The 105,081-nt window shown below is 42.6% G+C and overlaps 3 protein-coding genes across 3 annotated transcripts; all 3 read left to right on the top strand.

The window, feature by feature from the left end:
* The first annotated feature begins 3,928 nt into the window (after window positions 1-3,928).
* On the top strand, window positions 3,929-52,045 carry kif1ab (kinesin family member 1Ab). Its single transcript, XM_083781398.1, has 48 exons — window positions 3,929-4,090; window positions 5,559-5,730; window positions 8,973-9,046; window positions 9,842-10,021; window positions 10,158-10,226; window positions 10,378-10,556; window positions 12,336-12,447; window positions 15,295-15,372; window positions 19,400-19,465; window positions 19,590-19,610; window positions 19,728-19,806; window positions 20,077-20,155; window positions 20,624-20,775; window positions 22,653-22,852; window positions 23,492-23,571; window positions 24,460-24,535; window positions 24,642-24,721; window positions 24,906-25,012; window positions 25,179-25,262; window positions 26,296-26,476; window positions 27,663-27,735; window positions 27,903-27,993; window positions 28,437-28,585; window positions 28,952-29,130; window positions 29,715-29,852; window positions 33,867-33,985; window positions 35,406-35,491; window positions 35,904-36,033; window positions 36,499-36,673; window positions 37,382-37,472; window positions 38,496-38,614; window positions 38,713-38,768; window positions 38,947-39,061; window positions 39,585-39,651; window positions 40,140-40,224; window positions 40,427-40,532; window positions 40,896-40,919; window positions 41,048-41,162; window positions 41,685-41,818; window positions 42,612-42,673; window positions 43,626-43,771; window positions 45,927-46,124; window positions 47,249-47,320; window positions 48,997-49,094; window positions 49,572-49,691; window positions 50,266-50,458; window positions 51,506-51,624; window positions 51,857-52,045. The coding sequence occupies exons 2-48, from the start codon at window positions 5,625-5,627 to the stop codon at window positions 51,903-51,905; spliced, it is 5,112 nt and encodes a 1,703-aa protein (XP_083637524.1). The 5' UTR covers window positions 3,929-4,090; window positions 5,559-5,624; the 3' UTR covers window positions 51,906-52,045.
* An 8,507-nt stretch (window positions 52,046-60,552) lies between these two features.
* On the top strand, window positions 60,553-64,776 carry LOC310871238 (espin-like protein; the record flags this gene model as incomplete). The annotated part of the gene is made up of 4 exons (XM_083782727.1): window positions 60,553-60,622; window positions 61,216-61,328; window positions 62,157-62,336; window positions 63,064-64,776. 4 exons carry the CDS (start codon window positions 60,553-60,555, stop codon window positions 64,774-64,776), a joined length of 2,076 nt encoding a protein of 691 aa, XP_083638853.1.
* An 11,029-nt stretch (window positions 64,777-75,805) lies between these two features.
* LOC310870041 (ras-related protein Rab-6B-like) lies at window positions 75,806-85,727 on the top strand (the record flags this gene model as incomplete). The annotated part of the gene is made up of 8 exons (XM_083781062.1): window positions 75,806-75,875; window positions 79,199-79,257; window positions 80,296-80,349; window positions 80,908-81,013; window positions 82,607-82,718; window positions 83,597-83,690; window positions 84,650-84,716; window positions 85,634-85,727. 8 exons carry the CDS (start codon window positions 75,806-75,808, stop codon window positions 85,696-85,698), a joined length of 627 nt encoding a protein of 208 aa, XP_083637188.1. The 3' UTR covers window positions 85,699-85,727.
* Window positions 85,728-105,081: the final 19,354 nt, after the last annotated feature.

Raw genomic sequence — 105,081 nt, 5'->3', positions numbered from 1 at the left:
CAGTGCTGTTTACTTCACATTGGCCTTTGTACTACAGAGAGGAACATTCAAATTTCACCAACGAGAGTAGAGAGGATTGGGGTGGAAGAGAGAGAGAGAGAGGGGGGGGGGGGGGGGGGTGTACATACTAACATTTACCTAGTTGACGTTTGTGATTATAGGACACCTGCTTTTATGTCTGGTGATGTGTAACATTTGCTAGCAAGTGTGCCAGTGTGTGATGCTTGAATGTCAGTTTAAAATAGGTTATTCCTACATAGCTCAGGGAGAGTCTTACTGTAATTAACATTAACTGGGGGTACTATGGCCAACCTCCATCAATCTACAGTAAACTCTACATGGCGAACCCAATTAGAACCATAAGTGCTACAGTATAACACTCATTATGCTAAATATCAGGCTCATTATGCTATCAGGCTCACAAAGTCATGTGGTTGTGGATTCTTGAAACAAAAGTCAAAATGAGTCAAGAGACCTTACAGAACTTCTCACATCCATATAGCCCTTAGACTTTACTTTTATTCTCTGAGAAATCAGGGTGACTGAGATTACAAACAAATTAAATCAGTTCAAATGAGATCAAATATACAAACATAACTAACATCAACAAATACAATATGTAATGATTAACCACTTCAGCACTATAAACATACTTTGCTGTATGACGGATAACGGAAATATATTATGAACTTGCTTTTTAGTTATTTTTTAATTTATTTGAAAATGTCCGCCATGCCAGGGTTACCAGGCCAGGGTTACCGCACACACAAAACTGAAAACCTCACACACAAAAGGCTAAACCCTGACACTTATTTTGCAAGATGACTCTTTGCCATCTTTTAACTGTTGCCAAAATGGAACTTGTGTTTTCATTTGTTACACACAGCCATATTTTCAAATGACACACACGTACCATTCATTGAGTACACACAACTAAGCATTTGCTGAACTCTACCAAGCACACTGAAGTGAAACATTGAAAACACAATATAGAAATACATCACACCATATAAATGAATTACTCTTTGAGCCATTCCCCCATTTAACATAAAACATATGCATACAAAAAAAATATGCAGCCAAAAAAAGTATATATATTTTGTTACAGTATACTGTAGAGATTTGAATAGTTGTGTGTTGTAGGTTGATGCTTTGAGATTTCATAGGAGAAGTGGTCTTTGGACAACAAGGTGATGTGTAATTGATGAGTGTAAAGAAGGAAAGTCAGAGTCTAATGCAGATAAGGGAGTGTGAAGTAGTGCAAATTGTGTCAAACGATTAAATACATGAAGTTGAGTTTATGCAAATTGTGCCGAATTTTCACTTTTTGTGTGTTAACAACAATAGTGAAAAATTGTAAATACTGGCACTATCACTGAGAAGTGCCACTGTAGGGATTGACATGCATTGTAACGCTCACTGCATGTGTGCAGGCTGTCCAGCAGATGGTGATCAAAACTGTCTTTTGCTTATTGGAGGTTGGTTCTTTTACACATGACAGAATAACATCATCATCATAGTACTGACATACTCCTCCCTTTTTCAGTGCAATGATGTTTTTCTGATAATAAAAACAGGTAGAGGTTGATCATTCAGAATATATGTACTGTTTATGCATAATAAATAACATAATATATATATATATATATATATATATATATATATATATATATATATATATATATATATATATATATATATATATATCTTCTGTCGGGAAGAAACCACATAACTCCAAAATGTTCATTTGTCTGAAAATGAAAAAGATATATACTGTATTTCCAGGAAATGTAGAAAACTGTGTATTTTGAAAACAAAGCAATACTGCCTCATCAAAGTTGGTGTTGTGACTTTATATATTGTTGATTACTTGCATGAGAGGGGGAGAGGTGGTGGAGTTAGCTAGGTTCAATATTTTCGAAACAACACACAGATGTAAAGGGTGTTCAATAGCACTGATCTATGCAAAAATATCAAAAACCTCAAAAATGGAGTTAGGTGGTTTCCTCGATCCCGAAAGGCGAAAGCAACAGTAAAATGCTTTAGATTAAAAAAGAAAAAAAACTTTGTAAGTGGGCACATCGATTGTTATGGTGCATTATTTCCAAGTATTATGGGGATTCCTAATTATTCCATGCATTCCATTGTGCAATACAGTATGTGAGGCAGCAGGGCTATTCAGCACCATGGACAGAGACCTTTTTGGTATAGGTACAAGCTGCTGTACTGACTCATCACGTGAGACTAAATAAACTTGTGCTTGACCAGCTAGTGATTTTAAGTACTGCTGTCTCCATCTGACAGCTCCAGAACCATAGTTTGAACCATGAACTTTGCCCTTGGTGGGCCTGGTCCCTGGAACCAAATTGCATTATGGTTCATGCATGTGGTTGAAAGGATTCTAGAGTTATAGGAAGTGCTGTTTGTAGTGCTATAGTCCCAATTATGAGGCATTAATCAATTGACCAATCACCTATCAGTCTTATTGCAGGGAGACTTATGGTTGGAATCACTGTAGTTTGCCTTGTTTGGGAGCAGTTTCAAAGGAAAATGAATAGACTCCTTTCCATTCTCTCTTCCTCGATCCTTCTCATTGTGCTCTGTACCCCTTGAAGAACCCACTGCAGGAGTCTGGGAAGACTTTTATGTTTCACTTTTCTATTGCCTTGCTATTACCCTGCACATTATTGATACATATCATCCTTGAGTTGAACTAAAACGTGTTACCCTATTTTCTTAACTTAAATGTATACCTTCCATATCATGTGGAGGTGGCAGGGTGGTTAGTTAGTGACATCCCACAATGCAAACGTACCCAGTCTCATTCCCTGCTACAGTGCTACAGCCGTATAGGCCTTGAATGCTCTGTACTAAATACTAAATGCTTATTCGATAAAATGTCATGGGTGACATTTGGTCTGCAGACCTAAATGATTATATTATATTATCAATTATCAGTGCAAGGGACAATCTTTCATTGAAACAGTGAGTTGGTTATAAAGTGGGTGAATGTGTGGACGACAGTGTTTTTGCTCAGACCCTTGTTTCTCAAACAACAAGTTCTCCTTCTGGACGATATCAAATCCTGCTGAAATCGTCTCTAATTCTGTGCCTCCTATATGGCTTCCTCTCAGCTATCCAGCCACCAGCCTCTACACAGAAAACACCTGGGGTGGTGGACTGCTTACTATATGAAACAAAGGACACAGGCTAACTGCAGCTAATCTGATGTGTCTTGGACTCTCGGCCCCTCTCGGGTTGTTTGTTTACCATGATGGGGCTCCCTCGGGTGCCTGGCAGCGGTCTCCTTTCCATTCTCTCCATTTCTCCCCCAGCCTCTTCCATTCTCTCTGCATTCAGTAGCACACACCTTTTCTTTCCTGCCCTCACCATCCTTTTTTTCTCCTCTTGTTTTCTTTCCATCCCTCCCTCCTTTCCTGATACTGTCTACTATAGCCTGCATTCTCATCCTGGTCCCCCCCCCTCTGCCTGTCTCTCTCCCTCCCTCCATGTCCTCCATCACTCCCTGCTTCATCTCAGGGTGCTGCATCGCTGTCTGGCTGCCTCCCCACATGATGATGATGCTGCTGCTGATGTCATCGCTGCCTACGATAGCATCCCTGACTCGGCCTGTGCGGCCATTTTCCCGTCACACTGACTGAGGCCTCTCTCAAAAGCTCAGCACCTCCTGCATCCATCCATCCATCTATTATACTGTATTTATTCATCCAAACCTTGCTCCTCCCTACCCTACCTCCCTCTCTCTTTTTCTGTGACTGACGCACCACTGTGTGCCAGGCTCTGGCCCACCCTTCTCTCTCTCTCTCTCTCTCTCTCTCTCTCTCTCTCTCTCTCTCTCTCTATTTCTCTCACTGTCTCTCTCTATCTCTCTCTCTCATTCTGTCCCCTCTCTCTTGCCAGGGGTGCATTCTACATGCATGGATGAACTAAGGGATGCTGTTAGCTGATCAAGGAGCGAGCGAAACAACAAACATATCAGGGAACACAATAGACGGGAGGAAGCAAGACACAGGAACGTTTGGGCTAAGCTCGGGCAGAGGACTCAGCCTCTGCTGTTGTCGAGTGTGAGGTAAGACCAGCACCTTGTTTCCATTCTGATGATGCTGTTGTTTTTTCATGGCATGGCGCAGCAACAGAGGCAGCAATGGGGTGGTACTCTTTGGGATGGACAGTGTGTTGTTGGCCATTTTGAGGCCCTCAGATAAACAACATGAGAATAAGGGCACTGCGACATGTTGATTACACAGGGTTCTTGTACCTTATCTAATGTCCAGGTTCATCATTATTTATCATCAACATGAGAATGGTTGTGGTATTCTCTTTAAATTGCTTGTACTCTATGCAAATATAATCCAGGTTTGCCATGCAGCTGTAGCTTCCTTTCTGTTGCAGTGTTGATGTAACTGATTTGGTTAATAAGTGGCATTTAAGTCCAGGCTACAGTGAGAATGGTTAAACACTAGTGGCCTGTTCAGCTGCTGCTGCTGCGTTGCTGCCTCTTTGAGGTGCGGCAGGCAACACAAGATGGAGGTGACAATATTTACTTTCGCCATGCAGTGTGTCTTGTCTTTTACCCTTTCTTTTTCGGGGAAGCCAGCTGGTCACTAGCATAGCCTAGTATGTGCAAGATAATTATAGGAGTCAAACGAATCCATGTAATTGTTTGCCAAACACCATCGCATTTACAGTGCATGGTAACAAACCCAGTATCGCATACAGTGATAGTGGTTTTGATTTAGCGTTTGTAAAATGTAGCTTTTCGCACCTTATCTATAAAGCTGTACGGCGTTGAAAGTCGACGTTATTCATTTGTCACGAGTCACGACAAACGCACACAAATCGTTGTTTATCAAAAGAGGAGTAGCGACGTCACAGACTCGCAGCCTCCGTGAAGGTGCAGCAGAGATTGCATTACATCGCATAGCCTCATCCATCCGCCGCCATATGAGGAAAGGGACCGTGCGAATACTAGAATAAGCGGCCATTTCAGTAGTTAAGGCTAATAGCAACAACACCGCATCTTTCGGCTCTTCTGTTTTAGCTCAATTATATTATGTTTAAAAAAAGATAATAATGGAGATCAAAGCTGGTGAATCCAACAGTTTAGGTAGGCTATACTCGTTTGAAATAATCAGGTCTATAAACAAATATATTTGCCTATTTCTGTCAGCAAAACTGTGGTCTGTGCCCGTGGAGGCTGGAAATAAACTGAAAGACAAGTAGCCTATAGACTGCTGGGCTGAAACACAATGCAGCTTTATAGGCCTACCAGCTAAAAAACTATGGCCTATTGTGAAACTGATTAGACCTACAGTAAAGACTACCACCTTCAGTTTTGTGCATAATAAGAGTAGCACAGAATGAGGAATTATGTATGGCTATAGTGCAATACAAAGCATGTCTCTTCTCTTATAGATACTGTATGTCATGCAGTCTAGGCTATATGACCCAATAGTCCATTACTGGTGACGGTATGAGATTAGACCGGTGGACAGTTGACCACCAGCCTAACATTCCATGTGTCTATATTTCTCCAGGTGTGTGTGCCAGAGTAAAGCAGCTCCCCATTGTTATAGTGACAGTGCCCCCCTTCCAGCAGCAGTATGTCGGGGGCTTCGGTCAAGGTGGCGGTGAGGGTCAGGCCCTTCAACTCCAGAGAGACGGGCAAGGACAGCAAGTGCATCATTCAGATGACAGGGAACACAACAAGTAAGTATGATGATCAGGGGATAGATTACTGCACAGACCTAGCAGGCCCTTAGAGGCCCCGGCCCCCTAGCCAGAGGCTTTGTGTGAATTATTGGCACCATTAAAGGCTTATACATACTCCAGTTTTTGGTGATCGCTTATCACCGCGGTGTAGTTTTTAAAGGGTTGGAAAACTACACCATTACGTCAGTCGCGGTGATGATCAGCTATCACCGCGGACACAGACCCATCTCTCTGTTTTTACTATCAGACAAGTCTTTTCACTCCCCGTTCACTGATTGGTCTAGAAGTTGGGTAAACCACAGGGAGGCGGTGTCAATCCTTAAGGACATCACCACCGTTTTAGGTGATAAGCTATCACCTAAAACGGTGATAACCTATCACCAAAAACTGGAGTATGTATGAGCCTTTATTGTCTCCTGTGCACACACACTCCCTGGATGCCAACGACGAACCTCGGCCCCAAATATTCCCCCGGCCTGTTATAGCGCCACCATGAGGCAGATTTTGGCAAAACACATTTCTGTAGATTACTCATACACGTTTTATCCATACATCACAAAATTCGGTATACACTATCTCCATAGTCATATGATCAACACGGATCTGCACCATTTCCCATCTTCCATCCTGATTGGCTAAGATTGGCTTCCAAAGCTCACATGATTGGTCCATTTTGAACAAAATGCCACAAATCACAGTTGTACACGCACATTTCCACAAGGCAGAGGATGACATGCCACTCATTTCCCCCCCAAATCAGCCTCACGGTGGCGCTATAACAGGGCAATTCCTGTTTTACCTATAACTGCATCGATCTGTGTATACAACTTTGCATGCACACTCTCAAAAACATCTCTTCCCTGCATCACTCCACATCTGCCAGTTATAGCACCACCATGAGGCCAATTTCTGCAAAACAAATTGTTTATATAAGTCGATTTCATCCGAATCTCACCAAGTCGGTACATATGATCTCTGTAGTCATGTGATCGAGACGCATTTTGCCAAACATCACACACACTCCTATCCTCCTGGTGGAGACTTGTGCCCAGAAGGGCACTTTTTCTAGTTAACTTTGCATTTATGGTCAAAGAGCTTAGTCATTCACGCCAATAACAACAAAATAAAAGTAGGCCTTATTGTAGTCAATATGCAGTCAGTCAATTCTAGTTAAACAAGTTAAACAAATTAAGTTAAACAAGTTAAACAAATTCTAGTTCTCACAGCTAAAACCAGACCAGTTATCTGAACTCTGACAACTCTGATCATGTAATCTGTTGCATGGTTGTTTAGTTAAGAGATGAATTACAAATTTAAATAATCTGCAGTGTTAATATTGTAACTGCGATGTAGTGATGACTTGGTACTGAGCCGCTTACATCCCGGTTTTAACACACCTCAATCTGAGAAACGTTTTACGATCGCTGTTTACACAGAAATCTATGGAGCAGCCATCTTGGTCAAGGCAACAGGGCCTGTTTACTGCTAGCAACCAATAATGCATGTTGCATTGTTGCATTACAGCCACGATGTATCATAAACCACTATAAAGACCTAAAGATGTAAATATACAGGGAAGCATTGGATTTGATGTGGGACGTAAATATACCACAAACAACAACATCTATATTGATGACTCCTTGTCGTGGTGGGAGCATTTACTGTACATGTAAGACTCCAGTATGCTAACCTGTACCACCCTTCACGCAGGTTCATCTTAATTATTGATAGAATTTGATAAAGCAGCCATTAGTGTGAGAGATGAGAGCATTACGAAGGTAAAATCAAATCGTTGACAAGTTCACAGTCATGTTCAATTTTGTACATATCACTGATTTATATTGAAGCCCCTTCAACATGTTCCACCACATTTACTTGTCTTGTCTTACTTGTGTTGGGAGGTTTGCCTCACAGAAACAGACAGTGGGGCATGCAGCCACCATGTATCAGTCAGCCAGAGAAAACAAACAAGGGCTTCTGTCAGGGCTGGCTTCTGTAGCCTGTCAGTGTGCGACGCGTGCGTGCGTGCGTGCGTGATGTAGTGACCTCTAAGCGTTTGCCTCTCATCTCTCAAGCTGCAGCGAGCAAAAGGCCTCCTTGTTTCTGCCTGATGCGCCCAGACACGGGTCAGCTGACGGGAGTATGCATGCATGTGTGAGGGATGAGGGGGAGAGATAAAGACTCATGGCATATTTCTTGTACCACTCTGGAAGCCCTGAGCCTGTGTTTTGATGACCTCATTCTTGTGTCGAAGAAGCTGCAATTTAACCATGTACTGTAAATGCAAAAATACCAAGCTCACAGTCTCACAGTGGGGACGCTAGGATTGATAATAGGGTTTTTGTAGTTATGGCTTCAATTGTTTCATCTTGTGACTTGATCAACATAAGGTGCATCATTTCCAGTGTTTAACAATTCATCTTCATTCTTCTTGCTGCGTTGTGTTCAAACTATATATTTCCCAGCAGTGTACAGACTTTATCAATCTTGTCTGAAATGATCCAGCCCACCACTACTGTACTTTCATTTTCCACATGATGATGCATTGCATTGCAGTCGATCAGCTTGAAGCCAAATGAGCTTCTGCTTCTACCCTGAGGCTTTGTGTGTGTGTGCGCGTGCGTGCGTACTGTATGTGTGTGTGAACCTCTGTAGTGGCCCTATTCATTCCTACCTTCACCTCTGGCATAAAAGAAAGATTGTATCGAAATGAGATTGGAGGATTCATGCTGTTACCATGCTGTTAGCGGCAGTTTGCTTTCTCTGCTGCCACACACAGTGTTCATATAACTATGAGAATGTAATGATGTAGTCAGGTACACCCATAAGGGTCAATTTGTGCCTATATCAATCACTCTCTGAGTTAGAAATGTGTAATTTGACTTTACTGGGTTCTTAATATTTAATGAAGAATTTACAGGCTGTATAACAGCATATTTCTGGCCACCGGCAAATGAATTAGGCTCTATAATTGTGTTTCTCAACTAGTGGGTCAGGACCCAAAAGTGGGTGCCAAGATGTCACAATATTCTGCAGAGAATATTGTGTTTTATGTGGACCCCAGGGAGAAACCAATTATACAATACTCTCTGTAAGGCTAATAAATGCATATAGTAGGCTACTGTACCTCATCATATTAAATTAGCCATAAACCTAGTGTTGCTTAAATTATAGCCATGAAAGGCAATCATTTTGCTGATGCCTCTAATATGTGCTTGCCTTTCTTTGTGTCATTTTAGCAATCCTGAACCCCAAACAGCCAAAAGAGAACAAGAGTTTCAACTTTGATTACTCATACTGGTCACACACAACGGTGAGTTGAATTTAGGTGTAATGCTTTTTGGTTTGCGTTGATCTTTTTTTTCAAACTGTACCTAACAGTTACATGACAAAGAATATTGTCAGAATGCAACGTCTCAAAATAATGTATAATGTTTCATAGAACAGAGGAACTGCAGTATTTGAACCCACCAGTTCATTAAAGGAGAATTCTGCAGAATTGCTGAATTCTGTTGATAATGTGTATGTGAACCACTGTTAATAATAAATAAATAAATTATATAGGGTGCTGGCAGGCGGGCGGGGCCGAATGCTGTTCTGGTCTAGGCGGAAGCCACAGAGCGACAACATTGTGTGGACTTATTTTCCACATAATTTTCTACAACATAAATCTTTGTGCGATAGAAGAAGAGATTTACCGTTTGACTCGCATGGCGGGTAAATCTGGTAAATATGTATGGAACGGCTCGGCATGGAGATTTTGTTTTATCAATGTATTGATAAAAAAAAAACTGCTGGTCCGGAATTTCCCTTTAAGTATACCTGGTTTTCACCTTAGCACCACCCACCTGAACGTAAGCTGTTGTTGATAATGGGCAGGGGTTAGGGGAGAGGTTAGGGTTTTGACTAAAGTGGTGTATTTCGATTTTGACTCAAAAGGCTTTCAGCTTTCTGGAAGAAACCAAAAATTGAATACCAATTTGAATATTATAACCACACCTGGGGGTCTATTAGAGTAATGTTAACTCCATAGACACATGCAAAACAGAAAAAGTGAAAAATGACGGCACTCCATCTTTAATCTTGTATCTATTTTCTCTCCCTGCAGCCTCAGGACATCAACTATGCATCCCAGGTGCAGGTGTACAAGGACATCGGAGAAGAGATGCTTCTCCATGCCTTTGAAGGATACAATGTGTGTATTTTTGCTTACGGCCAGACCGGATCTGGAAAGAGCTACACTATGATGGGACGACAGGAAAAGGACCAGGAAGGAATCATCCCTCTGGTAACACAAAGCATATTCTTTTTATAATCACCTTATGTCACTGAAGATTATATCTGATAGTTGTGCAAATGAAAAGGATAAAAAACAAAACAAGATGGAAATAGCTACAGCACCATAATGATCACTTGTTTTTCAGCTGTGCGAGGACCTTTTTACCAAGATTAATAATAGCTGCAATGACAACTCTAAGTCCTATTCTGTGGAGGTGAGTGGTGTCAAACTCTTTATCCATATTCACATCGTGTGCATTTTGCTTTATACTTCTGGAGGGGTTTCTAAGTCACCGACTAGGACATAATGCCTATTTCTTCCTGTGAGTAGTCGCCCATGATCATAATGACTCTTTCACCCACTAGGTGAGCTACATGGAGATCTATTGTGAGCGTGTGCGGGACCTGCTGAACCCCAAAAACAAAGGGAACCTACGTGTGAGAGAACATCCCCTGATGGGACCGTACGTAGAGGATTTGTCCAAACTAGCCGTCACATCCTACATTGACATCCAGTACCTGATGGAGTCAGGAAACAAGGCCAGGTAACAGTGGATGGCTGCATCTCTTTAACAGTTTTTGACCATTATATAACATTATGGAAAAAGGGAAAAGGGAGACCTTTGTTAAAGGTATATTCAGTGATTTCACTTAATTCAAATATCACTTATTTTTTTGTTTTGTTGTGATAATCCTCCCTACTATAGAGTGCGCTGACCATATAAGGAGTTCCTCCCTGTCCCCAGTTAACCCCTGGGGGTCAAAAAACCTTAGGTTCCGTTTTTGACTATCCTGATTGGACGAAAGGCTGGGTCCCAGGCCAAAAACTAAACCTAAGGTTTTTTTAGTGAAATCACTGAATATACCTTTAATACCTAGTACAGAGAAAAATGGGTAGAGAGTTGTTTTTCCATTGAATTGTTTAATATCATATATATTTTTTTAATATTAATACCAGTGTACAATTATCAAGTGTAAAATGAAGGACAAAACAACAACAACAACAGAGAAAATGAGTAATAAATAAATATTCAGCAATAAATAATAAGCAAAATTAGAAATTTGTAAATATGCATTTGCATGTCCATATACAATTATGTTGTATCTTTGTCCTCAACATGCAGCCCCATGCATACCCTGTCTGCTGATGTACAATTCCATAATTCCAAACAAGTTAAAATATATGGAATCTGAACCGACAGGAGATGAAAGGAATTGATAAAGAGAAGATGAAGAGTTGGAAAGGGCCAACTTACAGTAGATCTGGAGCCAGTTGCACCACCTCACATTAAATTCTTGAACATAATAGTTTAAATGGCTTGACTGAAAAGCCACTTAAGCTATAACTAGGTCAAGTTTGAACCCTGGTTCCTTGGGGCTTGGCTTTTCGAGGAAGACGGGGAACACAATGTAGATCTTTTGGGCTCAACCCCAATGATGGTTCTGGGGTGACTTCTCACCCCAGAACTGTTAGGCATGCTGCAATCGCAAGAAGTTGGGACTTTCTGGGGATGGTGAAGCAGTGGACACCACCAAGAGAGATCTTGGAATACTCAGTTGTACATCATGAGCAGAAATCAAAGCCATGTCATAATTGGTCTGATAAGCTGTGTTTAGGGAAAGTTGTGTGATTTACAGTAATAGTGGCATGATTATATGAAATTGCTGATTGATTGATTGATTGATTGATTGATTGATTGATTGGTTGATTGATTGATTGATTGATTGATTGATTGATTGATTGATTGATTGAATGAATGATTGATCATTGCTGGGATGGGTGGATGATTGATCATTGCTGGGATGGGTGGATGACAAAAGCTGGGTTTTAAATGAATGGATAGATGATGAATATAGGTTAGAGGGGTGACCACACCTTTTTGACTTGAGAGCCACTTTCAAAATGACAGGCTCAGCGAGATCTACCACCAAAAAATTATGATCCCATCGCTGATATTTGTTTAAAAATGTACATGAGGGGGCTTTGGAAATAGAGGGAAAAAATTGAATTGGTACGTTTTTTTGTATATAACTTTGTAATGCTGATGTTTGTGTACAACACTCTTGAAAACAAAGTATTGCATTGCGTGTTTGAGCTGACAGGCCCTTTTAGATGTCAATCAATTAAGTCACCTTAATTCAAGTGGCAGATGCAAAAACATTTAAATAAAATTTTAGGACCATGCCATGTGATCTACCTGCACAGCCTTTGTGATCTACTGGTAGATCGCAATCTACCTTTTGGGCACCCCTGGCCTGCTAACCGTTAGTGAAACAGATTTCGTGCAATGTGTACAACGCAATACGTTTCCGCTCTCCCCCAGGACGGTGGCAGCCACCAACATGAACGAGACAAGCAGCCGATCCCATGCCGTCTTCAACATTATCTTCACCCAAAAGAAACATGACATGGATAGTGACAACACTTCAGAAAAGGTACAGTGAGAGTGCAAGTCCAATGGGAGCTTCTTAAAATACTCTCTAGTCTAAAACATTGAAATGTGTTTTTCACTTATGATTCTCAGAGGCAAAGATGGCAGTAACCACTTTCAACATGGTGTCCCTATTTTGCCACTATAGTCAAACATTATTTTCACAAATAGCAAAAAAAGATTAGTATCAGCTCACAGGGTGTTGCTTTGGGATGCACTGTGAGATTTTAGGTTAGCTATTTTCACGTTTTTTGAGTGACGCCGTTAATATTCGACGAAGTATAAAATACGGCGTAAGCAAAACTGTGTCACACCTCAAATGGATTCCCCCCCCATCATTTATTTTATCAGAATTGAGAAATGAAAAGAAACATAAAATGTAGGCGTGGTTATCCGTTGTTGTGGGAGGAGGGGGCAGAGTGCAGCGCACATATCATTATATTCTGAGTCAACGCCACAGAGAGCTGACCTGTGGCTCACAAGTAAAACACATTTCAAGGTTTTAGAGAGTATTTCCCCAGCAGATCAAAGACTGCTGTGTTTGATCTGCTGGGGACACACAGCGCTGGGAGCTATCAGCTGTGTGTGTGTGTGTGTGTGTGTGTGTGTGTGTGTGTGTGTGTGTGTGTGTGTGTGTGTGTGTGTGTGTGTGTGTGTGTGTGTGTGTGTGTGTGCGCGCGGTGTATACACACATGGACACACACGGACACATACATACACACACTCACATGCACGTTGCTTTTGGCGGAGAAATGTCTGTTTCGAGACGAAGAGAACCAGTAAAACCGAGGTAAACACGGAAGCGGTGGAGCCTGTCTCTCTACTCGTCAGCAATGAAAGAACAGCTGAGGAAACCACGTCTCACTAATACAAATATGAAATCAAACACATTGAGCTAATATGTAATGAGTAAACGCCAAATATCGTATTTCTTTTCTACCCAGAAACCTGGAAATACACAGAGATAGCTCCATAAACAGCAGAAAGCTCTGAAACCAGAAGCCTATGAGATAATTGTACTATAGCATTGCTCCCTATCACATAAAAATAAATAAAAACTAAATAAACTAGTGCAGTGCCGCAGTCTGCTTTGTACAGAAAAATGAAGTCGAAATGATATAACTGATCCATTTATATTCCTGTCATGAATCAGTGGAGGTCTGAATAGCACAACTAAATACTATTGCATAAAATCTGATTAAGTGTAGCGTCTCTGACGCAGATTGCTTTGATGGTTTTTATCACTTTTAATAAGCGGTTTGAGGCCATCTGTGTGTTGTTACCTGCATGCATGAGGGTGTTTTTAAATGAATGCATAATCACATTATGTCTTGTAGTACTGTACTGTCCAATTATGAATGGACGAGATTATGATCAAGATTGGGGATGTATTAGGTGATCTGGACATGTGCTCTCATCAGGGAGAGAGAAGAACTGTCCACATTCCGTGGGGCAATAAATAGGCTGCCTGCAACTCCAGTGGGGTTGGGTGGTAGGTAGCCTCGGTACCAGGCTTTCATTTTTGTTGGTGCAAAAATTGAAAGCCTGGAGGAACGCATTGGCCGCTCTGGTCTAAAATTGGGAGTCAACCCTTCCGGGTGGGCGTCGCTCCAAATGATGTGACGTAGCGCTGCACTAGGGGAGAGAGGAGGGGCCGGGGGTGACGGACAGATCGATGAGATCCAATCAGGGCGTGCGCAAATCTCAGCCGCGACCCGCCCCTCTAGACCAGAAACCTAACACGTTAGCTCAGGCTAGGTGGTAGGCTACCTTCCTGTAGAGTGTGGGGTGTTTTACGATACCTGCAGAGAAAGGGGGGCTGACTTACTGGGTACACACATGTTGATAGCAGGGGAGCAATGGATGAAGTACCATTTCAATTCCTGTAATGTGGGTCAATGTGTGTTCTAAAGTCCATACTTAGATATTGGGTTACCGAACACCTTTATAATAATATCTAAGGGTCGACCAGTTTAAGCTAGTCTGAAGTAGCAGCTAGCTTTACACCACAGGAAGTGTGGTGGAAGCTGGTTGACAGGCATGGGCTTACAACCACCACTCCCAGGCAAAGAAGGAGCAGTCTGGGCTTTCGATTGGCTGACAACTTTGCCAGGGAGGTGGGTCCTCAGAAGGGCCTGCTGTATTCATGTGTGTAAACCAACAGTGGGGTAGATTCAAGGAGAAGATCATGAGAGCAACAGGCGAGAGGCCAATGGTGAATATACATATTATTGTGCATTATTAATAACATGTTGTGTTGTAATGTGTTTAGATTGAACAGAGTATGTATTGTGCCTCTTGTTTTGTCTCCCAAATCAGATTTAAAACCATAGGTAACATAGGAATACCATAGGTAGGACATAAGCATAGGTGATGCAAAGGTGGTAGTGTTGAACTAATCTAATACCAACAGCTAAGTTGTACCAGATCGAGAGAGCGAAGAATGGCTCTCAAGTGGCCGGTCTGGGCCAGCTTAGAATGTTTCAATGAGAGCTGAAATCCCAGCCGACAGATAGGATAGGAACAGGCTATTAGGCAAAGATCCGGGGTACTGTATCCACCTGTGTCAGCGGGAGGGGGAAACAAACAGTGTGTATGTGTGTGTGTTTATGTGTAATAAAGAGTGAATAAAACCATATAAAAAGCATGCGTTTGTAAAGAGAAGCGATTATTGGAACATTTTAGTTCAGTCTATGCGTGTTGAATCTTAGTTAAAGTCTTGCCGGTTGCTGAGTCCGTCGGATACTCGGTTAATCTCCCGAAATCCGAACAAGTACTGTCTCGAGGCCAGTTGTTATACTGATTGTTTTTACAAGTTAATGAATTCTCCTGCTGTTATGTTGGATCACAGGTCAGTAAAATCAGTCTCGTGGACCTCGCTGGCAGTGAGAGAGCTGACTCAACAGGAGCCAAAGGAACCAGACTCAAGGTGAGAGAATTCTCATTTTAAAGATATATATGTGTATTGTATTGCAATGTTCTATAGTTTGGGTCATAGAACATCTGAATCTTTCTGTAGTAGTAGCAATAATAATAATAACCAGTAAGATGCCCTGAGGGCGAGGTCGCATGCACGTACAGTATCTGCCTGGTTGACGGCAGAGTGCTGGGCAAGCGCTGGCGCTTTGGCATGACTATCAGCTGACTATGGACCGCTGACCGCCTGGACCGCTGAGCCACGGCCCAGACCCTTTTTTAATTGACGTTTTCAGGCCTGAAACAACAATATGGTCATATATTAACATTCCCATATATGGGCAAAATATTGATGACATCAGGGACCTCCATATATATGGGCATAACATGTATTGTATTCATCCCATATTTATGTTTTTCTTCTTTTTGTCTTTTTTTTATTCACGTGTTCACATTAATTTTTCGGGCCGGGTAGGGCGTAAAATGTGTGCTAATTACTAATTAGCTCACATTTTACGCCCTACCCGGAAGCCCTGTCTGGCTTTACTAATTAGTAATTAGTAAGGCCATACAGGGCTTCGGGCCACCCCAGTTCGGGCCCAGGTGGGGCCAGACCTTAATTGTCGGCCCTGTTGAGAACTCTATTCTTCGCCGTCACTGTTAAGACACTGGTCGGATTTCCATTGCTGTGGTGTCCACTTGATCGTTACCGTTGTATGGCCCTCATTTATCAACCGTGCGTACGCCAAAATATGGGCGCACGCCGAAATTACCGACATTTTCGGCATTTAACATTTCCGGCAAAGCTTGAAATTGAACGTGACAACGATCAAAAGTCACGTCTACTCGGCAGCTGCCGTACGCTTTTTTTCTGTCTTACACAAGCGGAGCAGCCTTGTCTGAACTGCTGAGAGGCTGTCACAGGCATCTAAACATATATGTACTCCTAAAATGTTTATATAAAAGGTATGTATAATGTATATGGGCTACAAAAAATAAATAAATAAAAATGTTAAGGAATGCATGTGTCATATGAAATTAGTAGGAGATAAAATCGCGCAATTAAAAACAATGTTGCAAGAGATGCGTAAGCCATTTAAACAGTGTTTTGCATGAGCGCATACATGCAAGGATTTGGGCTGTCTGTGCTGAAATATTTCCATGACGGGACGTTGGAGAGTATAGTGCAGCAGTGCTGCAGCTCAGCTGCGGAGAGTCCCAACGTGCAGGTATAGCCTACTGTAGCCTAATCTACAGCATGAAGGCCGATGTCTTTCTTACGGTATGTGCAATATAATAAACCCGACACGTCGCTCGAATGCCAAATGTACCGTGCCAGGCTCCCAGCGCAAGTGGGAACTGCATCGGAGATATAGGTATATTACCCAGCCAGCCCATGCACCAGCCACATGAGGCTATATACGATTTTGGCTGCACATTCATATAATGACAGTTGACAGCCCGGCCACTGCAGTGACTAACGACTGCGAGGCAATCTAAATAGACTGTAGAACGTCGGAACGTGCATGGTCAGTTGGTCACGGACGGACCACTGTGATAGAGAGAGACAGACAGACAGGACAGGAGGAGCACCTGCAAAACAGCAGCGTGTGTGTGCCTATTTGTTATTTAATTATGGTTCACAGGTTCAGGTTTTCGTTCACTAATATATCTTGTTGTATATTAAATAAAAAATACTTTAATAATTTAATATACAACTAACAACACACAGTGAAAGTTGCAAATAGCGATATGTGCGTGCGTGCGGGGGGTGAGGCGGGCAGCAAGGGAAGCGAAGCGAGAGGAGAAACAGACAGCTTTATTGAATGTGTCATGTAGGTGCGTGCGTGCATGACAGCAAGGCAAGCGAGCGAGGTGAGAGGGAAACAGACAGAGACAGGGTAGGCCTACAACTTTATTTAATTCATGCAGGTGTTCGTTGTTTATTTATTTAACAACACACCAGTTAGTTGGGCTTGCAAGTTGCGTGTGCGTGCAGCGTGTGTGCGTCTGTGTGTGTGTGTGTGTGTGTATGAGAGAGGGGGGTGAGGCGGGCAGAAAGGCACGGTAACCATGGTTTCCAGATCGTATAGCAGTGGTTCAGGTCGCAAAAACGAGGGCGAGGCTTGATTTCTTAGGGCGTGCCAGATCAAATTCAGCCGTGACATTTATTAACGTGAGAACAAAATTAAGGAAGGATCAGCTGTTTGCGATCACTTTATAAATGCCGTGGCGACGTGGGTGTACTACGAAACCTGCACTCGAATCTGTGGCAGATTTGACACTCGATTGATAAATGAGGGCCTATGTCTCCAGCTTGACTCTGTTTATAGAGACATGACTGGTAGAGGTTACCTTTTGAAAGACGCTTTCGAATGCAGCCCCATCAGTGTCTCTGAGGTACGTTGTGACCCAGCAGGAGATCCAAGGGTCTCCATTATGTCACGAGATGTCACGAGGCGCGATACCATATATGGATACATGGGTAACCAACTAACTAACGGACGGGATATTCAGGTTTTCATAGTAAACGCAACCTTCGGTCACAATAATATTATAATATATATATTGGAATTGTTTTCAATGTGATTTTTTATTTTTTTATTTAGAATAGGGCAATCAATTTAGTCGTTATTCCCCACACACATTTCTGTGTTGTCACTGCTGTCATCCTACTCCTCCCGCCCAACACTCCCCGCTGACAGGTTCCCCCCCCCCCCCCCAGCCCGTCCGTAGGATGTGCATCACCCTCCCCCGCCCGGCTTCCCTCCCCCGAACACAAGCCAATTGTGTTCGCATAGACAAAGTTGTGATTCTTTTGTAATTCTCTAATTCAAACACTCTGATGGCGCTGTAGTGGCCGTGATCACCCATGCCCCCAAATACAAACATCTTGGTCCCGATGATGGAGGCAGAGTGACAGTACAAATCAGGTGGTGGGGTGCCGTGGGTGTTTATCGAAGACCAGACCATTGTGGTGGTGTCCAACGTGTGGATGTCATTAGTGAGACTATTAGTCAGCTGGTTCAATCCTCCGTGGACATACATGACCTTCCCCAAGACACAGGCTGAGTGGTGTAACCTCCCGGTTGGAACGGTCCCGGAAACCTCGGGCTTGAACCACCTGTGGCCTTCGACATCAAACGCGTAAAGCTTGTTGCAGTACTGGCCGCGTGTGTAGTCATATCTTCCCCAGATGTAGACGATACATCCTACCAGCACAGCAGTGTGGTCAGAGCGCCGGGAGGGAACTTCAAGGGGACGGTCTCCTTCTCCAGGTGTCACTGGGGTCAACCTCGTCCAGATTAAAGACAACGTGTTGAAGACATTCACGTCGATGTGATGATCACTGTATTGGCCATGGACACCTTTTCCCCCAAAGCAGTACATGATGTCTCCTACCGCTACAGCGGCAGAAAGACCATTTGGGCTTTTGACTTTGGTCACCGTCCAATGCAACTTGTCTCTTCTCTGGGATTGAGGGGCCTCAATGTCTCGTTCCATCCTTAACTAACTTTTCAATTTATCTGCGCCTTATATAAGCCACGGTGTGACATCACACACAACACAATTATTAGCCATTCATATCCCCGCACACATCTTCCAAAGGGAGGCCTCTGATATCACACTCATGTCACCATGACTCAGCCATAACCATATAAGGAGTTTCCAATGCACCATAGAGTGTGCTGTCTAACCTTAATATGTCATCATGGCATCAGGGATCTCCATATATGGGCATAAAAGGGATAATGATGATGATGGTCAGTGTCATATATCTCCATATATGTAGACGGCCATATATGGTGGCGCGACGTGTCACGAGACGTGATGTCATGAGGTGTGACCATAATATGGAGGCGTGATGTCACGAGGCGTGACCATATATGGAGGCATGATGTCACGAGGCATGACCATATATGGAGGTGTGACTAACTGACGGGAGATGCAGGTTTTCATAGTAAATGCGGTCGCAATCAGCCTATCAGTCTAGCTGGTTTCATTGTCCTCTAAATCTTTTTTTCCCTTCTAATTTCCAGGAAGGAGCAAATATTAACAAATCTCTGACTACGCTTGGGAAAGTAATCTCTGCTTTGGCTGAAGTGGTGAGAGACATCCCTTACAGTCTTTTTCAAAACATTCTTCCTTTACATTGGTAGGCCTATACTTGCTTTGGCTCAAGTAACAAGCTTCATTTTACAACCTTTATTCCCACCAACACATATGCAGGACTCTGCTCCGCCGAACAAGGTAAGCAATACTACATAGTACTGTGTACAGTATAACCACTCAATTCAGACAAACAGAATTGTACCTCATTTTGAACTAATTCATTAATTGTGTTGATGATTGTGTTAATGTGTTCAGAACAAGAAGAAAAAGAAGGTGGAAAATTTCATTCCCTACAGAGACTCAGTTCTGACCTGGCTGCTGAGGGAGAACCTAGGTACGCACATTGTGCACACAGTAAAACCGGAGTGTTCATTTAAGTCAGAGACAAAACCAGACCCATAAGGGTCCATTCTGTTTAGTCCTCTTCTCTCACTGTGGATAATAGCTCAACAATTACATTTTCTTTATCACTGGAGTCTTGTCTCCTCTTCATTCTAAGCTCAATATTGTATTTAGTTGGAATCAGATGTTCTTTCTAAATTAGTAATATATATTTGTTATAATAGTTCTAATAATAATTGTGGTCTTACTTCCTGTGTGCTAGGAGGGAACTCTCGTACAGCTATGATAGCTGCCCTCAGCCCTGCTGACATCAACTACGACGAGACCCTCAGTACCCTGAGGTGAGAAAACACCTCTTTAACTCTCTCAACTTCCAGCTTTTCTCTGGAAAACCACATTTCGTTTGCTGTCAACCAAAAACGTTTATTTGTTTAATCGTATTTAATGCAGCAACATTAACGTACTTTCTTATTACTAAAATAAAGTATACTGTAGCTCTTCTGTCGGGAAGAAACCACGTAACTCCAAAATGTTCATTGTTCAGGAAATGAAAAATATAATCTTTTCAGGAAATTAAGAACAAAGCAATACTGCCTCATCAAATTTGGTGTTGTGACTTGTGACTTTATATAATATATAAAGTCACAACACCAACTTGGGATGAAGGATGAAGGATGATTTTTGTTCTTGCCCAATGTAAATCGCTCTGGATTAAGAGCGTCTGCTAAATGCCTAAATTCTAAAATTGAAAGCAGCCATGTTAAGCTCCTCTGCATTAGCGAGTCTGTTAAATGTTGATTGCTGCGCAGGTATGCTGACCGTGCCAAGCAGATCCGCTGTAATGCAGTGATCAATGAAGACCCTAACAACCGTCTGGTGCGCGAACTGAAGGAGGAGGTGTCTCGACTCAGAGACCTGCTGTACGCTCAAGGCCTGGGTGACATCATAGAGAGTAAGCGCTGTACTAACGCACACGTTGTTCTGTACACCCACAGGCATATACGAACACACATTTGTGCACACATACACACGTACAGACTACAGATACGTGTGCATATATGCATGCCACACAGGCACTGTACGCACATGGAAGCACTGCATGCACGCACGCACACTCTCACACACACACACACACACACACACCTTTGCTTAGGGACCGTTCACACCTGAGACACCTCAGTGTGTCCTGTGTCTTCTGTGTGTCGCAAGCTCGCAATTCATTTTCAATGGGAGTCACATGTTTTGATGACACAACCGTGTTGCATGGGGGGGGGGGGCAGAAGACAGCCATGCAACACGGTTGTGTTATCAAACCATGTGACTCCCATTGAAAATGAATTTGCGAGCTGTGCGACACACAGAAGACACAGGACACACCGAGGAGACAGCTGTGTCTGATGTGTGAACGCGTCCCCTAAAGACACAAACGAGAGGATGAGGTTTATTTGTGTGAGTGAATCTCACACCCATTCTTATTATCTCTCCTCTATCCTATCAGCATATCGAGGCACCGGCCCTGTCATCACTGGTTTGAAATGTGTGTATAAGTCGGGCAAGCCTGCGCTTTGCAACTATATACTGTAAAAATGAATCTGCAGCCAGCTTGCACCACACCACAGAGACCTGCCTAACTAACAACCCACACCCAGAACCACTGGGCTGTAGAGCAAACAATGAACAAACAAAACATAAATCCATTCCTAAACATGTAGGGCTACGTCAAATCTGATCGATCACGATCAAACTGTATGCTGTATTCCATGATTGGAATAATAATAATAATGATAATACGGTAATGCATTTGATTTATAACGCACTTTACATTTTTGAAAATCACAATGTGCTAAAATTACTGTTCTAGTTATCATGGTAATCCTAATTTATGTCATTTTATGTTTTATAGTCAGTCATGTTAAAATTATTTGATTATTATTGCTAAAGTACTGTGTACAGTAAACATAAATCCAACAAGCTGGGAACTTGTAACACCTAATTCTTAATATTCCAGTCAATTGTGGGAATAGCAAAAAGGTTAAGTCTACTATAAGCAAGGCAGCAGTGGTGTTCTGTCGTTCAGTCCAGTTTCACGTGCCTGGAGAAATATGTTTATTTCAAGTTTCAACAGGAGGACGCCATTTTAGATCTCCCTGAAGCTCTCTTCTCTCCTGTGCTCTGGTTCTGTGTGTAGGGTAGCTAATTGGAAGTCCATAGCGCTCCACTAGTCCTGTAGAAGCAGCCATGAGTCAGGCTTTTCAAATGCAACTCTACTGCCAATAGCTTGGTGCTCCCTTCCCCTCCAATGCATTGATGTGGCTCCCATCCGGGGTCACATTCTTTAAAATAAATACATACTAAACTAAATTCTCTCCGTGTGTAACAGATTCATGTAAATTATTTTGGTTTGTTTGTTTCTGCTTGTGATCAGGTGTAACAATGCTTGATGAATGTATGTGTATGTATTGTACATTGCATTTCGATGTCAAAGGACATTTTTTGATTTAATTTCTTTAGTCTACATTGCATTGTTTGCCCCACCAATTTGATTTGCTCAATTGCTCTATTCTCTCTCTCTCTGCATTGGCTTTGGTAAGCAATCTACCTGCGCTTCTATGATCCATTATTTGAGCTGTTTTCTTCTTCTTTTTGTACTCCTCCCCGCCCTCCTTTGTCCCCTTTTTATTCGTCTCTCCGCGTGTTCTTCTCTGCACCCCCTACCAAATGTTTCTCCTTACTTTCCTGGCCTTTTTTGCTCTCTCCTTCCTTCCTTCCGTTCGTTTGTCTGTGCGTCCTCCCTTCTCTTTTCATCCTCGTCCATGCATCGCCTCTCTTCTCTGGCAGACCTGTCCGATTACAAGAACTTTGTGAATAATCGCCACGTTGCCATTCAAGGTGGTGATCTATCCACAGTGACCAATGCCATGACAGGGATGAGTCCCTCCCCCTCTCTCTCGGCACTGTCCAGCCGGGCCGGCTCCATCAGCAACCTGCACGACCGCATCTTCAGCCCGGCCAGCGAGGAGGCCATCGAGAGGCTCAAGGTAGGCAGGACGGTATAGGATAAAAACACAGGTTTTGGTTGGAGAGGCCCAAAGAAGGAGAGGTGGGTGAAGACGATGGGTAGAAACATAGAAGTAAGTTTCACATTCTGGTGAGATGAGGACCCAAAAGCAGGACAGCCGGGCAGGTATAGTGATCAAACCCCATGGTTTGGTGTTTTGAAATTGGTGTACAGAAACCACAAACTCACACGAAGTGATGCCAAACAATGACTTGACAAGGACTAACTAGGGAACAAGACTAACATGAGGAGTGATTAATACAAATCAGATGCAGCTGGGTCGAACAGAAAAAGTCTGTGACTACAAGAAGACTACTCATCCCACTCACTTAGCGACAGGAAGTCATAATAGGCAAGCATTCAGCAAAAATAGCAGATCTACCAGCTCAGAAGTTGTTGCACCTTGACATGATATTCAGTATAGATGGAAAAAAGAGCGTACTATAGACTCCTTGGGGGACTCTGGACAGCTAAGTACATGGGCTTAATTGGTTAAACTCGGGTTTCCAGTGCAGTGTGACTTTTGAGGCTTTGGATTCCCTGCATCACAGAAGAGAGAAAGCAGATTGGCGTGCATGCTTTCAAGTTTCAACTTAAACTGTCTTTGCCTCGCCAACAGGAAACAGAGAAAATCATTGCTGAACTTAACGAGACCTGGGAAGAGAAGCTGAGACGTACTGAGTCCATTCGCATGGAGAGGTAGGTCTGAAATGTCAACGCGCCACATACCTTAAGGTGCAGCAAGCTCTTCTACCCGAATCGTTCATTGTTGTACCCACTTTCCAGTGCACATAGGGGGTGATAGTTACTTTTCTTCCTTGAATTTTTATTTAACTAGGTAGGGCTTTCCAAATTAGTTCAGACAGTCAGGACATCTGGGGGATAAAGATATGTTTCAGTGTCGGGTGGATTAAAGGTAATGCCTCTATGTATACATGTATGTAATCTGAAAACTACTTTACGTCACCATCGAAAGCCAGTTATATCCCGTCATACATATCTTCATTACTATGACCAAGGTTCGCAGTAGAATCTGGGGCCTGGTTACGTGGGTTCAGTAGAAATAGCAAGCTCTTGAAGAATGATCTTAGTAACGTGGTTAGAAGTACCACCAGTATCGATCTTAATCTGCGTTGTATCCTTCTAGGCGCCTTCTTATAGTCCTGGTGACATCGCTGCGACATCAATGGGGTGACGGCTTCCCGTATCCGTGGCAACAATTACGTCACACACTCAAAATCAGTCTATATACCACGGCATACGCAAAGTGTGACCACAATATACTACTTTTCAATTTACAACTTACATATACATGACATACGTTACCTGTTAGCTAACCAATATTGAAACATTTCCTAATTACGTCACCATTGCCGGCCAGTTATAAGTTATAACCCGACTTTAGTATTTAACTAGAACTGCGTATCGTAATTATGTCACCATTGACAGGCAGTTGACAGTCGACAGTATACTTGCGCGGAATGCGAGCACAAGTAGGCACTCAACAGAGTGCAGTTCTAGTTATTATTATTATTATTATTATTATCATTATTAGTTCCACTGACAGTTGTTCTCTGTTCACTGCAGAGAGGCTCTTCTGGCAGAGATGGGCGTGGCCATGAGAGAAGATGGAGGCACTGTGGGTGTTTTCTCTCCCAAAAAGGTCAGATACACTGTACTGTACACCCTGGTAACACTGGAATGTTATACTGTAGTTATTGCTGTCTCACACAAAGTAGCAAAGTGAAGGTTGCTGTTGTCTGTCTTAGACCCCTCATCTAGTGAATCTAAATGAAGACCCACTGATGTCTGAGTGTCTTCTATACTACATAAAAGAAGGCATCACCAAGTAAGACTATACTCTCTCTCTCTCTCTCTCTCTCTCTCTCTCTCTCTCTCTCTCTGTACATAATGTGTAAAAAGTGCATTATATTTGAATAGTTTGTTTATTAGGCAAACAGTATTTGAAGTTTAATATGAGGATATCTTTTATAGGCTTAACCTGATACAGTGGTTCATTTATTTCCCCCCAGAGTTGGCCGTGACGACGCTAAGTCAAGACAGGACATTGTCCTAAGTGGCCATTTTATCGAAGATGAACACTGCACCTTCAGCAGCACTACAGGCCCCCTGGGAGAAGGTAAAGGCTATATATGCATGAAAATAAATGTATCTTTTAGTCTGTTCCACAAAAATTGTAAAGCTAAACATTTTATAAGTCATATATATATGTACAGTATATATTTCCTTTTTTTTTAGACATCATTACCATGTCACTAATGCTGCCACCTCCATTTCTCCAATAGGAAATGTTATTCTGGATCCCTGTGAGGGAGCTGAGATTTACGTCAATGGAAAGCGAGTGACTACACCCACTGTTCTACGCTCTGGTAAGTTTTATTATCGAAATAAATGGAAAGAATAAGAAAACAAACAATGTGCAATCTCACCCATGTGTAATCTATATCTATTCCTCTCTAATCTAATATGGTCTCATGGGCTTCTGTTTCCAAAAAAGAAGATTGATCTTTCCCCCTTCTCCCTCTCGCCAGGCACATGCACACATAGACATCAAAGGGGGCTTCAGCCCCTGCCCTTTTACCCGCCTGTAAAAAAAACCTGCCCCCTCCAGTCCATGAATGTAACGTTCACTATGGTGAAAGAAATACAAATGCCCCCCTTTCCATGCCATACCTGAACTCTCCTGAAGTTGAACACAGCATTTTGCGTTGAAAGAATTTGTCCACTGTGTAGAAATCCATGTCGTACGCGGTACGCCACATCTTCAGTAGCTAAAGAGAGTGCGATCGCGCCCTGAAAATAGCTGATCTACAAGCTCTCTGCGACGCCTTGTGAGCTTGTAGATCAGTTATTTTCGCAATGTTTGCCAAAAGTGCGCTTTCAGGGAATTTCAGCCCTAAAAAATCAAATCAAATCAAAAAGACAACTTGACAAAAATTAAGGGAAACTAAAAAAAATAAAAAATAAAAAACTAAACAAAAAAACAATAATATTATTATAATAAACTACTGGTAAAAGCTATATGAATATCAGTCGATCCGCCCCTGCCTCTCTAGATTAGATTAGATTAGATTCAATGTATTGTCACTTCACATAGTATACAAATACTTTGACAATGAAATGAATAGTGGCGTCTAGCCAGAGTGCAATACAGTAATGCAGTAATGGGAATAAATACACTTGTTGTTGAATGTACAGAATGTACAGTATGTACAGTAGTATATAATAAATAGAAAATAAATAGAAAAATAAGCAATGAAGTATAAATATAAATAAGTATGCATATATATACACACCCACCCACACAAGCCATAAGCCATGACATGCTAATGTATGGTGTGAGCATGAGAGTTCACTCTAACATGTCCTCTGCACGCCCCTGCCTCTCTTGCCTCTTCCCAGGGAACCGCATTATCATGGGCAAGAGCCACGTGTTCCGCTTCACGGACCCAGAGCAGGCCCGCCTGGAGCGGGAGAGGACGCCGTGCGCCGAGACCCCCATGGAGCCGGTGGACTGGGCCTTCGCCCAAAGAGAGCTGCTGGAGAAACAGGGTATCGACATGAAACAGGAGATGGAACAGAGGTACGAGGACCAGTGGGGTTTTTTTTACACACCACTATAATGTTCTTATTGAGGGGTGCCTATGTCCAGCTTTGAGGGTTTGTGCAAACACAAACATTGTCTTAACACAAACATTGGATGCCATTGACAATGAATGGCCAGCTTTGAATGTTTGTATAACACAAACATTGAAGACGAAGGTGAGGACGCAAATTCTGATTTATGATGACTAGCCCTTACCCGTTGTGAGATATTTGCCCCCCCCCCCCCCCCCCCCCCCTTGTGGCCGTGGGGGGTACTGCGCCCGGTGCGTTTTTAATTCACTAATAAATCCATTAATAAACATTAATGTGTCAAATCAAAAAAAGGGCTTCTTTACGCCCTCCATATTCATATGGTCAATGCCTGTGTGAAAAGTGGGAGCGATTGGGGCAGGCAATGAGGAGCTACGGCGGTGTTTCTGACACACAGACAGACAGACAGACACACACACACAGGCGGACAGACATTGTTAGAATTATAGTATGATGATGATGATAGTATGATGATGATGATGTACGATGATAAGAGCGCCCCCTCACTTCACACGTGTTAATCATAAGACCCAATTATTGAATGCCAAGTCTCCAGGTTTTCTTCAGAATATATATGACACTGATTTACTACGACACAGTCCAACTAGTACTGGTGATTCTCAAGTGTTTTATTTGCAAGAACCCCCATAACTCGGAGACTGTACAAATGAAACCAAATGGAGCCGTCAGGGTCTATTTGGTTCCATTTGTACGCTCTCAGAGTTACAGACATGTTACAGACCGGTTATGGTCATGTGTTACAGTGTTTCTGGTGATATTATTGTCCACTCATTTTGTATGTCCGCGGAAAAAATGGAATGTTCACAAAAATGTCCACCGCAAGACAACATGGCGATGACCCCTGACAAGGACAGATACACAATGAACTGGCAAGCACACATTGAATGGATATAGAATAGAACAAGCTTATAGTAGTACTGTACATTGATAGGTTATAAACCTGTGTAACAGACAGTTAGTTAGTTAGTTAGTTAGTTACAGTAGGTTTGTCGATTGATTGATTCTTGTATTTAATGTGTAAATAGTTAATCACTCACTGCAGAGATTATGCAGCTCAGCTCATTATCGACCGGAGTCAAATTAATTATTTAAAGCATTTGAATTCCTTGCAGGCTTCAGGAGCTGGAGGATCAGTACCGCAAAGAGAGGGAAGAGGCCAGCAATCTGCTCGAGCAACAGAGACTGGTGAGATTCATTTTGTGCATTTTGTACTGTGCATACAGTATATAGTGTGCGTGCATGCGTGTCCTGGCTACATGTCTCTATACTTTATGTAAACAAGAGCAAACCATGACAGCGATATACGTACTGTTGTCTGTTGACTAATTGCATGGTTCCCTGTTCTCATCCAGGACTATGAGAGTAAGCTGGAGGCCCTTCAGAAACAAGTGGACTCTCGCTACCTTGAGTCCCCCGAGGAAGAGGAGGAGCCTGAGGAGGAAGGTGATACTGAGCTGACCTGTATAATGTACAGTACACGGCACAGCTATTATATTCAACAGTCGTTTACAGCGTTTGTCTATTGCTGAGTTTGTGTTTGAATACTGTGAGTGTGGATGTTGAAGCTTAAGAGTACTGCTACAAAGGTCAGTATTATGACCTCTGGATATGTTTCCTGTACCGCTAAAATAGTTTAACTAGAAGCTCACAGCGTGTTGCATCGACACGTTGTGAGCTTATAGATCAGCTTTATTTATTTTCTATAACGACACGCCCCAAAATGGTGATGACAGGTTGAAAGTGGTTAGCCATTTCACTCACAGATGAATGATCTTTTGCCACATTGATGTTTTAATCAAGATCATTTACAAGTTATTCCTACTTTTGTACGTTCCTAAACGTTTGATTTGGATTTGGATTAAACCATACATTGTTTTCACCCCCAGTGCCGTGGACCAAGCGCGAGACTGAGCTAGCTCTGTGGGCGTTCAGGAAATGGCGTTTCTACCAGTTCACCTCCCTCAGAGACCTGCTGTGGGGCAACGCAATATTCCTTAAGGAAGCAAATGCTATTAGCGTAGAGCTCAAGAAGAAGGCAAGACTTTCTTTCTTTGGTTTCACTTAATTTTATTTTTATTTTATGTACAGAATCGTTCTGGGCTGTAAATGATGCTTCTATTCTTATGCTTGCAATATTGGCATATCCAGGTTTTCTCATTGCATCGCTGCAGGCACACTGTAAAGTTGTTTTCCATCCAAGATTATTGTGAAATGGCCAGTCAGTATTAAGTACTGGGTCAAGGACATCGCAGCTCTTGCATTGAGTGTCTGAGTCAGCAAAATCTTCATGAAACCAGTTGGTCTACTCTAGACATCACATTAGTGATGCCAGAATCGTTATCAAGGGGTTCTCTTGCTATCCACTAATTCCCATTGTGTTCTTCTCATGTCATTTCTGCAGGTCCAGTTCCAGTTTGTTCTGCTAACAGACACCCTGTACTCCCCGCTGCCTCCGGACCTGCTGCCTCCCAGCGTAGCCAAGGAGAGAGAGAGGCGACCGTTCCCCAGGACCATCGTCGCTGTCGAGGTTCAGGACCAGAAGAACGGAGCCACCCATTACTGGACTCTGGAGAAACTCAGGTACAAACCAATTGGCAATTAGGCTCTTAATTGGCATCATCGTCGCCAGGCAACGCTTCGCTTCCGCCGTTGGTGACGTCATTGATTATTTTCCTTCATCCAGCCCAGAGCTATAGCGGCGATCCAAATGTTTTTTTTGTATTGGAATTGAGCTCAGATTGAGGTGATCATACAAAGCATCCATGTTTTTGGAGGTCAACGAAAAAATCGTTTCACCTTTCAGCACTGAAAACGATAGTATCTGATAGTGGGGTGCAGTGCTTAGTTCAGACTAGTCAAACGACAACCTACCTCAAACCCTAACCTAACCATAACCGCAAGCACGGGAGCATTAGTCCGACATGCGGGATGCATGTCCGTCGGAATTACATGCGGAATCCCTCTGCCATGTGCCCGGTTACCGGAAGTACTCAAATTCCGCTGGTGCTTTGAGCCAACAGCACCATCTAGTGGCGGCAGGGCAGGAGTTGATAACATTGCGTGTGTTAGGTTAAAGCAGAGATATATCTCTCTAAACTGATTTTGATGTCCATCCCCTGACACACTGCTCTCAATATTCTGTCCCCCCCCCCCCCCCCCTGCAGGCTGAGGCTGGACCTGATGAGGGAGATGTACGACCGTGCAGCGGAGGTCCCCAGCAGCGCAGTGGAGGACTGTGACCACGCCATGACAGGAGGAGACCCCTTCTACGACCGCTTCCCATGGTTCCGCCTGGTCGGGAGGTCAGTGCGCCGCTTACTCAATCTGGGGAACCCCCATGAAAATAAACCATTTTGACCTGAGATCAGATTCGAAAAATGTCTTCTACATCCTGGCAGTTTTTTGAAAAAGCCATGTTTCTATGTCAGTCGTTCTTCGATCTTTCAAAAATAGCAGACCTACAAGCTCGTAGCGTGCCACTCGGTGGTGCGCTATGAGCTTGTCGATCTGCTATTTTTCAATAGCTAAAGCATAACATAATGCTAACACCAAAAGGGGTTCCTGCCCAAAATGGGATAAATAAACATAGCTGCAAGCAACGATATGACGGGGTCAAGGCAAAAAAATATCATACTCGTGTGACGTGAGGGGCGCTCTTATATCGTCGTACATCATCATACTGTACATCACATTCCGTGCTCGGCCAATCCAAATCATCTCAAATTGGGTACACACACACAAAGCTGGCCAATCAAATCATCTCAAATTTGGTGCACGCAAACACACAAAGCTGGGCTCAAAAAGCATATAAACACTTGAGAGAAAGAAGACCACTCAATTAACAAATGGTCGCTTTCAATAGCTGGTTGGAGACTGGAGATGACGTCACTTTTTTGTTACGCTGAGTGGCTGAAGGGTTGCATTAGCCGGGTCCAGACTCCACACAAATAAATGGAAATGCTATTTCGAGTGCGAGTGGTTAACCAGGCTACGGAAATCGCTTTTGGACATCAAGAGTGGATAGAGCAGATCATATAATTAATTCATTGGGAGATCTAAAGTTCAGAGGTCCTTTGATGAATTCAGTTCTTGGGCGATTTTCACGACCATATTGCCGAATTCCGTGTAAAACGACTGCACAGAACTACCAAAACTGTGAGAAATGGTAGAATCCGAACAAAAACAATAGGGGGTCTTCGCCCCCTTCGAGCTTGACCCCTAATAATTACGACGAATTAGACCGTTCCTCACCCAGGAGTCACTCCTTATCCAGACTACAGTCATGTCAAAACTTGACTATTGTAGCTGGAAGTACCTTCACTAAAAACGCCGGGACAACGCTCCACACATCCCATATGCAAAGGCTCAACTTATGTAACTTATATAGCATTTTATGTGACAGACAGACAGCGCCCCTCACTTCACACGCTCAGGCTCAATCGTCAGTTTGTTACACTGGAACGTTGTTCTCCAGTGTGCATATAGGCTGGTGTCTCCTCAGATTACCTAACTCAGTCGTTCTCAAACATTTTATACCAAAGTACCACCTCAGAAAATATCTGGCTCTCCAAGTACCTGGAGTGTAGACCTGCTATGCACAGTTAACAAAGGATCCCATTTTAATTTATTCCTTGAATGTTTTAGTTTTTGTTCCATTCCTATAAGCCAATAAAGCTGCTGCTCTTACAAAACTCGGTCTAATCACTAATCGGCACAACTGTGCGAAATATGATATTTCTAATATCAGAGAATCACTGACCTTGAATCATTGAAGGCCCCCATCACACCCATTCACAGTGGAATTGAAGGTGTTTCTCCAGTGTGGACACGCTGGTGTCTCCCCAGGTGACTCAAACGAGTGAAACTCTTGTCACACCGTCTGCAGCGGTGCGGTCGCTCCCCGGTGTGAACGCGCAGGTGCCTCTTCAGATGCCCCAGCTCGGTGAAGGCCCTTTGGCATTGTTTACAGTGGAAGGGCCTTTCTCCGGTGTGGATGCGTTGGTGTGACTTCAGGTGGCCCACCTGACTGAAGGCCTTGGCACACTGTGCGCAGCGGTAGGGCCGTTCCCCGGAGTGGACGCGCAGATGGATGCGCACCTCGGTCGCGGTGTAGAAACTCTTGTCACAGTGCCTGCAGGGGAACGCCTTTTCTCCGGTGTGGACGAGCTGGTGTCTCCTGAGGGAATCCGACTGACCGAAGGTCCTGCCACACTGTTCGCAGTAGAACGGTTTCTCTCCAGTGTGGACACGCCGGTGTGTCTTCAGACTGCTGATATCCCTGAAAGTCTTATCGCACAGTTGACAGGCGTAATGTTTCGGCCTTGTGTAGTTCGGACGATATGTCTTCATTTCTCCTGTTTGAGCTGAAGTCTCGGCAAACGGTCGATGGTTGTTGGAGGATGCGGGTTCATCCGTGGCTCCTTGTTGTTTCTGGCTGTTTACAGACGTTGTTATTGGCTGACAGGCTGTCGACGTGACCCGTCCACCGTTCCTCGTCGGGCAGTAGAGTTCGTTGTGGCTTGTCTTCGTGTGTTCATAGAGGAAGTCCTGACACATGAAGGCGTATGGCCACTCGGAACAGGAAGCCTGGGTCTGGGAAGGCTTTGACCTCACTCCTTCCAGGAGTGCTGGTTCACCGTCACTTCTGCTACACATTTTCTGAGTAAATGGACATCCGTTCTGTCCAGAAGATAAACCCTGTGCTAATTCCCTGTCTCTCACTGACTGCCCAACGCTCAAAGGAAACACACTCTTAACAAAGTTGGGAGTCTGCAGTCCCATATATTATATGGGCTGACCAGACCTCTGTTCTGACATCAAACACAAGACAAACCATTGGAATGCCTGTCTAACGATGTCTATTTGTGCAGGAACATTACAGTTTTTGCATGTTTGTGTCTTTGTGTGTCTTGTGTGTTTGTAGCACAGAATATGATGATTTGATTGGCTGATGTATGATGATAAGTGCACCCCTCAATTTATTTGGAGGATGGCTCCTCCCCTTTCTTAGTCCCGTGTGCTACTGTGTTTATATATCATCATACCCGGAAGATATGGGGGGGTCCCTGGAACAACATAATTTGAGATTGTGGTCCGCTGCCAAATACAGATAATTCTGGGGCTCTTTGACATGAATAAGGTTGACCACAACCATAGGGTTTTTCAGAAAACTGTCAGGATTTAGAAGACATTTGTATAATCGGCCTCAGGTCTTTTCCCACTCACTTTGCCACTCGATTTGCCACTCGATTTGCTATTCACTTCATGCATGCGCATGCCCTCCCTCTATTCCTACTAACAACAACAGTATAGATTCGGCTGTTAGCAGAATGTGTCTTGACTCTTGAGAGATTAGTGATGACTAAACCACCAATCCTCAGATGTGTTATTCCAAGTGTAACAGGTTCTCCACACAGCGAATAGCCTAGCTACTGTAGGTTTTCTTTCTCAACTGACCAGTGTGATCCTGCTCTAGAATTCTAGAAAGTGATTTCTGGTCGGCGCCGCTTTTTTTTTGTTCCTCCACATGAATGCCAAATCAAATCTCGTCTCACCAGTCACACTTCGAGTTGCAATAAAAAAAGTATTCCAAGAAATATCCTACTCTGGTCGAGGGGAATCATTTTGAGGGAAAACTGCAACAAAAGTTGATCCTAGGCTACTACTACCATATTGAATAGAATAAAAAAATCATACCTGTGTGAACTGAGTGGTGCAACTCCCCTCTCTCTCTCTCCCCCCCCCCCCTCCCCTCCTCTCTCTACAACACGGACATTGCTGTTCCTTTGCACCACTCAAAAAAAGCAATAACATGTTAAAACCAAAAGGTTGTGCTTGAACTGACAAGGCCTATAAAGCCATGCCTTTAAAATATTAACCAATACAAAAGTGAACGCTAATGGGCTATAAGCAGTGCAGCACACAGAATAACTCTTCCTACTTCCTTTTAATTTTAAGGACCCCCATAACTCTGAGAGTGTACAAATGGAACCACAAATGGATTCCATTTGTACACTCTCAGAGTTACACATCCGTACGCGGGGCCATTTGAAACCCACTGGTGTAGCAGAGTGTTTCCCAGTGAGCCAACATGCACAATAGCAGCACCCTGTTTGACCAGAATGGAACAACAGAGCCTTCATTAGTATCATCTGTAACACCTGTGAAGGGAAGTAGGGAAGCGGCCCAAGTTCTTTCCCAAATGGTGTGGCATGATAGAGCCGTAGGCCTAAGCCCATTTCTCCTCAACTTTGTCGCCCTTGCCTTGCTTTTTAAAGTTGAATGAATAATAATAAAACTCTGCTTCCTTCCTCCAGGGCGTTTGTGTACCTGAGTAACCTGCTGTACCCCGTGCCGCTGGTCCACAGAGTGGCCATCGTCAGTGAGAAGGGAGAGGTGAAGGGCTTCCTCAGAGTGGCCGTACAAGCCATCTCAGGTACAGAACATAACATGACTTTTGGGGATTGTTGATGGGAAATAGTAATATATTGACATATACGTATACGTATACAGAAAGAAGGTAGGATGTCTGCACACCGTTTCTTAAGCTCCCAGTAAGTTTACTACTAGTTTCCTGATGAAGACCCAGAAGAGTAGAAACGTTGATTCTTCTTCTAAATAAACGTACTGGGAGCTTTAGCCCCTCTCGGAACCCTCCATAAAGCTTTTCTGAAATTTGGATGAGTTTTATGTAGGGTCCCTGTTCATAACTATATTTTCGTATGGGAATTTTGGAACGCGGACATAAATATACTCCGTAACATCGTATCTGCGCCGTTTGACGGCCTGTTTTCCTTTGAGGGCTTCTGAATTCGTGAACTATAAGTACCTATACATTCCGCTGCGAATATCTCCTGTGGCGCGGAAGCCATTAAGTATTTTTTGTTTGACCGATTTGGTCGCTTTATTTCTTCTTGTTTGTTTACCATTTATTGTACCGCCTCCCGGTGTGCGGTTGGCTTGTGCGGCTACGTCCCTGCCTCTGATCTGCTCTGTCATAGCTATAGCGCCACTAGCTAGCCAGATAGGCGGTACAATGAGGTGTCATTAAACAAGGAAGGAAGAGAAGAATCAAAGCGACCAAATCGGTCAAACAAAGATTAAAAATACTTAACGGCTTCCGCGCCACAGGAGATATTCGCAGCGGTATTTATAGGTACTTAAAGTTCACACATTCAGAAGCCCTCACACGAAAAATAGTCCTGAAAGAGCGCAGAAGGACTTATCCGAAGTTGTTTACGTTTATATATGTGTGCGTACCAGGTGGCAGGGTGGAGGTGGAATAGGACCCAATGCTCTGGGTCTAAAAAATGTCAGAAACTTCAGTAGCATTGGGTTCTGCTTGTAGGGCTATTTGGAGCTTAAGAAACGGTGTGCCGACATCCTACCGTCTTTCCAAATAGTAATATTCTCATACCGGTATGTCTGTTTTTAGGTGAAAAATATACTTTCTTCAATGTTGAGTCACCTGGAGAATAAAAAAACATAAATGCTTCTTTGGCTGTTTATGTGTGTAGCACAGCCTGCAGATACAAACAACAATCTGCATGATTAAATGAAAGTGCACACTTTAAATAATGTGATACATTATTACATGCTTGCGAGTTTGCGAGTGCAGTATTATTGTATGTGACGACAGGCAATTCCAAGTTTGGTACCTGTATAATTGCCTTTAAGAATGAGTGGTTCACTTTTGTTCATACACTTTTCTGCTCCGCTGAAAAATGTGATAACAATTTGGTACTTGTAAAGGGTGGTCTGTTGATGCGTGGCTCAGAGTGCATTTGGAAAGGGGGCAACATTGATCTCTTTTGTATTAAGCCTTAAATAAACATCACGTCTCTCCGTCACTCCAGCTGATGAGGAGGCTCCAGACTATGGCTCTGGTGTGAGGCAGTCGGGCACGGCCAAGATCTCCTTTGAAGACCAACAATTTGAAAAGGTACTACTACTGACCCATTCATCATGTCCTGATAGTCTCATTTTTTGGGGGACTGAACTTTCGTGTTGACCCCAACAATTATGCTAATAAGCACAATATTCCCCCAGGGAGGCTCTCCAGCGTTGAAGCACTCGGCCCCTAGTGGTTAGAGCATGAACTGCAGGCGGACCAGTGGATTCATTACCGGGAAATCCCCGTGCAGCTGGGCTTTAACATTGAGCGCTCGGTTGCACTTCCGCAATTTGACCACCAAAAGTTGGTGGTCAAATGCGGAAGTATAGACGGTTCTTCCGGGTGCTTCAAAACGCCACTGAGCAACTTCCACTGACATGATTAGCTGGGGGGGGGGTCTCTATCCTTTTATTACTCTATGATCTGAGATATGATATGATGTGTTTCTCTCTCGCTCCAGTTTCAGACCGAGTCGTGTCCTGCCGCTGTTATGTCTCATTCCAATACATCCCAGGAGGAGTTGCGTATCGTGGAGGGGGAAGGACAGAGCTCTGACTCCGCTGATGAGGTCAACAACAACAACTGTGCAGGTGCGGGGGGAGTCATGAACGTTTTAAGTTGCATTCCTTCTTTCTACAGTAGCTAGTGGCTAGCATCCCCATGTGTTGAATTGATTGACGCATTTGTGTCGTCTTAGCTTTTGACCACATTCACCATTATTTTAAACTTTATTAGCCGCTGAAAATAGCAGATCTACAAGCTCATAGTCCGGCACCCGAGTGCCGTGATACGAGCTTGTAGATCTGCTATTTTTGAAAAATCGTGAAAATGTGTGCAAATCAGGCGGCCAAATACATATAACTTTTGGGCGTCCTTGACATGAAATATTTTGAGAATCACTGACATAGAAACGTAGGTTTTTCAGAAAACTGTCAGACATTTTCTAGAATCTGGTCTCAGGTCTTAATGGGTTCTTCTGTACCTGAGAGTATCTGTACCTCATTTTGTATTTCTTTAATGTTTCCCTTCCTGTGTGGTTCACGCAGCCACCCCAGAGGCTCCAAACAGCCCATTGAAGGGTCTGGGCCTGGGTCTGGACCTGCCCCTGGACCTGTCACAGGACAAGGTTCTGTCCCACCTGAGGGTCGGCAGCACGTTCACCTTCAGAGTCACCGTCCTGCAGGCTTCCAGCATCTCGGCGGAGTACGCTGACATCTTCTGCCAGTTCAAGTGAGTGAACACCTTTTTCTCTACACTGTGGTTCCTCAGAGGCCTGTCTAGATAGAAGGCTCTGTGTGTCTGTTTGTGAGTGTGTGTCTGTCTGTGTCTGTCTGTGTGTCCGGAGCTAATCTCACAAACCATTGGACTGATTAGAGCCACATTTTGGGCTGAAATAATGCCCAAATTTGGAGTTACAAATATACTGTATGTCATATAGTCATAGACAACTGCATCATTTTAGTCTTAAATCCAGAGGGCAAACACAACAGTGTGTAACCTATAGCCGCATTACATTTTGATTCTTAATTAGTTATGGAGAATCGCCCTTGTTCTATTGTGGCAGCCAGAAGCAGAAATGAGAATGAGGGTTTTCTTCTTACATACCATATCTGTTAATATTTTAAACCAACATGAGCCAAAAAAGATATGACTTAAAGAAATGACTCATCTCTAAACTGAGTATTATCACCATTCTGTGTCTAAGAGAGCTAACACTACTGTGTAGAGAGGTAGAGGCATGAGGTGATACAGAAGTCTGAGATGATTAGCATTTGAGTAAAAGATGTCAAAGCATACAGCATACAGCCTTCTCTCTATTGACTGAAATATTTCTAGTTGGAAGTTGTACTGTAGGTGGTAGCATAATATCACTGACACGGATGTTGTGAATGAGACAATGGTTGGACATCATGACTGTGATGGCTTTACTTGTCTTAGTTTCATCCACCGCCATGATGAGGCTTTCTCCACCGAACCTTTGAAGAACACAGGCAGAGGTCCACCTCTCGGCTTCTACCACGTACAGAATGTAAGACAAATGCATTTATTTTGAGTCCTGTCAACATGCAATTGACCATATTCACATGGTGGCCATTTTGCTCTTCCATTTTGGGCGGGAACCCCTTTTGGTGTTTTAAACATTATGTTATAATTTAGCTATTGAAAAATAGCAGATCTACAAGGTCATAGCTTGTAGGTCTGCTATTTTTGAAAAATCGTGAAAATGTGGCACAAATCTTTGAAAAATTATATATTTCAGAAGAAGTTTTTTGTTGTTGTTTGACGTCAGGTCTAAATGGGTTAAGTCTTACTCTATAGCTCCTTCCTACTTAATTTACTCCCTCGCGAGTATGTAATCATGTGTCTCAGACGGTAGAGCACTCGCCTTTGGACCACAAGGTCCTTGATTTCATCCGGGATCAACTCAGTGCGTTAGTACTAGTAGCACGGCTTGGGCAACTAAGTCATGCGGAACTAATGGTAAGTATTGGGATACTAATGTTCTAAAGTACTACTCTACTACTATGTGTGTATTAGTAATAGCAAAATGGCTGCTGTATGAATATGGTCAATGATGTATACATTAGCCGCTTGCATTATATTACTATGTTTTTCCCCCGATGCCTGTATTGTTATTTTGAGGACTATATATAAGGAAAGCCTAGAATGGCTGTGATACAATAATGATTAATAATCAGATAATTTGGGAAAGCATCTGATAATGGTATTCGTTGGCCATTCTTTTTATTTATTTTTAATATTATTATTTTTGCGGCTTACGCCTTTTATTGATTTTTGAAGGGACAGACAGTAGGCTGACAGGAAACGGGAGAGAGATGGGGGGATGACATGCAGTAAAGGCCGTGTCGGGTCCGGGAGTCGAACCCGCGGCACACTGCGACTGGATTACCAGTCCGGTGCCCAGACCGTTACGCTACGGCCTGGGCCCGTTGGGCCATTCTTACCACAGCCATTACAATAATATAATATGGTATATGAACTGGTCCTTAGAGTACAGTTGTTTAAAAAACAACCTTTAAATATATTTCAGATCACTGTGGAGGTGACCAAGTCGTTTGTGGAGTATATCAAGACCCAGCCCATTGTCTTCGAGGTGTTTGGCCACTATCAGAAACAGCCTTTCCCACCACTCTGCAAGGACCTCATCAGGTGAGGACCACCCCCATCTCCTCTCATTACTCATTATGGCCAAAATAACATTTCAGGAATATTTCACATATTATCTTTTTGTTTTTGTCTCCCTGTAGTCCGTTGAGGCCTTCCAGGAGACAGTTTCCCAGGGTGATGCCCTTGTCCAAGCCAGGTGAGCCACCGGTCACTCTTGACGCACCTGCAAGTTGATACTGCATATAATATTCTTGTATTCATAATCTTGATAGATGTGTTTCCAGGAACCCAAGGAACACTGTGTTATTACTGCATATCACCGTATTCCGTTCCGTACTTTAACCTCATTGTCCTCATTTCTCGTACTGTCGCAGTGCCGGCCACCAAACTGAGCACCCTGACTCGTTCCACAGCAGGACCAGGCCCGTGTCACTCCAAGTACGACCTGATGTCCTTCTTTGAGATCTGCGAGCTGGAGGCCAATGGAGAGTAAGTGGCAACCTTATACCTGGGCTTTGTGGTGCGAGTTCTACACCATGCATATATACGTCATGGGACAGAGTTCATGGTGCATTTATATAGTGTCTTGTGTCAAGGACACTTCGACACTAGCTCTGGGGGAGCCCGCGGGTTCGAACTGGGAACCTTGCAGTTCCCATCCGGTCACTCTACCCCTTAGCCACTGCCGCGCACAGCCGGAGTAAATATTTATTTTGGCTGTAGTACCCGAAACGACAACAGTGCCTTTCAAACTCCTTTAACGTCCTTTAAAATTGAGACAAAAGTATCGTAAGTGATCAGTTCGGAATGATAGTCTTTCTAAAAGCTACTTCATAAAAAGGGCGCAGCGTTTTTGAAAGCTTGTTTAACCAGCTCAGTACGAGCATGTGAGTCAAGGTAAAAACATAATGTGTAACGTCCATGGTTTCTGGTAAGAGATGTAGAATATATTATGTTATTACCGTATGTTAAGTACTCAGGTTGATAACGTTTGTCATTTACATATCTCTAGCTACATCCCAGCTGTGGTGGACCACAGAGGTGGCATGCCCTGCCATGGACTCTTCCTCCTACATCAGGTAATGTCCCATATCTTTTTTTTTTGAGTGGTGCAACCACTTCAAGGAACAGCAATGTCCGTGTTCACCTATGTGTTGGTTCACCTATGTGACTACCTATGTGACGTTAATGAGCACCAGTATGACTATGAGTACCAGTAGGGGCGCTGTTGTGCCAGAAACAGAGAGAGAGAGACAGTGCTGCACTGTTGCCTGCTAATGAGAGGGAGAGAGAGAGAGGAGGGTGGGGGGGGGGAGAGAGAGAGGGGAGTTGCACCACTCAGTTCACACGGGTGTGATTTTTTTTTTTACACCATGGCCTTGTCACCTTCCAGAAAACACTTATGGCTATCAGTGATAGCATTCTGAATGAATGCAAACCCTAAAAACACGTAAAAGACGTCATTGGCAGGGAAACGTAAAAAAGACGAGGACGACGAAACGGAAATATATGTAGCTTTTTTCTTTTGCATTTTTAATGAATTGCCTGCCTTCTCTTCATCCCATAGGGCATCCAGAGGAGGATCACCGTTACCATAGCGCACGAAACAGGAAATGATGTAGAGTGGAAGGAGGTGAAGGAGTTGGTTGTGGGTGAGTACGGGGGAACAGCCAAGATACAGGGGTGTCAAACTACCGGCTTGTCGGTATTAAGTGGTAATATTGAGGAGGTACAGTGAAACATGAAATACACTCTTTACAAAGTCTATAGACTCTCTTGTCAAATGCTATTCATTTTTGGTTCGTTTCACCATGTTGTTTGATACCATGTAACATTTCGCCTGTTTGACTCCAGGGCGTATTCGGAACACTCCAGAGGCTGATGAGACCATCATCGACCCCAACATTCTGTCTCTCAACATTCTGTCTTCAGGATACTTCTGGCCCAAACATGACGACAAGTATGTGCTGTTTGTGCACCAGATTGTAAATAACATATCTACATCTGGCGTAACATATCTCTTCGCTTTTTTCACTTTGTGCTTATTTCACTTGCAGGATTAGACTTGCATTTGTTTAAATTATTTGTAATTTAACTAGACATAGTTGTCAGATCAGAGATCAGCGATGTTCTGACAATAGCATTTTAAAACTGTGCCCACCTACCGTAATTGTACAAGATTTTAATTGTTTTCATGTATATCGATGTCTTGCCTCATTACAGTGTAGACTATGCATGCGGTTATCTTTTGCATTTGCATTTGAACCAATGAAGAATGTCTAACTTCTGCTTGTCTTTATCTTTATCCTTATTCCAACGACAGTGTCTCACTGGGAGTTGATCATAGGTATTCCGATCATTACTTTTTACGTCTTTTCTTTGTGTTCATGAGCATTTTAACTTGGCTTTTCTCTTTTTATGTATGAACGTGGACGGATGGTCTGATAAAAATGTCCTTTGAACCTCCCCTCTCAGGACTTTCTACCGCTTCGAGGCAGCATGGGACAGCTCCATGCACAACTCCCTCCTCCTCAACAGAGTCACTCCCTATGGGGAGAAGATCTACATCACCCTCTCTGCTTACCTGGAGGTACGCGTACGTTATTATCTTAAGATGCGTTGCTGACACTACTTTGTATTATAACAAAGCTGTGTAGTCCATTATCAGAGCAGTGGCATCAATAAGGGTATGGCAAGCTATAGACAGCTGCCATACCTTGGCTCCATGGGGGGGAGAATAAAATAATAAAATTAAGGGAAGAATGGAGGGAATATATGCCAAAAGAAATGGGCAAATAACCGCACGTAACCGCAAAACGTTCACAGGCACGACGCATGCACGTGCGCTGCGCGTCGTGAACATTGTATATCTTAGCTTTTGCTGAAATGATGCTACTGTATCAGAGAAGAACCGTTAACCATTCTTAAGCCATATTTTAGACTCACAGCTTGTAGATTGGCTTCTTCTGGAAAATGAAATTGGTTAAAAAAATAGATATATACAATAAAATATTTTATAGAAGACAGTGACACACACCTGGACAGTGAAAACACGTCTGGTGGTGCACATACAACGTTCTTCTCATTTTAAACCTCTGTTGCCGTTCTTCAGATGGAGAACTGCACCCAGCCGACGGTGATCACCAAAGACTTCTGTATGGTGTTCTACTCCCGAGACGCTAAGCTGCCAGCATCTCGCTCCATCAGGAACCTGTTTAGCACGGGCTGCCTCAGGCCCTCTGAGAGGTAAACATGTGCATTAAACTAAGGGCCTATAGAGCACCGAAGTCTGACATCACTGCCACTATAGGGCACTGTCCCCCTGGGTCACCAATTATTCTCCCCACAGAAATTCCCCATAGAGAAATCGTACATTGCGTCATATACAGTAAGAACTGTGTTCCAGAAAAAAATGTATCACCCCCGGCGATTTTTACTCATATGGATATGAAGCATCAACGGGCGATGAAAACGTACGGGTATTTAAAAAATCACACCCGTGTGAAGTGAGGGGCGCTCTTATCATCCTACATCATCATGGCGTAACATGTCTAATTGCTCAGACACATATGACGTAAATTCTCCATTCAATGTCAGTGGGAATTTAATGTTTGTGTAAGACGAAAATCTGAATATAGGAGGGGCTAGCGCCCCTCAAAAAATATATAATCTCCAAATAAAACACAGACGTTATCAAATGTAACACCATATCATAAACGACATAGAGACACATACCTGACAGAATCTCCGGGGTGATACGTTTATTTTTGAAACTCTATTCTTTTCTGTCAAAATCTCAGATTTCTCTATGGGGAATTTCTATGGGGAAAATAGTCTGTGACCTCAGGACGTCTGTACTCTATAAGTAATGTGTATCGATCGTTCTTGCCAGCCTTCCATGTAATCGATCAGCATGAATTTGCCAAACATTCTTTCTAGATCACTCAAACCATTTCCACGAAATGTACCGCTTGTAAATATTACAAAGTAAACGTATACTAAAGCAGAAAGTAACTTTTTGTCTCTCTTGCTCCTTCAGTAACCGCGTCACGGGAGTCTACGAGGTCAGTCTATGCCATGTGGCAGACAATGGGAGTCCAGGTAAACAACCACATTTTTAACGGAACATGATTTTTCCTGTCCATCTATAGCTGCAGTGCACAGTAAAATGTGTGTTCATTTATTTCCCAATGTATGAATGAATGGACCATTGTATAAGCACTTTGAGAAGGCACATAGTAGTGCATAGAAAAAAGCGCTATAAAAGTTTTGAGTTGAATGAACACTTTTATGGTGTATGCACATGCATTCAATTGCGAATTTTAACTCACTATGAGCACAGAGCACTTTATCATGCTCATATATACAAAATAAAATGAATTATATTTTTTTAAGTCTCGGTCCAAGGAGTCTTCCTTTATTTTCCATGCAGCGAGCGAGTCTCTATCTGCCAGTTTTCCCTCGTTTTTGAGACCACCGCACCTGCAGTTAACGTGAGACGAAGACAGGCGCAACAGGCGTTTCCCCTGTGCTTTAGTGCACACGAATTCACTCATTTGACTTGTTTATGTATTTGCAGTGCTGTAAAAAGTACTCAATTGTTTTACTTAAGTAAAAGTACCAATACTGCAATTTAGAACTACTTTGTTACAAGTAAAAGTACGGGATTGAAAATGTACTTGAGTAAAAGTACAAAAGTATCTGCATCAAATGTATTTAAAGTAAAAGCACTCATTGTGCAGAATGTGCCATTTCACAAGTTAAAAATGTGTACAAAATCTATTGAAAATAGATTTCAAATGGCCGAAATGTATAGGGTTGAAGTGGTTAATGTATGTTTTCTAATCAAAATTAAAATCTCCAAATGTTGGCTCTGAGATGTAGTGGAGTAGAAGTAAACGTATTGGAAATTGGAAATACTCAAGTAAAGTACAAATACCTCAAAATTGTACTTAGGTACAGTGCTTAAGTAAAAGTACTTAGATACTTTCCACCACTGTGTAGTTGCCATTTAGCATTGCGTCCTCCTCCTCCTCACTCCTCCTCCTCCCAGGTATGCAGCGGCGTCGCCGGCGCGTCCTGGACACATCGGTGGCGTACGTCCGAGGGGAGGAGAACCTGGCGGGCTGGAGGCCTCGCAGCGACAGTCTCATCCTGGACCACCAGTGGGAGCTGGAGAAACTCAGCCTGCTGCAGGAGGTGAGAGCTCATTGGTCAGGGACAGGACAGGGCTATCATCGACCATGGTTGGGCTTGTGGTGGACAATTATTTTTGTCAAGATTCTTCCTTTTTTTTTTTTTGGGGCACGGTGGCACAGTTGGTAGTGCTGTCGCCTCACAGCTAGAAGGTCCTGGGTTCGATTCCCGCTCGGGACGCTGTGGGTGCTGGCGGCGTGTTTCCTCCTCCGCGTCATCAGTGCCCATACCCGAAGGCGGGGTTGGCGAAAGGGCCTTTCTGTGTGGAGTTTGCATGTTCTCCCCGTGTCCCCTAGGGCAGTGGTTCCCAAAGTGGGGTCCGCGGACCCCTAGGGGTACGCAACGCATAGCCAGGGGGTACCCAAGCCCCCTCAAAAAGGGGGCTAGTGAATCATGGTGTGTGTGTGTGTGTGATATGAAATGTCCAGTGCCTCCCCAAGTGCCACCCCAGTGTCTTCCCTGCAGTGTCTGCCCAGTGTCTGCCCAGTGCCTCCCCAGTGTCCGCCATGGTGCCTCCCCAGTGTCTGCCCAGTGGCTCCCCAGTGCCTCCCCAGTGTCCCCCTGAGTGCCTCCCCAGTGTCTCCCCAGTGCCTCCCCAATGTCTCCCCAGTGGCTGCAGTGCCTCCCCAGTGCCTTCCCAGTGCCTCCCCAGTGTCCCCTCAGTGCTTCCCCAGTGCCTCCCCAGTGTCCCCCTGAGTGCCTCCCCAGTGTCCCCCCAGTGCCTCCCCAGTGTCCCCCTGAGTGCCTCCCCAGTGTCTCCCCATTGTCTCCCTCAGTGCCTTCCCAGTGCCTCCCCAGTGTCCCCTCAGTGCCTCCCCAGTGTCCCCCTGAGTGCCTCCCCAGTGTCTCCCCAGTGTCTCCCTCAGTGCCTTCCCAGTGCCTCCCCAGTGTCCCCCTGAGTGCCTCCCCAGTGCCCAGCCGAGTGCCTCCCCAGTGACTCCCCAGTGTCCCCCTGAGTGCCTCCGCAGTGCCTCCCCAGTGTCCCCCTGAGTGCCTCCCCATGCTCCCCAGTGTCCCCTCAGTGCCTTCCCAGTGCCTCCCCAGTGTCCCCTCAGTGCCTTCCCAGTGCCTCCCCAGTGTCCCCTCAGTGCCTCCCCAGTGTCCCCCCAGTGTCTCCAATAGCAATACAAGAGCAATAATACAAATTCATCTTAATTTATTAATCTTATTAATTAATTATTGAATCAAATTAATTAATTAATCAAAATGTTCGACGCAAGAAGGCCCCCCTGCGGCCTGCGCCCAGCACCATGCCAAAGCTTTTTCCTGCAGGAAACACTGCTTGTGGTTGTAAATATATTGTTATCTGTGTTGCGAGGATGAGGGGGTACCTGGAAAAATATCTACCCCAAAAGGGGTACCTGGTCCAAAAAAGTTTGGGAACCCCTGCCCTAGGGTAGGTACCCTCACAAAAAACATGCAGTAATCCTGGTCACTAAACTGCCTCCCCCTGGCCAGCCGGGGCGCCTGATGGAGGGGAAAGGAACTGGTTGGAATAACGTGTTCCTTCCACGCGCTACGTCCAACCAGGGAAACTCCCCCCTGTCAGGTGTAAAGGAGCAACTTGGACACTCTGGCATGAAGGAAGCATGAGTTCAAGTCCGTTGCTCTCCCCTTGTCCCCCATATATGGGGACTAGGTTGGTGGAGGGTGTGTAGAGCCCAGGATCACATTAGATGATTGACACAGGGGTGAAAAATGGGTTACAAAAATCGTGGGATAAAAAATATATATATAAAAATAAAAAAAAAGATTCTTCCTTTTTTTTTTGCCGCGGACATACAAAAATGAGTGGACAATAATATCCATGTCTCTGTCCGTCTGTCTGTCTGTCTGTCTGTCTGTCTGTCTGTCTGTCTGTCTGTCTGTCTGTCTGTCTGTCTGTCTGTCTGTCTGTCTGTCTGTATGGCTGTCTGTATGGCAGTCTGTACGGCTGTAATGCATGTACGTAACTCGAGAAACCGTTCGCCCCACCGACTTCAAATTCGACACGCACGCACCAGTCTAGTTACCAGGCAGAAACACATAAAGAGCTAGCCCTGAATGACCATAACAGGTGCGTCTGTGTGACTGTGTGACTGTGTGACTGTGTGTGTGTGTGTGTGTGTGTGTGTGTGTGTGTGCGTGTGCGTGTGCGTGCGTGCATGTGCGTCCTCAGGTGGAGAAGACCAGGCATTACTTGCTGCTGAGAGAGAAGCTGGAGGCGACCCTGCAGGCGGGGCAGGATGCTCTCTATAAGAGCAGTGACATCAGTGAGTTTGCCAGGAGCCCCGTTCTCAGCCACAGCCCCGGAGGAGGAGGCAGCCCCGCCCTCCTCCACAGCCCCAACCAGAGGCAGAGGGAGCTGGCTGCCAAGGTGACTACCAGGCCCCGGCTTCAGTCTGAGGCCTGCTCATAACTCTGGAGTCCCGTTTGTTTTTGTTTCGGTGCACAGTGAAAAAAAAAAAAGATCTTTCTCTCTCAGAGACCGTGCCATGTCGATACCTGTCCTTTGTTTATTCACAATTCTGACTATACTGTTCATTTATTATGGCATGTGTATAGTATTATGTATAGTGTATAGTATTGGCCTATAGTATTTCCCCATACATTTTCTCCAAAGTCATAACAATGTTACCAAACTTCCCTAAATAGTTGAGTCAATGTTGGCTAAACATCATTGCGTGGGTTAATAAGTCATTTTAATTTAGTTAGTAAATCTAACTTTTTTCCATGAACTACTGAAGTACACTACAGTAGACTTTACGAATCAATCTGTACACGAAAGAACAACCGAATGATAACCTTTGACAACCTTTGACAATGATGATATTTAGCGTATCTCCACACATTTAAGTCTGCAGGTTTTTGAGTGGTGCAACCACTCCAAGGAACAGCAATGTCCGTGTTCACCTATGTGTGGTTAACCTGTGACGTTAATGAGCACCAGTATGAGTACCAGTAGGGGCGCTATTGTGCCATGCAATAACAGAGAGAGAGAGAGACAGTGCTGCACTGTTGCCTGCTAATGAGAGAGAGAGAGAGAGAGAGAGAGAGAGGGGGGGGGGAGAGGGGAGTTGCACCACTCGGTCTCACACAGGTGTGATTTTTTAAACAGAATTGAATCCAATGCCGTCCTCAGAAATCAACCCAACAGTACAGTACGCTTTGAAAAATGGTCATGTCAAGTATTCCATGTGGGGCACTATTTTGCGTGTGTTAAGAACCAGGTCTTGTGACTTGGGCCCCATTATGAGTCACTGTCCATGACATGGGCTAAACATGACAGACCAGAATGGATTTCACTGTGTACTTTGTATAGGCTCAGTCAGTGTAGGGCATTAAGCAACTAGTCGACTAGTAAATCCACTAGTCGACCTTGTTGGTAACTTGGTACTGTAACTCTGAGAATGTGTAAATGTTTGACATACTCTCAGAGTAAAACTGTCATGTACATTGTGTGTGTCTGTGCGTGTGCGTGTGTGTGTCCTGCTGCTGCAGTGTCTGCGCCTGCTGATGCACACCTTCAACAGGGAGTACAGCCAGGTGAGCAGCAGTGCCAGTGAGAGCAAGGTGAGCCCCAGCTTAGGTCCTCTTAACCCCCCCGCCCCGTCCCAACCTGCCCCGCCCCGCCCCACCCTGCCCCGCCCCGCCCTGCCCCGCCCCACCCTGCCCCGCCCCGCCCTGCCCCGCCCCCACCCTGCCCCGTCCCACCCTGCCCCGCCCCGCCCTGCCCCGCCCCACCCCGCCCCGCCCCACCCCGCCCCGCCCTGCCCCGCCCCACCCTGCCCCGCCCCGCCCTGCCCCGCCCCCACCCTGCCCCGTCCCACCCTGCCCCGCCCCGCCCTGCCCCGCCCCACCCCGCCCCGCCCCACCCTGCCCCGCCCTGCCCCGCCCCCACCCTGCCCCGTCCCGCCCCGCCCTGCTCTGCCCCGCCCTGCCCTGCCCCGCCCCGCCAACACTAGACCAGTGCTTCTCAAACTGTTTAATTTCAAAGACTTTCAGGGTTTTTCTTTTTTTTTTTCTCTACTTTTTTTCCCGAAATTTCTGTACTTTTACTTCTATTTCACTACACCTCAGTGGCAAATATTATACTTTTGCTTCACTACAATTATTTGAAAACTTTAGTTGGGTACAGGATTTATTTCCGACACACCTGACAGTCTGACCGACAACCTACCCTAACCTAACCCTAACTGCAAGCACGACACATGTCGGACCAACACATGTCGGGACCTTTGTTGTGTCGGGGACCCCGTTGGAAGCCCCTCGAGGATGCCAGAGGGCGTCCCCGGACCCCCACTTTGAGAACCACTGGACTAGATAACCCCCCCCCCAGCTGTCCTCCTAGTCTCAGCCCCACTCTCTCCCATCCACACAGTCAAATCTGGAGTGTTAATGTAACCCCCAAATGGTCAAACTGGATCTGTAAAGGCTACGTTTATTACTCTCCAGATTTTACAGTGAAACTCCTCGAAAACCTTTCACTCCCTGTTTCTTGACATAGCCCTGTTTTGTTATGCTTTGCTCATTCATTACTTCATTCATTACATTTTGTATCTATTCCCTCCATTTTAATCGACTCTTATTTACATCATATTCTCTTGTATCAGAGTCCGTCTATCCTAATATTCAGTTCAACTGTTTACCAGACCTAGATAAATAATAATAATTATTATTATAATAAATAATGCATTTAGTTTTTGTGTTGCCCTTTTAATTCACAAGGAATCTCAGAATTAAAAACACAGCTATCAAACAAGACACGACTTGCTTTACTTAATTTTACATCTCTCCAAACAAAGAATTAAAACCCAAAACAGTATTTTACCCATGTGTTCATTCTACCACTTTATGTTGTCTTTCAAAATGATCTTGTTCTGCCCCAACTCCTTTCACCCTGTTCGATAACTCAATGATTCGATGCCTTCCCCACTCTCCCCTTGTTAGAAAAGGGCAGGCTTGTGTGTTCCTAATGTTAACTCCAGCATGTCTGTTAATGTCTGTTAACCAGCAAGGGGCTCATATCATTGAAATGGTCTTCAGCACATACATGCCCACTAGCCTATTACAAATTGTCTGATTAAAGCATTTTCTCAAAGCATGTGTATGTTTTGTATGTGTTTACTGCAATTGTTCTTGTGTGTGTTCTGTCTGTGTTTCTCTCTGTTTTGTCTTGTGTGTGTGTGTGTGTGTGTGTGTGTGTGTGTGTGTGTGTGTGTGTGTGTGTGTGTGTGTGTGTGTTTCAGCTTTCTGAGATGTCTGCATCATTCTCCTCTTCTGGACTGAGCACTCTCACTCCATCATCAACCTGCCCCTCATTGGTGGAGGGACACTATGACATCAGGTATGAGTATGACGACAGCTCAAAGACACGGTCACAATAACGAGAGTTGTCACAATTAGAGAGATGTCAGTCTATATTTGACCACATGGACCCTAACGTCCATATGTCACAGCAGGAGAACATTCACCGAAATTGCTTGGAACATTAGCTGATCTACACGCTCACAGCACGTCGCAGTGCAATTTATTGTGAGCTTGTAGATCGGTTGTTTTCGGCAAAGATGTTTGATGTAGAGGGGAGAAAAAGAATGCCTGGGGACCTTGGTCCACAAAGTATATATTGTACGGGTTGCAAAATAAAATGCATAGACCTGTGTAATTGTATAACATTATGTTTACCTGTATCCAACCTGTAAACATTTAACAGTAATTACGGTATGTCAAATGTGCAAAGTGCAAATGCATTTTGGACACACGTTTGTGTTTTTTGTTTTTGTTTTAAATAATATTGATGTAATTATTCTTCTGTCTTCTGTAGACACACTGAGCCCAGTTCAGGGGCTTCCACACCAGATCTGGACCCCTACAGCCCAGTGGACAGGAAGAAGGCCTTCAGGGGATGTACCTTTGTTCCAGACATCCAGGAGATCCGTGTCAGGTTAGGGACAGTGAATTTTCAATTATATCAAACGTTACAAAATTATAGCTCTTGTGCCCTGCCAGAGGCCCTCTAATACTAACAAATTAAAACTTGTAAACAGGTGAACAATAAATAAATCAATAAATGAAAGCCATTGTATACAGGTGAGTTTTTTGCTGTGATTTAAAAGAACACGGTACGCTTATTAACCCAATTTGTGCCCAAAACGTCTCCAGACGTCCTGAGAATTACCCCATGGTGTGCCCAAGACGTCTTAGGAAAAAAAAATATATATATTATATTTCTTTGGAGAAAAAAATATATATATATATATATTTTTTTTTAATCGGATGGGCACCCCATGTCGCTATTTTGAAAGAATACAAGGGCACACAATGTGTTGTTGCTGTTTTATATTGCTGCACTGTATTTTATTCTGCTATCGGAAAGCACTTTGTAACGTTGTTTTGAAAAGTGCTTCGTAAATAAAGTTTATTATCATTATTATTATTAATTCTATGTTAATTAAAATGTCCATGGCACCAAACACTGACATAGCAGACATACATCACCTTTTTTTCCTGACATGCAGCCCCATTGTGTCGAAGAAGGGCTACCTGCACTTCCTGGAGCCCCACACCAGCGGCTGGCTGAAGCGCTACGTGGTGGTGCGGCGGCCATACGTCTACCTGTACCGCAGCGAGAGGGACACCGTGGAGAGGGCTGTCATCAACCTGTCGTCTGCACAGGTGGAATATAGCGAGGACAAACAGACCTTACTGCGGGTAAGTGACTTGACTTTTTAAGTTGAAGATACTGAGACAGTACATGTTATGAGATGACATGAGTTTACATGGGTTGACAGTACATGGTATGAAATGACATGTCATGACAGAGTCATTGGGTGTCATGAAAGGTGTTATATCGTTGCTATCCAGAGGAAACCTCATAACTCCATTTTTGAGGTTTTTGATTTTTTCCCCCCATAAATCAGTGCTATTGAACACCCTTTCACCACCACCTCTCTCCTTCTCATGCAAGTAATTGACAATAGCTAATGTCACAACACCAACTTTGATGAGGCAGTATTGCATTGTTTAAAAAATATAAGGTTTTATTAATTTCCTTAAAAATGTATATCTTTCATTTCCTGAAAGTTGGAGTTTTGAGGTTTCCTCCGGACAGCAGAGATATAGATTTAAAGGACCACTTCACCACTTTTCAACCTATCACTAATAATCATGATAAAATGGCACAATTTTGATCTACTCAGTCTGTGTCTCATAAGAGAGCTGTGGGCAGTTTAGCAACCCGTCCACCAGTGACATCATCATTAGGCAGAATTTCTTTTAACAAGATCTTTTTTACAAAAATGTTTAGATTTGTATTATCGTGAGAACGATGGCTTCCATGTTCGCATTGCAACTTTTCAGGACTAGAAAGCCTGCAGTTTCTATTAGCTTGGATTCCCCATCGATGATGTCACTGGTGGACGGGTTTCTGAACTGCCCACAGCCCTCCTATGAGACACAGACTGAGTAGAAAAACATTGTGCCATTTTATCATGATTATTAGTGAGGACCTATTATATGAAGATAGGTTGAAAAGTGGTGAAGTGGCCCTTTAAGTTATTATTATCATCATCATTATCATCATTATTATGATATCAAATTAAATGAGAAATCCTTTTCATCCGAGTTAAATTGGAATAAACACAATACTCAAATGTCACATATCAATCATACAGTAACTGGTGTGATGTCCCTACTTGGATACACTGATTTGGACCTGATTGATCAAAGTGACTTGTCGATGCCCCCCTGTGCCTCCAGACTCCCAACACGTTTGCAGTGTGCACCGAGCACCGTGGGATACTGCTCCAGGCCACCAATGACAAAGAGATGCACGATTGGCTGTATGCTTTTAACCCTCTGCTGGCTGGCACCATCAGGTGAGTGGTGGAAGCGCTCTGCTCTTTGTGAACTCTTCCGTTGATGGAAGAAGTTCTGCTGGGTTTGCTAATAACAGACGTTCTCCAGGTTTTCTAGAGCTTATTCGCATTGTGCGTGTGTAGATTTAAGAATCTTGCAGTGAAGTTGCTATTTAGTAAACAAGACGTTTTAAAAAGAGATCATTTGTCCCTGTCTTCTTTTTTCCCCCCGTCCCGGCTCTCCTCCCTTCAGGTCAAAACTGTCCAGGAGAAAGTCGGCCCAGTCGGCCCAGAGGATGTGAGTGAGAAGTCAGTGAAGCTGCCAGGTGGAAACAAGCTTAATCTAAACCTATGCTCGGCCCACCCTCCTGCTCTAATGTACATAAACCATATAAACCAACCTTATACATAGTCCATATAAAACAAACTCCTGTACAATGACCCTTCCCCTGTCCTACACAACGGTACATTTCTCACCCTGAGAACTCCCTGACCATCTTTCCTCACTTTTGCAGTCTCTTTCAATAGATCCCCCGCCCCCCCCCCCCCCCCCCTCCCCCCCCCCCCCCCGCCTGCATGGTGTTTGTCCGCCTGATGGATAGAAGAACCAGACCAGACTAACGAATTGACCCATAGTCCTATTTAGGAGCTTATCTCTGCAGGGCATTGCGACTAGTACAGTAGGACGCTGTCATTACCTAGGAAAACAGGTGTCTATAGAAAGATAGAAGTTGTTTTGCTTATCTAAATAACGGTGTCATGCTCAATCCCTCTGTCATGCATCTTCGTCGTACAACATATACACCCCCTGTCTTCAACCTTGCATCGTATTTCTCCTTAAAACAGTCAAATGAGGGCTGAAAATAATTGTGAGACAGTACTATCTGTTTTGTGGTCTTTGTCATGCCAGATGTTTCCCTGTGTAGGTGTGTATGTTGAGTGCAGGAACAATGGCACTTCTTACATGCCAGCCGCTCATTCTTCTTACTGTAAGCAGCATTTACATTACCTCAGTATGGAATGGCCGGGTGCTCTATCGTCCCGTAAAGTAGTACCGCACGCCACTATTTTAGTAACCGAGGCTTCACATAAGCATACAGAGGAACAGGTTATTGCTGCAGGCAATGGCCAGTAAGGGAAGGGATTTGATTCCACTAAAGGGGACGTTTTTCCAATTGCAATGTGTATATTTCTTTTCTTTTAGTCCATTTTTTTTACATGAGTAAACAAATACAAATTTGCCCACTGCCCGTGAAAGCGCCCTTGGCTTGTTGTTGTTGTTGTGCGGTTGTGTAATAATTTAGTGTACAGTTTTTATTTATTGCTCTTAATTAACATTTCCTGTACTGTATTTTGTTCATGTTGAGACAACGGACCGCTATTTTTTGCATTGCACTTTAAAATCTTGAGTTAATGTTTCGTGTCATTAAGCTCTGTTGTTTTAACCAAAGCATCTTGTCTGAAACGTTACAAAGCCTTTCCACCATGTTCCCATAGTTGTTTTTGGTTTCTTTTTTTCTTTTTCTTATTTTCTTTTACCATTTTCTATTGACAGATTTTCTTACAAAGTTATGCTCACCCTTAAAAATCTGTTCTATATTTTAAATAAGACTATTATAGACAGTCTAGAGGTACATGAAACGGGAAGCAGCGAAGTAGCTGAGATCTTTTATTGTGACATTCGGTATGTGGACCAAGGACCGACACAGCCCATTTGGTTGCATAATTGAATTTGTAAAATGTTAAATTAACCATGAGGACTTTGCTGTGTGTGAGCCCTGATGTTACCAAAAGTTCAGAACAGTTTGGATATTACGTATGTTTGTGTGTACAAGTGCATTATTCATGCACCAGGTAGTGCCTCCCATTGTTTCTTTCTCATAGTGTCTCGTCCCCTCCTGCACCTCATTATCATTCTGTTTCATTGATTAGCTTAACATCAGTGGTGGAAACAAGTACTCAAATGTTTTACTCATGCAAAAGTATCAATACTGGCTGCAATATAGACATACTCCGTTACAAGTTAAGAGTTCAGAATTCAGAATTTACTGGAGTGAAAGTAACAAAAGTACTGGTATCAAGATGTACCGTAATTAAAGTACTAAAAGTAAAAGTACGCATAGTTCAGTACAAAGTGTGTACAAAATCTTTTGAAAATAGCCGATCTGCAAGCTCACAATGCACATTGTGAGCTTGTAGATCGGCTATTTTCAAAAGATTGCGGCTGAAATGTAGGGTTGAAGTGGTTAATGTATGTTTTATAATCAAACTTAAAATTCCCAAAGTAACAAGTAACTAAAATTCTCAAATAAATGTAGTGGAGTAAAAGTACAGTAAGTTTAGTTACTTTAGTACACCACTGCTTGACATTAACAGTGTATTCTGAGCAGGCCTTCATCTGCTGTCTGTTAGATATTCTGGATCTTTTTCTATTGTTGATCTATGGCAGTGACTGAATATAACATCATAATAGAACATGCAGTAACGGTAGCCTGTAACAATGCATACAGCACATAGTGCATATCTTCAAAGTCGTTTACTGTAAATGTTGCATTTAAGAAAAAAAAACTGCTGAGCTTTTGTACTGTATCTAAATATTATACAGCCTGGTGCTTGTATTAGAAAAACCAATACAGTATATGATTATCTTAATGTTATTACACATTGTACATCCAGGGATTAGTTCCTATAGTTGCTTTCATGTGTCTCTGGTACCACGCCATGTACCAAGGTGACCCCAAATGTTTGTTTGCTACATGGACATCGCCATCACAAATCCACAGGTCATTTCAATTGATAACCGTACAACCTGTCAAAGCTTAGAATGATCCCGAGACCATTCAAATCCATCGTGTGATTTAAATGATGCTGTTGTGTCGGTGTATAATCTTGTCAGCAGTACTCTATATTGTCTTGCAACGCTCCATTTTGAGTCTGAACCAAAGCCACATGGTCTGCCAGCCATTTGGTCTTCATCTTGCCGTTGTCTGACTTAACTGAAGGACAAAGCGTATTAAGTAAAGTATACTCTGTATGCCTCAGGCCAGCCAACCTGTTGAGCAACACCACTTAATACTCTGAGTCTGAGAATTCAAGCAAGATCTGACTCACATGATGTTACAGGATGAGATAAACAGACAAATTCAAACCATCTTGAATTGTAGTGCTGTATATTTTAGTTCACAATTGCACCACCTTGTGGATCACTTTTTCTTGGCAGCACATAAGTATAAATATTGAGTGTGATTTTCAAGGAAGGCCTAAATCCATTTACTGTACATTCTGAATGATGTTTTGGGTCATCTTTGTATTGGACATATAGATTATTTTTGTCCTTTTTTGTTTTTCTTAGAATGCCAATAGATATTTATGTTGCCTGCTGGAACAGTGGAGAAGTCTAGTAGAAAGCTTTATTTATCAAATCACGTGGGAAATGGATTTGTGGGTTTCCAATGTAGAATGAAATGAATAATCATGCATGAATCATAATTATTATGATTTTTATTGGAATGTATGGATAAAAACAGAAGGAATTAAATTCGCCATGCCCCCGCTTGACGGAAGAAGACCGTTTTTGTATCGAAATTGTGTTCTTGTCTTCTTATCAATCAGTCCTCCACCACTGGATCAAATTGCATCAGATCTAATCCTATAAATATTATTTCTAGATAAGTCTAGATTACGTTGTCTACAACAAAACGAAAGCAAATCAGTGGCACTTTTAAGGCAGTTTCTAAGTTTCATGCAGGCTGCTTGAGACAACCTGTAAAGATAAAATGATACGGTGTTGACTTCATGGATTATTTAAGTGGCATAGTTCAGGATCTAAGCATGTGGATCCTTTATCTTCCTCTCCTTGCCTCTGTCCCTTGCCTTACTGCTTGCTAATTGATGCCAGCCTCCCCTCCTCCTCTCCTAAATGCTGCTTGTAAACTATCGCTACCCCATGACCCCTTGTATCGACTAACTGGATTACCTTGTTGGTTCTTGTCATGTATATAAAACCAGACTGCTGTGTTGGATCCTATCACACAACACACAGGTCATATTAACTCTCTTTATCGCTCCTCCACTTTATACCATGATGAGTAAGAATTGAAAAATATATAATCAGACCCGGTGCTTGGTTAAGTGTCCTCTCAGAAGCAGTGATAGTGCTAACACGACCGGTACAAGTTTTGCACTTTTGATGTCAAAATGCGGGAGCAAGACAGTCGGACAAAAAGGACTTGGGTCAGCACTCCTGTTCTCTGAGCTGCTTGATAAGGACCGGGTCAACAACATGAAGTCTGATGACGTCTTAATCTCAGTGCTCATGTTTATCTTTGAGTGTTCTGGAGTTTCTGCTGGTGTCTTCTTATGTCTGTGGACACGTAATAAAAAGTTGTTGAGAAAAAAAAAGTGAAATAAATCAAATAAATGTTGGAACTCTTTTTGTTTTGCGTATGTGGATTTTTATTCATTATTCATTCATTCGGTCATTTCTGTTAATTTTAGTTTATTTGGCAGTTGATGGCTTGGTTGTTATGGCCATTTTAGCCTATGACCTTTGTATGACACAATCTCTGGTTCTTGGTAATGCGTGGTAGTGGTTTTAAAGTTCAAGTTTGGCTGAGTTCACAGGGAACGCTGTTCAGAACAGATTGGCTTTTGAATAAACAGCTGCACATCTCTCATCATTTCACCCGATGCAAAATGAAAAATGTTGACCCAGCCTTTCTATATAACCTATTTTTTTAGCCTGTATAAAGAGCAAGCAGTTCCATGCCAGATGATAAACTAATTAATCTCTCTCTCTACGAAATGACGCCTCAGTTGCGTAACACTGTGCAAATACAGCTCAGTTGCACAACACTGTGCAGTACTTTCACTTTCAGGACATTGTGATACGTGTGTGTGTGTGTGTGTGTGTGTGTGTGTGTGTGTGTGTGTGTGAGCTCTCTATTATTGATAAAGCACTCACAATGTACTCAACCCAGGAGCCGTTACACTAATCCGCTTATAAGAGAGGCATAAAGTGTTACTGTTACAAATACAAAGGTGCTTTATGGAGTGAGGAGGGCCACAGAGGAGGTCCCTGACCTGCAGACAAGTCAGGGCTTTTAGAGTGTCTTTGTGATTGTGTTGTCTGGTGAGATACTGTACAGTAGGTCGGCTATATGTGCGCGGTGTTATGAATATTTTACTGTGCATTAAGTGCGCGTCTGTGCATGTCTGTCTGCCTTCCTAGCTGCCCCCTCTCATCGGTCTCTGGTTCTCATTTTTCCTCTCAGTATTTGTTTCATGCATGAGTTCCTTTGGCGGACCTATGTGCCGTTTGAGAGCTTCTCATGTCCTGCAGTACAATGTCAGTGCATTGTCACAAACAGAACGTCAGTGAGAAATGGGAGCATTTGCCAAGCTGTTATATGTTATTTTAAGACTCCCAAGGGAATTGATAACAACAAACATCGTTTCCCTGCCGTGTTTTTCACTAACCTTTGAAGAATCACCCGATCGTGAAGGTAACTCCATTTCACGAAAGTCTGCCTTAAAATAGCGTGGTCGCTTTTCCTAGTGTCACATAATATCCCTCGATAGCCATCGATAACAACACAGAGAAACAGCGCCTCGGTCCGTGCCGCCATTGTCCATAAGATTGCATTGAGACTCGATTACCCAGAAGCCCTGAAAAGCTAGCGTATTTTTTTCCCCCGGTGGTCACGTGTTCCAAACGTGTGGCGTATCAGAAAAAGTGTCAGCGGAAAGAAAACCTTGTATGTCTTAAAAATAATCAAAATCGGCGAATAAAACAAATAAAACATAACTCGGGAAAGTCGTGTTCGGCAGGCAAAGAGGACTTGTTTGGGAGATAGAGTTCCTCCGCTGGACACTTTTCTATTTTTTGTAAAGATTTTCTGCCTTTATTGATAGTATTATTTGAAGAGAGACAGGGAAGGGAGAGAGAGACGGGGGGAGACATCAGACGGGGGGAGACATGCAGCAAAGGTCATCATGAACGAGACTCGAAGTCTCGAACCCGCGACGCGCAGTCAGGCCACAGCCTATATGTGGCATGCGCCTTGACCGCTAGGCCAGCCACACTTTTCAGTAGCAAAGCAGTAGAGTTAGCAAGGCTAATCAGTGAATAAAACATGCAGGGATCGACATGCATTTTCAGAAAGTCTTCAGGAAAAGATCAGGAAAGTGTGACGTTAGAATGGCACATCTGTATCCTTTCCCCACACTATTGTGTATCACTGATAGCCATCAGTGATATCAGGTCTAACTATCAGGTCTCTCTTGAGTATAATCTTAGGTTAAATAAAGGTGAAACACGCACGTGCGCACAGACACACACACACACACACACACGCACGCACACACACACACACACACACACACACACACACACACACACACACACACTATGATATTTAAATATGTATCTAGGACATTACAAGAGTAGTCAGACAACCATGCCTTTTTTTTAAATATGTAATACTATGCAAAAAAAAGTCACACTGACACTAACCAAGGCCATGCATGTGTCCCCACCAGACTGTGCCGGCCGGTCCCTTTACACACTGTAGTGTACATCCATTCCATACCATGTTACAGTAGGTCTATGTTTCCGGTCAGTGGCCACCCTATCCTTCTTGTTAATTATGCACACTAAGAAGGACCCCCATCTGAGGTTTGGGTCCATGTGTTGCTCTTCCTTCGTCTTGGTGTGTATTTGTTGCTCAAAGGGGCGAAAAGCAAACGTATGGACCGACTGGGGATCTTCTTCTATCTTCTCGTCGTTCCTCCAGACTTACATTTGACATCTGGCAGCTTCGGGATTGTAATTGTAAGTGATATTGTATTAATTTCTTATGAGAATGGATTGGCTGGAATGGATGAATGTACAATTGGAATATGGCAAATGGGGGGAAATAGGTTTATTGTACATACATAATGGGTTACAATTATATTAGTCATCATTCATGATTCATGCCTGAGACAAACTAGGACTTTTACCACAGGTTAAGCAAAATCAACCCTGAATTGTAGTGGGTCAATACACTAGCATCTAGTCTAATCACACACACACACACACACACACACACACACACACACACACACACACACACACAATTAGGAGAATCTAGTGACTAGATTCTCCTAATTGTGTGTGTGTGTGTGTGTGTGTGTGTGTGTGTGTGTGTGCGTGCGTGCGTGCGTGCGTGCGTGCGTGCGTGCGTGCGTGCGTGCGTGCGTCAGTGTTGTTTTCGTCGACTAAAACTGTGACAAAAAATGTTTGTCGACTACCTTTTTCCACTGAGGAAAACTAAATGGAAACTAAATGAAAACTAAGCTATGATGACTAAAACTAAGACTAAATATACTGACAATATTGTCAACAAATGCAAACTAGACTAAAATGTTAGGAAGGTACAAGTGGACAAGAGATCCAGTACCAGTATAAGTCATTTTACACTTGGTTGCATGCTGGAAATAGCCGATCTACAAGGTCGTAGGTCGGCTATTTTCAGCAAGTGTAAACATTTTAGTCGACTAAATCAACTGCAGATTTAGTCGACTAAAATCTTATGACATTTAGTCAACTAAAACTAGACTAAACACTAAAACATTCCAGGTGACTAAAATGTGACTAAAACTAAATTAAAGCTATTGAAGAGACTATAGACTAAAACTAAAATCGAAATGTGCTGCCAAAAACAACACTGGCGTGCGTGCATGTGTGCGCGCGCTTGTAAAAAAATAAAATAAGCTACCATTTTAAGACTTCAATCTTCTATTCTAATCATTATTCGATTCAGAACTATAGCTATACAGTTCTCAAAAATGGTGAAACCCAATTTTCTACTTGAGTGGCACGGCTTAGAATAATTGCACCAATCATGCCTATTGTAGGCTTACTGCAACAATGGCAATGGGCTTAGTCGAGAAATCCTGTGAATCAGGAAGGTCACCCGACTCAGGATATCACATCTCTGTGCTCTCTAACACACCATACACTTTCTCCTGAACTCACAGGGGGTACGCTAACGAGCTCCTGTTTCACCTGTTATTCCTATCCTATCTGCCTTATAGGCTATGCTGTGAGTGGTGCTCTGTACTGTACATTGAACACGCGTGTTTATGTGTCTTCACGGGAGACTCTTAGAAGATTACTTTGGGGCCTCTTATTGAGCCACAGGTGATATTCTGTGTCATATTTCTCTCCGGGTTCCCTGCTAATCCTGTATTTCTTTTCATTCTCTTAAAATAGGCATAGCATGAATATGTGATTGAGCAAATTAGGAAATGATTAAATGATTCAAACACGAATGAATCAATGAATCGGAAGAAACAACTAAATAGACATCAGAGCTTTCACCATTCAACTTTCTCTTCTTTTAGGCTGTTGCTTAGGCTGTTGCTTTTGTCAGAAACAAATTAAACATTCAATATGTAAAGATTAAAAGAAAAAGATTTATAGTTCACATGATGGTACAAGTGACCTATGCATGTGTAGCACCCACCCGCAAAAACAACCCTGCCAATCGGGCTCAGCCCTATTGGCACGACAGGTTGTACCAGTGATTGTATCATGTGTGTTGCTTTCAGGATGTCCATGCAGAGAGGGGAGCTGACTGTCCAGTAAGTCGGAGACATTAGGCAGTGATCCAGCACAACCAACCAGCATGGAGAACAGTAAGGTGACCAGCCATCAATACAGGGAATAACCCTTTGGGGAACCGTTTCATCCTCTATAGATAAATGACACTATGAAGATTTATGTCTTTTAACAAGTTAGACATGAAATGCATATCATTTTGTGACTGTAGCTACTTTTCGTTAGTCTCTCCTCCCTCCTGTTGTATGTACTGTGTGTGTATTATATGCCACCAGCAGCCAGTGAAGGAAGTGCAGCCCTTACCTCGGGATACCACCCCTCCCCCCATGACCACGCCTTCACTAATGGCCCCCAACATTGCCTCTATGAGGTACAATGTGGGTTCCATTCAGCATGTACAGGTGGCGTCCTCAGGTGAGCCATGATAATGTATATACATAAAAACTGAGTGCGTACGATTAATATATATTGATATAATAATTCAATGTTGATTTCAATTATACACTATAGATTCAAGTATGATGCTTTGTATTAACCTTCCGGCAATATTTTTAAAAAGATGCATCATTATCAGTCCTCATGAGAGTATTATTAAGGCTATAGGCAATTTTCACTCTGTTATTTGCTGAAAACATTATTTTCCCATTCCTGAGAATGCAACAGGCACAAGTTCCTGTTGCATTCTCAGGATTTTGAATTGGCATTAAACATTGGAACATAAATAAAAGCCTGTTAGGCTTAATAAACAGAAAGTGCACGGATATGACAAATTTAAATAACTTAAATATACAAAGAAATGACTGACAATAAATAATGTACTATGCCAAAATAGGCCATATTCTATAATAAGCTGATCTACAAGATTTGTGAATTTCTTTGAAAATGTATGAAACCTTTTTCAACAATTATTGAGATGATCTGAAAAGATTGCGATGATGTAATATTTGTGACAGGCCTATATATAGTCGCACCGTGTGAGTCTTATCAGCTGATGTGTGTGTTTACAGTGGTGACGTCATTCAGCCACCTGAAGCCTCCTGAGAGGGAGCACAACAACCTGTTGACTCAGATGAAGTCAATGAAGTCCCTGAGACATGCTGCTGTGTTTACTGGACCGTCGGTGAGCTACAGTAGCTGGGTATAGCTGGCTACAACAGCATATACTGGATATAATACTCCCCTTTGACTGAGTGCTAGATGCTTGGTTTGGTTTCCCATTTGGCAGACCAGGTTTGAATCCATAACAAAACACCATAACAAGTTCACACGGGCAGATGTAAAAGATGCAGTCTACCATTCATTGTCAATGGACGCCAGCGACATGACGTTGCAAAGACGCAATGATGCATGTATAGCTGCTCCAAATCAACACGTCTTTGCGTCTTTGTGTCTGCCCGTGTGCAGACACAACAGTGCATGTTGTCTGGCCATACATTGTCAATGGAAGCCAGCGAAGTGAAGCTACAAAGCAAATCCGGTGCTTGTAGCTGCTGAAAAAGCTACAATAACGGCTACAAATACACTGTGTAGCTTTGCATCTTTGCGTCTTTGCGTCTGCAGCAGTTATTATAGTGGCTCTGTCAGCACTATTTTCATAGGGTAGGCCAGCTGTGACCAAAGTGTGGCCCGCAGGCCAAATGTGGCCCTAGGGTGAATTTGCCTGTAGCTTCATACCTGAATTGTTTTATGAACGGCCCGCCCAACAGTATGGGACATTTTTATGGGCATATACTCTGGGCATTTCCCAGAGTATTTTTATATTCAATGTTTTCAACCTGGGCATTTCCCAGAGTATGATTTGTCATTGTTCCTTGTTCCTTGTATTTCTTTTTTTATTGCTTGGTTACATTTGGTGAAACTTAAGGCATAAGGATATGAAAAAAGGCTGAGATGTGAAGCTGGACTTTCAGATGGCAGTGACAGTATTCTCTCTCCATGCCGTCACCAGAGACTGGAGAACGAGGAGAAGCTTGCCGAGGTACCCATCATGGACATAATCATGGCTGACATTGATTCGCTGGTGCCCACGCACGATGAGAACGGCCGGCCAATAGCCGAGTGGAAGAGGCAGGTGATGGTACGACAACTCCAGGTCAGACTACAGGATGAAGAGGAGCAGAGGAGACAGGTACTGGTGTGTGTGTGACGTTTACTCAGTGGTGGGAAAAACTACTCACATTTATTACTCAAGTAAAAGTATCAATACTGCAATATAGAACCAAGTAGATGTCCAGAATTCAAAATGTACGTGACTGGTGACTAAAAGTAGGCTACCAAAGTATTGACATCAAAATATACTTTGTATATTGTGCAGAAATGTCCCATTTCAAGTTTTCAAATGTATAATAATCTTTTGAAAATAGCCGATACAAGCTCACAGTCACAAGGCGACGGATTGTGGGCTTGTAGATCGGCTATTTTCAAATGGCCGAAATGTATCTAGGGTTGAAGTGCGAAATACATGTTTTTTAATAATAATCAAAATCTACAAAGTAACTAACTAAGAGGAGTAAAATTGTAGTGGAATCTCACTCTGGAAAATTGTCTGTATAAACGCATAATTTGTACTTTGTCATATCCCCTGTATGACAAAGTACAAATTAAGCGTTTATACGCAGGAAAATAGCAGATCTACAATTTTTATTCTTTTCTATTTTCAGCGTGTGACATGGCATGCAACAAAGATAGTCTTACGTTACACTTACAAGTGTTGATTTGAACTAAGTAGCAATTATTATTTTCCAAGACAACAATCTTGCCAAAGAAGAGTTCCTCAGAAGGATCATGTGTGGGTACTAACTAAGTTACTAACTTCACTACTCTCCACCCCCCCCACACACAAACACATACACCAGGACATGGCTAATAGCAACATACCGGTGGTGGACGACGGCTGGAAGTACTCGCAGGTCCACAACGCTGTCCTGGGGCCGTTTGGAGAGCTGCTGAACGAGGACGACCTGACGTACCTCCACCGGCAGATGGAGAACGTGTCCCTCCAGAAGCGCTGCCAGGCCTACGAGCTGGAGCTCACCCGGCTGACGGAAGAGTTGAGGGCCATCTTCCCCGATCCCATCGTCAGCATCTCCCTCAACAGGGACATCTTGCGGCGGACGGACACGGACGAGGGACAGCGGCTGCCCCTGCCGGTGTGGTGCAGCCGCGTCTCCGAGATCGTCAGGAACATGTCGCTGCTGCTGAACAATCTCACCGGCGGCGGCGGCAGCAGCTACGCGTCGGGGCAGAGGAGCACGGTGGACGGGTTGATGGAGGGGGTGAGGGAGCTGCAGGGCGTGAGGGACGGTTTAGGACTTAACCAGCCGGGCCAGGTCAAGTGGCAGGACCAGGGGCTAGGCTCGGGGGCGTCTGCGGCATCTGCAGCTGGCTGCAGGATACCCCATATTGGGATGGCGTCGGCCTTTAGCCACCGGCTCGAGAGCAACAGCTACGGCAGGACACAGAGGGAGAGGGTGCAGCGGGAGATTCAACAGTCTGGAGTGTCCGTTAAAAACCTCCGGTCTAACTTTGAGGGCCAGATTGGGGCCATTTATCCGTTCGCCGGTTTTGTGAACAACTCTCACAAACAGGACACTAGCGGGGGCCAGGGAATGAAGACTGGGATAGTGGTTGGAGTACCGGAAATAAACAACCACACTGCTCGTACGGATGTGGGCTGCAAACTGAACAACCACGGTGAACCTAAACCGGTTGTGCCCGTGATGGAGACCGTCAGCTTGAGGAAAGAACGTATAGTGGTGTTGTTCCTCAGCCACTGGAAGAAGTCTGCCTATGCCATTACAATGAGAGCAGCCAGGCTCAAACAGGGACACGAGGCCCCATCGGGGAAAACCGATGTCGGTACAGCGACGCCACCGCAGCCTCGCCAGAGATTCACCTCCATGTTTGAGTTCTGCCGCCAAAGGACCACCGTCGATAGGATGCTCCACTCCTGGAGGAATGTGAAATGGGGCCAGCGAGACACGCCCACTGTCCGTTGCTCCACCCACTCACTGGCCGCGCCCCCTCGGCCCACCTACTCCCCTGAGCAGTTCCTGCCGGAGGGTGAGGACGGCGTCGCGGCAAGCCACGACACCTTGACCCTTGACCTCTTCATGCTGGGATACTTCCGCATCCTGGAGCAGGACCTGTCGCCCGAGGAGAGGAAGATGAGGCACCTCCTGTGCTTCGAGGTCTTTGACCACGTGGGCTGTTTCCCCTGGAAGACCGTCAGGGATTTCCACAAGGCCGTCATTCAAGACATCCGGGCCGGAAAGCGGCAGTGGAGCGATGGCTTTGAGGACGTCAAAGCTTGCTTCTTTGGGAAATCCGGCAAGGCCAGGGTGTGCCACAAAGGTGGAGCCGGAGAAACCCTGTGCCCGCTATCGTTATCTCCGTCATTATCCCCTGATACTAGACAAGTACCCATGGTCATAGTTCAGTCTGCAGACAGTGGGAGCGGTACGGACTCTTTCTCCTCTTTTAACAATGATGAGATCTGTCAATACATTGATCGCAGCTTTGCTTTCTGGAAGGAGAAGGAGGCGGAGATGTTTGATTTTGAGCATTAGTCTGTTGTATAAATGTGTGTTTTGTATTGTTTGAATGTTTTTTGCATCAAACCGGAAGAATAACAATAAAAGCTCTCGTAGCCTGTAGCTTTTATTGAGAAAAATCAGTTTGAGGGAAAAGGAAGTTAATTCCGGAAGATTGGTGACTACAAAACAATACTACAACATGACGTAGCGATCATCCGCTCCCGACCAGTTCATGAACCTGAAATGGAATGGTGCCCAGGCTAGCTTATTTGTGTTTGTAGCTAAACTGATTAGAGAGATTATTCCAAATAAATTCATGAATATGATATAAAACATAACATTAACCGTATTCTTTGTTTAGATGCATGTGGTATAAAAGAGATAACTTTAATCTCTCCCCTAATGACTAGTGTCAAATATTTATTTTGAATACACATGTACAGTACTACTTGCTTTTACATTTATAACTCAGAGGTACTATACATTTATGGTTGAGTCTGGAAACAAACACGCTTAACACAAGTTTAAGACACTATTGCTTGGCTTATTTTTTTTGTAGTAATGTCTAAAATTCAGAGGAGCCAAACATGTGACGATACAGCAGCAAGAACTCATTGTCTTTTTAACATCAAGGTATGTATGAATTTGTGCAGGTAAAAGATGAAACATTTTAAGCATGACAAGGAACTGGAACGGTCTCCACCAATTCTAACAGCTGGAGCTGTTGGTTTGGTGGTAGAATACCTATTATAAAACCTGTGCATGTTAAGATGTCTACAATCTATGACAGAATTGACTCATGACTCAATACCAAACAAATAAGCTCAGCTGCAGTCATGCAGATTTTATATATTTGAAACATATAAAGTGTAGCTGTCCCAGCAATGGGTATTTTGTAATATTTTATTTTATTGCTTACCTTTAAAAAAATGTGTAATATGTGAACATTGTACATGTATTTTTGTTTTGGGGTATTGTATTTGTATGGTGTAGTGCCTTCTACTGCTCAGTTAATTATGACCTGTTGTAACTTGTAAGGCCAGGTGATTAGACTCATGTGATTAGTGTTGAGTCAAGTGCACCTGGGTGAGCTAAACTCAGTCAGAACAAACAGAGTTTCAGAGGTGAAAGGAGCTCTTTCCACGTCAAAAAAGAGTGTCCTTTAAATAAAGACTATAAAATAAAACGTGACTCTCCTAAAATAATCGGCAGAAGGCGCACACGGTACGTTACCTAGCTGTTGTTATTATTTTTGTTTGTAATCTGAGTTCCCAGAAGTTTTGTTTTTCGCCACTAGGGGGGCGAGAAAATTGCCATGTCATCGATTGTGTTTGAACATGTGAATAACACGTTTCACATTTCATTGTGTTTATGTGAATGTGGACATTTCATTGTGCATGGACATTCATGATTGTGGATACTTTAAAAAGACAGCCTGATTGATTGACAACAAGGACATTCATAGTTCATGTTTAGAATTCATTGTGTTAAAAAAGATATTAGTTTGTTTTCTTTTGCAGTTTTTCATGTTGTCTTGGGCTAAATAAATTGCCTTGAGAAGTTGAGAGCGTTGTCATTGCCCTGTTGCGTGTCCCCCCCAACTGTATTGCGTGCATGTGCACATCTTGTTCCACATCCAGGGCGGACCGGGTTTTTTTTCTCCAAATCACCCAAATCACTGAATGCTCCTTTAAGAAGGTGAAATTGTTCCATACAGCAAATTTAGTTTAGAAAGGTGCAATTTGATGCTGTGAACCAGGTGCTCTGGTTCTTGGCCCAGAGCCTGCATTTGAGTGTTTGGGGATAGACTTGGAGGCAAGTCATTCACATTCAGCCTACTGGCCGGGCAAGGAAATTTGTAAACCAAATTCTTTTGTAATTCATTTAGCCAATATAACGACTATAATGACTTGCAAGTGGTATATTCTGTTCCCTTTACAGAGTTCAGAAAGTGTTGCAGTTTATGAGGGGGACCTGGGACACTACCGGAATCGGTAAAGGGTAGGGTTTTTAACAAGGTTTTGTTTGGCCTGCTTAGGCTAATATATTTTCTGTATTTCCTTAGAATCAATAACTGCCCACAGCAGTTATTGTTATCGGTGGGATAGTCTACACAGTATATGTTAAATGGTATGTTGGCATTTTTTATATTGTTATATTTTGTAATGTCTGGGTCAGTGTTGAAAGGTAACTTGTTTTATGTGGTTTATTGTAGGAAGGAGGACATGCCTTTTTCACTGTTTTTCCCACCTGTGTCATATTTCATATTCCATAGAGACTTGGTTGCATGTGTCAATGATACCATTGTCAATGGTAGGGCTACAGCCAATTAAGGCAATAGGGGTATTATACTGGGCCATTATTTAATTTACAGTAGCATGGTTTGGATTTTGTTTTTGCTCTATTATTTTCCTTATTTGTTTGCTGTGTCCTTTAGTAGGCCCTGAAGGCTTTAATTTCCCCATCCAGCTTTTAGTCAATCACGCTAGGGTTAGTCAAAGTTTTACTAAAAGGTGCCCAGTCTTCCCCCGTAAAGTGCCCATTCTTCCTGGTACCTACTCTTCTCTAGTGCCCACTCTTCTACTACTCCCAAAGTGCCCACTCTTCTAGGTGCCCACCTCTCCGGCTCCCCCTGAGTCTAGACACTGATTGACTCTTGGACTGGACCAAAAAAGACAGCAAACAGGAGGCCGACGCCCTACTGCCCCCAACGTTGCGTTTTGCTGTGGGCCGGGGGATTCAGTCTCCCTCCTGGGGGGACCCGGCCCCCGACCCGGATGTGGCCTCCCACGCCGGAAAAAACAGACGCTCCTCCGTTTGGTTTTTCTCGATTTTACTGGTTTCTCGATTATACTGTATACGGATTATGGTTAATGGTTTTGTAGGATCACTCACTGTTATACGGCATAGCAGTGGGCGTGGTAGAGATTTACAAAAATATTGACAAATTATTTTAAGCCTAGAATCAAGCCATCCAGGTTCCTGTGATTCATGACCATAAAACCTTTATAACCTTATGTGACATGATGTGAGGGTGGCGTAGTCACTTAAGTTCCTTAGCTGTGTCACAGTACTAGCTTTACAGTATTTTACACGGTTTGAACAGCAGCAGTGTTCAGAAGTTAACTGGTAAATCAGGAATAATGATCAACAAAGACAGATAAGTGTGTGTGTTATCCTGTCACACTTTGTGTAATTGTGTTCTCCCCCTTTCTTCATTGCACTGACCCATTTTGTCCGTATATTTGTCTCTCTCCTATATTTGACTCTCTCCCACATGTATTCACATGCATCCTGCTCTCTTTCTGTTCATCGCTTCCTCCTCACTCCACTGACTCCAGTGATTTATGCTGTGTCATGGTATGCTCACGTTCGCCCAGCTGCTCCATTATGATCATTAACTCGTCAGATGCATCGCATCACAACCATGGAGTGGCGGCTTCGACAGCATGACGATGCAGCAGCATCAGCTCCCTACCCGAGGTTTAGTACAGCGCCACCCAACGGCCACTGCCCAAAATTTGCTACAGAGACACCGCGAAAGATTGAGATAAGAGTCAGTCTTACCACCCCACCTTTTCTCCCTCATGGAAATAAAATGACTGTCCCCTTAAACACACCAATCTTTGTCATTTTACTTTACGTAAAGTCGTAAACAAAACATGTATGATTTACTCTTTCTTTTTTACATATATATATTTTATAAACCTAGACATGCATAATTATAACATAATTATACTTATTATACATATAATAAGTATAAGATTAATCAGACTAATTGATTTAGTCAATTTGTCAATTTGTTGATATATAAGAATTTTAAAAAGATAGGCTAATCGATTATTCGATTAGCCTACATGAGCAAAATGATTAGTTCTAAATATCGGTTTTAATTTTTTGGCAATTGCCCAGTATAGTGTGCCCTCCTCTCTGGCAAGCTACGGCCAGTTGCTGATCCTGGCAGCCTTTCAGATTTTATCTGGCATGGGCACCATGCCCATCCTGTCCTGTGGCATCTCTTATAGTGGACCTTGCAGAGCCAGGAAAATCAGCACTTTCTATACACCGGTATGGTGTGATACAGCTTTGGTAGATTATTTCTGGCAAAGTTCTGCCCCCTGTTCTGCTAAGCTTTCTTTTCTCCTTATCTATCCATCCATCCATCCATCCGTCTTTCTTCCTTTAAATTTACATGAAGTTGTCGACAATGTAAAACAATAGAGATCAAATGTATTAAGGCTGTAAATATGTATAGTTCCTGGGAATGAAGCAAAGATTTGAGTTAAAAACGTTCGCTCTGAAAGAATATATATTCAAAGATTTGCACCACATTTTCACTATTTCTCAATAGCTAAAGTATAACCTAGTGCTTAAAACACCAAAAGGGGTTCCTGCCCAAAATGGGTTAAACCTTTTAAAGCACGGCACGTGCCAAGGAGCAGCAACGCTGCAGTTCACCGCTCCTTGGCTGCGGCTCACCGCTCCAAGAGATGGGTCAAATGCGGAGAACTAATTTCACTGCGGTAACCTGTGCGACCAATCTTACGACTTTGACTTTGAACATCAGACACGAATCTTCCGGTGCCGAATTATTTTTATAAAAATGCCCTCATATCCACGTAGTGATATAGTCTGGCCACGCAAGGCTACCTTTAAAATCGTAGATTAGAATATTATACTATTGTACTCTACCTCAAAACAATCATCTACAACATTTGTGATACATTATTTTACTTCTGTGAAATGTCATTAAATATTTGAATGGGATATGCTATAGTCTGACTGTTTTTGATATTGTTGTGAGTGTGACCAACATATCTGGAAAAGTAATGGCTGGATTGTCACATTAAGCTGTGCACATTTATGCTCCCAAGAGGAAAGGAGCTATTGATTTAGGAGGTGACCCCATGACCTGCCCTTTACTGCCTCCATCAGGCCAAACTTTACATTCTTGAAATAAGCATATATCTGAACAATATACGAATTACGAACACAAATTGCTTTGCACGTTCCTGCTCCCATGGGGAAGAAACCTATTGATTTTGGCAACCCCATTGACTTTCCTCAACTGCCACCACCAGGCCAAACTTTGTCCTGCCCCGCCACAACCCCCAAAAGTAACAGGTGTGTTGTGAATCTCCATCCTTCTCACCATTGATTTTGGTGACCCTGCTGTCCTCTACTGTCACTGTCATTAGGCCAGACTTTAAACTGAGAAAACTGGTAGAGATTCTTCTTAAGCCTCAGTGGAAGTATACTTTACTGAGTGCATTATCCGATTCACAGTGGCTTTTACACATTTTTGTAAAAAGTGTTTATCTATTTATAATTTAAAGGTATATTCAGTGATTTCACTCAAAAAACCGTAGGTTTCGTTTTTGGCTGTGGGACCCAGCCTTTCGTCCAAACAGGATAGAGAGTCAAAAACGAAACCTAAGGTTTTTTGACCCCCAGGGGTTAACTGGGGAAAGGAAGGAACTCCTTATATGGTCAGCACACTCTATAGTAGAGAGGATTATCACAACAAAACAAAAAAATAAGTGATATTTGAATTAAGTGAAATCACTGAATATACCTTTAAATGTTTAAGATGATCTGTGCAGTGGGCTCCAGCTCTTCCCTTCTGATGATTCTTCTAACCTATTAGTTTTGTTTTATCACATGTGTGCTGATTACTCTCATCCAGAGAGCCAATATCCATCGACTATTGCGATAACTTTATCCGATCTGTTGTCACAAATGTGAGAGGCTTCGAAAACGTATAGGCATTTTCTGTTTTCACTCTAGCAGACAGTGTGAACTCTTGTGTATTTCCGAATCCCAAAACTGAGCAATGGGGTGGCACCTGCAGACGCAGAGTGGTCAGTCAGGTTCCAGGGGTGGCCCGCGGCCACCGTGAGCACAAGCACACCGGCCTGGCATGCATTCCAATATGGAGTTGTATAGTGGCGCATGTGTGCACATAATGCATCGTAATCATATTGTCTACACATAATGGCCAGCATGGCATTATTCTGCATTTGACCCTCAACTTGGCTGTGTTTTAGGGAGCATTCTGATCATGCCGCTGGTTGCAGCAGTGGTTTTTGATTGATTGATTGAAATATTTATTAACAGTTTGTAGAATTTACAGTACATTTTAAGCACAAACTCAATACAAAGACTGTCAACTGTGAGTGGACGACCCAATTAAGCATTACACTTGTTTACAACAGGGTCCACATTGTTCAATTCATCAAAACATTTAAAGACATACAGACATTTAGAGACATACAAATAGACATTTCTATGTAGCTAAAGTACAGAACAGGAATTCATCATATGGGAAGCAAAAAAGGGAAAAGATACAATATACAGTGAGGGAAAATGGGGGGGGGAATTAAAAAACTTCAGTGCACTGTGTCTAAACATGTTGCGACTGCAGGTCGCAACATGTTTAGGCACAATGCAAGGAATAAATGCATTCGCCATGTATCTGGAGGAAGTCTGATCCAATCATTTTTAGATTTCTCCAGTTTAATCCTGCGTTTAGGTTTTGTTGTGTTCAAGATCTGATTTTAGGCATGTTTAAGCCTCCAGGGAAATCCGTGTTGAGGTTCTTAATCCACAGTTTTTCATTAAAACGTCTTTGTCCTACTGTCCAGTTGGGATTGTGTTGGAGTCCAGCGCATTTTAGAGCTTCAATGCCATGAAATGTTGCACAAATCTTGTGGTTGTCTTTTTTCCATTGTTAATATTGTATCTGTGTTGTCCCAGCCTTGTACCTATTGTTTTACCCGTTTCTCCGACATATTGTAAACCACATTTGTTACATGTGATTAAGTAAATGCAGTTGCTGGTTCTGGTTGTTATTCGTTGTTTAATCTCTAATACGATTCAGATTCAGATTTTACAGAGGTGCTGCTGGGTGGGGTGTTAATTAGACTGTGTTTACAACCACAGTTATCTCTCTACTTCTCAGTGTCAGCTATGGTGACACAGTGTGTGTGTGTGTGTGTGAGTGTGAGTGTGTGTGAGTGTGAGAGAGAGAGAGTTTCTCTAATGTTTTCCACACTACTATGCATATACACACACTGTATGCTTTGTTTGTGTCTGCTTAGCATTTGTGTTTGCCTCCTGTTTGAATGTCTTAATTATCTTGCACAGCACAGAAACTCGTGTGTGCGCGCACACAATTCCTTGTCTAATATGCCACTGTCACGTCTATGCGACAATTTCTGTATACTGTGGAGGCACAAACCTTTGCGCTCAATAATTCATGTCCCCTATGATGCTCTACCAACGTCATGCCCTTTTTAAAGACTGCCTGCTGTTCCATCTTGGGCTCTGTTATCCTTCATAGCTAATATCTGGTAATATTGATAATGCTTCTTATTGGAGAGCAGAAGCAGGCCGGTAGTAAGGTCATTTTATTTTTTTAGTTGCGACCATAGGCCGCAGATTACTATGAAAACCTGCAAAACCCCGTCCGTCAGTCGTATCACTCCTCCATTTATGGTTATCAGTCCATCACGCCTCGTTGTAAAGTTCTTTCCTAGTTCACTCCAAAGGACAAGGACACAACTCAGTTTCCCAACTCAATCCACTTTTATTTATCCAACTTTTTATGCTGTTGGTATAATTGGTGATTGGTTGGCTTCTTGAATCAGGTTGTAAACCTTCAAACAGAGAAAAATAAAAGGTTAACAACATTGCCAAACAATCAACGGATAATCTTCTTAAACCATTAGCTTTCTTCAACAATTGTTAAGCAATAGGCCTACAGTATTTTAAACAAGCACATGTCTTAAACAATTAAATGTATTTAATTTTTAAGCAATTCAATGTCTAATTTAAATTACTTTTAAACACCAATTTATCAATATATTGTTAAAGTTAAAGTAACCATTTTAAATTAAACACTTCAAATTAACCATTTAAATGGAATAGATAAGTTTCTAATTAAACTTAAAGTTAATATTTTAGACAAATAAGTAAACATTAAGTTAACATTTTAAAGTCACCATTTAAACCCTTTTAAATTGAACTGTTTCAACTCAAGTGAACATCTAAGCACTTGGAATAAAGATAGATAAATTTTAAATTTTTTAATTCTTAAAGTAATATTCAATAAACTTAACATTTCTAACTTTGTCTTCTTTTGTAATTTATACTTTAAACACAAATGAATTAATTTCCCCCAAACACTGTCAAGTCACAAGTGTGTTTGAACACAGCAGTGTGCCCAAAGTAACACATAGCAGGTAATGTTGCAATGTGTTCCTTATCCAATTTGGTAGCACTGCAGTTAAACCATAAATTAGCATTTCAAACATGCAAGTATATAAACATTTTTACAGACCATTGGCGTCTTTGGGGTTGAACTCGACTTCTGAAAGAACTTGAGCTTCTTCTCTCCCTGGTTTCTGTTTGTGTGGCCTTTTAAAGTCTGCAGGTGCTCTTAATGATCAGCGGCCATTTTGTGTTTTGACTCTGGGAAGTGTAGTTCTTTTGGGATTGAAATTTGATTGATTGAAATATTTATTAACAGTTTGTAGAATTTACAGTACATTTTAAGCACAAACTCAATACAAAGACTGTCAACTGTGAGTGGACGACCCAATTAAGCATTACACTTGTTTACAACAGGGTCCACATTGTTCAATTCATCAAAACATTTAAAGACATACAAACATTTAGAGACATACAAATAGACATTTCTATGTAGCTAAAGAACAGAAATAGACATTTCTATGTAGCTAAAGAACAGAACAGGAATTCATCATATGGGAAGCAAAAAAGGGAAAAGATACAATATACAGTGAGGGAAAATGGGGGGGGGGGGGATTCAGATTTTACAGAGGCCAGTTTCGAATTGCAGCCATCCGTAGGTGCCCTTTGAGAGCGGTTTTGAAGGAGTCAAGGGATTCACATGTCTTAATGACTGTTGGTAGGGCGTTCCACATTTTGGTGGCATAGGAGCGAAAAGAATTTAGTCCCTTGTTTGTGCCGAATCTGGGTTGTACATGGTTTGTTGCACTCCCTCTGGTGTTGTGGGTGTGGACTTCATTTACATTAGGAAGTATTTAGACAGGTACATGGGTATCTTGGTGGTGTATCGAATCTTGTGGACCAGACCCATTGCAAGATGCTGTACTCTGTCAACGACCCTAAGCCATCCCAGCCTGTCAAAGTGGGCAGGGGTGAGGTGGGTTCGGGGGGTGAGGCCAAGTAGGAGCCTGACCAGTTTGCTAAACTGGATGCTAAACAAAAGCTCCACTACTGAGTTTTGACCGCACACTCGTCGTGACATCATTATATGAAGATCACGACACTGACCTCATCAAACCCTGGATAGCCATACATGGAGCAGACTGGATCATCACCTAGATCTGCATATGTGGAGCTGGCCAGCAACTTTACATCTGACCTCGAGAGAAGAGGCACCGTGCTGCCCACATGTGATTGTGCTGTTTTTTTCCACAGGTCAGTATGTGACGTGTGCAACTCATATACTGCTCCTGCATGAGCAAAGTGTTCAACCCGGTGTGTGGAGAGAATGGAATTGAACTCAACTCAGCCTGCATGTCATTCTGACTGTTCTAATGTCACCATTGACCTGCACTGCACATCCCCCACAGAGTCCAAGTAAAGAGTCTGTCTCTCTCTCTCTCTCTCTCTCTCTCTCTCTCTCATTCGATTTGTCTTTCTGTGTCCACTCTCTCTCTTTCCCTCACCCCTTTCTTTGTCACACTCCCACTCTCTCTCCCTCTCGTTTGTCTCTTGAAGCTGCCATCCTGAAATAAATGAAAAAAGCAATTGAAAGAACACGGCCACCTCAGGCATTAGAAGGAAGGACAATAACGGTCACCAGAAGTAGGGGCGGGTGTTTTCAAGGAGTCGTAACATGGTTAAAATGGAGTTTGAAATTACAATAGGTTTATATAGGAGAGGGGGGAGAGGAGTGGAGGGACAGTAATAAATATCTATTGAATCAAGCAACTTAAAAACTGTCTGGGGATGTTAAAATGACCCCAGAAGTGAAATCCTGCATTGAATTACAATACCATATATATAGATTGACTTATGTGATGAAGCACAAATTAGGCTTTACACAATGTCTTTGTTAAGAACACCTGGCTTAGGGCTATGACATCCATAATTTATGGAGGATGAACATCCCATAGGATGTTTTGAGGAGAAGAAAGAAAGATTCTGTAAACATAGTAATCCTTGTTATCCGTTTGTAACGATGTGTGGACAACTGGACATGACTCATGAGTTTGATGATTTGAACTCACTCTTTGTGCATGGGCACTATAACAGAGATACTTTGCATATTATGCTACATGCCTGCCTGTCACTTTTGGAGCATCAGAAAGCTCCTGCATGATTAAATGGATTTTGCGTTGTATTTAAAAATGTTAATGTATTGTACTTGTTTTTATTCATGGGTTTTCGATTATTGTTTGGACCAATGTTTTATTGGTCCAAACGTCCGAACATTCACCATTTACCATTAGGCATGCCCGGCTACAAGCTCATGTTGCAAGCTTAGAGGCTATTTTTGATTTTGTCATATAAGTGGTTAAGAAAACAAAACTCACCTTTGTATTTGGGGGGGTAAGCCTATATATGTATTGTCATACTCATACATGAGAATGGAAAAAGTCTGATATTATTAAATGTCATTACAAAGGGCAAAAGGGAGAAACAATGTTTTTTTATGATGACCTTTTGTATAGCCTATATACTGTATATATAAATATATAGCCTATTGCCACATAAACCTGCAAGTTCACTTTGAATATGTGAGTCAAATGTATATAAAGACACTGGAATCTGAGATGAAATCTTTATTGTGCAAAGGTGAGGGAATTAAAATAGGTGAGGTCGCGCAGGCGCAAACATTGACAGGACGATGCTCAGCTGCATTCCCATCATACTGTGACGAGAGGAGGATCCCCCGCACACACACACACACACACACACACACACGCGCGCACACACACGACCGAAGAACCGCAGCAGAGTATTTAGAAGAACTGTGAAATAATCCCAGCAGCGCTCCATCGCCGTAGCCATGTCCGCCGGAGGAGATTTGGGGAACCCTCTGAGGAAATTTAAACTCGTGTTTTTAGGAGAGCAAAGCGGTGAGTCCCGTATACGTCTCTTCGCGAGTGATCAGCTGTGAATGTTTGGTTATCATTCATCGCCAGGCGTTATTACAGCGTATCTTGGAAGCGAAGCGATCATGTCTTTATAGTCGTTGCTGATATTGAAGTTGTAAAGGTCCTATGTGTGGACCACCGGCACCATCTGTCTTTCGTATATTTTACATGATTTTGTGGTTGATTCACCGGTTCTTGGCAGCTCCTATATGTGCCTATAAAAAATGTGATTAGGTCGTGGAAAAAAACGCACGCACATACAATGCAAGCCCAACCGACTTTAAGTGTCTACATCTACCGAGCTATATCATGAATTAAACTTATTTTCATTGAATTACGTAGAGCAAGATTTATGGAAACGTGTCATAATTTATATCGACAATATGAATATGAATTCGGGTGTTTTGATGTAGTATAGGTCCTACTGCAGTGACCGACATCAGCTCTGTTTCGAGATAACCGATTAGTTTCATATACACATTTGCCTCGGCTAGAACATTTATTAAGATTTCCTTCATATATATATATGATTGTTTTCATGCGTTTATTGGTTTTATTTTATTTTATTTTTATACGTATATTTTGGAGAGGACAACAAACATCTCCCGTGTGTCAGTTCGGGTCGGGACACACCCTAGGTTGGCGATGCTGTCTGTGTGTAGCATTCCTAAAAGCTCGCATATACTCTCATCCCGCCTCCGTCGTTTGGCACTTCACTATCATAAAGAGTGAGATAAAACAAACACAAAAAAAACACCGTGTCAGTGCCATAACATTATATTCATATTCAATAATCCATCTATTCGGGTGACAATAACTGTGTGCGAGGTTTGATGTGATGGCACAGATTCAAAGGGGACTGATCGATAATGGTTTAGCGCTATCAAGCTCTGCCTGAATACGTGTTCAGACATCAGACATGTTCAGTGGCTCTGCTCCTTCCTATACGAGCCCCCCCTGTATACGAACGCCAAAGTTAACATAAATAGTAAAAGAATAATAACATTTAGCTGGTCATGCATGTCTATAAATGCAACTTGGAGGCCTATATGGAATAAACTAACGTGTGACGTGTGTGTGTGTGTGTGTGTGTGTGTGTGTGTGTGTGTGGGGAGTATAGTTGATTGAGCATTATTGTACAGTATAGGGTATAGGCTATGTTTTGCTGGCGTATATAGGCCTTGTGTAGTTCTTCAGCCTGTCATACAATAGGATGCTGCAATGGTGCTCTCCATGGTGCTGAAGCTGGGCCTGTGTAGCACTGCCACTGCCCCTTTGGCAAAGCAACACTTACCAAACAATTGCTCTTTACTTAGGGGTCATCAACATCTATCTAATCTAATATTTGCCATGGACAAGGGCAAGACAAATATGTCCGTGTACGGACATATTTGTCTTGCCCTTGTCCATGGCAAATATTAGATTTTCTGTTTTACACATCATTATAATGTTCTTTGAGACCCAATATACGGAATGTCAGTTTACAGGTTTTTCTTCACAATATTTATGACACTGGTTTCATTTGCAAGGACCCCCTTAACTCTGAGATTGTATCTGCCAAATGGACCTGTACGGGTCCATTTGGCTCCATTTGTACTCTCTCAGAGTTACAGACCTGCTATAGTCATTCAGGGCTATCTCCTTATGTGTTTCTGTACTCATGCTGTGAATTGTGACAAAAATGTCCACCAACATGGCTATGACCCCTGTTCTTTATGCTGAGCGTGACTGGGGGGCATAGCTTGGCACCGTGGTTGGCCTGCTGGGAAGGCTGTATTTATAGGCCTACATATAATGTAAAGACATGGCTGCGTGTATCCGTAAGACTAGTGAGTGAGTTCAAATATACCAGACGTGCATGTCAACAAAATGGGGCTCGATTGGTTCACCTTGAGGTTCAGGTGGAGAGATCACGATCTTAAACTCACAACAAAATGGTGTCATTACATATCTGTGTGTGTGTATATGATGATCAGAATCTATGGCCTTACTCAGTCCTAACTAACTAGAAATGCACTCTGTCGAGGTGCCAACTTGCACCTTGCACACAAGTAGGCCATACTACATGGCCTACTTGTGCGCAAGCAGAGAGCACAAGTACTGCTACTAACTAATGTCTATTACAACAAGCAAATTTTAAATCCTTTAGACCCGTTATTGACCGTATACCAACCTTGAAACGTACCTTAGTTACGTCACCATCAACAGCCAGTAAGGGACCACCATTCTTACACATACATACATACATACATACATACATGCGCAAGTGATGTGGTTTGTTTTAAATGTCTGTCATTCCCCTCATGCTTTTCACCAGCCAAACATTTTATTCTTATTGTGTCATAGATGTGTCCTCTAATGCCGTTTAGTTAATGCCTTATGGCTATTAGGTTGTACTGCAACAGTTACATATAGGACCACAGTGGAAACAACAAGCCCCCTGGGGTTATAGCATTATGTAACTGTACCTCTGTACTTTTTGCAAACTGTTAATAAAGTATTCAATCTATCAAAAATCACACCCGTGTGAAGTGAGGGGCGCTCCCATCGTTATACATCATCATACATCATCTCATGAACAACTGAATTAATGTGATTGGTTCGCCGATTTGCTCGTCTACATATAATGTGAAGTTTCCCTTCATCGTCAATGATGATGTACGATGATAAGGGCGCCCTTCACTTCACACGGGTGTGATTTTTATCCTCAATATGTACAATGAAATCATCGCTATGGGGTGATCAGCCAATCAAATCATTGCTAAAATTCACACGCACAGACAAAGCTGGGCATAGGAGGGGCTAGCGCCCCTCAAAAAAGCTCTGACATATTGGTTTAAAGTGCTGGACAAGGAATCGTTTAGGATTCATCGTTGATGAAGGATTAGCTATACTATTTTTGAGGGGGGATAGCCCCTCCTATGTCCAGCTTTTGGTGTATGTAACCAGATTTTGTCCCAACACAAACATTAAATGCTATTGACAATGAATGGCCAGCTTTGAGTGTCTGTGTAAACACAAACATTGATAACGAAGGTGAGGACGCAAATTGTGATTGGCCGGAATGAGATGATGTATGATGATAAGAGTCACGGGTGTGATTCTTTTTTTTATTATTATTGGTTTTCATGGTATTTTGACACATTAAAATGTAAATTAATCTCTGTTTTGGCATCATCGATTTGCACTTGTTTATCCCAATACTTGCTTTACTTTAAAGCAAGTAAAGCAAGCTCACTTCAGTCGTATGTTGTTAAACACATTTTATCTTGTCTTGTCTTATTTTATCTTATCTTATCTTACAGTGGGGAAGACATCTCTAATTACCAGGTTCATGTATGACAGCTTTGACAACACGTACCAGGTGAGACTCTATACCAGAATCACAGCCAGAACCAGCTCAGAGTTCAGGTTTTTATCCGAGTGGAATAGTAAGAGGGTGGCGACACGCTTTGATCTCGCCGCAAAGCGAGCGCCTATGGGCTATAGTTCCAAACATTGGAACTATCCCATTGAGATAGAATGAGCACTTCCGCATTCCATTGTTACAATGGGAGTCAACGCTAGTGTCGCCACTCTCTTACTAGATTACTCTGGTTTTTATAGCCCCCGTATGTACCTCTCACTCCACTCATACTGTTTACGTTTGCCACTTTACAGTAAAGTTACCCTTTTAGCGCACATCACATCCAAAAAGTAATGATTGTGACGGGTTGCAGCGAGTATTTAAATTGCTTATTTAATCAACGGCTTCCATGTTTTTCAAGGAAGTTGTGGCAGGGGAGGCAGCATTAGCGCCTCCCCTGGTCAGTTGGAAAATGTAACATGCGCCCATGGCACAATCCGGGGACCTCATCTCGGAGCTACAGTATGAGCGCAGGCAGAGGTACCTATATGAGGCTAAGGTTTTAGAAACTAGTTATGATGAGGCAGAGATGGAGAACTTAAGTATTCTGTATTTAGCGTTGATCGCCATTGATAAAGAGTTCATATATACAGTACTGCATGTGCAACAACAGTGGATTTCCAATACAAGAACTGTATGAAATCATCCTAAGGAAATTGCAGCAATTGAGTGTTATGCTCTTCGAAAGAGGATTCAGTTTTTTCTTGCTATAGGGCTTTTCTTTGAATCGAGGTACATGCACAGGTCTGAATGATTGACTCCTTAGGGCAATCCAAATGAAATTATCTTTACACCATGATTCAATTTACAGCACTTATTGCCCCCACCCCCACCCCCCCCCCCCCCCCAAAATAAAAGGGAAAAAAAGCTTTCTGTGTTCTTCTGCTCTTTCGCACTGGCCACTATCGTGACCAGCCATGCAGGAAGACATTTTGTTTGGGAGGTCTGGTGTGTGTTGCTGATCACTCTGTCTTGTGTTGTTTTTTTGCACCATAGGCAACCATTGGGATTGACTTCCTTTCTAAAACCATGTACCTGGAGGACCGAACAGTATGGAACCTTGATTTTTCTAGGAAATTCACCTGCATACACGCACATTACACACTGACTCATATTACTCATCACGAGAACATATTACACCTGCTTTTATTGGCACTGCCATCAGTGCGTTTCGTTTCAGTGACCTACTTCCCCCCTGCTTTGACTATACTCTTTGATTTAATTTGTCTAATTACTGTACTGTTCTCTTCATTGATTACCAAGATTATCCTAGGGTGGTTAATATGCCAGAGATATAGAGAAGATATAAGAAGTCATGACCTTTCGATCATGAGCTTTAGGTTGTGTTTGGCCTATTTATCTATACTGGTACTGTCAGCCTTTAGTAAATAGTATGTATCTGTGTGGATCTGTTTGTATCCATGTATTCTTATGGGGTTTGGGGAGCATGGATAATCCCCTGTTGCATTGTTATGTACTGTGTGTGTGTGTGTGTGTGTGTGTGTGTGTGTGTGTGTGTGTGTGTGTGTGTGTGTGTGTGTGTGTGTGTGCGTGTGCGTGTGCGTGCGCGTGTGCGCGCGCACATTGCATACATGCCTTTGTGTGTAGGTAAGACTGCAGCTGTGGGACACTGCCGGTCAGGAACGATTCAGGAGCCTCATCCCCAGCTACATACGAGACTCTACAGTAGCTGTGGTTGTCTATGATATCACAAGTTAGTACCTCGTCTGTCTGTCTGTCGTTTTATTGTTTTGTCTATTAGCCTGCCTTTCATTCTATTTGATGCCATAGATATAATAAAGCATAATATAGGGCATAAATGTCAACCATAAAACAGCCACATCTACTTTGCAGGGGGAACCGGTGACCTTTCTTATTATTATGGCTAGCATATAATAATGCATCTCCATATCGATAAAGTATACGGTACATCACAGCACGCAAGCCCCTATGGATTGATTACTTCCTCTTCCATGTCTGACACGAAAGCAAAGTGGTGTTACTTGTTATGAAAGGCATTGTGTTTTCTCTGCACACACTTATTGATTGATACATTGTCATTCCACTGATGGAATAAAGCATGATAGTTACTTGCAAACAGATTACAATTTACAAAAAGGAATCTTCTCAATTGCAGCAAACCAATGATGTTTTTTTCTTCTGCATAACATGAACATATCTTTGCTGTCAGGAGGAAACCGTGACCTAACTCAATTTTTGAGGTTTTAGATTTGTTTTTGCATATTAATGATACATAGCTTGTGGAGTTCGTTCAGTCAGATATACTTGAGCGGCTTCATGCTGTGCTCAAGGGCACATACATATATTCGAGGGGTTAATGCGCTGCATTACTAAGTGTATGTGGTAACGTGTCATTAGTCAGAAGGTTCATTGTTCCGAAATTACTATCCCTATCTCTAACCCTAACCTAAACCTAACCGCAAGCACGGGAGCAAACCTAAACCTAACCGCAAGCACGGGAGCAGTGCATGTTCGGACTAACGGGACTTCGGATCTATGGGCAGTTCCCGTGTGGGTGTATACAGTGTTTGCAAGACGCACATGTCATGTGGCCGCTGATGCGGCAGTCAGCTGACCAATTGGGCGGGGTATTTAAGCTCACCTATAAGCCAAATTCCAATACCCCAAATCTCGGCCACTCGCTCACTCACACTTGGCTCTAGACGGCATGCATTCTTCCTGCCTTCCTTCTGCATATGGTTCCTGGTTGTTATGCACTGTTTGCTCCCACCACCACCCCAGTGAGTTATCTGACTGAAACCAGTGCTATTGAACACCTTTTACACCTGTTTGTTTCGAAAATATTGAACCAATGAAAAGTAGTAAAAAGTCCTTCAGACAAAACCTTTTAACTAAAAGCAACTAAAGCAACTAACTCCACCGCCTCTCCCCGTCTCATGGAAGTAATTGACAATATATTAAAGTCATTGCATCAACTTTGATGAGGCAGTATTGCTTTGTTTTCTAAATATAAGGTTTTCTTCATTTCCTGAACATTTTTGGAGTTGGCTTCTTTCCGACAGCAGAGATATATTTGTACACATCCATCAGGATTAAATAAATACAAAAAGCATCCATTGTGATCCTTTGGGTGCAAATGTGTGTGTAAACTGAGGGCCATGTGTAGGTTGGCAGGGGTAAAAAGAAGTTGGTGTTATTCAGCTTTGTTGAATAACACAAGCACAGCACACAGCCCCCATATAGCAATGTGCTGCGCCTGCAGATAATGTGGCCTGTTATCTGAGAACAATATTCTATAATGAAGCTACATCTCTGGCATCCACAGATGTCAACTCATTCCAGCAGACCTGCAAGTGGATTGACGACGTCAGGACGGAGAGAGGAAGTGATGTCATCATCATGCTAGTGGGCAACAAGACGGATCTGGAGGAGAAGAGGTGAGCAGCTGTGAAAGATTGTTAATTAGCGTTTGATTTTTTCCATTGTCCATTTGTGGTTGACTGGTGGTGTATGACAGTGGTTCTCAAATGTTTTCATTTAAAGGACCACCATACAGTAACTCTGAGAGTGTACTGTACCTGTAAGGGTCCATTTGGTCCCCACTTTGATAGCCACTGTCATGAGGTACATCATAAGCTATACAATATACATAGTTTAGTTAGTATGTAGACAGATGTGCTCTGTAAATGGGCACTTTTGATTTAATACAATTGTTGTATGACCTCTGCAATACGTCACTATAGGATCCTGGATAATGATTTTGTTCGTCAATATTTACACATTTAAAATCCTAATAAATATTTGTACATGTACTGTATATTACACAATTTACACATATGCACTGCTTTTTACAATAATCCAAAAGTACTGGCAATGTGGTCCATCTCTGCAAAACAACAAATTAAAGAACTATAACATTGAACTATGTCATTAATATACCTTAGAGTTATTGTGTGGAAATAATTTAAAAAGAAATCTGTTCTGCTTAGCCTAGAACTGGAGGTCTAGAACTTGGGATCATGTGATCAGTACAAGGTGTAATCTGCATGCCAAAAAGTACACCTTTGTGATGTCACTGATCACATGACCCCAATTTCTAGACCTCCAGTTCTAGGCTACACAGAACGGAGGGATTTTTTTTATATTATTATTTCCACACAACAACTCTAAGATATATTAATTACATAGTTGAATATGGGTGGCATTCCCATTTAAAGAGTATATTCTAATAAAATGAGTATACAGTATTGAATTACCGGTATTATTAATTAATATGTACAGTATTACTTGTAAGTGTGGTCTGATTTTCTTAAAGGCAAATCACTATCGAGGAGGGAGAGCAGAGAGCCAAAGAACTCAACGTCATGTTCATTGAGACCAGTGCCAAGACAGGCTGCAATGTTAAACAGGTCATTCTTACACTATCATTACATTTCATTTGAATCAATGTGTGTGTGTGTGTGTGTGTGTGTGTGTGTGTGTGTGTGTGTGTGTGTGTGTGTGTGTGTGTGTGTGTGTGTGTGTGTGTGTGTGTGTGTGTGTGTGTGTGTGTGTGTGTGTGTGTGTGTGTGTGTGTGTGTGTGCTCGCGTTTCAAACCGGACTCATGGTGGCAATATATGGTACCAGGCTTTACGTTTTCGCCTATAACTCTTGGACCGTTTATCATACAATCAAACTTTTCCCTGGATTCCTTGGACCATGACACGACTCCTAATAGGCCTATACATTGCTGCCTAACCTCATTTTCCAATTTCTTCAAAACACACGTTTTGCTACTACTCCTACAGATTTTGTCCGAAACTCACGCAAATTGCAACATTATCTCTGGAGTTCAGATGTTTCATATTCCGCTCAGATTGCCTTCGAGAGGGGCCTGTTTTACAGAAAATTGCAAATATCATGAATAGATCTTCCCGATCGACCCCAAACGAATCACACACCGAGGGGCTAAACAAAGCAGAACCAATAGTGATTTCACTCAAACTTGCTCTGACAGCTTACACTGCCTGGGCTAGGCAACCCAACCAGGCGGAGATATGCGCTCACCAGAGCACCCATTTCTAGTTATAATTGGAAAACCATTCCATCTTCTTTTTTTCTCAGTGTCTGTTATACAGTAAACAGAGTTCCATGATCCAACAACTCATTCTTTCCTCTGTCTATCTATCTTTCTGTTTTCATCTGTATCCTGCCATCCTTCACTTTCCATCCCCCACTTCCTCCCTTTCCCTCCCTCCCTCCCTCCCTCCCTCCCTCCCTCCCTCCCTCCTCCCTCTTCCCTCCTCCCTCCTCCCTCCCTCCCTCCCTCCCTCCCTCTCTCTATCCCCCTCTTTCCATCTGCCTTTAACTCCCTCACTGTCCCTCTAGTTGTTTCGTCGTGTTGCAGCGGCCCTACCTGGTATGGAGAGCCTGGACGATGCCAACCCAGAAGGCAGTATCCTTTACAACCACAATGACTCACTGTGTCGACAGCCTCGGCTGCCAAACAACAGAGAAAAAGGCAGTTCCGGCTGTTGCCTCTAGCACAAAGGCTTGGCATCAAGACTCACTGTCTACTGAGGCGGTGGCCATTAGACCTTTTGTGCTCGAAACGGAAAACATGAATTGGGTCTGAATGGTGGCGTCGATAAGCAGCCTTGCGTGGTACCACCTACTGGTTGTCTAGGAACTTACAACAAGTGCCGTGGAGCTGTTGTGGTGGTGGCAAGGTGGTCTGAAAGTGAGTGAATTAGAGAGAGAGAGAGAGAGAGAGAGAGAGACAAGAGAGACCAATTCAAGTTTGTTTTTCAATGCGATTTGAAAATAGTATAGTGAGGCCATTAGGTAGTCATGCTCTGTCTCTGTCTGCATTGGTGCTAACTAGGTGCAACTTCCCATAGACAGCCTATTCATCCAAACAGAAAAGTCCTACAGTATCTAATTGTATTAAACAATGTAAAACTCACCAACATTGCAGCTGTACGAAAAGCAATGCATTGTGAGCTTGTAGAATTCCACTTTTCAAACGATTGTTGTACATGGAACATTCTGCATATTTATTGAGTAGTAAGTAAGTAGTAAAAGTAGTAAGTACATTTTGATGCCAATACCTTTGTACTTTTACTCATGTACACTTTGAATTCAGGACTTTTACTTGTAACAGGGTATTTCTATATTGCAGTATTGATACTTTTACTTAAGTAAAACATGTGAGTACTTTTTCCACCACTGAAAGTGAGTGAATTAGAGAGAGAGACAAGAGAGACCCATTCAAGTTTGTTTTTCAATGCGATTCGAATAACAGCAGTGAGGCCATTAGGTAGTCATGCTCTTCCTCATGCATCTGTGTTTTCCTTACATCTATCATTTCAGTGATTGACATCAAGCTGGACAAACCAGCGGAACCTACTGTCCCTGAGGGCGGGTGCTCATGTTAATGCAGAGCTGCTATTGGACAGCTCCTTTCACACCATAGGCTTGTTGTGTTGCTTCCTACTGGTTAGCTTCCAGTTGACTTCTCTAATTGAATATGGGATCTGGGCCTTGTATCTGATTGGATAAATCAAATGTTACCTTTCAGTCTTGTTCAGTTGTAAAATATTGTATACTTTGTCAATATGTAAGTGCCGGGAAGATAAAAGGGAAATAAAAAGACACAACTAAATCTAAATGAACAAAAAAGAACCAAAAAAAAGAACAACAAAAAGAGTTTTAGAAAATGAAAAAGGGAGTAAACTGGAGTAAAAATTGAATTCTTTTCGCTGTTATGTTTTGTATTTTTTATATATAAAAAGGGAAAGCACCAAAAATGATGCCTAACAATAAGAGGAGAAATAGTGGGGTTTGTCATCTTTTCCCCAAGATGGCTGACCACACCACGTCTGAATGTCTGCAGCACGCATGCACGCTGATCTGACCTGACCTTTGACCTTTTCGGCCTGCCCTGCAGGGTCATCATACACCCTGGGGGGAGGTCGACTATCTTAGAATGTTTTATAGCATCTCTCTCTCTCTCTCTCTCTTTCTATCTATCTCTCTCTCGCTCTATCTCTCTTTCTCTATAGCATCTCATGAACTAAAGAAAAACAAACTTAGAAACACATCTCCTTTGATAATCCCACAAGAGTCAATTTACAGTAGGTTCACCTGACAGTAGCTGTTAAAAACGTGGCACTCTATCTCTCTATGGTTTAACTTTTATAGATCAAACTGTACTGTGGTAAAAAAAAAAAAAAAATCAAAGAAAGAAAACAAAAAAAAGATGAAATGAAAAAAGACAACTGAATATCACAACCCCCACATATCCACTCGATTAATTCCCTGCAACCCATCCCACACCCCCACCCCCCCAGGTCTCTCCCTCCCTCCCTCCCTTCATCCAGGTAATACACATTATAAAGATCCACAGTAATGCACTGCACTGTATATACAAATAATGTAATATGTATGTTGTGAACGTCCCTCTGTAGAAGTGGTCCTTGTTCACCAGTATGAATAATGTAATAATGTGTAATGATGAATAAATTACAGATTAAAGGGCTTCACTCTCCTAACCATCAACATTCACCTGGTAGTGAGACTATAGTTTCCTCTGTTGAGTATCACGGGGTTTCAATCCTTCTGCACTTCACTCACACCTAAGACACACTTGTGTCCCGTGTGTTCTGTGTGTCATGGCCGCCTCAATGCATTTCCAATGGGAGTCACATGGTTTGAAGACACAACCTTGTTGCATGGGAGGGGGAGGGCAGAAGACAGCCATGCAACAAGGTTATGTCTTCCAACCATGTGACTCCCATTGGAAATGCATTGAGGCGGCCATAACACACAGAAGACACGGGACACAAGTGTGTCTTAGGTGTGAGTGAGGCCTATAACACTGTTGAAGTTCTCTCAAACGTTATCACTTGTATACAGTGATTGTTAGTATTATCATTTTGGAATTATCGTAATTTTGTATTATTTGGCATGTACTTTCATTTTGCTAGAGATGGTGAGCAGATAGAGACAGGAGAGAGTGGCGATGACATACAGCAAAGAGCCTGGAGTCGGATTCGAACCCAGGCCTACTGCCCCTAGCCTGGGTCCCAGCCTGCTTCGCTGCGCTCCGTGAATTTGTTTTGTCACTCCGCTACTCAGTCTGGACAGGGTCCTATCTCCAAGGTAGGCGCCTAGGCGGGACATGTAAACGGGTGAAATCGACCCGTGGCTTCTGATTGTTCTGTGGTGCGGGTTGGGGAAAAAACACCAGTTTGACGTCGTATCAATGCGCACTGTGCACCAATGCTGTTGCCCTGCAACGCACGCATCATTCACTGACTAAAGTCACCCCATACAGCCGTTGTTTTGAATACTACTGAATCTGACAGTGGACTACTGAATCAAATTAGTGTTTACTTTTTACATTTAGGTTTTACTCTCGAGTCTCGAGTGAGAAAAGCATGGATCAGCAACAACGTGGCTACGTAACGCGTGACGTTATGTAATGAAATGAGAGTCTGCTGCCTGCTGGCCAGACTGAGCAGCGAGTGACAAAACAAATGCACGGAATGCAGCGATTCAGGCTGGAACCCAGGCTGTAGGCTACTATTACTGCCCCAATGTGATTGTTGTTTGTAAATATGTGGAATGAACCCTATAGCCTGCAGAAGAGGTGTGGAGTGACAGTAAGAGAGACACAGGAGAAAGGGATGACATTTATATTTGACATAACTCATAAGACATGATATGATGATGATGTATAAGGATATTCATTAACACTTTACTTAAAGGCAAACACATTATAGGATTGTAGACCTGACCTTTAAGTAAAATGTTACCTGGTACATGTAGAACTAATGTGCTGTTCCTCTCAGTTTATAGTGCATTAACTATGACCAGCAGCACTTATATTATTATAATATTTCATAGATCTTGTAGGAGCCGTTATAAGTTGTTATGCATAACATTTATAACAAGTGTCATAATGCCTTATAAGTGCATTATATTGCAATATAAAAGTGTTTAAAATGCATCATAGACCCAACCTTAAGATAACCCAGCAAGCACGGTCAGGACCTGGATGAATTAGTGACGTCTCGATTGGGGGCAAATCAAGTCAAAACAAGACTAGTCAGATCTGGCCCAGAATATCACCTGATTTCAACCAACAACATTTCTGCTCACTAAGACGGACGTCCCTGGATTAGTCAGAAAGAGTCAGATCGTGGCCAGATCAACTTAAGTCATAACTAGTCAGATCTGGCCCAGAATAAGCTATATTATTTCAACTGGTGAAGACATCCTGGAAATGACGTAAAGATCATCCCCATATGGGCTGTGATCTGGCCTATAGTCCTGAACGTCACTGGAGTCATCGGAGGACGTCATCATAACATCATCATGATGTAATTTGGCTTTCTGGGAAGCTACGTCTTACCGAACATTCTTATGTTATGAATGTTGTATAAAAGCAGTGAAGCAAATAAGCAAGTGAAAGGAACTGAGAGACTTTATAGATATATCATGAATTCACTCAAACCAGCAAACAATTTAGCTTTTACAATGCCAATGTTCAGTAGCCTACTAGAATGATATTCTTTTCGGTATACTGTGGAATCCTGCCAACCACCACAGCATGTACTTTCTCACAGACAAACCGGATAGTTTTGCGGGGGGACGTTGAAGTGGAAAGGACCTTCTAAAATGAAAACTGTCACCGTGACATGCCAGCTCACTTACCTGTGGCAGTCCCCATGCGGCAGGAAGGAGGAGGTATTCCCCTAGAATCCTAGATAGACAGACGAGACAGCATAGGGTTGATTGCCCTGAGGGTATAGTCAGAAAGACTGGGGCAGTTAAGACAGTTATTCCTAATTTATGATCATAAAATGATACAATGGTCAGTGTCCCGTGCCGAAAATATCAGCTCTACAAGCTCATGTCATGGATCATGCGACACGTTGTGAGCTTGAAGACAAAGTATTTTTGGTGCGCGACACCATCAGGTAATTGAGTATATCAGACTTTACTGGACAGATGACCACTGAGGAGACTGAGCGGGTTGAAGGATGGACTCTTGGAGACCTGAGGGTGAAACTTGCAGTCTTATCTCAACAGCAGACGTTCCAAGTTCCCACGGCCATTCATTGGTCTCACAAAGGTATTTGAGAAATGGTGTGGTTGAGCACGATTGTGAATGTAACACACATTTCTTCGCTAAATTTTCCACATGCCTCTCCACCATTTAACCTCTGCAGTTCAGCCCGAATAAGACGTGAATGAAACACTATACCTGTAAATATCTTTATATCCATGGCACGCCATATCCTCTACTTAATTAAACCACACAAGGTCAGGGGGTCGTTTTTGTCATTTATGACAAGCGAGAGCATCTTTGAGCAAGTTGTCATGGAGGACTGCACACACATGCTTACAGCAATACCATTCAATTCAGTACATATCGTTGCTGTCGGGAGGAAACCAGCTAACTCCATTTCCGAGGTTTTTTATTGTTTATTCTTTTTGCATAAATCAGTGCTATTGAATATCCTCTATGAAATATAGTAAAAAGCGCTTTGAATAAAACCTCTTAACTCCAGTGGACCCTCAAACTGTCTGGTAAAGCAGCTAACTTCACCACCTCTCTCCCTCTCATAGAAGTAATTGACACCAACTTAGATGAGGCAGTATTGCTTTGTTTTCAAAATATAAGGTTTTCTTCATTTCCTGAAAATACATTTTATTTCATTTCCTGAAAAACATTTTGGAGTTAGGTGGTTTCTTCCCGACAGCAGCTTCTCCTCAGCTCAGAGAGTTGCGTACTGACATTGCCATGGCTGTATTAATGTATGTTTTCTAATCAAAATTAAAATCTCCAAAGTAACTATAGTAACTAAAGTTTTCAAACAATTGTAGTGGAGTAAAAGTACACATTTTGGCTCTGAGATGGAGTAGAAGTAACAGTGTTGGAAATTGGAAATACTCAAGTAAAGTACAAATACCTTAAAACCTTAAGTACAGTACTTGAGTAAATGTATTTAGTTACTTTACACCACTGTAAAAACAATGTGGATCGTGCTATACCTATATAGCATATATAAATACATGTTTAAGATGTCAGTTTTTCTGTCATTCGGATGCCAAAAAAAAGCACCAAAGTCTGTGGAGCATATATTACACGTCCAGTTCATTAGAGAAGATGAATGGAACACACAAGGCTGCTAGGACTACATTTGACCACAAAGGGGAGACAAACACTATGATGGAGGTCATTGGATCCACCGTTTCACAATGATAGTACCAGTTGAGTCACCCCACATAAGGCCTGGACCTTAATATCTTACCCCATAGGCCCATACTGGTGGCCCGGGGGCGCCCCCCACTGTCACTTAATGCGGCAAACAGTGAGTCGATCACAGTGAGTGCATTAAGGGTATCTGTTTACAGTGATCAATATCTAACTAATGGTAACTGGATAATGGATAATAATAATGGACCATCAGAACATGCTATGTAATCTGGATATGGATATGCACGGCTTGGGATATCCGTGGGTATGCTCCTGAGGAGGAGGAGGATTCTAAAAACGACTTATAAATCCTAAAGCCTTGTTTATACTTCACTGTGCAACGGTCCTATATGCTGGAAAATAGCAGATATGCAAACTCACAGCACATCTCATTCAAGACACTGAACTTGCAGATCTGCCATTTTGCCATCCAAATGCATTATATGGTTAAATGGGCTGTAAGATATGCAGAAATTAACTAGGATTCTGGGCACAGGTCACCACCAGGAGGATAGGAGAGTGTGTGATGTTTGGCAAAATGTTTAGGAGTAGCCTAATTTAAACATGTTTGTTTGTGTGTGTGTGTGTGTGTGTGTGTGTGTGTGTGTGTGTGTGTGTGTGTGTGTGTGTGACGCAACTTGGTCTGTTGTAGCGCCACCATGAGGCTGATTTGAAAACTGTCAAGTGGCATTTCTTCCTCAGCCTATATAGTGGGAATAGGCATGCACGGCTTGGGTGCCATTTGCAGTTGGCTTTGCGTTGGTGCGTCTATCCAAATGGTATAGCTGTCTTCAGTAATACTGTAGGCCTACTACTATTGTCAGAGTTGCTTGCTACACTACTAACTGCATCTGCAACACTGTGGTCAGCCTGTCTGTCGTTGCCGTGGTCGGCGCGTCTATCATGCGCTGTATATTGACTGGCTGTTTGATTGCAAACTGTTTTGTGGTGTCTGCGCCCGCACTCTTCACAGTGAATGCCCTGCGTTCTGCAATTACGCGCGACATGCCTGCCTACCAGACATACAAAACACCTGCCTTGTTTCCTCAGTGTTTCTCTTCTTAGTTCAACAGTCAGTTCAGTACAGTTCTTGGATTTGTGATTACCATTACAGAATATGCATTTGGAAACATCTCTGAAACTCGCTGCTCGCAGCATGGAATGGAATAGCTGTCGAGGCAGCGCTGCCGCTGTAGGTTTTCCTTTTTTCCGTTCTTTTCTCCCAGTTGGCCAGTTGAGCTCCGAGCGCTCTCTTGATTCTCTCTCTGGGGGGTCATGCGTTCCTTGCGTAAGATTGGCCGTTCTCTCACGGCTCTCCACTTCTTTTTGTACAAATGACATTAAGTTTTTACACTGACTGAACGTATTGTTCTTTTCATCACCATCCCTAACCCTAATGTGATTTCCTCCGGTATAATTTTCATGAGAATTGGGCACAATACGTTTCCATACGTGTCGGATACAACTCCCATTGAATCTAGGCTTCTTACTGTACTTGTATCTCAATGTCATCATACAGTTTGCGTAATGCAATCACATCTGTGGCCCTTTTAACTGGAGTCAGATTTAACAGTTTGTTCATGTGGGCATTAATTATTAGATATTTGCGCCCAAAACGACTGGTAAGCATTTTAATGACATTGTCATAATTCTGGTCTGATAAAGCCAATCCCGCCACTACATAGCCGCTATCTGTGCCACTTAAGAATGACTTTAAATATGTGAATTCATCAGACTTAGTGAGACTCGTGTTTTTGTCTATTTCTGTCTCAAATTGACTCCAAAAGCTTTGCCATTGACTCACATCTCCATTGTTTTACAACAATATCTTAGACCTTATACTTAGTTAATTATTAATTCTCCCACTGAGGAAATCTCTTATTTCCACAAAAGCACCAGCGGAGTGAGCGGACGTCCAAATGACGTCGATACAACGTCCATACAACGTCCCAGTCAGACCTCTATGTAACATATATGTTGCATATATGTAACATATATTGTTGCACGCTGTAGCCACCAGACGTCCATACGACGTCCATACAACGTTCATACAACGCCCCAGTCAGAACACAGCTGCTTGCAAAAAGACGTTGAAACAACGTTGATAAGACGTCCGGTAGAAGTCAGAGCTTGTTGCAAAAAGAGGGTGCTGATCGGAAAACTGAAAATGAATAAGAAATGGCAGAATACGTCCTTTGATCCCTTCCCCATCCTCTAAAAAATAAATAAAGCAAGATATAATAACTCTATGAAATAAACACGTTGATGTTAATACATTTGACTAAAATAGGTTTAAAAAAAATCGTGTCACGTAACGTAACCGTGATCAATTTTTGGTCCCATGTTTCCATGACACCTGCAGGAGCATATCCACGGATATCCCTAGCCCTGGTCCAGGTGACACACACACCACACACCACACCACACACCACACACACACACACACACACACACACACACACACACACACACACACACACACACACACACACACACACACACACACACACACACACACACACATACCATCCAATATCTCAAACCCTCACCCTAACCACCCACGGGGCAGCACACCTAAACCTAACCTTAACCCTCTCCCAACCCTTAACGCACCCCTCACCAACCTTAATCCGTCGTTTTAACACAGCCCTCACCAACCTTAATCCAGTCGGACCAATGCTATGTCTAACCAAAGTATGCCTCCCGTCTGAACTCAAACATATGTAGCTGTTAGCGAAGATTCTGGCCACTTAGCTTGAGATCCATTACGTCTATAGCCAATCTGCAGTCAGCCAATCAGGCGATTGGACTCCCGACTCCGCCTTTAAATATCACTGCCTCTGTGTTATGGACCACAGTCCTTCTGAGTATTTGTTATTGATATTGTTATGGTTAATTATTATGATGGTAATTGGTTAAGCTGGGAATAATATTTATAGTATGGAAATGTTGGTCTTCTGTTGATGGCTACCTATGTTTTGGAGTCTTGGAGAGTGAGAGAGGCTGATAGCTGGCAGTGATAAGTGAATGATTGAATGCAGACTTGGCTCAGTTGGCTGTGAGATTGACAGGTCCCTGCTCGGACCTGCCCCTCCTTCCTGATTGGGTGTCCTCGCCCACACCCTAATCCCAGTTGGCTGGGCTATCATCATGTTGCCTATAAATGCTCAGTTGAACTTGTGCTCTGGTGGGGACGACAGCAGTTTGCAGCAGAGATGCAGTCCCTCTAGTCCGCCACCCTTTTTGTTTGCCTTAGTTTGTGCCTTTGAATTTGAGTCCCTTCTGTTTCTAGTAAGTTATCCCTTAGTTGTATTTAGCTTTTTGTTTTTTTCCCCAGCCATTTTGTTAAAAATGTCAGTCTTTCAGTTTATTAACTTTGAGTAAACTCTCAGTGTTAGTTATTCCTATATTCTGTTTGTACTTTCACTTAATGTAACTCCCTGCCTTTGCCACCCTTTTGTTGTTTTTACTTTATTGTAATTCTGTTCGGTCAGTTAGGGTTTAGTATTGTATTTTTGTTCTTTGGTTAGGTTAGGGATTAAGTTAGGGGTTAATTAACCTTCTATTTTCTAGATAGATTATTTTTGCTAAAATGTAAACCGCACCCTAAACCAATACTCTCGTTGAACTAAAAAATACTCTTGTTGAACTAAAAATAACAAAGAATTGAATCAATTGCCTCTGCTGACAAAAAAAAAGAGCAATAATAAAACTTAAAGTTATTTTCGAAAACTGTCCTCCATTATTCTATTCACTAGACAGGGGTCTAGGGTAAGGGGGGACTCTGTCATTCCATTTTCAGTTTGCAACAAGCAACCCACCTCCAACTCCACCTTGTCCCTCTAGCGTTGAGAAGGAACGCCACCACCAGCTTCTAGAGTCCAATGCAAGGGGGTGGTTCTCCCTATAAAATAATCTTATACATTGAATGCAATTGGAGTCTAATCGTCAAAATTTCATGTAATAAAACTATTCATTTGCAACAACTTGATCTCTCCTTTCGTTTTAACTATATAATGAGCCTCCATCCCAGGGCAAGAGCAAAGTGCCTCCTTTTAGGGCCAAACCATAAATGTTTTAAGACCTCCAGTCAGTATGTAGCATTAAAATTTTAAAAGTGCTTTTCTAAAATGTTTTGATATAAAATAGTGCTGTAATTCAGTGATCCTGTGTGTTCTCCAGTGGGAGTGGCATGTCTTGTTGCACTGGAGCAGCTGTGCAGAGACGGAGGCTGAAACCAGAAGCCTGCAGGTGTGTTTCTTTTGTTTTCTATTTGTGCGTATAAGCTATATAGCCTGTAAGTGCATGTGTTTATGTTGTGCATGAATGTGTGTAAGTCATAAATCAATGCATCAACACAATACAATGAATAGGTGTGACAGAATGTATGAGCTCCGCCTCCTTCTGACCTGACTGCAGACTCAGCATTTCTTTCTGTCTCTCTAGTTTGTGCGTGCGTGTGTGCGCGCTGTTCAGTCAAGAGCAGAGCGTTTCGCTTCCAGAGCCTGTCCTCCACAAGTATGAACTAGACTCTATGCTGGGTGAGGTGAGCATCTTCCCTCGCCCCCACACACATGTAAAGAGTCTTTGAGTACTTATATAAATCCCAGATATTATTATTGATATCATCTCACACACAGAGTTAAATTTACATTTAGGGTTTTATGTTTTTTTGTGGCTTTCGCCTTTATTTTACACTTTTTACAGAGGGACAGACAGTAGGCTGACAGGAAATGGGGAGAGAGATGGGGGGGGGGGGTGACATGCAGCAAAGGCCGTCGGGATCGAACCCTCGGCACACTGCAAGACCTGGGCCACCGGCCAAGGCGCCTGGACCGCTGAGCCACGGCCCAGGCCAACATTTTGGATTTTTACAGTGCAACAGACATTGTATCAGAATCAGAATGGTATGATGCTGCCAATGGAATGACCTCTATCATGCCTGCTATCCTAAAGGTGATACTATCGGCAGTAGCCAGCCTATATGCACAAGAAAATGCTTGTGCATTTTGTTGTTGGACTTGCAGAACTCTTTAGTGAGCATGCCTGTATCGATAGGATTTTGTTGTTGGACTTGCAGAACTCTTTAGTGAGCATGCCTGTATCGATAGGATTTTGTTAATGCGATTATAGCCACCAAAATTGTCTAAATTAGGCCTACTACTACATTTCAAGAAGCCAATTTAGCAAGTTTGAAATGATAGATGTTGAAAGCAGGACAATGCTTCTTTTATTTATTTTTTATTCTGTTTATTGATAAGCACACTTATTCAAACAATTATACAACAGAACTGGGAGGAGAGTGATCAACAAACATTTACAGCATTATTGTACTTTTGTTTTGTTTTTCTCTCCATACATTTAACTCTCCCCTCTCAGTGTTCAATTTATTTATTTCTTTACAGTAGATCATGTGCCATTTCTTTCCCCATTTTTTTATATGCCTGTGTATACATACATATATAACCCCCCTCCCCCCTCCCGTACCAGGGTCTGTTTCATGTACAGTACACAGAAAAATTGTCTGCGTGATGACAATTGTATGAGAGTATAAATAAAAAGACAAAAAATAGAACCTGTTGACATAAACATGAGACATAGTGATGATAGTAACAATACTGTAATAGTATTAATCGTTGTAGTATGCATAAAGAGGTCCCCGATTACACCAGTTCCATGGATATAAGATAGTAATGATGATAAACATAGTATAAATAAAAAATAAAAATAAAAGACCTGAAACAAAATAGGCGTGGCCAGGCCTCCGAGAGAGTCATTAGATGTCTCCTATACTGATTTTGTCTTCTGTTTTCAAACCCCCCCCCCCCCCCCCCATCCTCACCACAGTGCCGCCTGCCGCCCTGAATGAACAGGGATGCAGTCTGCACAGTGTATCGGAAGGGGGAAGGAGAGAGAAGAGAATCAGCATGATGGCAGCTAAGTTTATATTGTTATTATATGATAGCCCGGTTCTCTACATATCTTATGAATGGAGCCCATGTTGTATCGTACTTCTCTCTTGCTCCGGTTACAGAGTATCTAATATTTTGTAACTTTAATGCGCTCACCACTTCATTGATCCATTGTTTGAATGACGGTGGGTTTATTGCTTTCCAATTCACCAATATGAGACGACGGGCCAGCAGTGAGGCAAAGGCGTTCTTTTGATGCACAGCTAGTCTCTCCTCCGGCTTTACCACTCCAAATATTTCCGTTATAGAGTTAGGTTCAAAGGTTTTCCCACACATATCTGAAAAGGTTGCAAAGATCTGCTTCCAAAACGTATTTTGATTGACTACTCCAAAACATATGACCTAAGGTTGCAGGAGTTTGAGAACATCTGGGACAGTTAGAATTAGCTGTTGGGTATATTTTAGCTTGATTGATTGATTGAAATATTTATTAACAGTTTGCAGAATTACAGTACATTTCAAGCACAAACTCGATACAAAGACTGTTAACTGTGAGTGGACGACCCAATTAAGCATTACACTTGTTTACAAGAGGGTCCACCATGTTCAATTCATCAAAACAATTAGAGACGTACAAATAGACACTTCTATAATCTATATAGTCAACCTGGCATTAGAAAAATGTAGACAATGAAACACTTTAAACTGTATTAGACAGTGTCTTATACAGAATGATGAAGAATGAATGCGTGCTATACTATCTACCCATATCTGGTCCCTTCCCCAATATCCTTTTCCCAGGCCACTTCATTTTCTGTCCTATTGATTGGGTGGATTGCCGAATATGTTTTGGATATTAGCCCTTGGTCAAACGGATTTAATTTCAGGATGATGTACTGATGTAGAGTAATGGGTCTTTTGGAGGGGTAATAGGGAAGGACGGGTCTGTTGGCGAAGCTGCGTGCTTGTAGATATCTGAAGAAATGTCACCTTGGAATGTTATTGATTGATTGAATGTTACAAAATTATTAGCTATAAATAAGTCCACAAGAAATATGAGACCATTTCCGTGCCAGAACTTAAAGGACGGGTCGATTTGTGATGGTAAAAAAGGTGGTTGTGGGTTAGTGGAAGAAAAATGCCTGCTTGTTTGAGATTGAAATGTGTGTGTGGCCAAATTGGGCCCTCTTTATTAGCGAAGGCATTAGTCCAATATGAGAATTTAGCTCAATTCTCTGCCCAGTAGTAATGTAAGAAATTTGGCAAGCAGGACAATGCTTCTGAGTGCCGGTGGATAGCATAATATTCGTCTCAGTACCTACTACACTACAGTATTTAACTATTTATCTACAGTATTCCTCCGAGTAACTAAAGTATATTCCTCCCAGTACCTATACTCTACTCAGTCTACTGTATTCCTCTCGTTACCTACAGTAGTCTTCCCAGTTACTTACATTATTCTCAATACCGACAGTATTTATCTCAACAGGAGTGAGCATGTTTTTGCACTAACCTAATAGAGCACACCTATTCATGGGTTGCAAATGTAGTCCTACACCAGCCATGTTGGGGACCAAACAGGTGTTGCACACAAATTAATTAGTTCTACACCAATCAGACTGTTCAGACAAATTGAAACATTGTCAACATGGCTGGTGTACCGTACATTTGCAACCCAGTAGTACCCTACAGGAGACCCCCGCAGTTGAGTTAATTATATTGTATTAACAATACAGATCTCAAAATCTCATTTGATTCACTAAATATTTGACATAGTGGAACTTTAAGGTTCTATGTGTGCACTCTTTAGAATTAAATGAACACCAAGGACTTTACTGTTCATAGAAGTGCAGGTGCTTGATATACAGTACTGTCAAAGTTAAGCCTTCAGTCATACTGTGTCCGACCATGTTAGGCAGACCACCAATTTAAGTATTTCAATTCCAGCCGAGCTCCATAGATGCAGTGGGGTAAAGTAACTATATACATTTACTACTGTACTTAAGTACAATTTGGAGGTATTTGTACTTTACTTGAGTATTTACAATTACCAATACTTTTACTTCTACTCCACTACATCTCAGAGGGAAATATTTAACATTTACTCCACTACCTTTAGTAGTAAAACTTTAGTTACTAGTTACTTTGATTACAAAACGGCCATTTGCTCATGGCCGTTGTAGATCTGCTATTTTTTAAACATTTGTATACATGACACTTGAAATGGAACATTCTGCACAATGACTATACTTTCTACTTTTGGTACTTTAAGTACATTTTGATGCCAATACTTTTGTACCTTTACTTAATTACATTTTGAATTCTAATTACTGGACTTTTACTTGTAACGAGTAAAATAAATGAGTACTTTTCCCACCACTGCATGGGCGATAGATAGGATCTTGAAGTGGGCTTTCCACAACATAGCCAGGCCTCTCCCTGAATCCCAGGGGTACTTCCAGTGATAGAAAAATAAAAACAAGCGTTTCTGCTCACATCTGAATGCATGTGTGAACATGTGTACTCATTTGCATGCATGCATGCATGCATGCATGAATACATATGCAGATACATATATATTATGCACACATTAAAGTATACACCTGTACAGCACAGATTATGAAAACACACTTGCAGACGTAAAGAATATGCTACTCGTGTGTACCAGTATATGAGTTGTATTAAATTAAGTTGAATGAATCTCTTGAATGATAATCAGACATACCACCCATGAGAAGACAAGACATCAGTAGACTATCATACTGCACAAAAGCTAAATGACACATATTGTACGTACGGTACATGCTTTCTCTCACTGTCTGTCTCTGTGTCTGTCTGTTTGTCTGTCTCTCACTCTCTTTGTCTCTTGGTTCTCAAAGTGAGGTTCAGGGACCCCAAGGGGATCCTTGGACCACGGGGTCCCCATGCAGCTAAATTAGGAACCAAATGGACCCTAGCGATCTCAACGTTATGGTTGTCTGTGGACCAAATCCATGCCAAATTGGGGGGTCCTTCAAAATTCAAAACGTGTGAGGGGGGAAAAACCTGTGGAACAATGCGCATTATTCACACACACAATGCGCCAGATGGTTTCAGTTGGACGAGTTATGCACGCTGAGAAAAATGCCTCCATTTAACAGGAATTCCTTGAAGACTATCACTTAGATGTGGAATGTTGTTTTTGTCAGGGGGTTTTAGCACAGCGCTAGAGCTGCTGCTGCCAGAGGGATGATGGAGCTCCGCCAGGCTAGCACAAACATTCTTCTTCCTGACAACAGTTATTTGGTTGCCGTGGCGACCGGCTCCTCTAGCCCACCCCCTTAAAACAAGGGATGAGAAATGTGACGCTTTTTAAAAGTTTCACCAATCTATAAAATTCTCAGTGCTAATTTAACTCTGAAGGTTTACAAATGGAACCAAACACCAGTGATTTTGGTTTTAAAAACGTCAATGTAGTGGTGGCTAAAACAGGCTACTTCATTTCAACTCTCACACTGCTCTAGTCTTGCTTGCTTCACTCGGAAATAGCTGTTTAGTTTGGTTGGAATCCCTCAAATTACACGAGGGAAAAGAAAAGCCATGAATAATTTTAGAGTTTACAAATCTGTGTCACAACTGATGTCGAAGCGCACAATTTAAACCCATGATAACATTACATCTGGTGAAAACTAACTCACTTTAATAAAGTCTTTTAATAAAATGTTACCTCTAGGTGGCACTCATCAGACAGCCCAGTGGTCGTGTTGTGGAACGCTGTCATTCACAGCTTGCTTTCACTGATGAATTCCCAAATAAATGGTACCATATGATAACAGGAACATGGTTTCCTTTCACAGAAGAATATTTGTGTATGCAGACAAGCTGCTTTGAATTGTTTGCGCTCTCAGTGGGATTGTAGGATGAAAACACACACAAAAAAAGATGGAAAGGGGCGGAGGGGGCAGGAGGGGAGAGTTTACCAGAGTGAAATCGGCACTCTACTTCCAAAACAAACATTGAATATGAACAGCAGAATGTATTTCATGTTTACCGTGGCATTTCGACAAGGCCAGAGTCGCCAGACCTACACTGGCACTGCTCTCTCCTTATGTAAGCCCTCCATCTCTGGTGCCTCTCACTCTGGCATCTTGCATTAACTGAGATCAGATAAAAAAAAAAAAATCTATATTCTGACAGTTTTCTGAAAAAGCTATGTTTCTATGTCAGTCGTTCTTCGATTTTTCAAAAATAGCTAAAGCATAACATACTGCATAACAAAATGGGTTCACGCCCAAAATGGGTTAATGCTTCTCTATGGTGAAAACGGGATACTGTGATGTACTGGAGGGATGGGCAACTTTCACGATGGAGATCGAGGGCCACTGTATTTCCACACCGACTCCAAAGGGCCACATTGCATATTACTGTCGTAGCAAAAATAGCTCATCTGCAAGCTCAAAACGTGTCGCAGTGCTACGCGTTTTGAGCTTGTAGATCAGCTATATGTTTTGCTATTTGAATTGAAATCCTGAATTTGTTTTTGCTATTTTTTATTTATTTCAAATGCCTTTAATTATAGTAGTGTTTAAATAACTTTATGAACTAAATACAAATAATTGGTCATAAAAAAGACATAACATTTGAATACTACTCAATACTCATTAAGCAATTCAAGTAATTAAAGCAGGTCATGTTTGCAAATCAATAATATATCCGTATTCTGATATTACCCTGAGGGCCAAATCTAGTGATGGTGGGGGCTGCATGTGCCCCCGGGCCGCCAGTTGCCCATGTATGATGTACTGTATGCGTGATATGAGTGTTCTTCAGGCTAACAGGGTCACAAACCACCTTTTTACATACATAGTGACATGTCACCAGCTCATCGTTTCCTTTGTGCCCCACACCGTTCCACTGATATGCAAACAGTCATTCACATGATTATGACTTATAGCATGTTATGTAGACAGCACTATAATTGCATTGTATGTAGTCATAGCACATCATAGCACATAAGTATAGTATAGATGTATAGTTTATATGTATAGTTTCATCATATATATATTCCACTTTTACTTTCTTATAGCTTACGCATGTTTCATGATAAATGTTCTTATGTGATGTATTCCCATGCTTTTTTGTTCTTGCTTAATGTAAGTCGCTCTGGATTAAGAGCGTCTGCTAAATGCCTAAATTGTAAATTGTAAATTATGTGACAACACAAGTTGTTTTCTTTATCTAGATACAGTAGTACAATATGTCAGTCTATCTATGATCTTATCCGTGTGTGAACTGGCAGGTGCATGGTAAGAGTCATTATGTAGCCATTTTTGCGTCATTTTATTTTGAATTGTGATTCCAAAGTACCTCAAAATGAAATGAATGCAAACGCAAATGTGAAAACATCGCCCTATATACACACGTAAAGCGTGATGATTTCACACATTTATAAAACCATGGTCATCTGATTGTGCAATGGTTCAGAGGGTCAGGGACTCACGGCATACATCAAGTCGTGGTGGTGGTGCATGTTTTGATTTGGGTTCAAGGCCTCAAGGATGTACAGTCCCTCTTCAATCTCTGCTGTGACTCCTGTAGACTTCACAGCGGCGCATCATGCACAGTTTATTTTGGAAGCCTGGGATGTTTCTTAGATGATAGTTCCATGTTTTAGTTATGTGAGAGAGATAACAAAAATCAGTGATGCATAAATATACGTGTTTATACTGTGTGTGTGTGTGTGTGTGTGTGTGTGTGTGTGTGTGTGTGTGTGTGTGTGTGTGTACACACATAACACATTTTGTCTCTTTTGAAAGAAGGTCTCAGGGCTTCCACCTACACACACACACACACACACACACACACACACACACACACACACACACACACACACACACACACACACACATCCTGTTACAATGTTATCGGCTTGCTCAGATGTGTGGAATTCTTTGGAAAAATGTGAAAGTGAAATTCCCACGGTTTGACCATCCTCTCTTAGTCTCTTCATTGCTGTTGGCATTCAAAATGATCATATTTGTGGGCAGCCTTCACATGTGTCCCTGTTTGGCCACCACTGGGGGGGGAGAAGGAGAACAGGGGGAATTTGGGGGCTGAAGGATGCACTTCCAGTCAGGAACCTTTCTCCCTTTGTGCTATTGTTGTAGACAGGAAATGGCATAGCAACACTGCTTTTTCTCTGTTCTGCTGTTTAGTTCGCTGCTTGTTCCACTGACTAAATATTCTAAATTCATTTCTTTATAGGCCTTAAATATAAAGAATGCTAACAACTTATTGAATTGTTTCTAGCCTGCAATACTTTATACTAATCTGTGTTCTTCTTGTAACGTTGATATGCTGTATGTCTCATAGCATATAGACTTTACATAATAGCAGAATATATTCTCAAATTATTCTTGATGCTTTATAACTGTCATATTCGTGAATGTGAATGATCACATTATTTATAATATATTTTGTTCCCACCCTTTGTTTGATATCTCAACAAATATCCATCTACCTTTGCATTGGTGCTTCTACTTTGAAATCCAGTTACCCAACGCAAACCTGTGCAAAATGAGGAAGGCTGTGTATATCGTTAAGACCCTCGGGTCTTCATGCGCGCCATAATGTTTATACATGTATCCCTCTGTGCTCCTGTTGCGCGGCAGGTGAGCGAGTGAGTGAGTGATAGTGAGTGAGTGAGTAGCCTCGGTCCCAGGCTTACTTATCTGCGAAAATAAATCTGGTGAGTGAGTGAGACAGTGAGTGAGTGAGACAGTGATTAATAGCCTACAGTGAGTGAGACAGTGAGTGAGTGGTGGTGATCGGAGTTGGTGACCAGTAGGAGGTGATTGTTTTCAGGTTGTGTGGAGGAGGATAAAATAAGGCCAGTTATTCTCAGCTCCTGTGGGTTTCTCTCTCTGCTTCCACCTGGGCTGCCAGCAAACATGTTGAAGTCATCTGAATGACTGAAAAAGGGTGGGTTTTGGCAAGGGTGGGTGATTTTGTAATATTTGGTTTCCCCTTTTCTCCTGTCTTGTTGGTTAGGAGTTTGTTTAGTTATTGCTTGGTTATTTTCTAACAGTGAACCAACTCCGTAGGAAAAAAGAAAAGCTGACTTCCATGTTATGTGTGAAAGACACACCGCTGCATTCCATTGCATTTTTTTTTGCTTTGATGGCTTGGCTGTCAGCCTGTGCTTGTTACCATAAAATCCATCCATAAAGCAAGCATGTGTACCGTACAGTATGTAACTAAAGCCGGCGTCTGATGCAGCTACAGTAAATTGAAATCCCTTTGAAACCCACTATAATTGTTTTCTCTGTTTGATACAGCAATATACGGCCCCTTTCCAACAAGGCATTGTTATGTAAGAGCTGGTCCAAAGTCAATCAGGCCTGAGAAGTTCTTATTTGTATTTCTGATCTCACTGAAGTTGGTCAATGCATGCTGTGGGCTGAGGGTGAACACACTGCACAAACATGCACAAACAACACATGCACGCACACATGTAAACTATCACACACACACACACACACACACACACACACACACACACACACACACACACACACACACACACAGACACAGACACAGACACAGACACAGACACAGACACACACAGACACACACACAGACACACACACAGACACACACACAGACACACACAGACACACACAGACACACACAGACACACACAGACACACACACACACACACACACACACACACACACACACACACACACACACACACACACACACACACAGACACACACAGACACAGACACACACACACACACACACACACACACACAGGCCTACAGTACAACATTGCTCTGTCACGTGCCTTTCCTTTTCCCAGAAAACTTTCACTTTCCTCTCCTGACAACATTTCTGCCTTCAAACAAGTGAGTTCACCTCCCTTTCCTCGTTTTGTGGGACTTTGCATACTGTACTGTAGGCCAGTGGTTCTCAACATTTTCAGGCCGTGACCCCCCCATATTTTGCCCTGAGACCTCCAACCCTGACAAGCAATTGGAATGTAGCGATTGAGGCATATAGTTTGACTCGATTCCACAGATCAATATAGCTCAAACGTCCTCGCACTGCTAGCTTTATTGGTTACGTCTTATGCCGTAATGATCCGTTTTCTTTTTTTGAGGTATTTTAAAGATCCTTCAATTGTCACTTTCATCTCGGGACCCCCACAAAATCACGAGGGTGTCCTCCCGGGGGTCCCGACCCACAGGTTGAGCACCACTCCTGTAGGCTATGTGTTTGCCGTGACACTCAACTAAACTGTTCTTGACCAGTGTGGTCAACAGCATGTAACTACAGTACGAAAACACTCATTTGACAAGACGACACCCATGCATATAGGCATTCGTCGTGCAGACATCTTCCTGATATTTTGCAGATGCCTGGCTGCTACGTTTGATGGCTTCCACAAAACTTCCTATGTGGTATAGTGTTTTTCTGGAGGATTATATATGGTCAGCTAGACGTCCAAACCTTTAACCAGGAGGAACAAAATGACCCTGTCTCTCTCTCTCTCTCTCCATCTCTCCCTCTCTCTCTCCCTCTCTCTCTCTCTGTCCCCCGAGGAGGCCCTATAATGATATGCTGGCAAGGCAGATTGCAGGGTTGCCATCGGTGT

The sequence above is a fragment of the Protomyctophum parallelum genome (genome assembly GCF_964188405.1).
Source record: "Protomyctophum parallelum genome assembly, chromosome: 14".
Lineage (NCBI taxonomy): Eukaryota > Metazoa > Chordata > Actinopteri > Myctophiformes > Myctophidae > Protomyctophum > Protomyctophum parallelum.
The sequence above is the reverse complement of the archived record's forward strand: the minus strand, read 5'-3'. Positions and strand labels throughout refer to the sequence as shown.

Excerpts from the sequence above, each read along its gene's own strand:
- kif1ab (XM_083781398.1), top strand. The coding sequence starts at position 5,625 with ATGTCGGGGGCTTCGGTCAAGGTGGCGGTGAGGGTCAGGCCCTTCAAC. Across the intron at positions 40,225-40,426 it reads GGTGAAGGAGTTGGTTGTGG|GGCGTATTCGGAACACTCCA; the intron begins GTGAGTACGGGG and ends GTTTGACTCCAG. Across the intron at positions 49,095-49,571 it reads GAGGGACACTATGACATCAG|ACACACTGAGCCCAGTTCAG; the intron begins GTATGAGTATGA and ends TGTCTTCTGTAG.